The sequence below is a fragment of the Xenopus laevis genome, chromosome 8S (genome assembly GCF_017654675.1).
Source record: "Xenopus laevis strain J_2021 chromosome 8S, Xenopus_laevis_v10.1, whole genome shotgun sequence".
In the NCBI taxonomy this organism is placed as follows: Eukaryota; Metazoa; Chordata; class Amphibia; order Anura; family Pipidae; genus Xenopus; species Xenopus laevis.
In genome coordinates, this window is record NC_054386.1 from 84411748 (window position 1) to 84533033 (window position 121286).

General features: G+C 39.5%; 2 protein-coding genes across 8 annotated transcripts; one reads left to right on the forward strand and one right to left on the reverse strand.

Annotated features, from left to right (window-relative positions):
• The first annotated feature begins 922 nt into the window (after positions 1-922).
• On the forward strand, positions 923-31114 carry prx.S (periaxin S homeolog). 3 transcript variants are annotated; one of them, XM_018233309.2, is made up of 7 exons: positions 7438-7751; positions 16399-16454; positions 18682-18783; positions 19267-19380; positions 21162-21321; positions 22931-23124; positions 24317-31114. In XM_018233309.2, exons 1-7 carry the CDS (start codon positions 7736-7738, stop codon positions 30383-30385), a joined length of 6711 nt encoding a protein of 2236 aa, XP_018088798.1. In that variant the 5' UTR covers positions 7438-7735; the 3' UTR covers positions 30386-31114. The 3 variants fall into 3 exon arrangements, with proteins under 3 accessions (XP_041431240.1, XP_018088798.1, XP_041431239.1); XM_041575306.1 differs by lacking the exons at positions 7438-7751; positions 18682-18783 and adding an exon at positions 923-1058; XM_041575305.1 differs by lacking the exon at positions 18682-18783.
• A 17512-nt stretch (positions 31115-48626) lies between these two features.
• LOC108700267 (numb-like protein) lies at positions 48627-114910 on the reverse strand. Of its 5 annotated transcripts, none has more exons than XM_018233311.2 (10): positions 114616-114910; positions 75144-75252; positions 68944-69085; positions 65459-65533; positions 60587-60661; positions 59618-59758; positions 59232-59436; positions 57967-58278; positions 53020-53193; positions 48627-50601 (listed from the first exon to the last, which is right to left on the reverse strand). In XM_018233311.2, the coding sequence occupies exons 3-10, from the start codon at positions 69067-69069 to the stop codon at positions 49943-49945; spliced, it is 1767 nt and encodes a 588-aa protein (XP_018088800.1). In that variant the 5' UTR covers positions 69070-69085; positions 75144-75252; positions 114616-114910; the 3' UTR covers positions 48627-49942. The 5 variants fall into 5 exon arrangements, with proteins under 5 accessions (XP_018088800.1, XP_041431241.1, XP_018088801.1 ...); XM_041575307.1 differs by lacking the exon at positions 114616-114910 and adding an exon at positions 80153-80217; XM_018233312.2 differs by lacking the exons at positions 75144-75252; positions 114616-114910 and adding an exon at positions 74153-74213.
• Positions 114911-121286: the final 6376 nt, after the last annotated feature.

Here is a 121286-nt window from a genome sequence, read left to right on the forward strand (position 1 = left end):
ATATATATGACATGAGCCCACCCTAAAACAAATTTGACATGCCTCTCAAATGGTTAAAAAAATATTAAAACTGTGTTTAACAGTTACAACTTTTAAACACTATCCCACTTTAAAATATGAAAAAAACTGCAGCATTTTTAGGACTACGTCTGATAGTAAATTGGCGATTTTCCTGTGGATTGGATTTCTGGAGAATTTTCGCTAGCAACTGCCACTTCGCCCTTTAGTAAATCTGCCCCAGAGAGTATAGGAACGAATAACAATGAACCAAGTACAGAAACTTGCTGCAATTAATTGGAACTAATGATGAGGTTTTTTTAAGCATAAGAAACAGTAAAAAACAAAAAGGTAAGAAGAGCAAGAATGCAGCCTGATTACAGATACCAAGTGAATCCAGAATTTGCTTCAGGGGGCAGAGGTCAACCATATCATATGCAGATTAATTAAAGAGCATTAGGATAGAGAAGTAACATGTAGGTTCAACCTGTAGAACACATAATGCTGTCTAGGATATTTTTGTGATGCAGGACATTTATGTTGAAGCTGTAGCATACAGAATGCTGGATCCTTACTGTGGGATAGTTTGTGTGATGCAGGACATTTATCTTCAACCCTCTAGAATACAGAATGCTGGCTGTATATTATACAATTCATTGTTTAACGCAGAACATTTCCATTTCCAGTTGGCATCAGTTCTTCAGTTAGTTTTTAGTGATTTCATACAGCTGTGTTTATTTATTGTTTGATACTTTGTGAGGCTCACGCTGATTTTTCACTGCAGGACATTCTCTATGTCATGTAATTTGCAGAGGATTGAATGCTCCCCCTGATGTCACCAGCAGTTGTCCAATCATTAAGCTGCTTTAGTGTTTTGGGGAGTTTTTGACATGTTGTGCCCAGCTCACTAGCCTCTCCCCTTAGTACTGAATGTCAGGCTCCCTGTGACAGCTCAGACACTGGCTGGAAGCAGCTCCAGAAGTGAATCGGGTGGGGAAGGCAAAGGAGAGAGACCCCAGTTTGCTGTCAGGGGAATATAAAGACTGACGTCTAAGACCCTGGTAAGTGATTACACTTCTGGACATATCTCAGCTTCTCTCATTTTCTGTCAAAATAGATAAGTAATGACTGTAGTTATGGGAATCAGACATATTTCTGTACTGACTGCCCAGATTGAAAAACATATATAAGTAAAATGGTTGTGTGTGAATAGTATATAGACAGGAATGGTGTGGATAGGTATAACTAGTGCATTGTAACACTGTTATCCAGAACTTCTCTGTTCTCCAATGCCCAAGAGCCAAAGCTGGGGTTTAAATCCCTGTTAGACTTTCAGTAGCAGCTGATTACCGGAGCCAATGGACAGGACTGAATTAAGGGTATGGCAGAAAGTATTAACACGGCCCCATAGCATTAGAAGGACCTATTGATTGAACAACATATTAAATGCAAATGGCATATAATATTGTGTATCATTTCCTATACATTTTAAGTATATACATCACAAAAGTCCACTGTGCAGCCCTCTAGCTATTTTCTCAGAATCATACAGGCAGCCAAATATTTACACCCTATACTGCAGACTTGCTGTTCTTCGTAACGGTACACTCCTGTTTGCCTTTAAATTGTAAGCTCTCCAGGACAGATAAGTTAGAAATGTAGGGATACCCATATGGTGAGCATTCCATATCTATCTGCAAACTTGAAAGAAGTTACTTGACAGACGTCATACAGCATGATTTAAACAAGTAAAACAGATTTATTAAATATGCCTTTAATTGATTTATTAAATATGGAGGATATTTCAATAGTCTTCCCATGAATGATACATTTATCAACAGTCAAGTAAATGATTGACAGGTTGACACATGTATTTATTACCTGAAACCTGTGTCGGTACTGCCCAGCTCTAATTACTGAACATTAATCCTTGCCCCCAAAACATATGATATGGAGGTAGAAAAGATGCAGACACTTTTCCATGCTGGAATTCAAATAAATTGTTTTTTAATCTCGGCTTCATATTGTCTTCGAGTCTCAATGCCGACTTACCCATGCGCAGGTGAAGCCGATTCCTGGCTTGGCCCAACTGTGTATGCAAAAAAAGTCAATATTTTAACATGAGTTTTCATTTTACTGATTGTATAACAAAACGAATTTTGCTTGATATGTTTCACTATTGGATTACAGGTACTGGTTTAATATTTTTGATCAGTCCGTGATTGTTTTGTTATGTATGGTATTTGTTATCGAACTAGCTTTCTGGATACTTTAAATTCAAGCATCTCATTATTACTTTAACTGACATAGACATCAGGGGTGTAAAAGACCCTGCTGCTGCAGGGGGGCCCAGTAGGTATAGGGGCCTCATGAGGCCCTAATTCATATACAAGTTCAATAAATATTGGTAAAACAAACTTCTATACATTTTGGGGGCTTGAAAAATAATTTGCTGTGGGGCCCAGTAATATCTCGTTATACCACTTATAGACATATTTTGGAATGTCTGTGGGAATCAATTTTGAGGTAGGAAGATGTGTCCAGAATCTGACAGCTCTAGGCTTTATTAAAACAAAACAGCAGCCAGGGTCGGACTGGGCTGGCAGGTGGGCCACCGATCGCCCCCCCCCCCGGCTCTTTTGACCCTGCCTGTACCTTGACTTTGCTATTTATCTGCCTGCCTATTGAATACTGCCTGGATTTGACTACACTTATTCCTGATCCCTTGTCTGTTACCGCAAACGTGGACTTTTACCAGAAGCTTCCTCCTTGGTCCGGACTTTCCCTGCTGGGAGCCTATTGGCCCCTGACAGTAGAGTGGCATAGACTAAAAGTCATTTATAGCAAGAATCAGGGACAATGCCTATTTGCTCACCTAGATACACCTAAAAGCCCAACTTAGGAAAATGAGATTTTGGGTGAAAACATATGCATTCTTTTTAAAAGTTATAAACTAATAGGGGCTCTGACTAAAGGTTGGACATCCTAGGAGGGCCTGAAATTGGAAATTCCAGAACCACTGCCTTTCTGTGTTGCTCCCACCCAGTGAAGCACCTAGTGAATCCAGAAATGCCAGAAATTACACCATTCGCACCTAGACTGATTATCTTTTTTTTTTTTACATTTTTTAACGGAGCAGCACATTTTTGTGGGTTTCCAAAAAGCAGCACTCATTTTTACCTCCTTGGGTCATAAAAAAAACCCTAAAACGAAGCCCCAGACACAAATGTGTTAAAGTCCAGAGGGAGGCTAACTAGTCTTGTGTCAATCACATACATTAAAGTTCCTTCTAAGATACAAAAGGCTTTTCTGTAATGTTCTCAGTAATTCATTCAGTAAAAGACTCAAAATAAGACCTAAATTGTTACTAAAATATCTCAGACCAGGAGCACTTTTTGCAAAGGCTACTGTAATACTAGATGATGTTCTATCATTTGAAAATGTGAAAAGTTTTCCAGGGATAAATACAGAGCATTTAGTTTGTCCTACAACTGCAATTTTGTATTAAAGGGATACTGTCATAGGAAATTTTTTTTTTTCAAAATGAATCAGTTAATAGTGCTGCTCCAGCAGAATTCTGCACTGAAATCCATTTCTCAAAAGAGTAAACAGATTTTTTTATATTCAATTTTGAAATCTGACATGGGGCTAGACATTTTGTCAATTTCCCAGCTGCCCCTGGTCATGTGACTTGTGCCTGCACTTTAGGAGAAAAATGCTTTCTGGCAGGCTGCTGTTTTTCCTTCTCAATGTAACTGAATGTGTCTCAGTGGGACATGGGTTTTTACTATTGAGTGTTGTTCTTAGATCTACCAGGCAGCTGTTATCTTGTGTTAGGGAGCTGTTATCTGGTTACCTTCCCATTGTTCTTTGGCTGCTGGGGGGGAGGGAGGGGGTGATATCACTCCAACTTGCAGTACAGCAGTAAAGAGTGATTGAAGTTTATCAGAGCACAAGTCACATGACTTGGGGCTGCTGGGAAATTGACAATATGTCTAGCCCCATGTCAGATTTCAAAATTGAATATAAAAAAAATCTGTTTGCTCTTTTGAGAAATGGATTTCGGTGCAGAATTCTGCTGGAGCAGCACTATTAACTGATTCATTTTGGAAAATGTTTTTTTCCCATGACAGTATCCCTTTAATAATGACATCCCAGCTATTTACTGTATGGCAGTATACCCATTGACAGATAGACATTATTATAATTATATAAACTATTAGTTTTCATGCAAGGCCCTTGCAAGACACTTTGCTTATTGGATGAGTAAGGCCAATGATTCACAGAGTATATTTGACCCCTTGGTATATCACTGATTTGCTGAAGTTATGGGATGAACAGCCCTGGAAGGATATTCACATCCTGCAGCTTATCTGGAAATAAATGAAAATAGGATGCAGAGGCCATTATTAGAGCCTGCAGGGTTGGCCCAGTGCCTGCATTCTGAAGACTGAACCTGGGTCCCAGTGAGGAGGGAAAAGGACGCCCAAGTGTCTGAGGACCTAGGGAGTTCACTCCGTGGCAGGAAAGGTCCCTTCCTTTATTGTGACGTAATCTTACAAATATTTAGTGGATGGATTCCTTTTGGTACTTAAAATAGTTTCTAAGAAACTGAGAAACTTACTAAGTAATTTACGTCAGCGGCCTTTCTACTATATAATCTTAATGATTTAAGAAAAAGGAAGGGTTGACAAACCATCACAAAATCTCCACATTTCTCCTACAGTATATGCTGGATCATTTATGCGGTAATGCAATCTAAAGATTCCTACTTTTCTAGCAACCTACAGCAGGTTACTAGAAGTGGGCAAATTCCATGAAACTACCCCATGTGTATATATATATATATATATATATATATATATATATATATATATATATATATATATATATACACACCTCCACTGTCCGCACATGCTATCTCGATGTTAAATGTTGTCGGGTGCTGTGCTGTGGTTGGAACATTCACAAAAGCAAAAAGGTAGCATGCATTCCGGATATAAATTATTGGAGAAAAAAATATCCGGAGTGCGTGCTAACTTTTGCTTTTGTGTAATATATATATATATATATATATATATATATATATATATATATATATATATATATATATAGATATATATATATATATATATCTATCTTCCAAACGAGTATCCGCACTCCAAGATCAATCTTGATAAGGGCAGGGGTGCACGGTAAATCTTGCATACACCAATATTTCACAGACCAGCACTCCCTTTGATATAAGACAAACAATCTTTTATTGCATCTTTCTCCAACGTTTCGGTCCCTTTTGGGACCTTTTTCAAGGTATCATCCTTGAAAAAGTTCCCAAAAGGGACCGAAACGTTGGAGAAAGATGCAATAAAAGATTGTTTGTCTTATATCAAAGGGAGTGCTGGTCTGTGAAATATTGGTATATATATATATATATATATATATATATATATATATATATATATATATATATATATATAAATCCCATACAACTGGTGCACTCTAAACTGTCCTCAAATGCCTGGGTGCCGGTCAACACATTAGTATAGCAGAAAACAAACAAACCGCACTCCAAGGACTTTGTGTCAAAAACCAAGTGAAGGTTTATTCTTGCTCAACGTTTCGGTGCTCCAACTGAGGCCGTATTCAGTCTCCTGCATAGACACAATTACATTTTTAGAAGACCCTCACATCACTAGTAATGACAAGGAAATCAAGAAGATTGCCTGTCTTGAGAACTGACCCACCTCTCCATTAGCTTTAGGAAGGATGATATACTGAAACTTCAGAGCCTTATCAAAATTATGCCTAAATACATATATATAGACTGAGTTTTATAATACTGTATATGGTCGCCAGAGACAGACACAATCAGGGGCAGAATAATCAAAATGTGAGATTACAGGGGTTATTTACAAAACTGTGAATGCAAAATTCACAAAGAAATTGTGATTTTTTTTATAAAATCTGACTTTTTAAAAATCACAAATTTTTTCGAATTTATTAAACCCTGAGGATGGAAAAGTCAGACTCTGAAAATGCTCATCATCTCATCATCTCAGACCTGTTGAGGTTGCATAAAACTCAATGGGAGAAGTCCCAATGACTTTTTGATGTGCACTGGGTTTCATGCAATACCCCAAAGTTCTTGACATGGTAAAAGAGAGCCTAAGTAGAAAGATTAACAATGATAAAAAAAACATGTAAAGATAAAACTGAAACACCACAGTCTATCTGTATTAATTTGCAGGGTGTAAATGATGTAGAATAAGAGGGCTAATAATTTGAAATAAAAAACAAAGCAGAATATTAACTCAAAAGTTGCTTAGGATAGATCTATCAATAACATATAAAATCAAACATGCATATCCCATGCTCCTACCCAGTACAGGGGTTAATTAGCACTGCTATGATGTCTGAATACATAATAATCTAACTAACCTCACATTGTATAGCTTCCTTTTTATGCTTATTTAAGGGAATCCTTAGCATTAACATTAAATGCACACAAATTATATACACTCATATATATTATTATATACATATATAATACAAAAAAGCCATGATTATCTTGTAAATTATATCCTTATAAAAGGAGACTAGTGATGTCATCAGTTATAAACAGTGAGTAGGGATGTCATTTTTGTCACATAAAACGTGTGTATTATAATAAATAAACTACCCCTTGTTGGAAAATATATATGGTCATGGAACTCCTCCGTGACTTATAATATCCTTATGTTTTACAATAGGGGGTACTTAATTCACGGTATAATTTGCCTGCAATGTTTTGGCAGCTATTATGGGTTACAGCATATGGTCTAGACGTCGGGGGCAGATTTATCAAGGGTCGAAGTGAATTTGAGGGAATTTTCGAAGTACAAAAAATCAAAATTCAAAGTAATTTTTTGGATACTTTGACCATTGAATAGGATACTACGACTTCGAATTCGATTCAAAGTAAAATAGTTCAAATATTCGAACATTCGATAATCGAAGTACTGTCTCTTTAAAAAAAAATTGATTTCAATACTTCGCCAAATTAAACCCGCCAAAGTGCTATGTTAGCCTATGGGGACCTTCTAGAGCATTTTTCTATGTTTTTGGAAGTCGAAGTAAAATCATTCGATCGATCACTGAAGGATTTAAGCGTTCGATCAAATGTTTTTACTTCGACCGCAGGATACCCAAATTTGATGAAAAAAACGTATTTGAAGTCGAAGTATTCCAATTTGATGGTCGAATTTCGAAGTATTTTTAACTTCGAAATTCGACCCTTGATAAATCTGCCCCGTAGTGACATATCCAGTGCCCATTCTTAGTGACTGCCACCTGTTAGGGAAACCCCCAGTGTGCACTGTATGTAACAAGTAGAGGTTAAAGGAATAGAAATCTCCAGAAATAGACTTTATTACCCAGTCTCCCAGTGTAGACACGAGAGGGATGCCTTCACATTCACACAGCCTGTGGGATTTACAGTGCATCGATATCTGAAGTATTGTCGGCAAATCTGTTTTACCGTGATTATGATTCAGACATCATATTCCACTTGCATTTTAGTCTGTATATTTTCTTTATAAAACCCATATGTTGGGATTATTCTGGCTGGAAACAGAATGCGGGAGACGAGTGATTATAAAGAAATAAGGCTTGAATAGGATGTTATCCTTTGGATCACTGGTCTGTCGGCTTTAAGGCACACTAAGGTGTTATTACAAAGAGAGGTGTTGTGTCTTTCAAAATGCCTTTCTGGAAAGGTGAGTTAGCATGCCTTGCTGGTGTTTTTCATTGTGTAATGAATTCCATATTTTCTATACACTCTATTGCTTTTTTGCCTTTTCCTTCTGGGGACTGTGCATAAAAACAAGGCAGAAAATGGTCAGTCAATAGAGTTCAGAGTCAGGCTACTTCTCCGAGCTCCTGAAATACAGTGTCATGTTCTTTCTAACTGCTATGTTAGTGCCCAAAGCCTTTCTGATATACATTCGGTTCTTATATATATTTTTTTTTTAAATTTTATTCATAGATAAGTAGTGATGGGCGAATTTGCGCTGTTTCGCTTCGCCGAAAAATTCGCGAATTTCGCGTGAAATTCGCGAAACGGCGAAAAATTCGCGAAACGGCGCCGGCGTCTCGTTTTTGACGCCGGCGACCGTTTTTCCGACGCCGGCGCCCGTTTTTGACGCCGGCGTCCGTTTTTCGAAAAAAAATTTTGACGCCGGCGAATTTTTTTCCGCGAATTTTCGCGGGAGTTTCGCGAATTTATTTGCTGGCGGCGAATCGCGCAAATTCGCCGCGAATTCGCACCTGCCGAATAAATTCGCCCATCACTATAGATAAGAATACAATTGATAAATATTATCAACGGCAATATCAATAACAATAACATCAATAACAGTAGATGTAGCAATCATGCCAGAATAAAAGTAAATCAGTTTAGTATATAATACTGAAATGTTACTGTACGTCCAAAGTTAAATGTTCAATATATGAAACAATATGTGAATCGTCTTCGTGAAAATTAGAGCTAGAATTAACAGTTTGACTTTGAAAGGTAGGTTCATGTTTCTAGAAGAAAAATCGAAGGAAATTGATGGTTAGTAGAAGGTTGAATTGTTGTTAAAGGGCATGTAAAGGCAAACAAATAAAATCCCATTTTTACTTCAATGAAAAACAAACAAATCTCCAATATTCTTTAATTAAAAAATGTGTTCCGTTTATATAAGAAACCTGACTGTATGCAGTGAAATTCTCCCTTCATTTACTGCTGTGGATAGGAATTGTCAGATGGTCCCTAACCGCTCTGTAGGGAAACAATCATACTTATGAACAGCAGGGGAAGCCTTTGCCTTACTTCCCAGTCATTCAGAACTCAAGCAGCTTTGTTTGTTTCCCTGTAGAGCAGTCGGCGACTGTGTAGAGATTTGTATTGGATTTTATTTTATATTTTACTGTATATTCCCTTTACTGTTTCCAACTCCAGCTGCAGGGACAAAGATCATGGAGCCAGATTTAAACAGATAAACTGACTATTTGGAGGATTATATTGCTGCAGCCATTGGTTCTGCAGAGTTGGAGAAAGTTTATATTAAACAATATAAAAACTATAAAATCCACATTAGATTACATGACAACACAGGAGCCAGTACTGTCTGCCTATTCTGATTATTAATCAATCTTAATTAATCTTGCTGTATCGGCTTCTGGCAGATATTATTTGACTTGTGCTGTTTTGATACTTTATGATGCAGCCCAGACCACACTGAGCATGTGCACAGTCTTGGTCTTGCAATGATGTTTAACAAAATTACAAGATGGTGACCCCTGTGGCCAACTTTGAAAGCATAAATTATTTGTTTGATTAGGCTTGTGGTGCAGTAAGTTCATGTTTATGTTCAGTTCAGTATTTTAGACTTTACTTCCCCTTTAAGGCTAAATCGCAAGGAATTTATTAATACTTGGTACCGTAAAGGAATATGTTTCTAGATTTTTGGTCGTTTTTTTTTCATGTACAGTTAGTGAAGAAAAGCATATGATAATAGCAGTATATAGCAGCATTTTTTAACGTTATTATCCATAAACAAATAAGAGGCTATTGTTTAATACCAGTTCTGCCTGTGCTGCCCAAGAGCACAAGTTTTAACAGCATGACTTTCTGCTCTACATTAAGGGATGCATTGTATGGAAACTTTTGTTTGGTATGCCTGAAATGCTTTCTGAGGGGGTCCAGGGATGGCTGCCGATTGTCCCTTATAAGACTGAGAATTCCATTTATGAAGCTCTGACCTTTTATGTAATGACTGATTGTGGGCTGAACTGTGCCAGGCGTGGGCAGCTGGAATGGGCACCCATAGCTTGCAGACTCCAGAAATCTTATATTCAAATTGCCTCTCTATCTTTTCTTTGATACAGAGCCTTGGCAGCAGTTTGTAAACTCATGAAACTCTATTCTAAACCAGCCAAGGTTTAAACATTGTTTATGTGTAGATAAATGGGATTAATTGTATGCGTTTTGAGGATTCCAAAACAATTTCATAGGGTTATTTTAGCTCTAATTTCGATTTTGTGTTTGGAGCACTTGCTTAGGTAAAGGGTGAATAATTCTTTTATGTCCATTGCATTTGCTTTTAGAGTTGACATACTCATAAATTGGGTAGGCAAACATAAAATATTGATTGGCTAACAGTTACTGGGCAAAAAAGCTGTCAACCCAATTGCAAATACTAAATAGCAGTTAGCTCAGGGGCAGTGCTAGGCACTTTTGCTGCTGAGGAAAACACTATGAAGCACCAACCCAATATTTACGTTAGGGCAGAGACACACGCTGCTATTTCCTGAGATTAGTCACCCAGCGACAAATCGCTTCTTCTTCGGGCGACTAATCTCCCCAGACTGCCTTCCCGCTGGCTAGAATGTAAATCACCGGCGGGATGGCACGTTTTCCAAAGTCACCTGAAGTTGCCTCACAAGGAAACTTCGGGTGACTACAGAAAGCCAAAGCGATCCGAGTGCCATCCCGCTGGTGATTTAGATTCTAACAATTAACATGTGGTTTTTTTTTTAACATGTGGTTTTAGAGTTTTTTGAAACCACGACTAAATTCACAAACTCTAAAACCACAAATGTCACGAAGTTGATTCAAAAATCCGAATGTAAAAAGCAGAAATAAAAATAAAACTAAACAAAGCGCAAAAAAATACTAAAACCGCTAAAAATTGAGTTTTTCAGACAATCCTAGATAAAAAAAATCTGAATTCCTGATTAAAATGGTCTAAACCTCTAAAATTTGAGTTTTTCAGACAATTCCTAGATAAAAAAAAAAAACAGAAAACCTGATTAAAATGGTCCAATACGATCAGCACATGCTTCCATTGACTTCTATAGGAACTGGACAACGTTTACCTGGCGAATTTTTGTATTAGAGGTTTTTGTGGTTTTTAAATCTTGCATTTTTAGAGCTTTTAAGAAATATAGAAAAAACACACATTTTAGAGATTCATGGAAATATAGCAATTCAATTGTTAATAAATTCAGTCCCCTTAGTAGATTTATTATCTTCTGACTTTATAACCATGTATTGAGTATTGAGTACTGTGTATTTTACTGGCTTTAATACTGTTGCAAAACAAACTATAAAACCCTAGTACAGACAGAGCATCAACATGGATTGGCATGTAATCCCTAGGATAAGACAGCTTGTTATGCATTTCTAGCCTGTACAAGCAATAACAGATTCTTTTTCTAAGTGCAAAGTGTTTTAGATTTCTGTCTCATGTAATATCAGAGCCCATCCCTACATGAACTTCATCCTCAGATGGGAGTGAGAGGGGCAGCTGTCTGTATATCCCACCCATATGTCCTTAGCCTTCTAGCTTTGTCATCCAGAAATAGCCAGGCTTGTGTCTCTGGCGGAGGAAAAAGCTGTCCTTAGGTTTCCAAAAAAAAAAACTTTTTTAATATTAAAGGAATAGTTCAGTGTGAAAATAAAAACTGTATAAATAGATAGTCTGTGCAAAATAGAAAATGTTTCTAATATAGTTAGTTAGCCAAAAATGTAATGTATAAAGGCTGGAGTGACTGGATGTCTGACATAACAGCCAGAATCCAACTTCCTGCTTTTCAGCTCTATAACTCTGAGTTAGTCAGCGACTTGAAGGGGGGCCACATGGTACATTTCTGTTCAATGAGTTTGTAATTGATCCTCAGCATTCAGCTCAGATTCAAAAGCAACAGAAATGACCCATGTGGCCCCCCTCAAGTCTCTGATTGGTTACTGCCTGGTAGCCACGGTAACCAGTCAGTGTAAACCAAGAGAGCTGAAAAGCAAGAAGTAGTGTCCTGACTGACTTGTTAGACATCAAATCACTCCAGCCTTTATATATTACATTTTTGGCTAACTAACTATATTAGAAACATGTTTTATTTTGCACAGCCTATCTATTTAACCAGTTTTTATTTTTACACTGAACAATTCCTTTAAAGCCATAGTAACCCATCTGCTACAATGTCACTCTATGGGAATGGGAACAATCCAAGAATTTTATACATAATGTGCAAAGAGAATGTAACGGTATCTCTGTACCGTATCAAGTACATTTGTGCTGTGCTAACAAAAGTAGCTCCCTATCACATATATTTATATATATATATATATATATATTCAGTAAAGAAGGTCCGCGTTCTCAGGACTTAAAAATTAGATAATTTTTTATTAACAAGTTATTACAAAGTTCCTATTTATATATATATATATATATATATATATATATATATATATATACACACTGTATATGTTGAGCCATGATGTAGTGTGTTGGCTCAGTCATCTATGTATCCGAGTAGTGATGGGTGAATCTGTCCCATTTCGCATCGCCGAAAAATTATCAAAACTCTGAAAAAATTTGCAAAGCTGAGAAAAAAAGTCAATGGTGTGACTTTTTTGTCCAAATGAATTAAAGTCAATTCACAGGTGGCGGAAATTCGCCAGAAATCCATGTCTGCCGAATAAATTCATCCATCACTAATTCTGAGCTTTGAATATGAACTGAGCCTTGCAATTTCTGTTCTCTTGGTTTTAGTATCAGGCAGGCAGCATCCAATATATCCATCATGGATTTGTATCCAACATGCCCATTATTAGCCAGCAAATAATGTTATTTCTTTAGCATCTTTTATAACCAAGCTGGCATAGGTGGTCGATATGCACTTTGGGCTTTTAAATGTTGTACTGAAGGTACTGAGCAGTGATATGACTGTACATCTTGCTGTCAATGTTATTTATTTGAAATATAGTACAGGTATGGGACCAATTATCCAGAATGCTCAGGACCTGGGGCTTTCCGGATAATGGATCTTTCTGCTATTTGGATCTTTATACCTTAAGTCTACTAGAAAATCATGTAAACCCAATAGGCTGGTTCTGCTACCAATAGAGATTAATTATATCTCAGTTTGGATCAAGTACAAGGTACTGTTTTATTATTACAGAGAAAAAGGTAATAATTGTTAAAAACTGGATTGTTTGGAGTTTTTGGGAGATGACCTTTCTGTAATTTGGATCTTTGTTGATAAAGCGTTTCCGTGAAAACGGATACCATATCTGTATATTCATAAAAGGTATCTTAAAAGGAAATTCTTTGTAATTCTTTGTAATGCAAGTTGAAGAGAATGTGATAAAGGGCGTGGACACTTGATAAAGGGCGTGGGCCCGAAACATGTTGTGTAACTCATTATCCCAATAAAGAACTTTGCAGACAAGTTGCTGCCCTGGATTTGTTCCACAACTACTGAATGCATTGAACTATTGGGTATTACACACAGAATACCTGTGGAAGAAGCCAACAAAGAAATTCGGTGAGCTTGCTCTGAATACTATATTTGAAGAGAATGTGTATCATATCACATATGATACAAATACTATATATGTTTGTATAGTGTATCATATCACTGATAGCAAATACAGGTATGGGATCTGTTATCCAGAATGCTCGGGACCTGGGGTTTTCCGGATAACTGATCTTTCTGTAATTTGGTTATCCTGAAGAAACAGCAAACAAAAAGAGTTAAAAAAGGTAAATATTGTAAAGCAAAATAAAGTCTCTTTATCACTCTTATCCAGAAACCTTATATTCAGAAAGTTCCTAATTACAAGAAGGCCATCTTGAAGTACAGTAGGTGCAGGATTAAGAAATAAAGATGTCCTTTCAGGGGGCTCATATGGACTAGAAGGGCAGATTCATAAACTACAAAAGGAGAAAGGGCTTTTTTCTTTGGCTTTTTTTTATAACCAAGTATAGGTGAGCATTATTTTGCAAGTGATTAAAAGCAACAGCCTTATGCGCTTTGTGTCACCAAGGACAGTTAGGGGGTTATTTATCAAGGTCCGAATATCCGAACCTCAAAAAATTTTGAAGGAAAAAAAAAACCTACGAATTTTTCGTGATTTATTAAGGTTTGATGGTCTAAAAACTCAGAATCCAAAACCCCAGCATCTAAAAGCTCTCGAGGTCCTGTATAAGTCAACGGGGAAGGTCCCAGTGTCTGCGCTGATGTCCGTACCGATATCCGATGAGTTTGTGGTTTCTGTGCAAAAAAAACTCTGAAAACTACGCAGAAACCATGAACAATTCAGAGTTTTCAGGGAAAGCTCCAAAGTTTGCTCGATTTTTTCTGGCTTTTTTCTTCATAAATAATGTCCATTCGGCCAATCTGAGTTGCTGAGATTTTTCACTTAGAAATACTGAGATAAATTCGAACCTTGATAAATAACCCTCTTAAGTATAGGCTAACTTACATTAAACAGACATATTTAAAGGAAAAAGAGACAACCAGGAGTTGCATGGGCGGTTCCATTGCCCCTGAGGAAGCAGGTGCTGTTAAAGGAACAGTAACACCAAAAAAGTAATTATTAAAGTAATTAAAATATAAAATAGGTTAAAATATTATGTACTGTTGCCCTGCACTGGTACAAGTTCTGCGTTTGCTTCACAAACACTAATATAGTTTATATAAATAAGCTGCTGTGCAGCCATGGGGGCTTAATGGCATAGGTCACATAGCACATTCTGAATAACAGCATTTCTAAAGCTAACATAGAACTTTTACCAGTGCAACCCTACATGATGGGGCTTATTTAATCTCTAAAATGTGTGGTTGAGTCGTGGTTGGAAAGACCTCTAAAACCACTAAAATTAGACTTTTGATAAATAGGCATCTGTGTGTTAATTACTTTCAAACCTTTTTTTTGGTGTTACTGATCCTTTAACTAAGCAGTATGATGCCCTATAATTCGTAATGGCGTTCCTGCCAGAATTAAAAAAGGTAGTGTTTGGGAAAGTGCTTGCCAGACCATTTTTATTTTCCCCAATGCGTTGTGTAGCACTGCAGGATATATGGTATCACTTGAAAAGTAATTACATGTATAGGATCTGTTATCCAGAAACCCAATATCCAGAAAGCTCCAAATTACCGAATGGACCCATAGACTCCATTTTATCCAAATAATTCATTTTTTAAAATGATTTCCTTTTTCTCTGTAATAATAAAACAGTACCTTGTACTGGATCCCAACTAAGATATAATTAATCCTTATTGGAAGCAGGGCAATCCTATTGGGTTTATTTGGCACTTAAAAGCACAGTAACAACAACAAAAATGAAACTGTTTTTAAGTAATGAATACATAATGTAGTGTTGCCCTGCACTGGAAAATTTGCTATAGAAAGACTATTATAGTTTATATAAACAAGCTGCTGTGTAGCCATGGGGGCAGCCATTCAAGCACAGGATACACAGTAGATAACAGATAAGTACTACTATAGTTTATATAAACAAGCTGATGTGTAGCCATGGGGGCAGCCATTCAAGCAAAATACAAATTGTAGATAACAGATAAGATATGTATAATCTCATTATATACTACATTGCTTATCTGTTATCAGCTGTGTAACCTGTGTTTTTTCTCATTTTTCAGCTTTAAATGGCTGCCCCCATGGCTACCCAGCAGCTTGTTTATTTATATTATAGTAAAGTTGCTGAAGCAAACAAACCAATTTTACCAGTGCAGGCCAACAGTGCCTTATATTTGATTTAATTTAATACACTTTACTTTACATTACTGTTTTACTGATACTGTTCCTTTAAAGGGGACCCGTCACCCAAAAAAAATATTCAAAATCCTATTTTATCACATTAGTCAAGCAAAATGAACTTTAATTACACTATATAAATTATTTGAATATTTCTTCCTTCAGTCTGGGATTTCAAAATAATAGCAAGCTTGTGCACACTGTTATTAAGACAAGTCATGCATCATCTCAGAATCTTGTTTGTGCACCACAGTGGGGGACCTGATGTCCATCCCCATGCCCTGGCTACACAATTAAATGGTGAAGAGAACGGGGGAATATGTGGAGAGCAGGGACATCTAGGAAGTGCTGAATGGAAAGTGAAAGTAATTGTCTGCCCCGCCTCTATGCCCAGGGCATAGAGGAGGGGCAGACAATATTTGATTGACAGCTGAGATTTTTAAATGAGCTTCCAACAGCTATGAATGCTTTAAAAAAAATAGAAATTGTATTTCATGTTTAATTTGAAAAGGACTTTTATTATACAGATTTTTGTGTCTGGGTGACAGGTCGAATTTAAGTGATTTTCTAGTAGACTTAAGGTATAAAGATCCAAATTACAGAAAGATCTGTTATCTGGAAAACCCCAAATGATGAGCATTCTGGATAACAGGTCCTATACCTGTATAAAAATATATTAGAGTTGACATGGACAGACCTGTATGTGTCCATGAATACTAGCAGCTCCTAAATGTTTCCTTATTTCAGTTATTGGGGAATTTTACCTTTTACTTTAATATTTAATCTCTTAATGTTTAAATTCACTTGTGTTTTCATAGGAGCAGAGGAAAAATCAGCTAAAATCCATGTTTCAAGTAAAGAGTGGGAGACCTCTGTAAGTAAGAATATGACTGGGCAGATTATTCATATTAATATCATAAATGCAAAAGCAGGATGCTGTGGAATGATCTAGACCAGTGCTGTCCAACTTCTGTGGTACCGATGGCCAAAATTTACTGGCCTATGTGGTGGAGGGCCGATAATGGAAGTCAGTGTTGGTCACTCCCCCTTTTAAACCACACCCACTGAAACCACACTCATGTTACCACAAGAACTTTTAAGATCATATCCACATTAATGGTGGTAGCACACCAAAAAACCAAATGGTTTGTGCTCACTGCAGGGAAATCCCTCATCACTCTTATGGGAAAAATTTAAGTCATGATAAAACCTTAAATCCATATGCCTCATCCTCCCCTGTGGATAATACAACAACCCCCCAAAACATGACTAAACACCTTAGGGGCCCTTAACAACAATTTCCAAATGCTAATAACCCCAAGAACAAACCCCTAACAGGCTTACATTCCATAGGTAGTGTAGGGTAAGCAGAGAATGGCACACACAAGTAGCACTGGGCAAGCAGAGAATGGCACACACAAGTAGCACTTAGTAAACAGAGAATGGCACACACAAGTAGCGCTGGGCAAGCAGAGAATGGCACACACAAGTAGCATTGAGTAAACAGAGAATGGCACACACAAGCAGCACTGAGTAAGCAGAGAATGGCACACACAAGTAGCACTGGGCAAGCAGAGAATGGCACACACAAGTAGCACTGGGCAAGCAGAGAATGGCACACACAAGTAGCACTGGGCAAGCAGAGAATGGCACACACAAGCAGCACTGAGAAAGCAGAGAATGGCAAACACAGGGAGGGAAATCAGAGTAGAGCAGGAGACAGGGAAACTATCAGTCTAATATGTACTACATACAGTGACACAGTGCTGGTGCCCCATTAGCATTTTGAATAAGGTGTGAACAGGTGAACAATGTGGGCAGTTTCAGTCTGGGTCTCAGGTGTGAACAGTACAGGCTTTAGGATATAAACAATAGAGGTGTTACAAGTGTGAACAATACAGGGGGATCACAGGTGTGAACAATACAGGGGATTACAGTCTAAATTTGAGGTTTAAACAATGCAGGAGCCAGTTTATCTCTGTAGTGATACCTTTTAAAGTTTACATATGGTAAACAGACACAGCATGTGGGGGGCCACAGAAGGGGGGGTCGGGCCCGCGGGCCGCCAGTCCTGATCTAGACCCCTCAATCCATGTTCTCTAGGGTTGACATCTTTTCTAAAAATGCTAGCCTTGTTATATTTTATCTTTCTTTCAATTAATAAGATATGGACTATTTTTTTAATGTAATTCAACTTTTCTAGTCAAGTTTAAGGATGAAAAAGAGGGAATTAATTGCAACAATGTTGACCTAAATAGTCAGAAGACCAGGCCAACAGGTGACCCTTATCATCATATAAATAGTGTCTATATGGTAGTTTAGCTGGTGGGCTTCTCTTCACAAGTAATGCCTAGAATAGTATGATAGAATCAGCGCAAGTCAACTTTGCCATGGAAATCTAGCAGTTAGCTTTACACAGCTGTCAACACTGGGCAAAACTGCACTTGGACAGTAATTCATGGCAGCCAATTACATTTTTGATTTAATTGCGACTGGCTGAAGAAAAAACAGGGATTTGTTGCTATTCCTCCTGTCCAGGCACAAGTTTCCCATGAGTTGATAAATGAGCTTCACTGCCTCAAGACATAATTGGGGGAATGTAATAAAAGTCGCAAGGAGCAAAACAATTAGCACAAATAAGAATAAAAAGTCTAATTTCGCAATGTAATACTCTTCCTTAAACTGTTATTACATTACGAATTTTAATTGCACATTGCCCACTTTTAAGAAGTGTTTGAAGGTGTCATAATCTTTTGGAGCAAACGTAACAACTTTTTCAGTAAGAAGTTTTATTAAATTCACTGGTGCAAACTATAAAATTTGACGGAAGTAATCGCTAAACACTTTCCGGGTTCGCAAAAGCTATATTAAATTCACACTAAGGCAAATTTGTTCGCACAGAGGCATAACGTTTCTCATTGCGAATATATTTTTCCGTTACATTCCCCAGAATATCTCTAACTGGATCACTCCTGGACAAGATTTCTCGGCACATTCCATAAATACAATTAAAAAAGTTTTTTTTTAAAAATGTTTAATCTCACAGCATTGTATTTTCATGACCTACACTGTACATCATTATATGTTTTCTTTCTTTACAGCCAGGAAAAGTAAGAGAGAAATTCAGCCACCAGAAGCAAAGGTCTCCTCCTGCAGGCCGACCCCACTTGTCCCAGGAGGAAAATAAAGACATAGAACAAGCAGTAAGAATGGAAAATGTTTCCTCTGTCTCAGTGGTAGGAGGGGAAGGTGATGTTTTCCTGAAAAGTGAGCCAGCATGCTAGGAATCCTCTTATTGCTCTGTATTCTGTGAATCAGTAAGGTTTATTTAAAGCAGGAAGGCAGTGAGGAAATACTGAAAAAAGGGTACAATCTGCCATTGTTATATGCGATTTTGCATTTTGCAGCCTGCCCCCCTACATGAATAAATTGCTGCAGGTGTCATGAATACAGTGCTACCTATCTTCATCATGATCAGAAGGGGGAGGCATTTAGGCATCCCCCCTCCCATCCCTCAACTTGCACGCAGGGGCGGGCCAAGCCGAATGGGTGCCCTAGGCAACAGGCCAGCCACCTCACTCATAGGTTGCAGCAAGGGGAAAGTCAAATTCAACTCTAAAGTATTTTCTTGCACAGGGTGCTTGGGAGTCCATGCAGTGGAGCTAAAATATCTAATTAAATTTTAGGCTCAAAAGGAAAAGTTGCACGCAGAGCTTAAGAAAGTTCTGCTTCTAAAGGTACAGAAAGCCTCAGTGGAGCAGGAACCAGCTAAAATGGAAACCCCAATCAGGATTTCAGAGGTAACTATCGTTCTGTTGCTTGCTCATAAAATGCTTTAAATTGGCTTGGGAAGACCTGGTGGTCTTGGTACACATTGTACAAAGTTACAAGGAAGGGAGGCTGTCTCCATGAATTATTTTTAGATGATACTATGTGAGAGGCTGAAGGTGAGAACTTCTAGGGAAATTATCTCAGATATATTCCCTGTGCCACAAGCTCAGGGCCGCTCCTGCCATGAGGCATGTTAAACTTTGCACCAGGCAGCTCCTGAAACTTTTAGTGCCAAATTTCTGGTTCTTAAACATATTTTTAAATATAGGAGGCTAATCAGAAGGATAGGGGAAAAGGAGAAGGGGCAGGGGTATGTATGTGTGTCAAACAAGATTAAAACCCCAATAGAAATAGATTGTGGCATTAGGGATTAAACTGAAAAAAATACAATACAGAATTAACATGAAAATATTACAAAGTGTTAAGTAACTCATTATAAGGAAGTTATTAGGAATGAAGAGCAAAGCTTTTACATATAAGTTAGAGTGGAGGCTTCTTGATTTGACATTTGATATTTGAACTTTGATCTTGGAAATTAAAAAAGCAGTAATCAGCATGGCTGAAGTGAAAGATAATGTCAAACAAATGAAATTGCTTTTTATGATGCTTAGGAAAAGTAGGAACTTGTACATTGAGGTTGCTGTAGATCTGATCATTTTCACAAGTGCCTAAGTATAGCATATGAATAACTCGTTTCTAAACTAAAGTTTGTTATTCTTAGAAAGGTTGTTTGTAAATGGTACAAATCTGACTAAAGGATCATGTACAGCAGGGGATTGTCTCAGTGTTCTTTCTCTGCTTAGAGAAGGGTTCTTAGTGTGGTGCCACAGGGTTCTGTATTGGGTCCACCTTTATTTCATTTGTTGATTAATGACTTGGGGAGGGCATATAGCATTTTTATTAATAATTCATTCCATCCAGGAAGTGGCAGATCAGATTCAGTGTTGACAAATGTAAGGTTATGCACTGGGATGTAACAATATGCTAGCCATGGGTTGGCAGTCATGTGATTAACACACAAAATGCAATCAGATAAATGTGCTCCAGATCGTTGTGATTTGCTAAAATGAGCATGAATTTGAATCCTATTGGTGCATTGAGTGCACCTTGAAGCACACGCCTGCAATTACTCTGGAACTCTGGGAATTAGGCTGCATCATGATCATAGTGATTTCTATCCAAATATTGTGGTTTACACATGTGGTCATAAATTAGTCCTAATTACTTTTATCCTATTCTCCTTTATTCTGGCCCCTAGCTTTTTGCTTTTTTGGTCTTCTATTTCGAAGATGTCAATATAAATATTTTCACTTTACAAATTGTGGATGTTTCAGATAGCATATGAATTTTTTATGCCTTAGAAATGCACCAAGGCAGGGGGATGATTGTGTGTTATTATTTATTTATATATCATATTACATCAACACATATTCAACAGCACTTTACAGTGATTATACATCATTCACTGCTTGCAGTCTTTATCATATTTACATTATGGTCAGCTTTATCAGAAGCCAGTTAATTTACCTGTATGTTTGTCAAGAGTGGGAGGAAACAAGAGGAACCCACTCAGAGAGAACATGCAAGATTTGCTCTGATTTGAATTGAACCTTGAACACCAGTACTGCAATGCACCAGTGCTAACCACTGAACCACTGTGCTGTCCAAATGAGAAGATGAGTAGAAGAAATGAGAAGGAGGTAAATTCCAATTCCGCAGTTAAGGAACTGACAGTCTTTTCTGTTAACAGGAGAAGCTGCAAGCCTCTGAGATGGTAGAGGTTATTGTAGAAACAGAAGCTAAAGCTGGCATGAGTGGTATCCTCATTTCTGGAGATGGCAAAGAGGGAGTAATCATCAGAGATGTTGTCAAGGATTCACCTGCTGCTAAAACTTTGCCTCTTTTAAAAGGTAACAGTAAATCATTTATGCTGTGTAGTATGCTGAAATGTGCTGCCATGTCTGCATGCAGTGCACTGTGGGTACTGTAAAATGGGGATTCATAAATTATAGTAGGTTGCTCTTAAAAACATGACTGCCAAATAAAATAAGAAATCTAACATCATGCAATCAACAAGAACAGTGCACTGGTATATTATTTTATACACAGCATGGCCTTCTTTTTAACTAACCAATACAAAGTACCAATAATACCCCACCCCAGTTTATCTCCGTCTTTTTTTATAATGTGCCCTCTAGGGATATTATCACTCCTTGTTCATCAAGACACTTCAAGGGAAAGTCATATTCCTGGGGTGGGGTGAATTGGCCAAGCACTCCCAGTGAATATTACACTAACCATGAACCCCAGAACAGTACAGGATCTGTGTAAGAGGTGAAACAGTCTTTATATTTGATATAATTTGATCTGTAGCGAACCTTGCACTCTCCAGGGTTAATAAGTTAAAACATATGCCAAAAAGGACGAGTGGGAGCAGCACCAGATCTCAAATGGCAAGGAGGACATAAGTGTCTGGATTTTGGCAAAGATTGTGTTAGATTATATTAGTACAGAATCTGATATATAGGTCATTTTGGCATGATTTATATGGTGTCGTTTTTATTACTAAATTACCAATAGTCCATTTTACCATTTACAATTTTATTATTGAACCAAGTTTTTTAATTGTGATAATGGTGTTTTTTATGGTGTCGTTTTTATTACTAAATTGCCAATAGTTCATTTTACCATTTACAATTTTATTATTGAACCATTTTTTAAATTGCTATAATGGTGTTAAGACAAACATCTACGTGACTGAAGTTTATCAGAGCACAAATCACATGGCTAAGGGCACCTGGGATAATAATGTATAGCCCCACAGCAAATTTCAGAATGAAATATATATAAAAAAATCTGTTGGCACTTTAAAAAAAAAAACAGATTTCAATGTTAAAAGCTAGAGGTGTAGTTATGACAAATTGGAGTTATATATAAAGTAGGGATGCACTGAATCCAGGATTCGGTTCGGGATTTTGCCAGGATTCTGCCTCTTTCAGCAGGATTCGGATTCGGCCGAATCCTTCTGCCAGGCAGAACTGAATCCGAACCTTAATTTGCATATGCAAATTAGGGACGGGGAGGGAAATCACATAACTTTTTGTCAGAAAACAAGGAAGTAAAACATTTTCCCCCTTCCCACCCCTAATTTGCATATGCAAATTAGGGTTTGGATTCGGTTCGGTATTCGGCCGAATCTTTCATGAAGGATTTGGGGGTTCGGCCGAATCCAAAATAGTGGATTTGGTGCATCCCTAATATAAAGTAGATGCAGTGAAATAGGCCAAAGTAGTTACATTTCACTGAAATTCATTAAATTGATAAAAAAACATTTCTATCCAAGCATTTTTTAAAACAAATGTTACTCTTTAAAAATACTCTCAATAATTAGTAGTAATTAGTTATTATCTCAGTATATGGAATTCAAATTAAAGCATGGCAGTCTTCTACCGATAGGAATGTTCAATCATTTTTACATGGCGTATCAACCTTTTAGACATCTTTTCTCTTAATTTGCAGGAGACCAGCTCCTAAGTGCCCATGTCTTCTTTGAAAATGTCAAATATGAAGATGCTTTAAAAATACTTCAGTGCGTGGAACCTTACAAAGTCTCATTTTGCCTTAAACGGGCTGTACAGTCCTCAGGTTTCACAGTGTCGCCTACATCCGGAAGTGTAGAAGTCAAGGGTCCAAAGACCAAGATGCCCAAAATGGTATGCAGAGGAATCTTTCCCAGCTAGTAGACTCTTAAATCATGATTGTGATTCTTTTAGAGGAGTTAGAAAATGTTTTTCTCCTCAGCTGAAGTGGGACGCTCTACATTTATCTAGGACTAGGTAGTCAGTGGCCCTGCTAATAAGCTACATTTCTACCTCTCAAATTGTAGCCAACATCAGTCCTTTTCTTGGATTTGTATTTGGCACAGAAAACGATATGTAGAGCATTCCAGGGCTGTATTTACCATACAGGCAACCAAGGAACCCATTCAAAGAAAGTAGAAGTCAAAAGTAATTCCATCTTATTATATATATATATATATATATATATATATATATATATATATATATATATATATATATATATATATATATATATATATCCAACTATATTCAGGTGATCCCACTGGTGTCTAATAAAAGGGCAGCCAATTTTGGGAGTTTTACTTTGAAAGCAGCAAGTAAGTTGCAGGTAAAACTTAGTCCCTTTGTAAAATGTATAATTAAGCAATAGAATTCTTAATGAATCCGATGAAAATTGAGCGTAGGACTGGCCAGATATGGGATGAGTTTGACGTAGTTGGCCAGCTTAAATATATTGCAATATATGGACAAACAATCCCTGTTTTGTTTAAAGGGTAAGGCATTTTTCAGTAGCAGTATGCACAAAATGTCTCAATGTCTTAAATATATTGACAATGGTTTGAGTGCTGAGGACTCTTGTAATTGTCTATATATATATATATATATATATATATATATGGTATATTTTATCTTCAAAGATAAATTAGTGCATTTTTTATATATTGTCTCTGCAAAAACAAAAGAGATGAGTCTAAAGTTTAAAAAAAATGTATACCCCAGTATACATGCTTTAGTTAAAACATTACATTCTACGTGTTTTACTTTGTCATTGTGAATCGGAGATGACATACTTATCAGAGGAATATAAGACAGAATATTATTATTATTATCTACTAATGATATATTTTCAAGCAAATAGAATACAACATTTGTTTATAAATCTGTTATATATTCCCTTTATTCATGATGCGACAGAGCAATTAGCTACGTAGACAGACAAATGCACACACAGGCAATCTTTGATTCTCTATCTACTAATATTGCTTTTTTATGCTTGAATTTTTTTTCAAGCTACAAACTCAGCTGTGACTTTATGTCTTCTCAGACTGTTAAAAGCCTCACATCAATGAAAAAGAAAAAGAAGAAAGAGCCAAGTCAAGTAGAGGGCTATGAAGATGTCTCCTTAGAAGCCCACAAAGATTCAGAAATATCTGTCGGTAGTATGGATATTCCACCTGTCGATGTGGAGTTTTCATTTCCCAAGTTTTCAAAGTTGATAAAAGCCAAAAGTTCAGTGGAGACTACCACTGACATCAAAAGTGCAGAAGTTTCCACTAAGGTACCTGCTGCAGAAGAAAAAAGAGTGAAGATAAAGTTCCCTAGACTCAGAGTGAAAGATGCAGCTGCTGGGGTCAAGGTGACATCAACAAAAGCCAGTACTGAAGTAGAAGTAAAAGAAAAGGAGGCATCTACATTTGGAATTTCTGTTCCTAAAATTAAGAAGCCAAACGTGGATGTGGTGGCGCCAAAGACAGAAGTGGAACTTTCTCCACCAAAACTGGAAATTGAAACCAAGGAAGTAAAAATAATTAAGGCTCCACAAGTTGAAATAGATATACCATTGTCCTCAATAAAGGCTGAAACCTCAGATATTTCTGCCACAGAAAGTGTGAAAATGTCTATATTGAGCACCACAGCTAGAATTCCAGATGTTGAAATTAAAGTGCCGACATCTCAAGTTGAAGTTGAAGTTGAAACTTTTACAGGCAAGCTTAGCATGCCCCAAATTTCAAATATTGACAAATGTTTACCTAGTCTTGAAAAGGAATCCTATGTGGCTGTTGAGGGAGTATCCAAGACAGAAATAAAACTTCCTTCTGTTGAAATAGCTGCGCCAAAGCTTGATGATTTGAGCCTGTCTAAAGCTGAAGGCAAAGCTGAAGCTGAGCCTTCTGATTCAGGTAAAATATTTAAAATCAAAATCCCACATTTAAGTCTGCCATCAAAATCTCCTGAGGATGGTTTGGAGATCAAAAAACACGTTGCCAAGAAAACATCTGAAGACACATTTAAAATGCCTTCTATGAAGTCTCCAGAAATTGGTGTTAGTGTATCAAGAGGAAAAGTCGAAGGGGATATTTCAGAGAAGAAAGTCGTTATGAAATTACCTTCTATAGACATTTCTGCTCCTGAGGTGGACTTTGATATAAACATTCCTAAAGGAAAATTGGATTCAGAGATCTCCATTGAACTGGATGCTGCAGGAATGAAGGTCAGAGAAGCATATGCCGAATCTCCCAAACTCAAAACTGGAAAACTGCAGACTGATATTGAAACAGAGACAACTGAATCAGAAAGTTCATTTGAAATTCCAGATGTCACACTAAAAATGCCTAAGATAGGCATTCCTTTGCTGGGAACAAAGGCAGAAACTGAAACACCTCATGTGGAAGTAAAAACAGGAAAAATTACTGGGGAGAGTCCAGATATCAAACTGAAAGGACCAAAAATGAAATTACCTAGTTTTGGAATATCTCTGTCCAAAGAAAAATTGGACTTATCTTTTCCTGAAAAGGATGCATCAGAGAAAACAACTGAAACAGATGGAAAACCAAAAATCCCTTTAATTAAGGTGCCATCTGTGGATATATCTTTACCTAAAGTCCCAGATATTCAATTAGTGAAACATGAAGTTACTCTACCTTCACTCAAAGCAGATAAAAAGGCTGAGATGGGGGTTGGCGACTTGCAGTTAAAAATGCCAAAAGTATCCTTACCTAAATTTGACCTGTCAGCAAAGGTTGAAAAAGCTCTGGGATCTTCTCCAAAAGTGGAAAAGCATGATAAAAAGACAGAAACAAAGATTGCAGATTTCGACCTAGACACGAAGGGAGACAAAATGACATTCCCAAAGGTAGATATTTCTCTTCCTAAGATAAAGGCTGAGGACTTGGACATTCTTTCCCTAAAAGCAGATACTGACATTTCAGTAGACCAATCAAAATTAGGAATGAAAATCCCTAAAGTAGTATATGATGCAATAGCATTTAATGCAGAATCAAAAGTTGGGATCATTTCCGTTAAAGTACCTGATCTTGAGATAGTTGCACCTAGAGTTGATGTTGATTTAACAATGCCAAAAGTCAAAGCTGAAGCTTCAGAGTGTCTTAGTAAAGAACCAGAGTGTGACTTGCAGCTGCCAAAGTTAAATCTCCCTAAGCTTAGTGATGTAGCAAAAGATATGGCTGTTGAACTCGATGTACCAAAAATAACAGGTGATGTCTCCTCCTCACAATTTGCTGCTCATTTGAAGGGGGCTGAACTGGAGGAAAGGGATGTGAGTGGTACAGGTGCAAAGATTAGCCTACCTAAAGCTTTATTAGGATTTGGAAAATCCACAGAGGATCGCGCTTTGGAAATAACTAGTGTTGAATTTAAGGAAAAGACAGATCTAAAAATCCATAAAGTAAAAACAGAAGCACAGACAACAGACGCCAAAATCAAACTGCCCTCTGTTCAATTACCTTCTGTAGAAGTCACTGCACCTATATTTCCTGATGTTGATATTGATGCAAGTATACCAGAGGTTGCTATAGAGGCACAGAGTACAGAGGACAGAACAGCAGCAGTCCCTAGTGAGAAAGATGTAAAATCAAAGTCCACAAAATTTTCATTTCACAAATTTGGACTCTCTGGACCCAAAATTAAAAAAGGTATAGAGGTAGAGACCAAAACCTCACATTTGGAAGGAGAAACAGAAATGCCATTAAAGGGACCAAGAATGAAAATGCCTAAATTTGGAATCACTTTTCCAAAAGCAAAGCATGATCTAGACAAGGATGTTGCTAAATCAAGCAAAAAGAAAGCAGATATCTCAGTCTGCCAAGATGATGACTCATCTGGAGAGAAGATAAAACTTCCATCAGTAAAACTTCCTTCTGTCGACATTTTGGCTCCAAAACTAGAAGCTGATATTGGAGTTTCAAAGGAGGATGTGCCTCTTGTTACAGACAAACCAGCTGATATTAGTACTGACATCCCAGATGTTAAGCTTAACCTTCCCAAATTTTCACTGCCCAAATTTGGCAGCAAGAACAAAGGAGGTGAAATGGATTTTGAAATGGAAAGTTCTACATCAGGAGTGAAGTTGTCACAACCAAAATCATCTGTTAAAGTTTCTAGAGGTGATATTGATGGAACCACTGGTGATAAAACAGGAAAAGAGCTTAAAACAAAGAAGCCAGCATTTAAACTGCCTTCTATCGGAATATCAAAAAAAGAAACTGGCATAGCAGATGCTAACCTAGAGGTGGTTCTTCCTGAATGTAAAATTCAAAAGTCAAAAGAGCCTGGGAAAGAATCAAAAATAGAGACAGATTCTAAGGAAACTGATGGGAAAACAACTTTCATTAAAATGCCAACATTTAAAATGTCTCCTAAGATTAAATCACATGATGTCAGCCTTGGTATGAAAGGTTCAAAAGAGGATCTCCATCTACCTGACGTTCATGTGAAAGTTCCCCATGTTGCATTGCCTTCCATTGGGATAAAAAGTGATAAATCAGCTGATGTCCCACTAATAAAATCAGAGGCAAAAGTAAGAGAATGGGTTCAAGAGCAAGAAATTTGTTTAACAGAAAAAATAAAAATGCCTTCATTGGAAGTCTCAGCCCCCCAGGAAATTCAATCACTGCAAATTTCTCTTCCACATGTTATAGGAGATGTTTGCACCTCTTCACCAAAAATAGAAGCTGATGTTTCAGATACATTGACAAAAGCACATGAAGGAGATATGAATTTACCTAAACTGACCACATTCAATGTTCCTGCCCCAAGTGTCAAGTTAGATATCAGTTTGCCTAAAACTTTAGAACACAAACCTGATCTTGCTCTGGAAAAATCAGAAATGAAATTAAAAATTCCAAAAGTTGAATTACCAAAGCTTGGGGAGTATGAGCAAGATGTGTCTGAAACAGATGGAAAGCTGAAAATCAAAATGCCTCATGTTGACATCTCCTTGCCTAAAATCAAAGCAGATGAAGAAGACATACCATTCATAGAAGGAGAGCTGAAAATACATGGGTCTGATTTTGAGGTAAGGTCCAAAGATGAAACTTTCAGTCTACCGTCTGTAGAGTTACCAAAAATGTCTACTCCTAAAATTCGAGCTCCAGAACTTGAGCTGGATATTAGCCTAAGCAAGGAAGGCGACAGAAATGCTGAGATAAGTAGCCCCGAAGGCAGACCATCTGAGCTAAAATTCAAAATGCCAAAAATTAAACTGCCCAAATTTAGTGGTTCCACTGATATTGATGATGAACCTGCCAAAACAGATGTCAAAACCTCCAAAACAGAGGAAAGTACAGATTCTGGGATTACAGGCTTCAAGCTGAAACTGCCTAAACTGCATGTGGGTTCTCTCAGAGCAAAAGGAGGGGATGAAGTGTCTGTTGAAATGGAAGGTAAAAACAAAATAATCAAGAAAGGAGATACAAAGGCTACAGATTCCGAAGATTCAGAAGATAGTAAAGGGTTTAAAATCAAGATGCCTGCATTTGGTATTTCTAAGGAAAGCACAGCTGCTTGCACAGAATCATTGCACCCAGCACCAGATGGAGCTGAAGTAAAGTTTAAAATGCCTAAAGTCAATATTCCTGATGTTGGATTTTCAGGAGGTGAAGCAGGGGGCAATGAAACAACCTTGGAAAAGGAATCTAAATCAACCACTGTTGAAAATTTAGAAATAGATTTGGGTCTGAAGATTCCAAAAATAAAGATGCCATCTTTTGGCATGTCAGGTCGAAAAGTAGATGATCACATGAGTATGTCCCTTGAAGAGGACAAACAAGCCAATAAATCTTTGTTTAAGGTGCCAGATCTAGAAATATCCACAACGATGAAAGCACATGCAGAATATGACGTGGATGGATCACTGGAGCACAATCTTTCTAAGGAGAAAGAAATAATTACTAAGAAAAAACTTAGTAAGAAAATCATTGACGAGTTGGCTGAAGAGGATTCTGGGAAAAAATACAAAGTAAAATTGCCCAAATTTGCGATCAATTTACCTAAAGCTGTTCAAGGTGATATTGAAATTTCAGCACCTAGATTAAAATCAGAGGGCGAAGAGTCTGAAGAAAGTCTGAAAAGTTTAGAAAGTCAAATAGAAAAAAAGGTCAAAAAAACGATTTTCTCAGTGGGAAAAACCAAAGAGAAAAATGTTGGTCTCCCTATGCCAGATGCAGGAGAAGGAGATGGTCCAGAAATGAAAATGAAAATGCCAAAAATAAAGATGAAGCCTTCTTTTGGAATGTCACGAGGTAAAGCCAAAGGGAATGAAGTAAATGGAGAGTTTGATGGTTCTGCAAAGGAAGATACTGATATTAGCCATGATGGAACCACAAAGTCTTCAAAGCTAAAGTTTCCCAAGTTAGGATTTTCTTCCAACAAAACAAACTCTGCTGACGTTCATATTAATGGCCTGAATGGTGAAACTGATGCGACAGCACCAAATGGAGCACAGGATGGTATGGTGAAAATTGGAAAAATAAAGTTACCAAAGGTTGAATTTTCCTCACCTCATAAAGTTAAGGAAACAGATGGTGAAATGAGCCTAAAGTTGGTCAAAGCAGAAGAGTCTGATTCCAAAGAGGAGGGCAAAGAAAATATACTCACAACCAAATTTAAATCACCTAAAATAACCTTTTCTGGGTTCAAAAAGAAAGACAAAGGGGAGGAACATCAGCTCAGTTCTCACACAAGAACAGAATTGGCAACAGTTGAAAATATTAAGGAAGGAGAAGGAAAAAACGGTAAATCTAAAATTTCACTGGGTTTCCTTTCAGGCAGATCTAAAGGTGAATACACAGTGGACAATAGTGGAATAGAGAAGGGATCCGTGGGGGAGGCCAAAGAAAAATCACTCAAGTACAACTTGCCTAAATTATCTCTGAGCTCCAAAGCAGGAACAGAGGTAGAAGTTACAACTGAAACTCATGAAATTGTTGATGAAAGTTCTCAAGAAGGTCTAAAAATCTCCCTACCAAAGGTGGCCTTTACTGCTCAAGATGAAGAACAGACAGTAGAAGAAGAGGTGACTGGGGGAATTCTGAAAATTACAAAGATAAAGCAAATTAAGACAGAGACAGTGACAGAAAAAACTCTGACCTTATGAACAAGTGTTAACAGGTCAGGACTTGATATAACAGTGTTGCATTGTCACTGGCAGACAACAGATAATTTCTGCTCTAACATATTTTGTATAATTTTCCAGCATTACCCAGTAGCAGGACTAAAAGCAAATCCAATTCTGTACATGTATGTGTTTCAGAGAGCTTCAACAATTAAACATGCTGGTCAGAAAATACATCAGAATTAAAACACAGAGCAAATGTTTTTGGAGACAATAGTTCACCTGGGAAATGCTATCCATGGCAATACATATAGGTGTAAAATGAAATTGTAATTCATATATGTGAGTGAGTATATATATATATTTTCATATACATACACACAATTCGTATTAATATTGAGGGCAATGTCACTACTAAAGTACAAAAATCAATGATGGCAACAATCTCTGACCCTGATTGTAGCCTGTGCATAAACATAACAGCAAAGGAACCAAAAGAGTTTCCGTAACATAAGCCAACCCATGAACTGTTCATATAGGCAAGGTTAAACTGTGGTACAAAGGGTTTCTAACAAATTTTGCCTGGCTGTGTGCATTTGTGCTGATTTTATAATTCGATTTGTTGCTTATCTTTACGTACACTACAGTATATATAATTATCTGTTAGGACTCATTCCACTCCGTTGTTGTGCATTGTTATGTATTTAAATATTGAAGTTAAAGGGGAACTATCACGAAAATGAAAATGTTATATTAGCTTCAGCATACTGAAATAAGAAACTTTCTAAATACAATCAATTAAAAATTCTGTACCGTTTCTGAAATAATCAAGTTTATGTTCACTATCCCTCTCTCAGCATCTGTTTCTCTTTATTCTGTCTTCATTCAGGAGTTGAGTGTCAGATGAATGATCCAATATATCTTATAGGGGGGCTCCTTTTGCCTAGAAGATGTATTAGAGCTCACTTTATTAAAATCTCCACATATCCTGTCTCTCTACATGCAGAATTTGTGCAAAAGGCAGTTATTTTGTTAGATTTTGTTTGTACTTAAATCAGTTATTTGAATGAGCTATAATTCGTCTGCTAGGAAAGGAAGCCCCCCCTGTAAGATATATTGGATCTAACTGTCAATGACTATCTGACGCCCAACTGCTGCATGAAGACAGAATGAAGAGAAACAGATGCTGAGACAGGAATAGTGAATATAAACTTGATTATTTCAGAAACAATGCAGAATATTTAATCAATTGTATTTAGCGTACGTAAAGTAAGTAAGTATGAGGAAGCTTATATTAAATTTTCATTTTCGCGATAGTTCCCCTTTAAAATGCTTGTGTTGCTGCCCAATAGCTGTTCAACCACTTTCTTGCAAACAAGAGTATTAAAGGGCCTGCACACATAATGATATTTAGCCTTCACTGAAAGAGGGTTACCCCCCTAAAATTATTGATGCATATGTGATTACAATAAATGCGGTTCCCTTTTTAAAAACAACCATAAACGCCCATGAACTCGAAATTCGACCAATCGAAATTTATTATAAAAACCGAATTTTCCAAACTCGGGTGAATAGGATTGACCCGAAAACTCGAATCAAATTCGAATCGAAAACTAGAATGTCAAAAAGGCTGCAAAACAACTCCAAATTGATCCTAGGACGTCTTCCATTGACTAAAACAGCAATTCAGCAGGTTTTAGTTGGCGAATAGTCTAATTTGAGTTCTTAAAGGGCCAGTGTATGATAAATCTCGAAAATCAAATTACATTTTTTTTAAAAAACTTGAATCTAGTCTTAACAATTCCCTAGTCAAATTTGACAGTTTTGGCCATTAAAAACGTGAAAATTCGAATTCTAAATTCAAATTTTCACTACGACCTTTAATAAATAAGCCCCTTGGTGTCTAGGGGTCTGCACTACCATTGCAGGATTGTTCCTTTTGTTGGAGGTGAGGCTATATAGCAGTCTAGACCAATTATAAATCCTAGGAACAGGCACCTGACCACCAGTGCTGTAAAATTTACATTTTATGTGTTTATTGGCAACACATATTGTGAGAAGAAAAACAGGCAGCGTAAGGCATAAGTCAGTTGATGTCTTTGTGTTATTTTGTTTAAATAAAGACATGTATGCTTGTGTATGGGGCTGACCCAAATACCAAGCAATTTGATATAAAGCTTGTAGCCACATAATGAAGTGACAAAGAATGTGGTATGTTCAATGTTTTTGCTTTTAGCAGAGTACAATAAAGTAAACAATAATTATGCATGCCTGTGTGTGTGCCTATACATGTAAACCCTGCATTGGCCAACTACTAAAAGCTGTATTGGTTTGTTGGGAGCAAAATGGGGACCATGGTGGTGTGCAGACCCCTGTGATGTTACTTTGGAACAAGGAGTATATAGATCCATTTGGGGCATAACAGTTGCAGAGTTTGGTTAAAGGGATACTGTCATGGGAAAACAAAAAATTCCAAAATGAATCAGTTAATAGTGCTGCTCCAGCAGAATTCTGCACTGAAATCCATTTCTCAAAAGAGCAAACAGATTTTATTTATATTTAATTTTGAAATTGGGTTAGACATATTGTCAATTTGACTTGTGCTCTGATAAACTTCAATCACTTTTTACTGCTGTACTGCAAGTTGGAGTGATATCACCCCCCTCCCTTTTCCCCCCAGCAGCCAAACAAAAGAACAATGGGAAGTTAACCAGATAACAGCTCCCTAACGCAAGATAACAGCTGCCTGGTAGATCTAAGAACAGCACTCAATAGTAAAAACCCATGTCCCACTGAGACACATTCAGTTACATTGAGAAGGAAAAACAGCAGCCTGCCAGAAAGCATTTCTCTCCTGAAGTCACATGACATGGGGCAGCTGGGAAATTGACAAAATGTCTAGCCTCATGTCAGATTTCAAAATTGAATCTAAAAAAATCTGTTTGCTCTTTTGAGAAATGGATTTCAGTGCAGAATTCTGCTGGAGTAGCACTATTAACTGATGCATTTTGAAAAAAACATGTTTTCCGATGACAGGATCCCTTTAAGGTTAGGAAATCTTAGTAACCAGTTGAATGTTTGCTTTTAAACAGGAGACCGGTGCTACCTGGTTGCTTTCATTTACTATAACTGAGGCAAACATTGCACTATACTTCACCTCTACCATGCCAAATCCCAAGGAAAAAAAAGATGCTTTTTTTTGCATTTGATGTCCCTGTTTGTGTCCCTTTCCATTGCATTTTACTACACCGTTGCCATATATTCTTTGCTTATGCATTGCAACTCACAGTTTAGAATGTATCATCACAGCATCATTTTCATCTAAAATTGTCACAATAAATTTTGTAACTGTGGACTGAATGTGCCCTAATCCTACTCTGCCTGCTGAGTCAAAGGCTATAAATTCTATGTCTGGCCAGTGTTTTGTCTAAAAGTGGATGCTTGGTAGATTTAAGCAAGTGAGGCTCTGCACTGCACTTTGGCCTCTGAATGGTACTGTTAAAAAGTTATAGATTTAGTTACATTTCCCCCTATTAAGTTCTGCTAGTATGGCAAGTCTAACATATCCTATATAATAAAGTTGAAGTGTCTCTGCGTCCAGTCCCTGTGTCCGTGGGATTGCGCTACTGCCCATGTGCCCCACGGACCGTCTCTGGTGAATTTTCTACATATGTTCTAGCGCCCGTTAATTTAACGGGCTTAATGTCTAGTATTAATAATAATATCGAAGTAGCTGAATAAAGTCTGCACTAGATGTAATTCCCATGACAATCCATCAGATGTTTTAAAAAGATGACCCATAAAGGCTATCAGATGATTGGTGGTTACTAGACCTGTAGGATTGTAGCCAATTTAAGAATAATCAAGACAAAGAAGACAAACTTATAAGATATAGTTTCCATAAAAGGCAAAAAATATTTTTAATACATCTCAAAAATATTGAACATGAATATATGAAATCATTCAACAGGAAAACCATTATACACCTAATGAAAGAAAATGTAATGCTAAGCCACTTTCCAATGTTTCAAGATATTTAGTAAACAGAAAGAGCTTGCTACTTATGGATATTTTAACCTCCCAGAAATTTCTGCCCAAGTGATTCTTTTATCACACTCAATAATAACTGCCAGAAATGTCTGCCCTGACTCTTTTAAGAAGACGGGATGTTGCGCAGTTCCAAGGCGACAACAGGTAGCAACCCACCTTCCAGTGCTCCTTACTTCTTAGTGACTTGGGCCTGTACGTTTCTGCAGCTGTAATGCCAAAAATTGTAAATTGGGTTCTTGGGATGACATCTCATTGGTTGTTGAAATAATGGATGAATCTCACATGTGAGTAAATTGTGCCATCTTAATGATCCAATATCCTTGGTGGGATGGACAAAAAATATGAAGCCACGTGTAAAAGAAGCTATGTTTACATCAACTGCATTTTTCCATTCTCCAGACCGCCATCTTGCCAGAAGGAAGTGGCCACATTTGCTAACCCTGGGAAATCATTCCAAGAATGTACGAGAAGTTGATCAAGCTGATTTCTCTCCACTGCAAAACTAGAAGTTATTGGGCCCCATGGTAACACTTTGGAGTCCCCTCTGGGGCAGAGAAAATGATCAGATCACTAAAATATTTATGAAAACTATTATTATTACTAGCAACTAGTACATTAATAGCTTTGATTCTGTGTCAGTTCTTGCTGGACCCACACAGTAGCCACATGAGCTACTATCTTTATTACTAAGTTCAAAGCAATTGGGACTAATTTACTATTGCAGGAGCTAAATTGCACCAATGTGGTTTCCCTTAGCAATCAGATCTTAGCTTTCCTATTGTTACTTGTAGGAGACAAATCCAAACTAAGTACTGATTGGTTGTTACTGCTAACTACACTGTCCATTAGTCACAATATGTTAACAATAACAGTGAATAACAGAAATTATAGAGATCTTTTTATTTCCACGTATTATTGTGTTTGTGTTGACAATGTTTAAAGTATCAGGAATGTTTTTACCATTAAAGGGCATGTAAAGTCTAAAATAGAATAAGGCTAGAAATGCTGTATTTTGTATACTAAATATAAACATGAACTTACTGCACCACAAGCCTAATCAAACAAATGATTTATGCTTTCAAAGTTGGCCACAGGGGGTCACCATCTTATAACTTTGTTGAACATCTTTGCAAGACTAATACTGTGCACATGCTCAGGAGATTCGTGAATTTATTCGATGGCGGTGAAACGCTGGAATTCACAGCAAATTTGTGCTAGTCTAATTTGTTCGCCCATCACTACTTATAATATATTTAACATCAGAGAGAAACTTTCGAACAGTACCAGCAATCTCCAAACAAGCAAGGATGAGGCCATTGGTAGAATAAGCAACTGGAGAGCCTTTTCAAAACTCTGTGTAGTTTTTATTTGAAGCACTACTTGTTTCGGACCACACAGGTCCTTCCTCTGGTGCAGTTAAAGGAAAACTTTACCCCCAAAATGAATACTTAAGCAACAGATAGTTTATATCAAATTAAGTGGCATATTAAAGAATATTACCAAACTGGTATATATATATAAGTAAATTTTGCCTTTTTATATCTCTTGCCTTGAACCACCATTTTGTGATGGTCTGTGTGCTGCCTCAGAGATCACCTGACCAGAAATACTGCAGCTTTAACTGTAACAGGAAGAAGTGTGGAAGCAAAAGACAGAACCCTGTCTTTTAATTGGCTCATGTGACCTAACATGTATGGTCTGTTTGTGTGCATCATGAATCTGGGGGGCGGCCCTTATTTTTTAAAATGGCAATTTTCTATTTATGATTACCCAATGGCACATACTACTCAAAAAAGTAGATTATTGTGAAAATGATTTATTTACATGAAGCAGGTTTTACATATGAACTGGTTTATGCAATATCTTTTTATAGAGACCTACATTCTTTGGGGGGTAAAGTTTTCCTTTAACAGATGAGGCCACTGGCATGCTAAGTACCTCGAAAGTTCCATGACCTTTATACAAGTACTTGCAGTGCCTATATACATAGTCATTGAACTCGTCACTGAATTCTGATATCATTAGATGTTGTAATTGGGAACATTATCGCCTATATTTTGCATGGAAAAGCTTGAAATCGGATCATTTGTCATAACAGAAACATAGAGAAAATAATTATTCATTACAATTAACCAATTGCAATGTATGTCACAGCATACATTGCAATTAAGAAATCTCCAATAAGGGTTATTTCCTTGCTGACCCCATACTGGCATGTTGATCAGCCTCACTCTGTCATATACAATATTCCACTCCCAGGCCTAGTGTAAAAAGTGTATTAAAAAAAGAGCAGGCCCTTTCAAAGACCAATCTTGTAAAATAAAAGGTATTTTATTTCTGTGCACCAGGATACAGCCTATGATTAAAGGGCATGTAAAGTCTAAAATAGAATAGGGCTAGAAATGCTGTATTTTGTATACTAAACATAAGCATGAACTTACTGCACCACAAGCCTAATCAAACAAATGATTTATGCTTTCAAAGTTGGCCACAGGGGGTCACCATCTTGTAACTTTGTTAAACATCTCTGCAAGACTGTGCACATGCTCAGTGTGGTCTGGGCTGCTTAGGGATCATCATAAAAAAAACTGTAAGGCTGTATCCTGGTGCACTACCGTATATAAGCCGTCCGAGTATAAGCCGAGGTACCTAATTTTACCTCCAAAAACTGGGAAAGCTTATTGACTCGAGTATAAGCCTAGGGTGAGAAATGCAGCAGCTTCTGGTAAGTTTCAATCAAAAAATTGTGGGTTTCTGCTCCCATTAGAGGTGCCGGTGTCTCGTTTTTGGATGCCGACGACCATTCTTGGACGCCGGCGAATATTCTTGGAGACTATTCTTGGACGACAGCGACTATTCTTAGGCGCCGGCGACCGTTTTTGCGCTTGACTCGAGTATAAGCCGAGGTAGAGTTTTTCAGCATATTTTGGGGGCTGAAAAACTCGGCTTATACTCGAGTATATAAAATACCTTTTATTTGACAAGCCTGTCTAGGAGATTGGTCTTTGGAAGTGCCTGCTCTTTTTCTCTTTATCTGCTCCTTCAGCTGAAGGTTCAGGGCGGTGCACCTGGACCTGTTCTCCTAATTGGTGAGTTTTTCCTTTGATACCTAAGAACAGAACTTCATTGTAAATGGTTACCAACCAGTGTTCACCATTCACTAGTGTAAAAAGTGCCTTGTCCACTGGCAAACTTTTACCTGTAGTCGGTTGCTTAATTTAAACTATATTGTAGTATGAAGTATGTTAAAGTATTCATTGCTGGTTTTAATACTTGCCCACCTTTTTTTTAAACTTTAAACATAGAGACACATCCATGGGCTTTTCTGCCAACCATGCAGCAAGCAGAAGCCAGCAGCACACTTTCACTTTTTTAATCTCAGGACAATATGTGGGTCCAGTTTTTTAAGGTAATGTCCTTTATCCTAAAGGGATCACTTGAAATATAATTTACACTTAATAAATGCAAGTCACCCTCTAGTAGGAGAAATGGAAAAATATAGTGAAAGGTGCACAGTTTGCACAGGTCTAGTAACCCAGAGCAACCAATCAGCTTGTATAATTTACTGATGTTGGATGAAACACCATTGGTTCCTCTAGACCGGGGTTAACATTTTGTTAAAACTGCTATATATAATATACACTGTATGTAAAAACCCTTGACATGTCTGAAACACTTGACGTTGAAATGGCAGAATAATGGCAGAATAATCAATATAATGTTTGTGTACTATTAAGTTAGCCTCAGTTGTTCACATGCAAATGTATCTAAAATATTGTATCTCCTTTAAATCGGTCTACTTAACATTTATTATGAGCTGAGATTCTGTATTCTCTGTGATGTGAGTTTGAGGAACTTTAATATCAGTTGGCATTGATTTGGAGAAGCTCAATCAGAAGTAGGCAACAGAAATAAGAAAATACGGAAACGAATCCTGGTATTAGTCCGGAAGTTTAGGGTATAATATACTCATACATATGTGTATTTATACCATTGCTATATAACGCTTTCCTTACCATGTAAACAGAGAAATGACTACAAGATGTATATTGTCTTTTTGTAAAAGTTTTATTGCTAGATATTAAAAATTGAGATTTTCTTTGACGTGCTCTATTGAAACAGACATCTCATTGTAAAGTACTGACAAACCGCTTTTCTGGATTTACTTTGTTCTTTTTTTTGTAAGTTACATTTTGACACAATAATTAGAAATTAAATAAAAATGTTTATTAAACTCAAACTCAACTGCCACTGGCGTCTGACTATTTTATTACAAAAATCAAAAATACAAAGACTACAGAAAGGATGGTATATTAAAAAAAGTTTGCAGTATTTCTGAGATTGAAATTCTCATATAGATGGTATATAAATGCTAGATGGTTTCGGGTCATCTGAAGAGCTGGAGTTTAAGCTTTAGTCAAAAATCTGATAACAGTTTAATGTTCTTTTGATGGAGATGGAGGAAGACAAAGTAGGATTAATGGGATTCTGACATGATTTTTAGGGTAAATCCACACCGGGGAGATTTGGTCGCCTGGCGACTTATTGCCTCGTTTTTGCGGCGACCAAGCTCCCCAAACGCCTTCCCTGACTCTGCGCCGGCTTAAAATTAAAAAAACGGTTTGTTTTCCGAAGTCGCCTGAAGTTGCCTCATGAGGAAACTTCGGGCGACTTCGGAAAACGAATCGCCACGTGTGATTAGTGCAAGCGTTTTATCATTTTCGCCGGCGCATAGTCAGGGAAGGAGTTTGGGGAGATAGGTCGCCGCAAAAACGAGGCGATTAGTCGCCAGGCGACCAAATCTCCCCAAAAAGCCCAGTGTGGCCTGACCCTTGGTATTGTATTTATCATTGTAGTAGAATCTAAATTACACTGTTTACACTGCAAATAATTCACTCTACCATGTAAATGTCATTACTAACCCAATAAGTGTATTTTTTTAATTGTAATACTGTTGTGTAGGCAGCCATCTTTCAGTTGGCTCTTTTGAAAAACAGATTTCAGTGCAGAAGGCTGCTGGAGCAGCACTATAAGGGTAAGGCCACACTAAGCGATAGCGCGGCGATTTGACTCGCCGCGACTATTCGCCGCGACTTTTAATCCTCAATCGCTGGCGAAACTTTGGCGCTGGCGTCTATGGGAAATCGCGCAAAATCGCCAGCGTAAAAACACACGCGGCGATCTTTTTCTATTGTCGCTCGAAATCGCCTAGCGAGGCGATTTCGAGCGACAATAGAAAAAAGATCGCCGCGTGTGTTTTTACGCAGCGATTCCCCATAGACGCCAGCGCCAAAGTTTCGCCAGCGATTGAGGATTAAAAGTCGCGGCGAATAGTCGCGGCGAGTCAAATCGCCGCGCTATCGCTTAGTGTGGCCTTACCCTTAACTAATGCATTTTGAAGAAAAAAAAACATGGTTTTCCCATGACAGTATCCCTTTAAGAAAGCAAGATGAAAATGACAATGAAAAAGGAATGGAGGGAATGGAGTAAAGAGAATGTAAAAAGAAAAAAAGAAAGAGGGGAACTGGGAGATAAAGGAGCAATGCTGGAAAAAGAAGAGATGTTTAAAATGAAGTATGGCCATAATGTAATAGATTATATATATAATAGATATAATATATAATATATAATATCATAGATTATATATATAGACAAATACAAGATTCCTCTGCACTCAACCCATTATCAATATATTTAAGACAGAGACATTTTGTGCATACTGCTACTGAAAAATGCCTTACCCTTTAAACAAAACAGGGATTGTTTGTCCATATATTGCAATATATTTAAGCTGGCCAACTACGTCAAAGTCATCCCATATCTGGCCAGTCCTATGCTCAATTTTCATCTGATTCATTAAGAATTCTATGATTTAATTATACATTTTATAAAAGGGACGAATATGTTTTACCTGCAACTTACTTGCTGCTTTCAAAGTAAAACTCCCAAACTTGGCTGCCCTTTTATTAGACATCAGTGGGATCACCTGACTATAGTTGGAGAGGGTGGGAGCTACAACATGGAGCTGGTCACTGCTCTTGTAGAACTATAACAAACAAGGGAAAGTTGTGCTCACCACTAGTTTTTAAAATCATTAGGCGGGGGTGCAATGAGGGTGTGACCACAAAATACATATAGACAAATACAAGATTCCTCTGCACTCAACCCATTATCAGTATATTTAAGACAGAGACATTTTGTGCATACTGCTACTGAAAAATGCCTTACCCTTTAAACAAAACAGGGATTGTTTGTCCATATATTGCAATATATTTAAGCTGGCCAACTACGTCAAAGATTATATATATATATATATATATATAGACTACTTGCCTTTAAGCCTCTCTCTGTGCTCCTGTCAAGCCCGGGCTGGCAATCTGTGGGTTCTGGCAAATGCCAGAGGGGCTGCTGTAAGATGCCACTACTACTAAGTGGGCTGGTGGGGAGCTGTTTGGACCTCTGTGTACTAGGAATGCCAGGGCTTGTTTTGAATCCCAGTCCAGTCCTGGGCCTCCTGCTATTAGAATTATTTAAGTTAAAGGGATACTGTCATGGGAAAAAAATTTTTTCCAAAATGAATCAGTTAATAGTGCTGCTCCAGCAGAATTCTGCACTGAAATCCATTTCTCAAAAGAGCAAACAGATTTTTTTATATTCAATTTTGAAATCTGACATGGGGCTAGACATTTTGTCAATTTCCCAGCTACCCCAAGGCATGTGAGTAGCACTATTAACTGATGCGTTTTGAAAAAAAACATGTTTTCCGATGAAAGGATCCCTTTAATAAGAGATCACATCACGTTTCACCTCTACTTGACTTCAGTCTGGACTACCAAGACTACCTAGCATAGCAAATTAGCATTCTGTAACATAATCAGGGAGAAGAGAAGCCATGGCTACAGGGGAGCCAAGCCCATAAAATCCTGCAATTTTCCCCACTTACACTGCAATTGAAAAACCCCCAAACACACTATGGGGCCTATAGGCCTCCCATCTGTAAATCTGGATCCCTCTGGCAGGACCATTCCCTCAGTTTGGGAACCTATAGTTGAATAGATTAGGCTTGTCAATATATGGAGAGTGTAGAGGGAGGGAAAATGATGGCAGAGAGAAGGAGGATTCTTTATAGGTATCAGGTGTCAGTTTTAAGTCTACCATGAAATTCATTTGTAGTCTATCCCCCTAAGTAGGGATATATTTATCAGAACAACGTTTTTTTTTACAAAGCATGCCATTGCATTTTTTTTTACAATAATAGAAGTTGTTATTCAAATTCACTATTTATAATTCCCAGTGTCACTTGGCCAGTAAAAACTTATGATTGGTGCCGGTGTTATGAACAGCATAACAATTTTTTAATAGGTACAGTATGTTTATCGTTAAATAGGAATAATAATTTAAGACCATTGTAGAGGACTATAGATTTTGCTCTTCACCTGTAAGATATATTGGGACAGATTCACTAAATTGCGAAGCTAGCGACAATTCGCTACAAATCCCATAAACAGGGACATCACCAAGTAAATAACAGGCGTAGACAACAATTCGCTATCATGCGTTCTCAATCTATCGCCAGCCGACTTTTCGCAAATTCATTAAGATTCGAATTTTACTGAGCGTTAGCTCTTTCACCAGAGTTTACTTCACGACATCAGACCAGGCAAACTGATAAAACGAAACTTCCTCAATCTTATGTCAGTGACATCATATCCTGTATGCCGGAAATTCATAAAAGTCGTAAAAAAGACGCTGGCAACTTTTACTTTTTTAAAGGGATTGCCTTCGAAAGTCCTAACTATTAAAGATTTTTGCGTTAACATTTTTTTCCCAGACATTTGAGGGGCATGCCACATTTGTTTTAGGGTTGGCTCTTGTGTAGGGCATTAGAGGATCTTTATGTCTTAATTCAGTTTTATTGGACATTTGTAATAAAAAGTGGCCACTTCAAGCATTTGCACCAACATCTCTAATAAAGACGTCTATACGACTTTAATGTACCCGCCCTATTCAAATTAACCTACGCGTAAGAGGACTAATGAAGTTTCGCTAGGCAGACATGAACACTAGTGAAAATTCGCTATAAAATGCTTGCACTGCTGAAGTAATGCTACCAAAAATTCGCCAGCGTTCAGCTGCTGAGACACAACTTTGCATTTTAGTGAATTAGTGTAGTGGTAATGAATTTGCACCTGGCGAAGTTGCGCGAACTGTGGTTAATCGGTGGCTAGCAAAAATTCGCCCTTTAGTGAATTTGCCCCGTTGAATTTATTAAAATGACAAGTATAATGAAAGAAGGTCTTGCAATGCCATCTAGTGAATTAGTCCCAGTATTACAGACTGCTTCCACGAGTTTTTCTTTGCATTCGATAAATCAGGGATTCATATATTGGACTAGAGTTCACAGCACTAGAGGCAAAAATGCCACAATGTTGTGCCAGTTTTCCCATTGTACTCTAAGGTGTGAGCTGCATCATGCAGAATGCTGGCAATTGTTTTTGTTAGTGACGGGTGAATTTATTTGCCAGGCATGGATTTGTGGCAAAAATTTGCTCCAAAAAAAAAAAAATTGTCGCTCGGACGCCCATTGACTTTAATGCATTTGGACAAAATAGTCACCCGTGTAAAAATTGTTGCGCATCAAAATAATTTTGACGCCCTTTGACTTCAATGTGTTTTGTGAATTTTTCACCATTTCGTGAATTTTTTCACCGTTTTGCTAATTGTTCAGGCGAAAGGGGACAGATTCACCCATCACTATTTATTATCACTTTCATTATCTGCTCAAAGTATTATGCTACATTACAGCAGCCACATTTATGCTGGATAGTCCATTATCTCTCTTTAGTTCCAGACAGGGCCCTGCTCTTTTCATTCTATTTTAATGGCATTGAGGGTGCACAGTGTGAAGTTTTCATATCTGTAGTCAGCTCGACTAATGAAGCTGGATCAAAGCTTAACAGTTGCAAACAGCAAAAAATATTTGGAAGCACCATACCTCACAACATTCTGGAAATTGATAGACGTGCAGCAATTTTTGACCACACCCCTTTTTGTGGCCACACCCCCTAATTACCATGCCCATTTTACAAAATTTGCCAGGATGTGTTCTTTAAAGGAACAGTAACACCAAAAAATTTAAGTAATGAAAATATCATGTAGTGTTGCCCTGCACTAGTAAAATGGATGTGTTTGCTTCAGAAACACTACTATAGTTCATATAAACAAGCTGCTGTTGAGCAATGGAGGAAATTGAAAAATGGCTTTATGGCACAGGTTAAATAGTGGATAACAGATAACACCATTAGACAGACAGAGCTTATTTGCTATCTGTTGTGTATCCGGAGCCTTTTATCCTTTGAATGGCTGCCCCCATTGCTACACAATGGGCAAAACTGTTACAAATGTATCTTAAGTATCTATTCTGGGCTCTCTGCCAAGAGCCAATTAAGTTAGAAACACTGTATATTTTTTGGCTGTTCAGTGCAGAGAAATCTGGACTTTCCAGTACAAAAGCAGGACTGTGGGTTGAGCTGTCAAAAGCGGGACTGGTATGAAACACTATGATCTGTTTCAGACTGAAACGCCAGGGGCCCACTCTTAGTACTATTATTCTCCCTCTCCTCACTCAACCTCTATTCCCCTAGTCTCTTTTGTTTATTGTACATACTATAATCTATTATTCTATCTATTTAGCCTCTTGGTTCTCATAGAAATAGGGAATGGCCATGAAATAAGCCAAATGTTTAGCAGCAGGAGGGCCCTGACTGACTGATATGGAGAGGCAAAGTTCTGGTATTCAATGTCATGCACCAAGGTCACAATAACAAACACATTAATTACAGATTTTAATTACAGATTTATTGGCATCAAGTAGCAATTCAGAGAGGCATAAGAGTAGATTGTTGGCAGCACTACATACCAGACAGCTGCTCAGCTTGTTTTCTTACTTGTGCTGCCGATCTGTGACTGATGTCAGGAGATCATTGTGAAGATTTGTACAGTATAATAAGCCTCTCGTGCAGTTGATGGAACATGTTGTTGTTCAAAGTGAAACGTCCAAGGGGCATTACTCACACCGCTCAGCAAAAAACCCCTATGTACCTACCCCCTAGTTGTGTCCCTGGTCAGAAGTGACAAAATCATGAAGGTGCCTAGAAGTCATCGCTTGAATCTGGACAACAAATATGGCACAAATGTTTTCAAGGGACAGTCGGGCTGTTTTTTGTGGCAACATAAAGATGCATCGGGCAGCAGAGCCCTTCACCTTTCCATTCCAGAAGGATGAAGAAATACAAGGAGCCGATTTAAAGGGAAAGTAAAGTCTAAAATAGAATAAGGCTAGAAATGCTGTATTTTGTATAGTAAACATAAACATGAACTTATTGCACAACAAGCCTAATCAAACAAATGATTTATGTTTTCAAAGTCACAGGGGGTCACCATCTTGTAACTTTGTGAAACATCTTTTCAAGACAAAGACTGTGCACATGCTCAGTGTGGTCTGGGCTGCTTAGGGATCGTCATAAACAAAGCTGCTTGAGTTCTGCATGGCTGGGAAGTAAGGCGGGGGCTCCCCCTGCTGTTCATAAGTATGATTGTTTCCCTGCAGAGCAGTTAGGGACCATCTGACAATTCCTATCCACAGCAGTAAATGAAGGGAGAATTTCACTGCATACAGTCAGATTTCTTATAAAAACGTTACACATTTTTTAATTAAAGTATATTGGAGATAGGTTTCTTTTTCATTAAATGGGATTTTATTTTTTTGCCTTTACAAGCCCGTTAATGATGAGCCTCTCAACTATTGTGGTGCTGTGCCAAAACACAATATACCAAAATAAACACAATTTCTGCTCCCCCTTTCTAAATATAGTTGCACCCTAGGAAGGTGTCTCTGCTGTCTACCACTAGTAGACCCTGCTGTGACTGATCCTGGCTTTTGTCTTTTCATAATAATGATGTACATTTTGTTTTACCAAATGCATTCATGAATATCTTAAAAACTGAAAAATAAGGTTTCAACACACACAAGGAATGAGAAGCAAGATTGACTGGAAACCTGCAACAGGCTGAATGGTAAACTCTATAAACTCTATAAACAAGGGTAACTGGCAGAGGTTACACACTTTGAGGAAAGTCTGTCAGAAGTAGAGTTCTGATAGGCTTTCAAGTTTAGGGAGTCATTTTAATATATTTGCTGCAAGTTTAACAACCCACATACAATAGATTTGATTGGAGTCTGTCCAGTACCGTAGATGGGGGCCTGTTGAAGTTCTGCCCTATTATTTTGCAGGTGAGTACCCATGTGATCAAGTGCTCTGTTGCTGAGATAATGTGTGAAGCACTTTATAGGTAAATACAGATTGGGGGGAATTTCTAGACCACACTTTTATGTGTTTAAAATTGGTATACAGTAACTTGATATACAAGTTATTGGCTCAGAATAAAAAATCATGCCATTTGACCACAGCTAAAGCAGAAATCCCTTAAATGATTCATTATAAAGGGTTAACAAGTCCCTCAATGTCAGTGGTGTCAGAGACATGGGTGCACACACAATCGGGTTCTATATATTTATTTGATTTATTCACCTCTTTTCACAATGTTATTATACAAATACAGGAGTCTTTAAGAGATACAAAATCTGGAAGCAAAGTACAAATTTCTTCCTCTAGACCTTCCTTCCTTTTAGGAACCTAGATTTAGAGGGGACAAAATGTTGTACAAAACAAGTTTAAAACCCAGCAGATTAAAAATAAAATAAAAATAATAATAAATTTGAGACGTAAATGGCAGCAGTTATTTTTTAATAGTAAAACATTGTCATTATTTTGGTTGGAAAGGTTCCCAAATTAAAACCCAGCATAAAAATTGTTTTTTAGAGGTGGCTTATGCTTGCTACTGGAATACAGTATATAGCAGAGTTGCATTTTATGAAGAAAAGTGAATGTATACACACAGAATGTGTACCTATTATGTACTTGTTTGTATATCTATCACGGCAAGTAAATGAATACTTAATCATAGAAGCACGCCCATTTAAATATACTGTCACTGTATACAGGATTCCATAAGCTAATATTTCTGAGTTTATACTATATGTAGGTATTTTACACTTTAAAACAAACACCTGAGTCATTGACTTATATGTACACATTTACACAAAGAGCACATGCTTAATTATAAGTTTTCCCTCATTTTACATTGTTGTTTTGTGGTCCCACCTATATATTATGCATAATACATTTTCCTGGATTTTACACCATTTTTCTGTGGTCCCTGGTGTGCAGATGGAGCATAAAAGGAGAGCAACTCATCTACAGCACCTTATTCCCTTCCATGGAACAGATGTACCGATTAAAATCTACCCGAAACTCCAGGATTAGTTCTTTCTTTAGCCCATAACATTTGATTGTAGGGGGGACAGCAGCTAAAACTGAGATAATGGATCAGAATGTATATTATAAACACTGTCTATCCATATGTCCATTAAGGGCAGATGGTCCATAATTTCCAGCAGATTTGAAGTTACCACAATGTCCCAATCCACTAATGATTGGGTCTGATTAACTCATGCACAGTGGAACTAACATAATTTTTATTCGGGCAGAGGAAAGCTGTAGATATTGTTATTATTATCATGTCATCACAAAGGGGCCCATTTACTTAGCTCGAGTGAAGGAATAGAAGAAAAAATACTTTGAATTTCGAATGGTCAAATATGGCTACTTCGACCATCGAATAGGCTACTTCGACCTCCGACTACAACTTCGAATCGAACGATTTGAACTAAAAATCGTTCGACTATTCGACCATTCAATAGTCGAAGTACTGTCTCTTTAAAAAATACTTCGACCCCCTAGTTCGCCACCTAAAACCTACCGAGGCCGATGTTAGCCTATGGGGAAGGTCCCCATAGGCTTCCTAACAATTTTCTGATCGAAGGAAAATCCTTTGATCGATGGATTAAAATCCTTTGAAACGATTATTCCTTCGATCGTTCGATCGTAGGAATAGCGCTAAATCCTTCGACTTCGATATTCGAAGTCGAAGGATTTACATTCGGCAGTCCAATATCGAGGGTTAATTAACCCTCGATATTCGACCCTATGTAAATCTGCCCCAAAGTGTCAACAGATTACACACTAATATACAATAGAATATCCACTATAGCAGGGGTCCCCAACCTTTTTTTACTCGTGAGCCACATTTAAATGTAAAAAGAGTTGGAGAGCAACACAAGCATGAGAAAGTCCATGGGGATGTCAAATAAGGGCTGTGATTGGCTGTTTGGTAGCCCCTATGTGAACTGGTAGCCTACAGGAGGCTCTGTTTGGTACACCTGGTTTTTATACAACCAAAACTTGCCTCCAAGCCTGGAATTCAAAAATAAGTTCCTGCTTTGAGGCCACTGGGAGCAACATCCAAGGGGTTGGAGAGCAACATGTTGCTCGCGAGCTACTGGTTGGGGACCACTGCACTATAGTATCCCAGAATAATACTGGGATATACATTATAATATCCTCTATAGCAGGGATCCCCAACCTTTTGAACCCCTGTGCAACATTCAGAAGAAAAAGAAGTTGGGGAGCAACACAAGCATGAAAAAATTCATTTTGGTGCCTAATAAGTGCTATAATTGGCAATTTAGTAGCTCCATGTGAATTGTCAGCCTACATTGAGGCTCTGTTTGACAATACAACCGTTTTTTATACAACCAAAATTTGCCTAGAAGTCCGGAATTCAAAAATAAGCACCTGCTTTGATCAACATCCAATGGGTTGGGGGATCACTGCTCTATAGTATCACAGAATAATGTTCTGTAAACATCCATGTTGCACATCATTTTGTTTCATAATACCTGCCCTAGAAATAAGGCTAAAGGAATACTGTGAAAAACATACATTTTGTACTTATTCATGGTGCTATGAAATTTAGTGGTGGTGCTGCAGGATATACATTTTATGGTGATCTTTTCTTGAATATGTACAAGCAGTAAAACTTATGCATATGTTCCAAGAGCTCCATTTCGGTCCAGTTTTAAATAATTAATTTACAGCACTTGGTCAGTGAGTGGCTCTGAATTCTGCTGTATCCAAGAGAGTAGGGAGAGAAGAAAAACAAACCAGTTTAGTAGAAAGCCCTTTGTCCTCTATAGAGATGCAATGACCTATATTGTACTATTGGATGAAGTTGTTTTCTAAATAACACTCTGCTTAGTATGCATTTTAATTTGGGGAAAATGAACATTTTTAGTTCCAAAGGATTTTCTTTCTTTTCCTTACCGTCCTGCAGCTGGGAGAAGTGCTAAACATTTAATAAAACCCTGTTCATTGCAATCCATTCATTAATTCTTCACTATTTGGTCAGTTTTACATTCCAAAAAAAAAAAAAGCATTTTTAATAACACAATTAAGCTAACAAAAAAATATATATTAAATATAGAATACATTTGGCACTGAACTTACAATAACGTGTATAAAAAAAAGAAAACTATAAAAATGGAGGTCTCATGTGGGCCCTTGAGGATTTTAGAGCAATAGCAAGTACATTACCCCTGTGTTGGATAATGTTTGGCGTGACTTGATAGGAAGATGTATGGCACAACAGATTCAGCTGGGGAAGAAACACTCTCTGGGGCATATTTATCAACGAGTGAAGTTAGAGATTGCCAAGAGTGAAATTCCGCCACTCTCCATTCATTTCTATGGGATTTTGAAAGGCGTATTTATCAAAGGATGAACTTTCACTTTCACCCATAGATAAATCCCATAGAAATTAATGGAGAGTGGCGGAATTTCACTCTAGCGCACTCTGGCGATCGCTATTTTGATAAATATGTCCCTCTGTGCCTTCATTTTATAAGCGATGCAAACCTAATGCCGCCATTTTTTCCACATGCAGATTGAAGATGTAGATTCTAATAAATATCACCATGAAACGTTGGATAGCGAGAAATGATGGTCAAATGTTCACAAACATATATGGATTTAGCGACTTGTGTAATGCAGTAATTAATTGGAACTTCAAGTCCTCATCCGACCCCATACCGAAAAAAATGCTTTTCTATCTTATTTCACTGCTGCATCAGCTCTCCATAATCACATATCTCAGACCTCCACCAAACATACAGCTAGCCTCCATTAAATGTATCTCAGATTTTTAATCATGCCTTCACATTCAAATTCTAAAGTCACAAACTCGTCCATGAAAATCCCCTGTACTCAGCACATATATTTCAAACAAATTGGACTATTTTTGCTCTTAGTATGTTTTAAGAGTATCTGCCAGATTCCATATCCATTGTGAGTGTGGTGTATTCCCATTATAATCATCAGAACGTTGGCGCTGATATTGTTGTGTCTCCATTTACTCTTAAGTCACATACACCACCTACATACATGGTTTATAATTTGGCATCCAGCAGACTTGCTAATTATGTGTCTGGTGAATGCCTGAGTATGAATTGTCCTGTTGGCAGACTCTTGCTGGGCAGGCATGTTCTGGCAGGTACTCTTGACTTTACCTAGTGCTGGCATGATATGTTGGCTACAATTCTATTTGAAAAGTCTTTTGTAGTTCATTGGAAAAAGGATTGGCCATTCGCTGTTGAGACTTGGACTCCAGTGCTGCCCATTGAGCTTCAAACTGGTCCACTTCCTGTGCAGTAGATGCTAGCCTTAGTTGGCTTGGATCTGGGGGCCATGATGTACCATTGGCTGTGCCATTCGGCTTGAGTCCTAACTGGCTAGGCTGCTCTGAGGCATGCGATGTTTGCAGGATGCTATGAGGGAATGGGTTGGACTTATTTGCTAGGTTAGAAGATGGCACTTGGGTAGCAGAGCAGAAAACATTGGCTACCATCTGAGAGGGAGTGATCCCCACCACTGGGACACTTGGTACAGGGTAGGACAACGTGGGATTATAACCAGCTACAGGTACATAAGCAGGCTGCATATGAGGTGCAATAAACATGCCAACAGGTGCAGTTGCACCATCATAAGGTACAGGGTATGACTGCACGGCAGACGGCACATGCATTGGCACTGCCACCATAGGCTGAGTGGGAGGCTGTTGCTGTTGAGCCTTAGCTGCCTTTTGGACCTCCTCTAGCCAACGCTCTGCTTCAGACGGCGTTCGGCGATGCCCCATTTGGAAGCCTGCTGTAGCTGCTGATGTATTCATTTGTTCTGCCCACTCTGAGATACCTGAAAGAAAGGAATAGCAATGTTAGATATAAAATCACAAAGGCGTTGAACAATGAAAGTTTCTATTAGCATCTTATGGACAAATCTTACAGTGCTAGTAAAAGGTCAAGATATACATTTGTACTTGGCGAGGAATTATGCCATTATAAAGGGACTTTTCTGCCCTATTAACAGTTGTCTTATTTTTTTTCATCTTTTTTTTTTTTTTTTAAAAACTTTGACTCGTTTGTTGCTCTGTAGCCACTCTGCTTTACAATTGGTGTGTCAGTGACCCCAGCGACCAGGCAGTGGTTTGAACTGGTTAAGTTGAATAGGATATACTCTGAGGAACAGCATATAAGAATTAAAAAGAAAGGTACCAGGTCAATGTTATTTGGAGAGAGGCAAACAATTTAATAAAACAATATTCAAAAAAAAAATCCAAGACGGGGAGGCACATTTATCAAGGGTCGAATTTCGAATTCATGGGATTTTTTTTTTAAAACTCCCATAAACTCCCATGAACTCAAAATTCGACCAAACTAAATTTATTAAAAAAAAAAAGAGAATTTTCCAAACTCAGGTGAATAGGATTGACCCGAAAACTCAAATTCAATTTGAGTCTTAAAAACTCGATTTTTTTTCTCCGAAAATGAATGTTAGGAAGGCTGCAAACATCATCAAATTGATCCCTGGACCTCTCCCATTGACTTATACAGCAATGCGGGAGGTTTCAGGTGGTGAGTAGTCGATTTCGAGTTCTTAAAGGGCCAGAGTATGATAAATCTCAAAAATCTAATTTGAATTTTTTTTAAAACTCAGATCAAATTTGAATAACTCCCTAATCGAATTTGACAGTTTTGGTCATTAAAAAACTCGAAAATTCGAATTCGTAATATGAATGTGAAAGATAAGGAAGCAGAGCTGACCGGCACTCGAGCGGATCCACAAGGCCAGAGATATTCAGTTAAAAAATATTTTTATTAGTAGAAAAATTAAAAATATAGCTCTGGAGCCCATGACTAAGCACCCTGAAAGGTGCGAAACGCTTAGGGTGGATGGAGATGCAGCTATATTTTAAATTTTTCTACTAATAAAAATATTTTTTAACTGAATATCTCTGGTCTTGTGGATCCGCTCGAGTGCCGTTCAGCTCTGCTTCCTTATCTTCTGCTGTACCGCTCCCTAAAGCTGGGGGTCTGGGGCTGGTGCACCTGGACCACTTTCACTGTTTGGTGAGTTACTTTACACTTAATTCTGGAGCACCTTGTTCTCCCCTAATCATTTGCCTTGATAAATGTGCCCCATAATATTCTGAAAATGACTTTCACTATCACCATGCAAGGAGGCTGTGTGTGTTGTGCAAAGTGATGCATCTTCCAGCAGATGGTGCTACTGCGCATTCCTATCTTTAGCCCTTCTATGCCTATTTTGGCAATGCTTTATCTATCAATGTTTATTGTAAGATTTTGCAGAGAGACAAAATACGAAAACAAACAAATCTAAGCCTGTCGGGCTGTAACTAGTACAAAGGTGCTTTCCCTTACTAACCCAGGACAAGGGCCTTGAGCCCAGATCCCTTACAAAGCAAAATGTACAAATACGTTTTCCACCCTTACACAGCAGATAGAACACACAGAACAGCAGCTCTTGCTTTCCCCAATGTTCTCTCTCTCTCTCTTTGAAAAACTTAGGGAGCCAACCTGCAGCCTAATCACCATGCAGCTACCTGGAGCAGGCTACTGAACTGGAGGATTCACCCACTTTTGTCCATTGACTCCAGGACTTCGTAAGCCAGCTTTTACTTAAGCTGAACAATAGTAAAACAAAACATTTTATTTTTTCCCCATTGCAAAACTAAGACAGGAATCTAGGGGAAACATACACTGTCTCAAACTGTTTCCCAGTGCTTCTCTTACAATAAATATATACAGTATATAGTATACTAGTCATTCCATTATCCTACACATAAGCACTGATAACATATATCTGCCTAAATTTAGTAGCAGCTACCATGACCTATGCCAACATGTGCTACCAGACATTCCTAGAACATATGTAATATGTAAGAAGCATGCACAATAAGGCGGCATTCCTGCATCTTCAGCAGCATTGAACAATTTGGAACAAGATCAATTGGAAAAAAGTTCATAATGGCATGAACTCTTCAAATTCAAACATAATCTGCATAATTGTGTGATCATCAGCCTAACGGCTCTTACACATGGGCGTTTTTTGCTGCGCTCCCCTGCGTTCCGCTTTCTTACATTCAGGGGAGCTGCGGCTGGACGGAAGAAAGCGGAACACAGGGGAGTGCAGCAAAAAATGCCCGTGTGTAAAAGCCCTAAGGCTGTATCCCAAAGTGCACTGCACAGAGTTAGATGATGGGTGATAAGACACCACCCCTAAAAGTTGTTACATTAGTGAGGCTATTCTTACCTTGCACTGCTTGTGATGGCAGGGGAACAGCTGGAACTGTGCTAGGTGTTCTAGTCCCATTGCTATTTGCAAAGGGATCCTCAGAGGGCTTGTCCGTGAAGGAGCTGTTGATTTGGTTGCACAAGTCACTGATTCCATCAGAATCTTGATTCATTGAAGACTCCAGTTCAATGTCTTTAAGAAAGATACAATACTGATTATTTTACTGACCTTATTGCTCCTTCATCCGTGTCTTAAAAGCATTCTCTAATCATATATTATATAATGACTTTTTTATGCCTTCCTATGCTATGTATGTATCAAAGGGTGAACTTTCACTTTCACCCAATGATAAATACGCTTTTAAAAATCCCATAGAAATGAATGGAGAGTGGTGGAATTTTACACTAGTGGACTGTGACGATCTCTAACTTCACTTTTTAATACATATGCCCCATTGTGTCTTCTGGCTGAGCAATGGAGATTGGCAGCTCGGGGACCTGGGGGGTGATAAGCGCTCACAAATTCTTTTTCTTGTGGCTGAGAGAAGCGGATCTGCTCCATGCTTGATCTACACTGAAAAGTGCAGCTTCCACTTGCATGCAGGCACACACAGCGGAGTGGAGGTCCACCTGAAAATGTAATAGGAAGCATTTTTATGGCTGACCTTCCCTGCCTGCACACAAGTGGAAGCTGGACTTTTCAGTACAGAACCAGCGAGCTGGAGAAGAGAGAAGATCCACTTCTCAGTCTGCAAAAAAACTCTCCATGCGTGTTCTTGGAGAAGTGCATGTTGTCTTAAAGGAAAACTATACCACCCTGAACAATGTAGGTTTCTCTAAAAAGATATTGCATAAAACAGATCATGAGTAAAACCCTGCTTCATGCAAATAAACCATTTTCATAATAATATACTTTTTCAGTATTATGTGCCATTGGGTAATCATAAATAGAAAATTGCCTTTTAAAAAATAAGGGCCGCCCCCTGGGATCATATAATTCATGCTATACTTGTTAGGTCACAATATTTACTTAAATATATATCCGTTTGGTAAGATTCTTTAATATGTCACTTAATATGATATAAACTATTAGTTGCTTAAATATTCATTTTGGGGGTGAAGTTTTCCTTTCAGCCTTGTGCCCTCAGCCTAAACCTTTCTAAATGTGCAGAAATCCAGTCCAGTCAGGTGCCCTATGAATTGTTTTTAGAGGTTTATGTATTAAAGGTCGGATTTTAGTGGTTTTAGAGATTTTTGAAAGCATGCTAAACTCAAACTCTAAAACCATAAATTCACTTAATTAAAAGAGCCGCATTTAAAAAGAACGAACAAATATGTGTGTTTTTCTGACAATTCCTAGAGGAAAACAATCCAAAAAGCTCTAAAAGTCTGAATAGATTTAAATTGGTCCAATTAGATCAGCACAACTCTCATTGACTTCTGTAGCACCTCAACAACTTTTACTTGGCTTTTTTGCCTTTGAGGTTTTCGTGGTTTTTACACTTAATAAATCTTTAATTTTTAGAGCTTTTTAAAAATATAGGAAAACCACAAATTTTTCGAAATTTGTGTAAAAAATAAAATTGGATTGTTAGTAAATGGGCGCTATAATCTGACTATTTGGTTTTCAATTTGAGTGAAGACAGGATATGGTTAAACACTGGAATAACAATTGTTGCTAGCATCCCTTAAAAGGGTAACAGCACATGGATTAAAGGGATTCTGTCACAATTTCAATGGTGTAGTTTTTATTTCTAAATTACACTGTTTACACTGCAAATAATTCACTCTACAATGTAAAATGTCATTCCTGAACCATCAAGTGTATTTTTTTTAGTTGTAACATTGCTGTGTAGGCGCCATCTCAGGTCATTTTGCCTGGTCATGTGCTTTCAGAAAGAGCCAGCACTTTAGTATGGAACTGCTTTCTGGCAGGCTGTTGTTTCTCCTACTCATTGTAACTGAATGTGTCTCAGTGGGACCTGGATTTTACTACTGAGTGCTGTTCCTAGATCTACCAGGCAGCTGTTATCTTGTGTTAGGGAGCTGTTATCTGGTTACCTTCCCATTGTTCTTTTGTTTGGCTGCTGGGGGGGAAGGGAGGGGGGTGATATCACTCCAACTTGCAGTACAGCAGTAAAGAGTGACTGAAGTTTATCAGAGCACAAGTCACATGACTGGGGGCAGCTGGGAAACTGACAATATGTCTAGCCCCATGTCAGATTTCAAAATTAAATATAAAAAAATCTGTTTGCTCTTTTGAGAAATGGATTTCAGTGCAGAATTGGAGCAGCACTATTAACTGACTTTTTTTCCCATTACAGTATCCTTTTAACTTCATGTGCTTTCAAAAGAGAAAGTAACCCTCTTTTGGACTTAAGCTCATTCACAGGCCCGGATTTCTAACTTGCCCACCCCTAGGTCAGAGGGTCCTTGTGCCCCCCCGTGAACATGTGTGCATACATAGGCACCCATCGGAGAACTGGGGATTAGGAGTCCAGGAGATTTTAAAAGCTGTGCATCCCCAGTGCTTCCAAAACAATTAGAATGCGACTGGGTGGCACATCGTCCCTTAAACTTCATAAAAGATATAAGAAAATGAAAGCAATTATAAAAGCAATTGCAAAAAGCCTATGTAGCCATCCTGCTAACATGGCTATTATTTAAATTGTGCAAAGTATATTCTGTGTAAAATAATATTTCTGGACTTGTAGTTCTATTAATCTTCAGCACTGAAACAGTTAATTGCTGAAGACCTTGCTGGGCTTGCAGTTTCCCTCCCACAGGAAGAAGAAAGATCCCTGCCACCAATAGGAGAGCAGCTTTCAGACTGAGGAGTTGCAGCCAATGAGAGAAAGACTGACTTCTGAAAGAAGGAAAAGGAAGAGGGAGAACTTCCAGGAAGGGAGAGAGATCTGGGGGAGATAGAGCTGTGCTGCATGTGAGATGGAATCCTCTCTTCACAGAGACCAGTGACTGTCTGCTATCTGAAGAGGAGTGTTACAGATCACACCACATGGTGACTGCTTAGTCTGCTCAATATCTGGAGAAACTGTAAGCAGTTTTCAGTGAGTGCTACCTGTTGATTTTGACTCTCATTTAATCAGGCATTGCAGGGCTTTATACAAGCCAGTAACAATTAGGACTAGAGACAGGACTTTTATATCTGCCTGCCTGCCTGCAATCCATTCTGAAGGGTAAAGGCCTATTTGGAGAGGATTATTCATATATCACCAATATTCATATATCGCCAATAATTCAGCTTGTGTCATTTCCTGCGTGTGCTCTCCTGAGTGAAGCCTCCCACTACAGCCTGGTGGATCACAACTACTGTTTATTTGCCTTGTGGATTACAAATACTGGTTTATATATGAGCTCCAACTGCCGGCCTTACTGCTATTATTAACACTGGCCAGTGTTCAGGGAATTTGACTTAAACATTATCTGAGTTGACTAGATCAGTCTGTTTATTATTCATTGTCATTTTCTAACATTTGATTTTACATTAGTGGTATAACTGTGTGTTCAGATGCTTTGACTTATTTGTTGAAACATATTGCTAAAAGAGAGATTGTTCAATTTATCCTTATTACTGGGTCTTCGGATCTGATAAAAGTGCTTGCTATTACACTGCTGGTTTATGTGTATCACTGGGGGTTGTGGGTGTCACCAGAGGTGGACGAGAGCAGGACCCATCTAACACAGCTACACCTACGGGTGCTCTACACCTATTTCCACTTTAAGCCTATTAAAGTGATTTAAGCGTTTACAGGCTTTATTTAGTGATGGCGGGGCAGTAGCAAGCCTTCATGTTTTTGGCAAATTGCACCCTGCCACTCCAACTCCACTCCATGGGGCAAATTCAGTAACCTGTGGAAATTCGCCAGCGACGGCTTTGCTCACATTGCCACACTTCGCCAAGCGAAAATTTGCCAGGACAACACTAATTCACTTAAATTCGATGTTGCGTCCAGGGCGCTGAACGATGGCGAAGTTTCGCTAGCGTTAATTTGGCAAGCAAAGCAAGTTGCACTAGCGACGGCTAATTTACATACGGGGGGAAGTTAAAGTTGAATGGACGTATATGTTGCAGCAAATACATTACACTATTCAAACCGGGGAAAACTTAATAAAACAAAATAAAGTTGTTATAATGCCTTATACATGAGCCCAGTGTATAGTTTATGTGCCATATGTAAAGAAATGTAGGGGGGAAGCTGGGTACCGTAAAAAAAATTACGCTCTTTTGCAGCCTATCACCCTGAAAAACTGAAAAGTCGCCAGCGTTTTTTGGGACTTAGAAAAATGTTCAAATCTTTTTGAGGAACTCCTAGCTACTCTATTGCACTTCGCCTGAGGTGGCGAAGGCAAGTCTGGCGCAAGAGATAACATTCAGTAAAATCTGCATCTTAGTGAATTTGCGTAGTTACGCCCATTCGCCAGAGCGAAAATTCGCCTGGCGTTAGAGTGCAAAGTAGCGCTACAGTCTATCTCCTTCGCTAGAGAATTTACACCAGCGTTAGTCACTTCACCCTTTAGTAAATTTGCCTCATATGTTTTCCCCATAAACACAGTGCTGCTTATGTTTAGCAGCGCCAGTATCAGACTGGGATTATAGGAGTCCACCAGAAAACCTGGGCTCACCTGGAGTTTTCTTGGTATCCCGGTGAGCCAGTGCAGCAATGGACTGTGATGTATTCAAGGGGGGCAGGAGGGGGATAAACATAGGCACCCCTCATACTGACCGAACTTCTTGTACAAGCCTAAAGGGCAACATTTTCTAGCCCCTATTGCTCTAGCACTTGCATTCAGGGTCATCATAAATGACCACTTACATCTTAATATCCCTGCAAATGTTTTGATGTTGTCTTATGAGTCCATTCCCTTATCACTGTACAGAAAGCAGCCTCCGATTTTTCATCGTTCATCCAACCCAACAGATACTGCCTTTTCACATTATAATTACCTTGACTCTTGTCCTGGAAATTGGTTTTCCGTTGAAGGGTGGACGGGAGCTCATTGAGTTTCAGCGAAAGCTGCCGTTTAAAAGGTGAGTTTTTTTGGCTAAGGGCAGGGAATCCACGAAAGGATCCCTGTCTCACCAGCTGTTCCAAGGGAGCATGTCTGCGGGGTATGGCATGTTGCCCACCAGCCTCACTCTTCTCTGATGGGACTGCGGCACACTGGGGTGGTGATTGGTCAGGCTGTGCTGGCAGTACTGGATTTGATGGTGTTCCTACGGTTGCTATACTGGACCCCAGAGATGGATTAGCTTCAGCTGTAAAATAGTAAAAGGGCATTGCCCCAACCAGTTGTTGAACATTGTCCGTGTATGGTATTTCATGCTGAATAAAACATGGATATTTTCATATCTGAGAGATTCTTTGTTTAAAGGGATACTGTCATGGGAAAACTTTCTTTTTTCAAAATGCATAATTTAATAGTGCTGCTCCAGCAGAATTTTGCTCTGAATCCAATTCACAAAAGAGCAAATAGATTTTTTTTATATTTAATTTTGAAATCTGACATGGGGCTAGACATATTGTCAGTTTCCCAGCTGCGCCCAATCATGTCACTTGTGCTCTGATAAACTTCAGTCACTCTTTACTGCTGTACTGCAAGTTGGAGTGATATCACCCCCTCCCTTCCCCCCCAGCAGCCTAACAACAGAGCAATGGGAAGGTAACCAGATAACAGATCCCTAACACAAGATAACAGCTCCCTGGTAGATCTAAGAACAGCACTCAATAGTAAAATCCAGGTCCCATTGCGACACATTCAGTTACATTGAGTAGGAGAAACAACAGCCTGCCAGAAAGCAGTTCCATCCTAAAGTGCTGATTTTTTCTGAAAGCACATGACCAGGCAAAATGACCTGAGATGCACCTACACACCAATATTACAACTGATAAAATACACTTGCTGGTTCAAGAATGAAATTTTATAATGTAGAGTGAATTATTTGCAGTGTAAACAGTAGAAATCATAACTACACTATGAAAATCATGACAGAATCCCTTTAAAAGCAACATTCTACAGTCGAATGGTGATTTTGGCCACTATTTGAGATCAAACAATAATGTTTAATTTACCTTCAAAGAGTATGGTGCCTTGAACAAACGGGTAAGACTGGGTGTACAGAATAATCTATACTTAATTTATTACTGACAATAATATAGGGTAATAAAGCCAGTGTATAGTTATAGTATACCCAAGAATATGTACGCTTACCCTTCTTTTTATCTTGAAGTTGCCTCATTACTTCTTGACGTTCTGCCTGCTGGGAGGCAGACGTGACGCGGAATGATCCCTCACGGGCAAAACTGGTTCGACTGGCATCAAATGAAGCTGTCACCCCACACTCCTTTTCCCTTTTCTGTTTTCGTTCCAGGCAAGCCGCAAAAGCACAGCCAACAGCGTGGCTTAAACGCTCTCCCTGTGTAGAAAGGATAGAAGAGAGAGAAATTGGAAACCCGAGGACAGATTTTGCTCTTTGATACAAGTTTTAGAATGATTTTCAGGTTTTCTGTACGGCTGTACTCAACATGAATGGACATTGTAAGTATTTTTGGAACATACTAAATTGTATCCCCATGCAATTGTAATGTCATACTTACAGAGTCCTTCAAGGCCATAAAGCAGTGACAGATCCAGCGCCTGGTTGTTCCATCCCGACAAATGTAAGAAAAGGCCTTGTCAAAGTTGCGATCAGGAGCACAAAATGATACTTTCTCAATGGTCTGATCCAGTATCAGGTCCTATAAAAGTCACATAACCAAGCATTTGAAGAACTGTTAAAAAAACCTAATGTTCGGCAGAATCCAAGTGCAAGAGCACCTAGTGAAAAAATGACAGTTATTTTTTTTTGCACTTGCCTACGGCATGGTGCGTTGTAAATAACTACTTAGAGTTTGTATGTTATAAAGACACGCACTTGCTGGTGAACAATGTTGATTTGTGAGGGTTAAATGTTCAAAAAGATATTTCCAACTTTTTGACATTAGGAAAAAGGCAATTACAAAAGGAAAAAAAGAATTGTCCAGTTGTTGTATGACTATAAGCTGACTCATATTAATCAGATACCGTGTATCTTGATTCGAGAGCCTTTGGCAAATCTTAAAGAATTATTATATTTTTTCTTATACCTATAGCATTGAAAAAAACGTATCTCCGTTATTATAACTTCCTTTTATTATTATCTTGATTTATATAGTACCAGCAATACACTTTACATTCATCTATAACAAATGGGTCCTACAATAATTTAACAAACAAGGGTTACGGATTAAAATCAGCTCACAAGAGCTTACAGTCATTTTATGAAAAGTGGAAGTTAGACACTGCACACTTTACAACCTGGTCTGGTATATTAGTCCCAAACTAATTTAGATGTGGTTTGTTATGTGTAGGAAATATTGTGAATGCCATTCTTTTCCTGTAATTTCCTTTTTTCTTGTTTTTTATTTTTTTATTAATATGCTTTATTTGTGAAAAAATGTAATAAAATATTTTAAAATAAAAAAAATATTAGTCCCAAACAGTTACAGTATAATGACTCCTCCATAGCAGCAACCTATTTCACTCACCTTAGTTTTATCATCCACGACACGCAGACCATCAGCAGAAACCCAGAGGATGGCTTTCACAGACTTCTTCCCAAGCTTAAAAGGGGATCATGTCATTAGTCTTTACATAAGACAAGAAATATGCTTGCAGACACATCCTCTCTACCACACACATATACTGGATATGTATTTATTTCTGTATGTATTTAGTGTGACAGCTGCACTCCATTAGAGCTGGGTGCCTAGAACCAAAAATGTTTAATACATACAATGAAGGTGGTCCCCACTCCAAGGAGGTTATTTAGTAAACTCTTAATGCAAAAATCACGAAAAATGTGTTTTTTTTAATAAAATCAGACTTTTAAAAAAATCCCAAATTTATTAAACCCCAAGGATGGAAATCTATCATCTCAGACCTCTCGAGGTTGCATATAAGTCAATGGGAGAAGTCCCAATGATTTTTTTTTTTATTTGCGCTGGGTTTCGTGCAATACCCCAAAGTTTTCAGGCAAAGATCTGAGTTTTAGGGTGAAAAATCTGAAAAAAACTTGAAAATCGGATGAAAAATCCGAAAAAATCTTGAAAATCAGATTTTTTCCTGCAAAGCAATTTTTCGGGAAAATGTAATAATAAATAAGCGCAAAAAAACCCAGAGCAGATTTGATCAGAGTTTGTAACAGAAAATATTGAGATAAATTCGGACTTTGATAAATAACCCCGTCTGTATTTCTCAATGTGCTTTATGCTATAAATTACACCAGCATTTTGGCTCCTGCTTGGGGCCTTTTTCATGGAATAAAACACTTTGATAAATGCGGACATTTGGGGGTTATTTATCCAAATCTGAATTTAGCTCACTATTTTTGGAAAGCCTCTCCGACCAACTCCACACTGACTTTTCCCCCAATTTATCATTACATTTTCCCAAAAAATTCTTGTGCGGGAAAAGTCTCGATAAGTTCTTAAAAAATCAGAATCCTCAACTTTTTTGCAATTTGACACTGTATACCGCAACTTTTTCAGATTTGACAGCGCACATCAAAAAATACAGCAACTTTTTTGGAAACCCAGCTCAAGTCAGGATATCGTCGGGACATCTGCCATTGACTTCTACATAAACTTGGCAGGTCTGAGTTGGAGTACTTTTTTCGTAATTTTAACACTATTGGGGTTTAATAAATCACGAAAAATTAGAGTTTTTGTTTTCTAGGAAAAAATGGTGGTTTTCCCCTTTAAAAGTCCAACCAGAAAATATATAGTGAATAACAGGGGCGTAACTATAGAGGAAGCAGACCCTGCGGCTGCAGGGGGGCCCAGGAGGTATAGGGGCCCCATGAGGCCCTAATTCATATACAATTTCAATAAATATTGGAGAAACAAGTCAACCTCTAAACATTTTGGGGGCCTGAAAAATAATTTGCTGTGGGGCCCAGTAATATCTAGTTACGCCACTGGTGAATAAAGTACCCCCTCTTGTAAAATATAAGGATATTATAAGTTACAGAGGAGTTTCATGACCATATAAAAACACGAGGCCGAAGGCCGAATGTTTTTATACAGGTCATGGAACTCCGAGGTAACTTCTAATATCCTCATATTTTGCAACTGGGGGTACTTTATTTATTATAATACACAAGCTTCAGTGAGTCATGTGACAGAAATGACATCAGAACTCACCGTTTATAACTGATATAATTTACAGGATATTCATGGCTTTTGTGTATTATATATATATATATATATATATATATATATATATATATATATATATATATATATATATATATATATATATATATATATATATATATATATATATATATATATATATATATATATAAGGGAACTCCAGATGTGATAGCAGCAAACAAACACAAGAGGAAAACTCACAGAAACGCATTCCCATTGCAATTCCCATTATGAAAAACAAAAATCATACGCATTTCGAGTTTCATTCATTGCTGCTGGCTGAATAATTGATCCACTGTAACCCCCTGACCTGGAGTATATATTGGAGGGGTAAGTGTCAGCCTCAGGTTGTGGAAAGCCTGCACAATATAACATTCAGCCAATTAATATAAACAATAACTTTCTGGCTGCAGGTTTATGTAATGGTTGTATATGAATCTTTTTTTCCGCTTGATATATTTATCATGTGCAGAGGCCATATTTAATATATTCTACAGCCCCACATGCCTCTCTTATTAAAGTTAAATACATGAGACTAAGGAAATAAATAGAACATTTTTTGCCTTGTCACCAGTTCTTTGATGTGAACATTTTTATTTTTATTCTTTCCTGTGCCTTATTAAATCAATCCACAGCTATGACGTGCTTTTCCCAGCCTTTCATCTTATCTGCTAGTTTCATGCTGCAGAAGATTTCCTTTTTCCTGGCCCTTCGGCTCCCTCTAATTCCCCAGCCATACTCCGCACTTCTTATGCAAATGCACAGATTGGGTTTTTTAAACCTCTCCCTATGCAACCACTTCAAGATTAGTATGATGAGCGAACAAAAGGCCTAATTTGGCAATAAACTATTGCAGGAGATGGGGAAGCAAAACCATCTGAACAGCTTTTGCCATTTGCTTTACTTGGTGAAATTGCAGAGCTACAGAAAGTGCTGTGACGGACCCTGCGGGTGTTCTAGATTTACAGAAAGCTGCAACCCACTTAGATTAGGCTGATACTGAATGCGTTAATCCAAAATCAAAAGGCTGTGCTTGTATAACTACAGTACCTTATTTTCATCTTCAAGCTCAAATATGCTCTAATAGCAATACTCTTATGTTTTGCCTCAGCATTTAGAATCATAAATCAAAGCCCTAAAATAAAATTGGAAAGAGAATAAGACTTTGCATAAAAAAAGATCTCCAATATACTGGAGATTTGGGCTGCTGAATGGGAATATTGAGGAGAAAACAGCAGGTTTAGAAGCTGTGGCATCTGCAATTCACATTTTGTGGCCAGTCTGGGGCAGATTTACTAACCGGCAAAAATTCACCAGCGTCCACTTCGCATCCAGAGCAACACTTAGGGGCCGATTCACAAAGGGTCGAATATCGAGGGTTAATTAACCCTTGATATTCGACTGGGAATTAAAATCCTTCGACTTCGAATATCGAAGTCGAAGGATTTTAGCTCAAACAGTGCGATTGAACGATCGAAGTATTATTCCTTTGATCAAACGATAAAATCCTTCGAATCGAACGATTCGAAGGATTTAAATCCAACGATCGAAGGAATATCCTTTGATCAAAAAAACTTAGGAAAGCCTATCCCCATAGGCTAACATTGAGTTTGGTAGCTTTTAGATGGCGAACTAGGGGGTCGAAGTTTTTTCTTAAATGGTCGAATGGTCGAATAGTAGAACGATTTTAAGTTCGAATCCTTCGATTCGAAGTCGTAGTCAAAGGTCGTAGTAGCCCATTCGATGGTCGAAGTAGCCCAAAAACACTTCAAAATTCGAAGTTTTTTTACTTCGAATTCTTCACTCGAAGTTAGTGAATCGGCCCGTTAGCCAGGCGAAAATTCGCTCAGACTACGCTAATTCACTAAAATACAGAGTTTCGGCGTGGGTGCCGAACACTGGCGACTTTTCACTAGTGTTACTTTGAAAATTTGAGCATTTGATAGTGAAGATGCGCTAGCGTTCATTTCTGCCCAGCGAAACTTCGCTAGGATTCTTGTGCTCAGGTCAATTTGCACAGGACGGGAAATTTAAAGTTGTATGGACGTCTTTATGTTAAATGTTGGTGCATATACTTACAAATTACACTTTTTAAAACACATGTCCAGGGAACCTTAATAAAGGCAATAGATTTATTCGAATGCCCTACACATGAGCCCACTGTAAAAATTAATGTTCCATATTTTTGCAAATGTATGAGGAAAACCAGTAACCCAAAAAAAATGTAAGTTAGGTCTTGCAGGCAATCAGGCTGAAAAAAGGAAAAAACGCCAGTGTTTATTGGACTTTAATGCATTTTTGGCTCACAGAATATAATGTAAGTGACAGAAGACTGAGGAAGATCTAGGTGGTGAAGGCAACTCTTGAGAAAGAGGTAATGTTCAGTAAAATCCAGACTTTAGTGAATTTGTGAAGTAATGTCCATTCGCCAGAGCGAATTGTTGACCGTCAATAGAGTGTGAATGACCGCTATGGCCTCTTTTTTTTTTGCTAGCGTATTGGCGCATCGTCTGTTAGTAAATTGGCGATGTCCCTGCGGGCGGTAACGCTAGCGAATTGAGCCACTTCGCCCTTTAGTAAATCTGCTCCTCTGAGTCTTTCATCACTGACACTTCCACTCTTTCCCATAATTATATCCTACATTTTTCTAGCTCATGTTATTTTGAAAATCTGAATTTCACAGAGAATCGAGCGTCATTTTTATTTCACACGTTTCAACTTTGAAATAACTCTCCACTGGGGAGAACTGATTTTGTGTTTAGCACTTACATTTTCTTTACACTGAACATTTTCCTTGTCAGTGCAATTTACTGCTGTCCGGGTTCCTATGTGTAACAAATTATTTTCTTAGGGCTGTGTTGTACACATATATGGAAACTGAGCAACATTCAGGCCCATTACTTTGGGGTATATTCCTGCCCCCCTCCCCAACCTTAGATGCCATTGGGTCAGTCAGGGGAGATCCTGGCCCCTCCACCGGAAATTCGCTCTTAAAGTACCAGGAGCAGCATTTTTGCTGCCCCTGGTACCTAGTGGGGTGCTGCCGCTTGAGGCAACAGCCTCAACTCGCCTCATTGGCGAAGCACCCCTGGGGTCAGTTGTCTGACCCAGGCCTCTCATTTCTCTCATAAGGGGATGTATCTTGTATTTTGAGTTTGGATTGTGCTGGCATTTCACCGAAAAATCAGTGTAACGTTAACTTACTATTTTCAGCTTCTTCACAGCATCCTCGCACACATGCATCCCCCTCGACTCCTCCACTTCCACATGTCCAAGGTACTGTAAGCAAGAGAAGAAACTGGCTCAGGGCTTTGTAGAGACTTTGTAGTAACTCCAGTTGTGAAGTGTTTAAAAGTGTTATGAACCTGAGACCCTAGTATCTGCTAGAAAACCAGTCCTTGTAAAATGCAGATCCAAAATCTGACTAAAGGAAACATAATTTTTATTAAACTTCCATAAAACAAATACAGGTATGGGATGTGTTATCTGGAAACCCATCATCCAGAAAGCTTTCATTCAATAATTCTAATTTTAAAAAATTATTTCCTTTTTTTCTGTAATAATAAAACAGTACTTTGTACTTGATCCTAATTAAGATATAATTAATCCTTTCTGGAGTAAAAATGATCCTATTTGGTTTATTTAATGTCTGTTTTTTATTAGACTTAAGGTATAGAAATCTGAATTATCAAAGACTCCTTATCGGGAAAACGACAATTCCTATAGGCTACAATACTTTTTACATGTGCAATCCAGCCTGAATGAATCATGTATTTTTTCCATCTGTGATAGAAGGGTGGATAGGGGGGAGGCAGAGGATCAATATATTGACCTGAGATAAAAATCATTTGGCAAAGGACTGCACTGTGTATGACTGTATTTATATTGAACTCCCCCTCAAGTTGATCTAAGGGTTATCACAAAGGCTAAATATTTGGATCAGCCAACCATGTGATTAGCTAAATCCTTCGAAGATCTGATTACTTGTCAGCCAGGTGAATCGATGATCACCATAAAACTACAGCTGTTTAGTGAGTGGGAGGAAGAAAATCTGACCCACAAGAAATGTGATAACCAAGACACCTATAGACCTTGGACAATTCAATTCATCCCCAGGGGTCAAAATTTAAGGGTAGGGACACACTGGGCGATTTGGGGAGATTTAGTCGCCTGGCGACTAATCGCAGCGACTTTTCTCCCCGAATGCTTCCCCTCTCTCTGCGCCTGGCTTAAATGAAAAATCGCCTGCGCTAATCACACGCAGCGATTCGTTTTCCGAAGTCGCCCGAAGTTGCCTCACGAGGAAACTTCGGGCGACTTCGGAAAACGAATCGCCGCGTGTGATTAGCGCAGGCGATTTTTCATTTTAGCCAGGCGCAGAGAGAGGGGAAGCATTCGGGGAAGATTGGTCGTGGAAAGTCGCGGCGATTAGTCGCCAGGCGACTAAATCTCCCCAAATCGCCCAGTGTGTCCCAGCCCTTAGGCACTAAAATTAGGAAGTATGTAGCTATAATAGGAAGCACCTAGTGTGTAGTAAGACTGTACACAAAAATACTGAGGAGGGAAAGACATGCTGTGTAAATAGGGAATTCACTTAGTGATTGAGGTGTAGCAGGGAGTAGCTTCCCAGGCTGTAAGATTTGCCTACAGTAAAGGGACCACAGTGGGTGGGGTGTCAGGCTTTAGGTTCTCCTCCCTGACCCCTCCACTGGGTGAGATCCAGACCATGTGTGAGGTATTTTTGCCTAGAGGGAAGTTGTACTGCCTTGACTATATCCTCAGGGAATGCACCTGCATCTGCCTCTTATATACTGTCTGAGCTGTGTGCCTATGGGGCAAATTCAATAAGGTCCGAAGTTGCGCCAGCGTCAGCTTCGTCGCACTTTGCCGCACTTCGCCAGGCGTAGTTTCTCCAGCGCTATGCAAATTCACTGGTCTGAGGTGGCGAAGGCAAGTCTGGCGCATGAGGTAACGTTCAGTAAAATTTGCAAGTTAGTGAATTAGCGTAGTTACGTCCCCTCGTCATAGCGCAACTTCGTCTGGCTTAAGGGTGCAAAGTAGCGCTAGAGTAGGTCCATTTCGCTAGCGAATTTACGCCAGCACCCATTAGTAAATCGGCAAAGTAACGAAATGACGTCACAATGGCGAATCTGCGCTACCGTAGCCACTTCGCGATTTAATGAATTTGCCCATATATATTCTGCAAATGCCTCTTTACTGATGAAAGTAACCTGTGGATCATTTGTCTGGTACCCCTTTTGCGAAGGCCCTGCCTTAAGTGATAGTGTCCATAGTAACCCATGCTCTAGTATACTAGCTGGCAATTAACCCCATTGGCCTGGATAGTCCAAACACAAGTTACATAAGGTTTAGAGTTAATTATCTTTCTGATTGTATTAAAGGAACAGTTCAGTGTAAATATAAAAACTGGGTAAATAGATAGGCTGTGCAAAATAGAAATTGTTTCTAATATAGTTAGTTATATAGTGTAATATAGTTAGACAAAAGTTAGACCAACATGTAATATATAAAGGCTGGAGTGACTGGATGTCTAACATAACAGAACAGAACACTACTTCCTGCTTTTCAGCGCCTTGAAGGGGGACATAACTGTTTAGTGAGTTTGCAATTGATCATCAGCATTCAGCTCAGATTCAAAAGCAACAGTTATGACCCATGTTGCCCCCTGTCCAGTCACTGATTGGTTACTGCCTGGTGACCAATCAGTGGAAATCAAGAGAACTGAAAAGCAGGAAGTAGTGTTCTGGCTATTATGTTAGACATCCAGTCACTCGGCCTTTATACATTACATTTTTGGCTTACTAACTATATTATAAACATTTTTTATTTTGCACAGCCTATCTATTTACCCAGTTTTTAGTTTTATACTGAACAATTCCCACCCTAAACACCATGGCGAATCATTATTGGACCTAACCTATAGGTGAATAAAACCTGTTATTATGCCAGTGTAAAGAGCACCATATAATTATTGATGCATACGAATAATGATAGCCATTATACTTTTCTGTAGCTTGGATAAAAGTTGTGATTGTGCAGCTATTTAAGCTGATGATGATGAGAGGATAAAGAAAGTCAGTGGAGCCCTATGAAAATTAGCATTGCAATGAAAATTGAATTGCTGCTTGGCAAGGTGGGGTGTCCAAACTGCGGCCCGAGGGCCACATGTGGCCCAGCTTGAAACGCTTGGTTCCTGAGGAAAGAGAGAAGAGGGGAGACTCTGCCCATTGCCAAGTTATTAATAATAATATAAAATATGTCTATTTAATATCCAGGTGTCCCATATTCAAGTGTATAGCTCCATGTGGTTATCCAACTGGCATTGTAGTTCTTTTCTGTGTATTTCCTTTACTTTTACAAATCAAACGTGTTTGTGTATTTCATGTGTGGCCCCAGACAATTTTTCTTTTCCCAATGTGGCCCGGCGAGCCAAAAGTTTGTACACCCCCGGTATAATGTATACATTCTTGTTACGTGTATTAAATTTTAAGTTCTTCCAAGGAATAACTGCTGTAGTGGCCAAGAATTTAAGCTGCAGGACATATTTTGGAATAACAAAAATGTCCAACCATAGCAGAACAGGAAGACAACATTCTGCTATAACTGCTGTCTATATAAAACTACAGATGGACATGTTAGTAGTCAAGTACTTGCAAATGATCACTCACCCGCACAGAAAAGCTGCATTTCCCCCTTCGTACAGACTCCTCATCTGCCCCCCACTGGTGCGGCCTACTGGCTTCAGGGACGTACGTCGGCTGCTTTTTCCGCAGGCTCTGACGCAGTTTGTTCATTTCAGGCGCTGCAGGGCTACGGAAAGGAAGGGGCACTTTATCCTGATCCACAAGCGTCTCAAAACATGTAGACATTTTTGAAAATACAGTATTTTCTTTTTCTAAAAAAAACAAATTAGCTGTAGCCTATATTCCTATTAACTTCACCTTCCTGGGACTGTGGAGTAAAGGAGATCTGTGTAACCTTTCATAACTGAATGCGCAGTAGTTGATGTTTGGCCTCAGGAAATGGAACTAGCTCTGTCTATTACTGAGCAGCCTGCTGACCCATAAATGTCCCTTCACCCAACACATCTGCAAGCCTAACACAGACAAATATTCTGAAGCTAATAAATGTGTTACACGTTCCCAGAATCCTCTTTGTCTTTCCTCTCTCCGCCCTTCCACACATGTTAGCGGAGATTAAAAGCATATGGCAAGAGCAGAGAAAAATAACTTTTTCCCCCCTCATTGACGAGAAAGCAGCCGGAAATGAAGGGCTTGCGAGAGAGCTGGAAGGAGAGAACAAAAAGCCCAAGGCACTTATTGCAGTTCTATTTAATACACCCTTAATTAGTTCCAACACGAAGAAAGAAAAGAAGAACGTAAGGGCACTCAAACACCCCAGCCCTGATATTTGTCTTCATTTATTGATTTTAGTGCATGAGAATTTTAAAATAGCTTCCCTAGTGCATTTTGTCTTTAGAAACCTTTCAGGCACAAGTACTTCTTCTCTAAAGGGCTATGATTTAATAGGTTATTAATCAAAACACTGAATACTGAAGAGCTGCATACAAGAGCATGCTAATCATTATAGAAGGAGCTTTTAGGGGTGAAATCTGCTAGTACATATAACCACTGTCGGACTGGGACACCAGGGGCCCACCCAAAAACCTTTGACTAGGGGCCCACTAATTAATCTTAGACCAGGGCCCCACTCTTAGTACTATTATTTTTCCTCTCATCACTCAACTTCTATTCTCCTAGTCTTTTTCTTTTACATACTATAATCTATTATTCCATCTATTTAGCATTTGGGAATGGCCATGAAATATGCCAAATGTTTAGCAGCATGAGGGCCCACTGACACCTTGGCCCACTGGGACTTTTCCTGGTATCCCGGTGGGCCAGTCCGGCACTGCATATAACCCTATACACATATCCAACCTGCGACTATGGGGCAGATTTATCAAGGTTCGAATCAAAAATTTGAATTCATTTATTTTAATGGTCAAAACTGTCATATTCGACTAGGTAGTTATCCAAACTCGATTTGAGTTATTTTTAATAAATCGAATTCGATTTCCAAGATTTATCAAACGTTGGCCCTTCAAGAATTCGAATACGACTATTCGCCACCTGAAACCTGCTGAAGTACTATTTAAGTCAATGGGAGAGGGATTGATTTGGAGATGTTTTCAGCCTTCCTGACTGTTGATTCTTCAATCGAGTTCGACGGAATTCTAATCTAATTCGATTCGAGTTTTTGAGCCGTTTAAATTCATCGAATTTCAAATTCATGGGAGTTTATGGGAGTCTTAAAAAACTCACATGAATTGGAAATTCGACTCTTGATAAATGTGCCTCTAAAGCTGGCCATACAAGGAGAGATCCGCTCGTTTGGTGCTGTTGCCAAACGAGCGAATCTCTGCCTAATATGCCCACATTGAGGTGGGCGATATCAAGCTTATCTGATCGTGGTAAATAAAAAAATACAAAATGTATTTATTGGGACATATTGGCCTAACACGTTTCGTGCCTATTGGGGCACTTACTCGTAGCTATGAGTAAGTTCCCCATTAGGCACGAAACACATTAGGCCTCTTTCTAATATGTCCCAATAAATATTTTGTATTTTTTTTATTAGCTGCTTATTTTTTGGAGGAACTCACATCTATGGTTGTGTTACTATGTGCATGCGCCTTTGGACTGGGGTGAACTGTGAATTTACCCTCCTGCTTATATCACTTTTTTTGTGAAATTGCATTTACTTTGGTAGTATTCATATTGGACTTGTGCACCATGCCTTTATTGTAGTTTATCGGATTGTGGGCCCTAGGGCCCAATGATCAGATCATAATGCAGCCAATACGGGCGTTATGGCGGGACCGCACAGATGCAGCCGCAATCCGGCAGGATTTTTAACCCTGCTTGATCGACATCTGCCCAACTTTCAGCCAGATATTGATCAGGGAAGCCCGTCGGAGGGCCCGACACACGGGCTGATAAGCTGCCAACTTGGTCTTTCGGCAGCTTTTATTGGCCCGTGTATGGCCACCTTAAGTGTTGTAGTTCAGCTGGAGAGTTGCAGTTTGAAAGTCTTAGCGTACTGTCCACTCAGGAAACATGTTGTAGTGGAGCTGATTTTACTAAATCCAAATACTCCTTATTTTTTCATACAGTACCAAAGCAGAGCACTAACACTTCAGTGCAGTCATGCTGCATCACACTTAATCTGCTAGGGAAAGTGGAGGAAATAATAGCCGCATGGATTTAATATCCAGCCATTAAGTGAGCAGTATAATCCTGTCGCTGTACAAATTGAATTAACCCTGTAGGATGAAGTGAGAGATGGGTCCCATTGGTACTGCCTTCATTCTGTCATAGTGCCGCTTCCTGAAGCTACTCCTTACATTATTTTCCTACAGAAACTCAGATTATTATTAATATCAGAAAGGACCGGCTCTTATCATCAGTAACTAGTCCTGACAGGACAAATTCATTCTTTTGTTATGTAAAGTTATTTGATAATCTTTTTAACCCTAACATCTATTTCTCAAAAGAGCAAACAGATTTTTTTTTAAATTTAATTTTGACATCTGACATGGGGCTAAACATATTGTCAGTTTCCCAGCTGCCCCCAGTCATGTGACTTGTGCTCTGATAAACTTCAGTCACTCTTTACTGCTGTACTGCAAGTTGGAGTGATATCACCCCCTCCCTTTCTCCCCCAGCAGTCTAACAACAGAACAATGGGAAGGTAACCAGATAGCAGCTCCCTAACACAAGATAACAGCTGCCTGGTAGATCTAAGAACAGCACTCAATAGTAAAATCCAGGTCCCACTGCGACACATTCATTCTCAATTGTGCTCTCTGCACTAAAAGAGCCGAATTTACGGTTGAAATTCGTCTCTTAGTTACCAGGAGCGGCATTTTTGCCGCCCCTGGCAACCAGGGGGGGTGCTGCCGCCTGAGGCGAGTGGCTCAACTCGCCTCATTGGTGAAGCGCCCCTGATGACCAGGCAAAATCACCTGAGATGGCGCCTACACACCAATATTGCAACCAAAAAAATACACTTGTTGGTTCAGGAATTGAATTTTATATTGTAGAGTGAATTATTTGCAGTGTAAACAGTGTAATTTAGAAATAAAAACTACATCATAAAAATGATGACAGAATCCCTTTAAGCTCCTCTCCATCTGCATTTCACTACTCTGCATACATAGTATCTCTGTATTTAATAGATGACCTCTGACTCTCACTTTCGCTATGTTTTATGTATGTTGTCTATACTTGTAATTAGAATAATAATTGTGAATAGGGAAAGTAAGAGTCCACAGTTTATATTAGGGATGCACTGAATCCACTATTTGGTTTGGCCGAATCCTTTGCGAGAGATTCGGCCGAATACTGAACCGAATCCGAACCCTAATTTGCATATGCAAATTAGGGGTGGGAAGGGGAAAACATTTTTTACTTTCTTGTTTTGTGACAAAAAGTCATGCAATTTCCATCCCGCCCCTAATTTGCATTTGCATATGCAAATTAGGATTCGGTTTGGTATTCGGCCGAATCTCTCGCAAAGAATTCGTTGTGGATTATGCAAATTAGGATTCGGATTCGGTTCGGCCTGGCAGAAGGATTCGACTCCTGCTGAAAAAGGCCGAATCCCGAACCGAATCCTGGATTCGGTGCATCCCTAGTTTATATTTATAGACAGTAATTACATATTAGGCATATCATGGGTTAATCGCACGGCTACTTATAAACTGTGTGTGGTCTCTCTATGTACCATTGGACACCCGCTGCTCTGGTAAGTGGAGAGGACCGAGCCCAAGGAGACAAGACAAGTCAGTCAATGCTTTTATTAGGACTGTTTTGTCTAATAAGCAGCTAATTAGTAATGAAAGAGAAGAAGGGAGATGTACAGCAGAGTTGCTTAGTATGAATGTAGCCTGCTAGTGCTCTCTCTCTCTCTCTGCCTAACCAGCACTAAGTCCTGCAAATCTATTACACATTGAATTATTACTACAACTCTGCTGCACTTTATGTTAATACTGCCCTGTCAGACTGGGATGCCAGGGGCCCTCCAGAAAACCGTAGACCAGGGCCACATTCCAAACTATTATTCTTCATCTACTAACTTAGCCTGTTCATTCTCCTAGTCTTTTATATCTACTTACTATTTTCTTCCATTATTAAAGGAGAACCAAACCCTTTATATTAAAACCCTCTACCCCCTACCCTACATAGACCCCCCCTCCCTGCTCCCCCCCTCAGCCTCGGTGTTACCCTCAGTAAATGCCCCTTACGCTTTACTTACCCCTAGTTGCAGATTTAGCCCATCGGAGTTCATGGGCAGCATCTTCTTCTCTTCGGTAATCTTCGGGTCTTCTTCCGGCGCTTCGGCAATTTCCTTGACTTTCGGAACATGCGCAGTTTTAAAAAAAAAGGCAGACTGCTCCAACTGTGCATGCACCGATACGGCACTTAGTTCATGAAGATTACCAAAGAGAAGAAGATGGCGCGCGTGAACTCCGATGTATGTATGTCAGCAACTAATGTATCAATTGTAAGAGTTCACTTTAATAAAGGTCAGGGTCCACGCTCAGTAGGGCTGACATTAAAGGGGAACTCTGGCTTCCAAACCAAAATTTGATAAAGAGGCCCACATAACACAGAAACCCCTAATATACCCATCACAGTTACCTGTTTCTTCAAAAAGTATGAAAAAATGCCATTTTCTATGCTGAAATCCAGCTGTTTAAATGGGATCTATGGTCAAAAATTGAAATCCCCCTTTGGCTTTGAGGAGTTAATATAAGCGTTTTTCCAATAGCGATGAATTCTTTTTTCTGATCAGTTTTTCATACCCCCATACCTGCACCAGCTTTAGCATTGCGCAAAACCTTCACGGCCTGTGGCCGTCTCTTCTTCTTGGTCCACCTACCTCTGATAGTCCCCGCCCTCCTACCAATAAAAACTTAATTAATCGCTATAGGAAAAACGCTTATATTAACTCCCCAAAGCCAAAGGGGGATTTACATTTTTGATCATAGATCCAGTTCTTCTCATTCTGCATCATTTGAAATCCTGGCAGGGAAGGAGGGACTAAACACGTTACAAATTGTAACAACTTCTCCACGGCTTACAGACATCATGCAGGAATTACATAACCCACAATGCATTGCACTGTGATGTTTGGTTCCTTATTGAAATCACATGTGCAGGGAATTGTGGGGTTTGGAGGATGCAGGCTAAGGATAGATGGCTGCTGATACAAAGTAAGCTATAATGAAAATCGCCGTAGGGAAGGCACTCAAAGTTATTAATTTTCCAAAGTAGCCCAAAGTTTTTTCATGAGGCAACTTCGGGCGGCTTTGGAAAACGAATCAATCCGAGTGCCTACCCGCTAGCGATTTTCATTATGTCTGGTGGAAGGCAGTTCGCAGAGATTAGTCACCCCGAAGAAGAGGAGATTTGTCGCCAGGTGACTAATCTCCCCAAATCTGCCTGTGTGCCCTGACCCTAAAGAAAATTACGAACTATTGTATTAAATTTAAAAAAAAAATTAGATGCAAAAAAACTGTTGATCAGCATAAACTAGTAAAACGGAATAATCATTGCTTTTTCGGGGAGCAGTTTTCACGAAAAGTCTGATAAAACAGGCTGCACAGGTGCAATCAAGAAGGGAAATGGCTGGATTTTAGTAGAAAAGAACACACTTTTGTTTCGTGCAGGTATGCCAATTTATAAATAGGGTCTTTCATCATACAAGTTCTTAGGAATGGACTGTTTTGCAATCCACAGTTTTCCTACAAGCTAACAATCTTCAATTCCTTGTACAAACACCTCCCAAGTGTCAGACTTACAGTGGCGGTGGGAGAGGCAGGGTGATATTTTCTGGGCATCCAAATGTTGAAGAACACCAGTGATATAAGATCAAGTCACAGATGGTTGCAGATGTCCATAGACAATACCCTGAAAGAAAGAAATAGAGATTATTTCAGATGCATTAAAGGGAGAAGCACATGCTGACACTCTGTCACCCAGACACAAAAAGTTGTACAGGTATGGGATCCGTTATCCGGAAACCCGTTATCCAGAAAGTTCAGAATTACAGAAAGGCCGTCTCCTATAGACTCCATTATAATCAAATAATCCAAATTTTTAAAAATGATTTCCTTTTTTCTCTGTAGTAAGAAAACAGTAACTTGTACTTGATCCCAACTAAGATTTAATTAATCCTTATTGGAAGTAAAACCAGCCTATTGGGTTTATTTAATGTTTACATGGTTTTCTAGTAGTCTTAAGGTGTGAAGATCTAAATTACGGAAAGACCCGTTATCCGGAAAGCCCCAGGTCCCGATGATTCCGGATAATAGGTCCAATACCTGTATAATAAAAGTCCTTTTCAAATTAAACATGAAATCCAATTTCTATTTTTTACTAAAGTGTTCATAGATGTTGTAAGCTCATTTAAAAAGCTGTCAATCAAATATTGTCTGCCCCTCCTCTATGTCCTCTACTTTCACTTTCCATTCAGCACTTCCTAGGAATCGCTGCTCTCCCCACATTTCCCCGTTCTCTTCACCGTTTAATTGTGTAACCAGGACATGGGGATGGACATCGGGTCCCCCATTCTGGTGCACAAACAAGATTTTGAGATGATGTAAAGCTTGTCTTAATAACAGTGTCCACAAAATGGCTGCTGCCTGCTTGCTATCATTATGAATTTCGAGACTGGAGGAAACAAGATTCAAATAATTTATATAGTGTAATTGCTTGACAGATGTGATAAAACAGGATTATGAATAATTTTTTTGGGTGACGGGTCCCCTTTAAGTAACCTTCCAATAAAGAGAATATAAAGACCCCTGTTCAGTGAAGCAAAATGGATATAATGCATCATTATGCAAATTATGATCCCTTTAAGTACTGCAGTCTGGCCTTAGTACGAGGCACACTTCCAAAGCCTCATCTCTCTTTTACTGCACATCTGTTATCAGTGAAATGATATGTTGGCAGCTGAACATTTCAAATTCCCTTACGTGCATGGGTTAAATGCCATCTCACTAAAAGACAACTATTTTGGCGCTTTTCCTCTCCATCTTCCCACTGCCTATATCTGTGTACTACCCATCTACAAACAATCACATGTAAAGAAAGCTGGACAGAAACATGGCTGGTCAGAGATTATTAGTGCTTTGTTTCTGCAGGTTACAATTTAGCATCTGTATTAATTGAAAAAGGCCCTAATCAGATTCTGATGTAAGCCATGGGCTGAAAAAGAAGCAAGGCATAAAACATTTAGTTCAGAAAGAATTGTCCTGCTTAAAGGACATGTCAACACAAAAAATAAGTTTTTGCGTAATATGAGAAAACATAATTCTAAGCAATTTTGCAATATGCCTTCATTACAAATGTTCTCTGGTTTTAAAGTTATTTGTATTTGTATTGCAATTGAAAGCAGTATTTGCTGGTCCCTTTCTATTCTCTGCCCAGGAGTTAAAGGGATGGTTCACCTTTAAGTTTTAGTTTGTTATAGGATGGCAAATTCTAAGCAACAAGCCAAAAGGGGTCAATGTTACAGGGTACAATAGCCAAATGGTGTGATACCGAATGGATGTGGGTGGTGCTACTTTGTCTAAATGGAAAGTTAATTATACCAGGTACTGGGAACAATTCTCCACCAATAAAAAAATCTATGCAAAAAAATAGAGTGCGCATTTTTAAAAACTGGGTTAGAATGAATGCAACATTGTTTGTTTTCACACAAAATTCTTTGTGTGCACCACAATTTGTTGTGTGCACTGGTGTCAAAATTTGTGCTCGCACACACCTTAGAGGGAACACTGCTGCCAATATTTACTTTCTTTTGTAATTGTAAACCATTCTGAGAAATCTTAAATCCGACAGCCTATGGAGAAACCCCAAACCCTGAAACCCCATTAAATATGGCAGCAGATGGCAAGCCGGAAGAGTTCCAAGCCCTTCTCTGGGTTATCTGGCTCATGTCGCAAACAATAAACGAATAAACATTAGCACCTGTACAACAGTTCATCCCAGAAATTCCCAGAAACTCCTAGAACTAAATTTTGAATTTCAATGGGCCAAGAAGGGACTTATCTATGGGTAATGTCGATCCCCCCTAAAGTCAAACAAATATCGGATATTAACTATATTCCCCCTACTAGCTTCTTTTAGCAAACATCTCCAACGATGGCACAAGATGCCAATATCATGGTTGGGACAAATATGTTCAGTCAAATTGAACCTTCTCCCCAAACTCTTAAATTTATATAGAGTTCTGCCCAGGACCACCATCAGAAATCGCAGGGCCCCATACAACAAAATTTCCTGGGCCCCCTGGGCTACGCCCACTGCAAGCCCCACCTACAGGTCCGCCCTCCCCACCACACAGTAAAAAAACAAAAAAAATATTGGTGGCTAGGGTTCCCACATGTTAATAAAAAGTAAAAAGATATTAGTGGTCAGGGCCCCATAAAAAAACATTTGTGGCCAGGGCCCCCCCATTAAAAAATATTGGTGGCTAGGACCCCACATGAAAAAAAAATTGGTGGCCAAAATTGGTAGCCAGGGCCCCCCCCACATTATAAGAAAATTGGTGGCCAGGCCCCTTAAACGTCCATGCCTTCCCGAAGTCAGCAGCTCTCAGAAAGATGGGGGCTAATCAAGTAAGTGTGGCGTGGCCGGACCCCTTACCCTCGGGCCCCCTACAACTCTCCCCCCTGTCCCCCCCTGATGGCTGCCCTGGTTCTGCCTGTGCCCCCACCAAAAAAAGACCTTGAGAAACTACAGCAACAAATGCTAGATTTCATATGGCATCACAAGAAACATAGAATAAATAAACAAATATGTTATCAGCCAACTACAAGAGGGGATTGGCCTTTCCACACTTGGAAAGTTATAGGAAAGCAGCTATACTAGCCCAAATAGTTAAGTGTCACTCAAATACTAGCAACGACAGATGGGTGGAACTCGAAAACCAACTAACTGCCCCTTATAAAGACTTATTGTGGCTAGAGCACAAACATAGGACCAGCAAAAGTATGAACAACATAATCATTAAGTACTCTGTGTCAGAATGGGATAAAGTCAAATCTTCCTTGTATCCTCGAAAACTATCTTCCCCACTCACACCATTATTTCATAACCCTGCTTTCCCTCCAGGGATGAACTCTTCAACATTCTTGTGGTGGACAACTAATGGATTCAATAACATTCAAGACATGTTCAGTGATTCTAAATTACTAACATGGGAGACTTTACGTGCAAAAAATCAGATACCATTAAAGGAACACTACAGATTTTAACAAATCACCCACTACATATCTAAGCTGATAGGCCAATTACATCCAGATGCCTCACCATTTGAATATTTATGCAACAATCCTAATCGCCTAAACAGCACAAAATTAGCCTGCTATACTCTGAAATACTTGACTCCACAAAATTAAGAGAGAAAACAAGGGCAATGCTCAAGTGGCAACAAAGATTAGGCGAATCACTAGAGGAAGAAGAATGGGAGAAAATACACAGTACTATGGCAAAAGCCTCCATTAACACTTGCATAAAAGAAAACGCATATAAAGTATACCACGATTGGTACTACACACCCAAAAAACTCCACAAATGGTTCAATATATCAGTCATATGCCCAAGAGGCTGTGGAGAGATAGTGGATAAAATAGACATGTAGTGGAAATGTCCTATGATTCACCAGCTCTGGAAAGAGGTATTCAAAACAATAAATGAAACTCTAGCTGTGGAATTACCACTTGACCCATGGCTAGCCCTTTATTATGAGAACTAGACCAGATATCAACCAATGAACATAAACTCTGTACACAAATATGCTTCAGCACACAAGGATTGATGGCTAAAAGGTGGAACGGTCCCCCTCCAACGACGCAGGAAATACGAAACAAAATGTGGTGGACTATTGAAATGGAGAAACTTACAGCATTAATGAAGAATAAACTAAATACATTTGAAGAAGTGTGGAATATATTTAGAGAAGGTATTCTACAAACATTGTAAAGATATGTATAAATAATAATTCAACCACCGAAACCCCCCCTAAAACCTCACCCTTCCTTGTTTTCTATTTTCTCCCCTTGTATAATTATTAGTTTAAGCTTACAACAAAATGTACACAATGCAGAAAACGAACACTAAGGGGCCCATTCACTGAGTTCGAGTGACTGAATAGAGGAAAAATAGTTGAATTTCGAATGTTTTTTTTGGCTGCTTCGACCATCGAATTGGCTACTTCGACCTTCGAATCTAACGATTCAAACTAAAAATTGTTCGAATATTTGACCATTCGATAATCAAAGTACTGTCTCTTTAAAAATTTCTTCGACCCCCTAGTTCGCCACCTAAAACCTACCGAGGCCAATGTTAGCCTATGGGGAAGGTCCCCATAGGCTTGCTAACAATTTTCTGATCGAAGGATAATCCTTCGATCGATGGATTAAAATCCTTCGAATCGTTCGATTCTAAGGATTTAATTGTTTGATCGAACGATTATTCCTTCGATCGTTCAATCGAAACGAATTGCACAAAATCCTTCGACTTCGATATTCGAAGTCGAAGGATTTTAATTCGCCAGTCGAATATTGAGGGTTAATTAACCCTCGATATTCGACCCTTGATACATCTGCCCCTAAGAATGTATAACAGAGGTGTTTTTTATTGACTGTTTTGGCGAGAAAAACAAAATACATATTGTTATGCGTGTGTAACAATCAATACATATTAAGTAAAAAAAAAAAAGAAGCCCTTACTGTTATAAAAAGATAATTTATTCATACAGCTAAACCTTCAGTGAGTTCTCAAGAACTCAAACACCTACCAGGTCCCCGTTATGTCCTGTCCAGCAGTTATCATGAAATGTCGGTTATCCAGACTGCAACAGTTTAGGCAGTGCTTGAGGCACCCCTACAGTATGGAAATAATGGTACATGCATTCCACAGCACCAATACATACACAGGTACTACATATTAAAGTCTACCAATATTAAACAGTACACAGCCTAAACCATTTTATATTTTTTTTGTGAAAATGTTTTATTTGATTTTCATATTAAACAAGTAATAACATTATGACAGCAAATATTATGCAGATGAAGAAAGACATGTATTCAATATGATGGCATAGTGAGATTGAAAACGGAATACAATTTTAAGAGACTGACAACAATAAACTGAAAATAACAAAAATTAACTAAGCCAGTGGAAGTAAACATATTGAAAGAAAGAAAAATGTCCATTCATTGACTGGAATGTCTGAACACGTAACTTACAAATGAAGAAACCGTCCTATTTGTTTACCTGAATTAGAATTACAAGCTTCAAGATAAGGAGACCAAATCAGTTTAAAAGAGTCTATGGAATTATTTCCTTTGGTCAGCCTAAACCATTAAGTCAATGTTTTCCTGAGAAAATCTGCATCAGCAAATTTAACCTTTAGCTTGGAGAGATCAAATGCAATACAATCACAAGGTGGTTGAAACTTCCCCCAAGGTGAAGGAGATGTGGTGGATCTTGTCCACAAGATGATATTCCTATACATATATGAAAACTGAGAATTGGTCAGGAATTCCACTGAGACCCTGGTAATCAATGGTCCTACTGTCTCTATTGTGAACAAAACACATGCCAATACAAGATGCTGACTCAGCCCCTTTAGATCGAGTCACCATCGTATTAGATAATGTGTGGGGCCTTCCAGCAGCCGTCCTGATCAATATCTTGGGCAGTTTCAAGAGGTATCTCATGTATACTTCTTAGAAACAACATTTATTCTGCAACTATCTAACATGCACTGGAACAGAAGTTGTAAAACATGCAGAGATACATGTGTGCGGATTTATAGGATAATTCTATGCAAAATCCATTTATTCATTATAATGTAAGTAGATTTATGTTTCATTTGCCTGTAGCATTTAAAATAAGCCACAAACACTGACAATCAATGACACTGACACTAGTACTACGAACAGAGTTTCTGGCACCCTCCCACTGCTATAAAGTAGTTGCTGCTAATATGGTTCTTGAATGAGTATTGCTTATGCCTCTTATTTGTATATCTGGACCCATAAGGGGCTGCTTACTGTTTATGAAACACACACAGGGGCACTCGGCCAATGAGGCAAGCTGAGACGCTCGACTCAGGCGGCAGCGCCAGACAGGTTTCCAGGGGCGGAAAAAAGCCGCTCCTGCACCTTTAAGAGCTGAATTTCCGTTTGTACTATTGCGAGACTACTAGTGTTCCTGCCTCCCCTCCCGACAGGTAAGCCGGCGAGGAGGGGCGGCATTGCAGGAGCCGCCTCAGGCTCGGCGCTGAACCAGTGTCGGACTGGGCCGGCGGGAAACCTCGAAAAAACCCAGTGGGCCCCGACCCTCTTGGGCCTCCGCCAGCCCAGTCCCGGTCCTAGATTGGCCCCTGAACAGCAATAAAAGTTGATCAGCGATGTTGCGCATGTGTGCGTTGGGCCTGACGTTTGCGCATGTGCACGGGGCCCCTGAGGTTCACAACCTGGTGGGCCCTGACTGCGCCAGTCCGACCCTGCGCTGAACACACACTCCCATCTAGGGTTGCCACTAGGCCGGTATTTCACCTGCCTAGCCAGTAATATACCAGCCAAGGCCAGGCTGGTATTACATAGTTACTGGCAATGTAACTGCAGGTAAATTTGTGATCACCAGTTAAACTGCTCCCAGCCTGCCTCATATTCAGGTCTAATTTTTAAAACTAGCCAAAGTCGGCTAAAAAAACAGCCCAAAACTAGTCAAGAGGCACTTCAAAAGTAGCCCATAAATAGCACAATATGTGCAGTTAAAAAAAAAGTCGAAATAAATATATGTGAAAATTCGCAAATTTTTCCATGAAGCAAAATCGGACAGATTCGCCCATCACCAGAGGCGTAACTACAGAGGGGGGCCCAGGAGGTATAGGGGACCCATAAGACCCTAATACATATACAATTTCATAAAATATTCGTAAAACAGCTTAACCTCTAGACATTTTGGTGGCCAGCAGATTTTTCCCCCAATATTGTCTGAAATTGAGGAAAGTCACTGGAAAATGTGAGAATGCTTTAAAGGTATGGGAGACTGGGGTACTGAGTCCAAAATTCGGTAACTCCCGACTTCTACATAAGTCAGTCCCATTGCCTCCTGGGTATTGTAGCCTTACAATAAACTTGGCAGTTGGGAAATTGTAAAACACAAACTATATTACCCAACATGCACTGGGAGACTTAGGCTTGGCACATTAGGGCAAGAAAAAACTTTGGCTGGTTTCCAAAGTACAAATCAGCTAAAGGCCCAAAAAGTAGCTCAAATCTGTACCTTGGTTAGTTTGTACTTTCAAAACTAGCCTGGGTTTTAAATTAGTAGCCCAATTTGGCTGGAAAACCACCAACCTGGCAACTCTGAGCCCGGCCCTTTATAGCTACAATACTTACTGATTCCACACTCTTAGGCTCAGCCCCGCCCCTTCAATGGCATGATCCCACCCCTGTGACATCCTTGTTCCGCCCATTTACGTCACGTTCCTCCCCCTCGTGTATCTGCTCCCCACCACCTTGGCCGATAAAGATTTCCCAAAAAGGTGGAAATCCTGCTCCCATCAGACACAATGTACGGGTATGGGATCCATTATCAGGAAACCCATTAGCCAGAAAGCTCTGAATAGACTCCATTTTATCTAAATAAGCCAAACGTTTAAAAATAGTTTCCTTTTTCCCACTTTTTCGTAATAATTAAACAATACCTTGTACTTGATCCAAACTAAGATATAATTAATCCGTATTGAGTTTATTTGATGTTTACATGATTTTCTAAAGGTATGAAGATCCAAATTATAGAAAGATCCATTATTCGGAAACCCCAGGTCTGGAGTAATGTGGATAACAGGTCCCATACCTGTACTTACTTATCAGCAGAACCATCCTCTCTGGCTAATGTCTATTTTGACGTTACACAACCCTGACCTCTGTTTGAGCCAAGTATATGGGCAATTTTATCTATTTTCTTCCCCTAGAATAATGGTATAGACCATCTAGAAAGTCAAAGATGTCACGCTAGTGCTGTATAACCCAAGTACCACTCCCCCTATATTTATAACTGTCTTCTCCAAAGCATCATGACAACTCTGAATGAAAGGTGACAGCACTGACTGACTGATACAAATAGTTGTACTGTGTATGACACATGTAACACAGGGCTCAGCTGTCAATATATCAGCACAAGTTGCTCCCACGTATCCCAGGAGCATGGTATCTATGGCAACAGTTGCCAGGTTATGGAATTATGGCTTGTAGAGTACATTGCAGGGGTGAGCACTTTAATGATGGGAGCAGATATAGGGGCCCTGTGTATAAGGCACAGAGGAGAGTTCAGTGTAGCATCACAAGACGGAGGAGGGAGAGGTAAAAGGAACGTTAGGCCCCCCATAGAGATTTACTAGCTTAATCTGCCTCAGAAACATGGGCAGTGCTCTGTTAATCAGACTGCTGCACAGCCATGAGGTTCTGAGCTGCCAACTTAGCCTTGGGAAGATTTAGTCGCCTCTTCTTCGGGCGACTAATCTCCCAGAACTGCCTTCCCGCCGGCTAGAATGTAAATTGCCGGCGGGGTGGCACTTTTCCGTAATTGCCCGAAGTTGCCTCATGAAGCGCTCCAAGTACAATCCCGGCGATTTACTGTAGATTCTAGCCGGTGGGAAGGCAGTTAGGGCAGATTAGTCGCCCGAAGAAGATGCAATTTGTTGCCGGGCGACTAATCTCCCTGAATCTCCACGTGTGTCTCTGCCCTAAGTGAATATAAAACTTCTTGGCCTAGATGCTTTACTGAATTACTATTTTTTGCTTTCAGTGGACAGAGTGGGAAATAGTAGTGGTAAGCATAAATGGCTCTTATTTGCATTTTAACAGCCAGCCTGCAAATGTATAAGTATCTGAAATATCCCAAATTAGGACATACTTTAGGGATTTCAATTCTGCTCCCAACATATGATGTGTGGAAGGATGTAGGTTTGTTTTAAATAAATGAATTTGTACAAGGGCAATACCTCTGGATTACTTTCTCTTCTCATTAAATAACACTGGAGGAAAACACAACAGTCCCCTAGAATACAGCAAAATTCAATAAACATTCAGGTACACCAGGCCCTGCCAACCTGTAAACAAACGGAAATGCATATTAAAGATGCACAAAATACATTGTATTTCACTCAGTCATCAGCTCCCATCACTGGTAATCATTGGCCCATGGTTTCTTTACCTATAAATTAACATTATCATCCCTTACTCTCCCTGGAGAAAGGTAGAAAAAATCTAATCTGCACTTTTGTCCATTTTGCTTAGTAACTAATTAGGATGGTACTTAACCTACTGACGCCTTTGCATGCAACACAGGGCAGATTATAGACAGAAGATGTGCGGTGGATTCCTTTTCTGTAAGTGCATTCACACATGTGGGATAGTATGCCAAATTGGCGTATCCTCCGCTGGCATTTTTCCACCAGCTGAGAAAGTCTAACAATGGCATTCAATTCTGTGAAGTTCATTTAAAGACAAATACAAGAGTCCTCTGCACTCAACCCATTATCAATATATTTAAGACACACACTGCTACTGAAAAATGCCTTACCCTTTAAACAAAACAGGGATTGTTTGTCCATATATTACAATATATTTAAGCTGGCCAACTATGTCAAACTCATCCCATATCTGGCCAGTCCTATACTCAATTTTCATCTGATTAATTGAGAATTCTATTGCTTCATTATACATTTTACAAAGGGACTAAAGTTTTACCTGTAACTTAATAGCTGCTTTCAAAGTAAAACTCCCTGCCCTTTTATTAGACACCAGTGGGATCACCTGACTATAGCTGGGAAGGGTGGGAGCTACAACATGGAGCTGGTCACTGCTCCTGTATAACTATAACAAACAAGGAAAAGTTGTGCTCACCACTAATTTCTAAAACCATTAGGCGGGGGTGCAATGAGGCTGTGACCACAAAATACATATAGACAAATACAAGAGTCCCAGCTTAAATCTAGCTGAAGGGCTGTAGGTTGGACTGCCCTGATATAAAGTATTCCTGACACAATCTTGCCTTACCACATACAAATACCAACAGATAAAATACCTTCCCACACAAACAATTAAACAAACAAATAAAATAAATAATAAATCTTTCCCCCCCCCTTTACCGATGTATAAAATCTCTGCTTTGTGCCCCCTGTAAAATGAAGTCCGGGACAGTTGTCTTTTCTTGTACTTTCCAAAGATTGCCCTTAGTGAGCATGATATATGCAAGTCAGATTTGGGGGCTTTGTCAGGAGCTGAAAGTATTATAAACCAAGTGAATGAATGGAAGGAGTAAAATGAGCTATGGCAGGGGCTTCATACAGATGGTCAATGTACTTCATTTCCATCTAACATGCAAATAATTAATATAAATGACCTCTCACTCATGGTGAGGTGAAGGAGAGCTGGGGGGAAGTAACAGGCCAGCGTGTGCCAAAAACAATACCATTCTCCTATTTCTTTATGTCACTTGAATAGGCTCAGCACGAGCATCTAACTAGAACACAGATGCTGTAACAACAGAAGCCCCCACCCTTCATTTACCCCCAACAATACCACTCTCCTCCCTTCCACCAACTAAAATCTTATTTGCTCCGGCCCCAGGCCTTCTCAGGACATGCTAGGCCTCAGAGCAGATTGAAGGTGGTTGCCCAGGAAGAAGTGACCCAAACCCCTCCCTCTCTATTGTGTGCCCTTGTTTTAATTAAGCCCCAGTAAAGTCAAAGTTGGCAACAGCTGTTTGGGGAGGAGGGAGGCTGACAGAGTCCAGTGTTGAAGAGAGACAAGACAAAAGCTTTGAGCAGCGGACAAGGTATTGAAGGCAGCTGGGGAGCAAACACACACACTTTCACAAAAAAATATTAGGACAGCTGTTTGCCAGACACCCCTCCCCCAAACTAAGGCTATGGACATTGGTCAGAAATCATCAACAGTTGGCAAAAGTTGGGGGTAGCTGGGTCAAATCACCTCCATGGTGTTTATTGTCTATTAGTATCCTGAGTATAAAACTCATGACGATTGTAACTGTATCCACAGGGGAAGCAGGAATGGAGAAGATTTAACCCTGGTAGACTCCTGGACCAGACAGCAGTTGAAAGCTCCATTTGCTGGAAGGGTTTCTTGGTTATGCTCTCCACTTGTTTTCACCAAAACCATCTCTCAGTGGGTTTCCATAAAAAGCAACCTATATATGCATTTTACAGTTACCCTTAATGCTGAGAATTTAAGGGAGAACTAATCCCTTAAAATGAATTTGGCTAAAAATGGCCCTATTTTATATACTGAACTTATTGCACCAGCCTAAAGTTCTACTTTCTAAACAGCAGCAATGATCCAGGACTTCAAACTTGTCACAGGGGGTCACCATCTTGGAAAGTGTCACATGCTCAGTGGGCTCTAAACAGCTGTTGAGAAGTTTAGGGGTTATTGCAAAATATTAAGCAGAAAATAGGTTGGCCTGTAATTTAAGCTGATGCTACAATGCTGATTATTAAATTCTGGTTCTAGTTGCACTGGTTTCTGTGTTGGTATATAGTAATTATCTGTATTAATTACGAATCAGCCTTATATTGTGACATTTCTATTCTATGTGTACTGTATATTGTGAGTGGGTCCCTAAGTGACAGCACCACAGAGCATGTGCAGTGAATTAGCAGAAAAGAAGATGGGGAGCTACTGGGGCATCTTTGGATCTTTACACAGATCTTTACTGCTAAAGGGTTGTGGTTGGTTGGGCTCAGGGGTGTAACTACAGAGGAAGCAGACCCTGCAGCTGCAGCGGGGCCCAGGAGGTATAGGGGCACCATGAGGTCCTAAATAATGAGCAATTTAAACATATATTGGTAGAAAAAAAGGACAACACCCTCTTCTAGGGTGTCAAAATACACAAGATGCCAATACAGGCAGGTTAGAAAGTGTATGTTTTTAAAGTCTTTTTACAAAACAGGGAATTAGCATAAACATTATAGCAGGAATCACATATCAATACATCGTACTCCCTTGACTAGCAATGCATCGAAATCTATATTAAAAACTCACCATATTTAGAGCCTTATTTCATGTTTATTAACCATTCTGATGTTTGTGTTACATTCAAAGCCAAGCCACTACTCCAAGGGAGTGCCCTAAAAAATGGAATTTACACCAAGCCATCGTCTTTCATATCAAAGACAGAAGAGTATTTTTTTTTTCTCTTTTCAAGAATGAATCTGTTTTGGGGAGGGTTTTTTCCTAAAGTAAATATGACCCTGCACTTCCTTCCTAGATGGCCTAGTTCTGCATCTTCCAGGGTGCGGACCCCCTTAGACGGTGCAGGAGGCGGCGGGGAGGCTGTGTGTATGAATTTCAACAAAAGGATTTCCTTCCCGGGAGAGGCACTGGCCAGTATCTGCGAGTCTGCCTGGAGCTGAGGAAACCCAGGTTTGGACAGTGGTAAGGACCTATTTTTAACCTCTTAGTCTTGGCAGCAATATATATCTCAGGTCAGTTACAGACTGTCTCTCTGCTGTCTCCTCCTGGATGTCACAGCGCCACCTGAAACTGAACCTTTCAGAAACAGAACTCATATTTCCTCCAAGATCTTCCCCTGTCCCTCAGATATCACTCGCAGTAAACAACAACACCTTTCATTCCACCACACTGACACGCTGCCTAGGAGTTATCTTAGACTCACATCTGTCTTTTTCACCACACATTCAAACACTTGCAAAAATTTTTCGTATTCAACTGCGCAATATTGCCCGAATACGACGATATCTCAGTTCAGGATCAATTAAACACTGATTCAGTCTCTCATCATCTCCCGCCTTGATTACTGCAACCTACTCCTTGCAGGTATTCAAACAAGTCACCTTTCACAACTCCAATCTGTTCTAAATGCGGCTGCTAGACTCATTCATCTATCTCACCGCTCAACATCAGCTGCTCCCATATGCATGTCCCTTCACTGGCTCCCAATCTCCTCTAGAATCAAATTCAAATTACTAACACTCAATTTCAAGGCCCTTAATAATGAAGCCCCTCCCTATATTTCATCTCTGATCTCCAAATACTCTCCTTCACGCAACCTTCGATCTGCTTCTAACCCTCGCCTCGCTTCTCCTCTCATCACTTCTGCCCATTCTCATCTACAAGACTTCTCTTGGGCTTCTGCTTTTCTCTGGAACTCTCTGTCTCGAGCTGTCAGACTTTCTCCTTCCTTCCAAACTTTCATGCGCTTCCTAAAGACCCAATTGTTTAAAGAAGCTTATCCAATGTACCTTAATTAATCAATCATTGCTGTATCAAAAATCACAAATTGTTTCTAAAATCCTAATGTCTCAATTCTACCCTAACCTTTAGTTTGTAATTTGTAGGACCCTCTAATCCTGTTGTACTCTGTAACCCTTGTTTGTTATCCTCCATTTATTCCCTGTTTGTTATAACTAAGGTAAAGCACTGCGTATCTTGACAGCGCTATATAAATAAATGATGATGATGATACAATCTCTATAACTTGTACTGTTTATATAATTTCACCATGAATTCAACATCTGTATGTGTCTCCAATTACCAACTGGCAACATTGGGACATCCCCCTACTCACCCTCCTACTCAGTAAATGTAAAATGTGACCCTCTTTTTCATAGCATGTATAGTAAAAAACTGCCTTTATAAATGTATTTTTGAAACTTAACTTGTGAAAAACCAATGTCATTTGTGTTATTGTATGTAATAGAACCAAATCAAATTCACCTTTAAAAAGAAAGTTCTTATATCAATGGTATCCAAATATGCATGGAGCAATAATATCACTGTAAATTACAGAAATATTCTAGGACAACAGATGGGCACATTCCCTAATAAAAAAATACACACGTTTCAATGAGTCATGTGACACAAGTGACATCAGTAAACACCAACCAGTTACAACAGATGAACACAAAGAACCATCTTCAAGCTAATATTTTACAGGATCCAGAAGGCTCTTAGTAAGTAAAGTCACTATAAGCTTTACTGTTTCTTCCAGTCTTTAGCTGTCATATAACACAAACAAGACACTCCCTGGAGCTTATTATTATGCATCACAACTTGAGCTGAGTGTAAAGTACGTCTTCACTCCAAATGTAGAAATTTGAGCCAGCTTACCCTTTTGGGACGCCACCTGCTCTTATTCTGCCAGGACATGTAGAAATTAAGAGTATTCATTATATACATACTCTTCAAGTCACTTATGTCTGCCCTTTATGATTCATAGATGATCAGCGCTTTTCCTCTTTTTCCAAAACCATACATACAGTACTTGGATTTTCAGCTCATTTTTACCCTTTCACTATAATTATCCACAGGCATTATTTGAAGCTACTTTTGGAACACTGACTATACCAGGTGGGTAGTAGAGAGTATGCCAGCTGGCTCAAAAGTCTACTCTATTTAATGTGACAGTCACTGAAAGCAGAGGTACCAACACTGTTTATGTGGGCTGGCTGTTATGTGCTGCCTGTCCCTGGGCTTGAACCCAGGGTATTTGCGCTCTGTGGTTTTCAGACCTTATCATCCACTAGAAGCAAGAAAGTGGGGGAAGAGATGTGCCTTATATAGATAGGGCTGAAAAGGCAATAGTTGCACCTGAAAGACAACACATACACTGTGCGAGAAGGTATTCTATCTGACCAGACAGTGGACAGATAGTATACAAGGGACTTCATGCACAATTTTATTAGTATGTGTATGGCCAGCTTGAAACAGATATTGAACAACAAGGAGCTATGTGGAGCTACAATAATGGTGTAGTTAAAGGGATTCTGTCATGATTTTTATGGTGTAGTTTTTAATTTATAAATAACACTGTTTACACATCATATAAATTATAAATCACTCTACAATATAAAATGTCATTCCTGAACCAGCAAGTGTATTTTTTTTTTAGTTGTAATATTGGTGTGTAGGTGCCATCTCAGGATATTTTGCCTGGTCATGTGCTTTCAGAAAGAGACAGCACTTTAGGATGGAACTGCTTTCTGGCAGGCTTTTGTTTCTCCTACTCAATGTAACGGATGTGTCACAGTGGGACCTGGATTTTACTATTGAGTGCTGTTCTTAGATCTACCAGGCAGCTGTTATCTTGTGTTAGGGACCTGCTATCTGGTTACCTTCCCATTATTCTGTTGTTAGGCTGCTGGGGAGGAAGGGAGGGGGTGATATCACTCCAACTTGCAGTACAGCAGTAAAGAGTGACTGAAGTTTATCAGAGCACAAGTCACATGACTGGGGGCACCTGGGAAACTGACAATATGCCTAGCCCCATGTCAGATTTCAAAATGAAATATTAAAAAAATCTGTTTGCTCTTTTGAGAAATGGGTTTCAGTGCAGAATTCTGCTGGAGCAGCACTTTTAATTGATGCATTTGGAAAAACACATGTTTTCCCGTGATAGTACATTTTAAGTAATCATAATAGTAGGGTTACATAGTGAAGCACTGTGTATGAATTGAGCAGTTCATCTGCCTGTAAAGTATTCAAAGGATAGGGCGTTGGTATTTTAATACAGAAACAATTTATCTCAGTCTGTTGTGTTGCTCTGTGTGTTACCAAAGTGAGAGTACAAGTCAAATGGTCAAATTGCTAAGTCTGTAACCACAGTTTGGCTGCATCACTAAGGGAAATGAATGTCTTCTCCCCACAAAGCCATGCATTTATTTTCTTAAATCTGAGCAACAGGCAACTAGAGCTGCAGATGGAGCAGCTGAATAGAGGTGAGTCTGTGTCATTTCACAGCGCCTGAGGAGCACAGACACCCAGTGAGCCAGAGAGCATTTATGGTGGGAGAAGAGGGTCAATCTCAGGGATACTGACAATTTCATTGCCGGCATCACCAGGCCAGGAAGCAAATCTGTGGCTGACTTCAAAGTTTCAATAGCTCATCCCAGAAATCTGTGACCGTGTCAAGCCACGAAATGGTAAGGAAAAGAAGGGATTAAATGAGCACAATAATACCAAAATAATGGAGGACCAAGCTGAGATATTAGCTTCCATTTGGTTTCTAAACTGGGAATGAGAAAGGTTTTTTTCATGTTTATTATGAACAAAGTGCTTGGATGTGAGAGACTCTAGTAATCAGTTAACTCCTCTGATGTGAAATGCATGCTGGGAGCTGGACCATTTCAAATCTCCCTACTCTTCATTGTCCACAGGACAGCCACCAAATGCTGGACAGGGGACTATTAAAGAGCATGTAAAGGCAAAACAATAAAATCCCATTTTTACTTTTTTTAATGAAAAGGAAACCTATCTCCAATATACTTTAATTAAAAAATGTGTACCATTTTTATAAGAAACCTGACTGTATGCAGTGAAATTTTCCCTTCATTTACTGCTGTGGATAGGAATTGTCAGACTGTCCCTAACTGCTCTGCAGGGAAACAATCATACTTATGAACAGCAGGGGGAGCCCCCGTCTTACTTCCCAGCTATGCAGAACTCAATCAGCTTTGTTTGTTTCCATGTAGAGCAGTCTGCGACTGTGTAGAGATTTGTATTGGATTTTATTTTTGCCTTTATATCCCCTTGACTGTTTCCAACTCCAGCTGCAGGGACAAAGATAATGGAGCCAGATTTAAAGAGATAAACTGGGATTCTATTTGGAGGATTATTTTGCTGCAGCAAAAAGTTTTTATTACAAAAATTATAAAATCCACATTAGATTACATGACAACACAGGACCAAGTGCAGTCTGCCTATTCTAATCAGTCTGTATCTGCTTCTGGCAGCTTTTATTTGACTTGTGCTGTTTTGATAATTCATCATAAACAAAAGGAACACCAAGAGCCCCAATAGTGTAATATGTATTGGTAAGGGATAATTTAATAAGAGTAAATAACATATACTCACAAACCAAGGTTACCAATAGGCAACCACTGTAAAGGCAGGTGGGGAGATTGTCCTGACCCCACTCAGGATTAAGAAGTCGCTCTCTGTAGATAGAAAAAGGGTATCAACCCTCCACCCAGGGTGGATTTAGTATTGTATAAAAAGAACAGAGGCGCCAAAAGAATAAAAGGATATAAACGAGTTTAAAACTTAAGACTTACCTCCTCCAAGCAGACACAAAACGACTGTAATTAAGCAGTCAAAATTTATTAATGAACTCCAATCAGTGGGTCTGAGCCCGTGAAACGTGTTTGCACTGATTGGAGTTTGACTGCTTAATTACAGTCGTTTTGTGTCTGCTTGGAGGAGGTAAGTCCACTACTGCCTCCTCTGATTACCAGGTTTTGGTTTTTAAACTCGTTTATATCCTTTTATTCTTTTGGCGCCTCTGTTCTTTTTGTACAATGATAATTCATCATGATCCCTAAACAGCCCAGACCACACTGAGCATGTGCACAGTCTTGGTCTTGCAAAGATGTTTCAAGTTACAAGATGGTGACCCCCTGTGGCCAACTTTGAAAGCATAAATCATTTGTTTAATTAGGCTTGTGGTGCAGTAAGTTCATGTTTATATTTAGTATACAAAATACAGCATTTGTAGCTTTATTCTATTTTAGACTTTACTTCCCTTTTAACATCCCTGTTGTATGAGGGCTAGAGTAAAATGGTACAGTGGATGACTAATTTAATAGTTCCCAATCTGGAATAACAAAACTGTATGGAAAGTAAAACCATATGTGAAGCTTAAGGAATATTTTAAAAACCAATTATGTATGACAACATTGTTTAAAAACAAAGGGTGAATAGCAACAGCAGCAACAAAGGCAATAAATGACAATATTCAAGAGTACACAAGCAGGAATAAACACAGCGAGATGACCAAACACATCAGCCCTGTAATTCTCACCCTGTCAAATACATTTCTTTTGCTGTTATCCGGAAGACAGGCAAAGAACTAACAAATGCACAGATTTTGCAAAGTAATGCAAATACACCTTAAAGACACCTTAATTAAATGCAGGCTCCTTTAATTGAGTATGCACACTTAAGCACTCATCAGTCCATGGAAAAAATCCAACATATTCAAAGTAATCTTGTAAATGGATTTTTAGTTGGCAGGAAGAGGCCATATTGCTCTATGTGAATCATTTCTGGTCAGGCAGCTATAACACTCTCAGCCTAATTCAGAAATGAAACTGTCCCTCCCAAATATTGTCACCTAACTCAGCTTTTGATATGTGTAAGGGACCAAACATGCATACTTGCCACACAAAGCTTATACTTAAATTCAATCTATTCTCTTAAAAGAAATCCCTAATCTAATTATTTATTGTCAGACTAGGAAATTACAGTGTTTTATTCTTGCTCATCTAATTTGTTATTATAACCCCATAATCTGAACATCTACACACAAAGTGATTCATATCACCATTATGTTACACTCCTCCTCATCCTTCTTCTCTACCCGGGAAAATTGCTATTTTGGTTCCAGAATGTGAAAGGCGATATATAAATAAGCAGGGAAATATATCACTGATAGGAAATGTTTAATTCAACCCAATTACAGACCTGTCAGAGATGCTGCCTGTGGAAAGAGAGGGGCACTCGCATGCTAAGGATTTTATTTACAACGTAGAAAAGAATAATGAAGCTCATTTTAACAAATGGGTTCACTGGCATAGGAATAACATTAGCAATAGAAACAGTAAAGCTAAACAGACAAAGATAGTTAAATATTATGCCATCCCACCGGCAATTTACATTCTAGCCAGCGGGAGGCAGTTCGGGGAGATTAGTCGCCCCCCAGAAGAGGAGATTTGTCGCCAGGTGACTAATCTCAACAAATCTGAGCATATGCCCTGACCCTTAAGCAGCTCTGGGAGTGAGGGGGGGGGGGGGTCGCTGACGCTTTAACTCTTCTAAATTGATACATTTAGTTGATACATTTGTTATCTTTGTCCCTGCTGAGCTGAATCCCTGTTAGAATTGATACAACAGTTGCTTATATTCTACAGATACTGCTGAGAAATGTATCAACTAAATGTAGCAAATTGTAACAGTTCATATGCTCCTGGATCACTGAAGGGCCAGACAGGAACATTAAACTTTAAACTAGAGTCCTGCGCGGGATCCATTTTTTGGGACCCGAACCCGACCCGTACCCGCAACCTGCAATCCGCAACCCGCAGCCCGCATTCTTACCCGCTTGGACCCGCAACCCGACCCGACCCGCAAGTACCTTCTCTGCAACCCGGACCCGCGACCCGCTGACCATCAAGAATCAGGAAGTGCTGTCATTATAAACCGGAAGTGACATCATCGGAAGTAGATATGATCAGAAAAAAGGGAGTAAAACCGGAAGTGACATCATCGGAAGTGGACGTGACCAGAAAAAAGGAGCAAATATTGATTTTGAGAAGACCCGCAGCCCGACCCGCAACCCGCAAACCCGCAGAACCGCCGACCCGCGGGTATACCCGCACCTTGAACTTCAATGAAAAACCAGCATGGTACCGCAGGTTTTTGCGGGTAACCCGCGGGTACCCGACCCGCTGCAGGACTCTACTTGAAACTTCAATTGTGGGAAAGCTGTAAAAAATGAAAGATGGAAAGCAATAGGAAAAAGTATTTGTTTATGGTGAACAATCTGAAAAAAACTGAACTGAAAAAAAGTGTTTGGAAGGCGAACAACCCCTTTAAAAAGCTAAATAATAAAAAAAGAAAAAAAAAGAAAAAAAAAGAAAACTGCAACTTGTCTCTAATTGTCCACATCAAATTAAAAGTTATTTGAACGTGAAATTCCCCTTTAAATTATTATTTTAAGTTTATAGACTATCATTCCAGCTTGTTGTGCTCACTATAAAGACCAGTGTTCAATGAAATTTCATATTAGTTATTGGCAGTTGTTGTACGGGGGCATGACTACAAAGGAAACAGACCCTGTGGTTGCAGAGGAATGTAGGGGATCCTGTAAGGCACTATTTAACTAGCAATTTTACTATATCTTGGTAGAACAGGTCAGCTGAGTTTGCTGCAGAGCCCAGTTTTGTTGTATGTAATTTTGTATGTTTCATGTATACTCCCAGTGGCGTAATTAGTTGTTATTGGGCCCCACAGCAAATTAATTTTAGGGCCTCCTAAATATCTAGAGGTTTTCATTTTTACCAATATATATTGAAATGGCACATTAATTAGGGTGTCATGGGGCCCCTGTACCTTCTGGGTCTGCTTCGTCTGTAGTTACGCCCCTGTATACACCCATTTATTCTAGGGATGCACTGAATCCACTATTTTGGATTCGGCCAAACCCCCGAATCTTTATACTGAACCAAATCTGAATTTGCATATGCAAATTAAGGGTGGGAAGGGGAAAAATGTTTTTACTTCCTTGTTTTGTGACAAAAAGTCATGCGATTTACCTCCCCGCCCCTAATCTGCATATGCAAATTAGGATTCGAATTGAAAAAGGCAGAATCCTGGATTCAGTGCATCCCTAATTTATTCTACAGTGCTACAGAATATGTTTTCAATTTATAAATACAGGTATGGGACCTGTTATCCAGAATGCTCGAGACCTGGGGTTTTCCAGAAAAGGGATGTTTCTGTAACCTGGATCTTCATACCTTAAATCTATGGAAGATAGACTTTCCGTAATTTGGAGCTTTCTGGATAACTGGTTTCCAGATTACGGATCCCATACGTATATATGTTAATAATAATAATAATATTAATAATAGTTATTATATAAAGAAAAATGCAGAGGCAGTGAACTCTAATTCTATGCTTTATACTTTTAGCAGTCCAGAGCACCATGAATGAGACCGACATTCAATTCCTCCCTCACTGTCCTCCCATATATCCACCCCCCACCCAGGTTCAGTCACTTCATGATGAGTCACGCTTTCAACAGAGCAGAAGATTCTGATAAATAACAGAAGGATTGTGTAGTCCCTATGACGCCAAGGGAAATTTGTACAGTAGCTAATCTCTACAGCCAGGGAAATGTTGCTCAAACCTTATTAATACAGATATGGGGGACTATCGGAGCCAGAAATAATAGGAAGGGGAAAATTAGTCTGCATGGAAGCATGATACTGATTTCATAAAAGAAAAACCTATAAGGAAGGAGATTCTGACTAGCAAGGATGAAAAAGATTGGTTGGTGAAAAATGAAATCTTGGATGATAGGCCAGATAAATAGTTTTAGAGTTTTATGTTGTCTATATACCAATTAGGGAGGTACTGAATCTTGGATTCAGTTCAGGATTCACAAAAATCCAAGCCTTTTTGCCAAATTCGGATTCGTCCAAATCTTGGCCTATACAAATCAAAACCCTGATGATCATGTGACTTTTTAAAACTATGGATGTCTAATGACTAGTGATTTTGATCATTTGTATTCACACAATCTTTTGCAGTGGATTCAGTATTCAGCCAAATCCTAAAATTCTTGATTTGGTACAACCCTAGAACTTTACCACACTTACAACTTTGTGAAAAACTGTGAGCATTTTTCATCACTGCTTGACCTACAACGACAATGCTGAATTTATATCTTGCAGCTTACAGCACCAGGCCAGGCCGGCTGGGTGCCCTAGGCAAACCCAGAGGGCTGCGTCGCTCCCACCCCGTCGTGAGCAGGTGTTTGTATGCACACGGACAAACAAGTGTGAGAAGAAGTGAGCACACGCGTGTGAGAAGAAGTGCATTGGATCAATTGGACTGCTCAGCAAGGGCTCATTGGCCAGACTAGGGGTAGGCAAGGTATCAGAAGGTACGTGCTTGGCACCCCTTTGCTCCCTAGCAGTGCTGGGCCAAGTGGACTGGGTGCCCTAGGCGACCCAGCCTGCCACCGTGATCCCCCCCCATGCACACATGTGATGTGCACGCATGCCCCCAAACTGAGTGTGTGCACGCATGTGCAGAGCGCATGGAGGGGAGGGAGGCGGGAGAGAGCTGGAGGGGAGGGAGGCGGGAGAGATCGCCGGAAGGGAGGGAGGCGGGAAAGAGCACTGGAGGGGAGGGAGAGATCGCTGGAGGGGAGGCAGGCGTGAGAGAGCGCCAGAGCGGAGGGAGGCATGGGAGAGCCCTGAAGGGGAGGAAGGCAGGAGAGAGCGCCGGGGGAGAGGGAGGCGTGGGAGAGCCCTGGAGGGGGGGAGGCAGGGGAGAGCAGCAAACATGGGGTAGGCAGAAGACAGGTACCTGCCCAGCAGCACCTCCCTTTCGTTGCTCCCTAGGCAGGTGCCTCTTATGCCTACCCCTAGTTTCGGACATCTGCTGCATCCCTAATACCAGTGTAGACAATACACAATACAGAAGACGTTTCAGCACAAGAATAAACAAAACATAAAAGAGTCAGGCAAATAAACATAACATATACACAAAACATATGTATGGGACATTTTATATACTGTACATATCATATAATAAAAAGCAACACAAATCTGTGGTCAGGTCTGAAGCATTAAAAGCTCCCTAAAAGGCCACATTGTGGGCTCCTAGATCTCTTACCCCCCACTGCTATATTTACTGTTATTTGGGGTTTCTTTTTCCTGGTAGCAGCAACAAATATGCAAAGATTAACCTGCACCAAACTTTTAATTACTGTGTATGTAAGGCAAAGGGCGGAGGTGCCTGAGGCAGTAACACTTTAAATACGCTGTGCAGAATACCATGAAAAATGGCCAAGACTTCACAAAAAAGTTATCCAGGCTCTCTCATAATATATGCTAACGTGCTATATGATATTTTTTGTTAGATTTCTCCAAGTGAAGTTGTATATGAGAACATATACTTGTACAGAGTAGGAATAATCTGGCAAAAGTGTTACCACGCTACAAAGCACTAGAGATCACAAAGAATCATTACACAAAATTCCTCCATCCACATCTAAGTGAATGCAAACTTTAGGGCTCTAATGAGAAACCATCAGCAATTCAATTTTAGCTTTTGGGGTTCAACCACACAGCCATAAAGGGGTTTTTTTCCTAAATTTAAAGTGAGAATTGCACTTAACTTAACCTTCAGTATGTTTAACTCAACTTTTAGTTGGTCTTCATTTTTTTAGTTTTATAGTTTTTGAATTATTAGCCTTCTTATGTTGCCTTCTTCCCACTGACCCTACAGTCAAAAACAACTGCTTCGTGAGGCTACAATTTTACTGTTATTGCTTTTTATTATTTATCTTTCTATTTAGGCCTCTCCTATTCATATTCGTGGCTTTCATTCAAACCACTGCCTGGTTGCGAGGGCAAATTGATTCCTAGCAAACAGCTTCTGAAATGTCAAGCTGTGCAGCTAACAAACAAACGCTAAGGGGGTTATCTATTAAATATTGCCAAAAACCCGAAAAAAAATGTATTTCTGGGGAACAATCTACAAACAACTGAATTGAAAAAAGTGTTTGGAAGATGAACAACCCCTTTAAGTAGGAGAAATAACAGCCTGCTAGAAAGTAGTTCCATCCTAAAGTACAGGCATAAGTCACTGACTTGACATGACTGGGGGCAGCTGGGAAACTGACAATATGTCTAGCCCCGTGTCAGATTTCAAAATTGAATAAAAAAAAAACCTCTTTGCTCTTTTGAGAATTGGATTTCAGTGCATAATTCTGCTGGAGCAGCACTAGTAACTGATGCGTTTTGAAAAAAAACATGTTTTCCCATGACAGTAACCCTTTAATAACGGAAGAATAGAGTATAGTATGTAGAGATAAAAGACTAGGAGAATAAAGAGGTTGAGTGAGGAGAGGAGGAATAATAGTTTGCAAAGTGGGCCCATAGTCTAAGGTTTTCTGGTAGGCCCCTGGCATCCCAGTCCGACACTGGTTGCACTGGTTTCTGTGCTACCATGTAGTAATTATATGTATTAATTACTATATTTATATTATATTGTGACATTTATATTCTATGTTTACTGTATATTGTGAGTGGGTCTCTAAGCTCAGTAAGTGACGGCAGCACAGAGCATGTGCAGTGAATCAGCAGAAAAAAAGATGGGGAGCTACTGGGGCATCTTTACTGCTAACGGAATGTGGTTGTCCTACCTACTTCTTTAGTTCTTTAGTTAAGCTTTAATTCTCTCTCTCTTTAACTGAATGAATTCTGCCATGTGGGACTGTACCCATAGGAGCAGACACCAATGTTGAACACTAAATACTGAAGAGCTTCGGGTGCCCACTCCCATGGGTACAGATCCAAAGGGCAGAATTCAGCAAACACATGAAGAAAGAGATACAATTATACAACATAGTAAGTACATTTTTAAATAAGTATCCAGCTACTGAACCAAGGCTAATGTAACAAGAGTCACAGCCTCGTTTTCTCTGCAGCAAATAGCAAGAAAATGCGAAGATATGCATTTTCTCGTCATTATCTGCTCCGTTTGTCTGCACACAGGCCTACACTGTGCCTGTCAGTGCATGAGAGCTCAATAGTATTTTCTCAGCAGGCGGAGAAATGCTGAGGCTGCACCTCATGTGATATTGGCCCAAACATGGGCTTCCACTGGGCACACTACAAAAAAACAAGCAGGTTAATAGATAAAATCAATTAATAGTTTGTGTGTGCTTTAGATTTTAAGCTTCAATGGGGCAGGGACTGATGTGAAAAGATGTACAGTATAATCTCCGTACAGCTCTCCAGAAAAATGTGACTATTATATAAATCTCAAGGTTATAATTAATACCATAGACCTTTTTTGCTGAATGCACACATTGGTCAAGCTATGCCAAGGGTGTTTCAGAATGTTCCATTTTGGATGTAAAAGCTAATATTTATACAAGGTTATGATTAAAAATAAATTTACAGAAAAATAATCCAGCATTTACAGAATACAGAAGAGAAAGAAGGGATCCAATGGTAAAAAAATAATAATGGAAAAACTGCAATTAAAGCAAAGGTCAGGTTCACAATCGCATAAAAAGCCTGTCTAGTACTGAATGACGTGCTTCAATTCAATAAACATAGATAAGCATGAAACAGAAGCAATGGCAATGCATTTAGGGTCATTTAAATGACAAAGGACAGTTGCTGATTATGCTTTCCTGGACCACCAACTGCTCCAGCCATAAGAGCAATCAGCGGAGGAACCTGTAAACACTATAGGAAGCCATTTCCCTAGGGACAATTGACTTGTTGCTTGGGAAAGACTGAAGTACGTATGTATGTATATTTTTATTTGTATAGCGCTCCTTTAGGGCAAAGCACTGTACAGCAAAACAATAAATTAGTAGTAACAAACAAGGGGTCACTGCATTAGTAAGTACCAATAAGAGCATTATTAGAAATACAATTCACATAAATATAAAATATAATTACAATACAGATTAAGTGCACAGTGTCAAGGAGACAAAAGGATGGAGGACCCTACCCCTTGGGGTTTACAGTCTAAATGAAGTTCCTATTGTTATTAGTTGTTTGCCACTGCAAAAAGTAGCTTAAAGAACATCTAATTTACTATCAGCCTTTACATTTGAAGGTATCTCAGCCGGCAGGTGTCCGTGTACTATGTTAGCTTTGCAATACTTATTCCTTAACCTGCGCACACTACATCATACAGGGCTATGATTGACTAGACCCCTGTGTGCAGGGCCGCCATTAGAAATCACGGGGCCCCGTACAACAAAATTTTTGGGGCCCCCTGGGCCCCGCCCACACTGACGACCAAGCTCCGCCCCATATCCCGCCCACATCGCAGTTAAAAGACCACACAGACATCAGCGCTAAAAAAGTAACCCCCCCCCCACACAAGTTGTAAAAAGCTATTGATGGTCAGGGCCCCCTTATAAAAAAAATTGGGGCCCCAAAAAAAAAAAATTAAAATTTTTTTTTTTTTAAAAACATTGGTGGCAGGGGCCCCCTGTTAAAAAAAACTTGGGGCCCCAACAAAAAAAAATGTAAAAAAAACTAAAAAATAAACAAACATTGGTGGCAGGGGCCCCCTTCTAAGTTAAAAACAAATTGGGGCCCCAAAAAAAAATTTGAAAAAAAAATTTTTTTTTGAAAAAAAAAAAAAACATTGGCGGCAGGGGCCCCCTTATAAGTTAAAAACAAATTGGGGCCCCAAAAAAAAATTTGAAAAAAAATTAATTTTTTTTTGAAAAAAAAAAAAAACATTGGCGGCAGGGGCCCCCTTATAAGTTAAAAACAAATTGGGGCCCCAAAAAAAAAATTTGGAGAAAAAAAAATTTTTTTGAAAAAAAAAAAAATGGTGGCAGGGGCCCCCTTACAAGTTAAAAACAAATTGGGGCCCCAAAAAAAATTTAAAAAAAAAATAATTTTTTTTTGAAAAAAAAACTGGTGGCAGGGGCCCCCTTACAAGTTAAAAAAATTTGGGGCCACCAAAAAGAAAATTAATTTTTTTTTTAAAAAAAAAACCCAAAAAAAAACAATGGTGGCAAGGGGCCCCTTACGAGTTAAAAAAAAAATTGGGGCCCCAAAAACAAAAGTTTTAAAAAAAAGATTGGTGGCAGGGGCCTATAGAATATTAAAATAATACATTGGTGGCCAGGGGATTAAAAAAAAAAAAAAAAACACAAACTGGTGTTCAGTAGAATTGAACTCATGGCTTCAGTACTTCAACTTCGCCTCCTTTCGTGACTTCGGGTCTTTTCACCGCTTCAGGACTTCGGCTTCGGCTGTTTTCGTGACTTCGGGTCTTTGCGCTGCTTCAGGACTTCGGCTTCGGCTGTTTTCGTGACTTCGGGTCTTTTCGGCGCTTCGTGACTTCGGGACTTCGGCTTTTTCCGTGACTTCGGGTCTTTTCGTCGCATCGGCTTCGGCTTTTCGGCACTTCCGCATTCGGCACTGAAGAGGCAAGACGTACGGCTCGGGCGCTCGTAAGGGGGGCCCGGATCTTCAAAAAAATGCAGCGCTGCCGGGCCCCCCTTCATGCCCGGGCCCGGTACGCTTGTCCCCCCTGTCCCCCCCTGATGGCGGCCCTGCCTGTGTGCCTAGCAACTAACTTATTGCTGAAGATTTGTCCAAATGGGATAAGTCACACAAGCCAGTTTTAGCTGATTTGCCAAGCCAGATCATCAATCTGTGGGTTCTGGCAAATGCCAAAGGGGCTGCCATAAGGTGCCATAGAAAGTCAGTATTTAGTGGGCTGGTGGGGGCTGTTTGGACCTCTGTGTACCTGAAATGCCAGGGCCTATTTTAATTCTCAGTCGGGACCTGCAGATCATCCTATATCTCCAAAGATATTAAAGGGTTGTTAACCTTCAAATAATTAGTTGTTTTCAGATAGATCACCAGAAATAACGACTTTTTCCAATTACTTGCTATTTTCCATGTGTCCTTGTTTTTCTAATTTTAAAGTGTAAAGTGTCATTTTTCACCTTCTAAAGCAGCTCTGGGAGGGGGGTCGCCGACCCTGTAAACTGGTTGAAATTGATACATTTAGTTGATATATTTCTTATCTTTGTCCCTGCTGAGCAGAGTCCCTGCAGGCAGCTGTTAGAATTGATACAATAGTTGCTTATACTCCAGGGATGCTGCTGAGAAATGGGAGATCAACTAAGGGTAAGACTCCACGGTGATTTTGGGGACGATTTTGGCGCAATCTGAGGTGCTGCGCAATTACGCAGGCATCACGTCGGATGCAACGGAAATAAAGTAAGATATGGAAATGTCGTATGAAGTCGCAGCGTTGATCCGACGCGACGCGACTGTCAGATACAGACGCAGTGTGCAGCGACACCATCACAGTGCTATTACTTACCTTATTTCCATTGCATCCGACTTGACGCATGCGGTTTTGCGCAGCGCGTCGAATCGTGCCAAAATCGCCCGTAGAGTCCTGCCCTAAATGTTACAAAATTGTAACAGTTTAGAATCTACACCTGGATCACTGAGCTGCCAGACTGAAACACCCAGAGACACAACATAAAACAGTAAAAAATAAATAAGTAATTGAAAAAAGTCTTTATTTCTGGGGAAAAAATCTGAAAGCAACTGAACTGAAAAAGTCTTTGGAAGGTGAACAACCCTTTTTAGGGTAGAACTAGACAATCGTTTTGAACGTGATTCTGCCGGATCCGACGTGCTGCAAAACGCAGAATTGCATCCAAAATGCTCATCTAGTTCTACCCTAACAGGTAAGTTAGGATACGCCAGGTGATTTATTAGGTTACTAAAAGCTGTTGCCCATGAAGCATTTTGTGGAACCTTTCCTTTTCTTTGTAAAGTAAATAAATAGCATTAGCTGCCAAAACTACAATGAGACCCAGCAAGTAGCCCAATGTTTACACTTATCTTCTAGACCCATGATTTTGATAATCAGAAATATAAAAAGATAATAAAAATATACTGGCAACAGGCAGTGGTCCCCATTATAGGAAATGAGAAGCAATTCATTGCAATTCCTAACATGTGTTTCTGGGGAATACAGCAGTTATCAATAGACTACATGTGCCATCAGGTTCAGAGAACTGCCAGCCATCATCTCTACAAGCCAAATCATTATGCCCAACCCACTCGTATACTTCCATCAGCTTTAAGTAATTGCCGTCCCAAGCAGTGTTTTTAATTGGGGTGACACTGAAAAGACAACGCTTTGCAAGTGCCATTAGAATTGTGATTTATTTGCATGCGATAAATGGAGAGGCATTTTCACTGCTGCAAGTAATTCATGGCAACAGACATAGAGATGGCCAAAATCCCAGAATCCTGACATATATATCATATTGCTATATATACTGTATAAATGTACCAATTCCATACCAACGGCTCCTTAAATTAAGGCTCTTTTTTAATTACTGGCCAGAAATTTAAGCCAATGTTATTATATTTAATGATATCCCCTCACCACACAAAAATGTTTTAGATGTGTGAATTTAAATATGTCCTATAAATGGGGAAACCCACTAGGGACATCAATTTTATTATGGCAGATTTCAGCTTATTATATCTCCTTGCAGCAAGCTTAGGACACCATTAAAATGCTGGCCAATCAAATTACATTTTTTTGCTCAAGCATCCAGAATGCTTTCTGCTCTGTACCTATACCCTGACCCATTTATGCCATGTCATCTGTCTGTAAATCCCCACAGGTATTTTGTGCATGTTCAGAGACAAGTCATTCTGAATATCAGCAAAAGAGGTGGAATGGATATCTGTGTAGAGCTAAAACACAAAAGACTATTGATCCATGGAAATGGCCATTTGTATTACTGGAATTGAAAAGAATCATATATTCCCAACCCCCATCATGTCTGCCTAGAACAGAATTAAAGGGGAAGCTTGCCTTCCAAACACTTTTTTTTACACTTCAAATCTTTTCATACAGCACATACTTATCCATGTCATCATGATCTATTTGGTTATTCCACCCGCTGATATCTAATAGGGCAGAATTGAAAAATAATCAAGCAATCACCCTTACTACCACACCAATATAAAGCTCTACCTCTTCCCCTCAAGAGTGTTTAATTCTGTCCTAGAAGTTGTCTTTGCTAGTCAAAGCCTCTGTTATATTCAGTACAGTTATGGGACCTGTTATCCAGAACAGTGTCGGACTGGCCCGGCGGGATACCGGGAAAATACCCGGTGGGCCCCGACCCTAGTGGGCCCCCGCCGGGCCAGTCCCCCTCTCCCAAACAGTTTTAAAAAAAATAATAAAAAAAAATTCGGCGCATTTCAGCGCCGTTTGCGCGCCGAGCGCCGTTTCCGTTTGCGCATGCGCGCCGTTTGCGCATGCGCAGCCTGGGTGCCGAGCAGGGATTCGCCTAACAAGTAGGTAGCGGGGGCCAGAGGGGGGCCCTGGACACCAGTCCCGGTGGGCCCCGGACCCCCCAATCCGACCCTGATCCAGAATGCTTTGGACCTGGGGTTTTCCGGATAATGATATCTTAAGAAAGGTAGAAAATCATGTAAACATTAAATACACTCAATAGGCTGGTTCTGCTTCCAATAAGGATTTATTATATCTTAGATTGGATCATCATCATTATCATCATCATCATTTATTTATATAGCGCAGTCAAGATACGCAGTGCTTTAATCATGTACAAGATACTGTTTTATTACCAAATTTACTAAAAAGAGGAAAGAATTTTTAAAAATTTGGATTCATTTTTTATAATGGAGTCTATGGGAGACGGCCTTTCCATAATTGGGAACTTTCTGGATAACTGGTTTCCAGATAATGGATCCCATAAGGGTCTGGCCTTCCAGGCAGATTCGGGGAGATTAGTTGCCAGGCGACAAATCTCCTCTTCTTCGCGGAAACTAATCTCTAAATGTTTGGATTCAAATTTGGATTCATTTTTTATAATGGAGTCTATGGGAGACGGCCTATCCATAATTGGGAACTTTCTGGATAACGGGTTTCCAGATAACGGATCCCATAAGGGTCTGGCCTTCCAGGCAGATTCGGGGAGATTAGTCGCCAGGCGACAAATCTCCTCTTCTTCGCGGAAACTAATCTCTAAATGTAAAATGTAAATCACCCGGGGGCCAGGCGCACGAAGCGTTTCGTTTTCCGAAGTCGCCCGAAGTTTCCTCATGAGGCAATTACGGGCAACTTCAGAAAATGAAGAGCTCCATGTGCCTGCCCCCAGGAGATTTGCATTTTAGCCGGCAGAAGGCAGGGGAAGGCAGATCGAGGAGATTAGTTGCCGCGAAGAAGAGGAGATTTGTCGCCTGGCGACTGATCTCCCCGAATCTGCCCGTGTGGCCAGACCCTAATACTATGTGTCACTGCATGTTAGCATATCTATATTATGTCACTGTCACAGTTGCATTACAGGGACTCCCCATTTAATTACTTATAAAAAAACACATAAAAAAAAAAACACCAACAAAACATGTGCGACTTTTTTTTCTTGAATGCTAGCTCATCTTATTGTCCCATTCGTTTTCAATGAGGCTGAAAATCTCCAAAGTTTTAATAAACTGGGAAAATAAATAAAGTTGTTAGAGAACATGCCTATTGACTGCTATACAATCTCGCCAGCTTTTACTTGCTGAGTTTTTATGTTTTTTTCCTGTAATAAATTCTGACTTTTGGTGCATTTTGTCTGCTTTTTTTCTCGAAAAGAGAAAAACGCAGGCTAGATTTTTTTTTTATAAATCAGCCCATTTATGTGCACAATCTTTGCCAAAACGCTATATGTGCTAATACTATATAAATAGCACATAATAAATCAAACAGACTGGAAAAAAAGTACAGCTATACTAGTCTAGAAAGGAAAGACAGGGCCAGATTTCCACTGTGGCTGAGTTTATGAAGTTTCTTGTTCAGTTATAAGCTGGAAATGGGCACACTAGTTCAGATACTTACATTTTGGTTTCAAGCTTCTGAAAAGGAAATGCTTATTATAGCATGGAAAAAGAGTACAGTCCAGAAATACACATACTCTAGCCCTAGGGAGAGAGGAGGGCAGAGACTTCTGAGTGTATTTCAAGAACATAGGCCAGATACAAACACACACTAGCCTGGGGGATACAAGAGAGCTGACACATTCCTCCTGGTTTAATATAATGCACGGGAACAGTTAAAAAAAAAAAAATATATATATATATATATATACTGAAATGAGCACATTGTAAGCTGTCTTGTATTACTTATTTTGTAAGTAACCTGTCTGTTCAATGTATGCACCCATTTTCTGTACAGCACTGCAGAATATACTGTCACATTAGAAATATGTTTTTGTTAACCATAACAATAATAATAATCATAGCCTAGGGAAGAACACAAAGAATCCGATAATGATCCGAGAGTGCTAAGAATAGGCCGGAAACACAAACTAGCATTGGAAAGACAAGAGAGAAAGGAGGCTTCAATTCTGGCTACAGATAAGACAGGGGAATGCTGACTCTAAACTGAGGGTGGAAGACTTTAAAGCACATCAGTAGAGGGAGATTAAGGTTGACTAGTCTGCTTGCCTCTTGTATGTGCAAGGATTATGTTTCTTCCCTGTGTCTGTAATTGTATACAGCTGGTTACTGCGCGGGCAAGGGTAGGTGAGAAACACTGTCCTTCTGGTTGTGTATATCATTTCTGCGATGATGGGTTTTGGATGCAGTACAATTCTTCCAGAAACAGAAATCTTAGGCGGGTCAGGTTAGGTATAGTCAGGTGCCTCATATAAAACTATTAGTAATAAATCCAGCAGCACTACCATAAGTGAATCAACTATTAATTTGTGCCACTAGCAAACACTGTTATTGACTTTATATCATATAAAAATATTGTTCTTCTGTTCAATACCGCCTTAAAATAACACCTACGTCGAAATGGAGGAGAGGCATTAACACCATAGGTTGATTAGTCAAAATGATTTGCAGAGGGTACTGCACACAATCATACAGTTTGGGCAGGAATTGATTGATATGTAAGAAAAATGGGTATTTCTTAAAATGTCTTCCTGTGTTTATGTATTTCTCCAAGCTCCTATACCAATATCCCCACTAGTCACCACCCATTGTTAAAAATTACTGTTTCACAGTGTTGGACTGGGATTCCAGGGGCCCACCGGAAAGCCTTAGACCATGGGCCCACTTTTCAAACTCTTATTCCTCCTCTCTTCACTTAACCTCTTTATTCTCCTAGTCTTTTATATCTACTTTTATTCTTCCATTATTAAGCATTTTCCCATAAATAAATAGGGAATGACCATGAAGTAAGCTAAATTTTAGAAGCTAGAGTGCCCACTGACACCTGGGCCCACTGGGAGTTTTCCTGGTATCCCTGTGGGCCAGTCCGACACTGCTGTTTCATCACCAAAATATTACATAACTGGGCCTGCTAAGTGTCTTCATAACTGGCAGAAGCAGCTGCTTTCAGTTCATGGTGGTTCCTTTCTCTTGCATCTACCTATATTATGTAGACAGCTACCCAAACTTAAACCTATGGAGGTGCACATACATGTTGTTAATACGAGTGAAAATAATTTTCATTTGTGAAATCGACCTTGTTCATTTGCAGCTTTCGGAGTGCCAAGAGCATCTATCAGTTTATGCATTTTCAACAAGCTTGTTTTAGAGACAGTAGTAGAAATAGTATTTAGGGCCACATATCTTACACTGAGTTGTGTGTCTAACTGCAGAAGCAGAATTTGTGCACAGGAAGTTTTTTGTAAAGGAGAAGTAAATTGGCAAAAATGTATCAATGGGGATTGAGTGTGTGTGTGTGTGTGTGTGTGTGCCTGAGAATCAAAGAAGGTGAGGACTGTGTGCATGGTAGCCATTGTGCTTTTTTTGGGTTTGTCTGTAAGTGGAAAATATTCTATGTACAAGACAAGACAGATCTATGTTTGGATGAGTTCACAGCCGGACATATAAAATACGTTGAACAAGAGTTACAGGCTGTGTTGGCTGTGTATAAGAGAAGGACAATGCAGGAAGTTGTGTACTCAATTGAATTGGTTCTAAAGAGGAGATGCTGGGATTTTTAACGGTTCATTGAATTCTATGGCAGTTTTGGGGACATTTTATTGGTCCAGTGTAGTCTATGGCAGTTTGGGGGTAAGTTCAATGGTTTAGTACATCCTATGGCAGTTTGGGGGTATGTTCAATGGTTTAGAATATCCTATGGCAGTTTAGGGGTAAGTTTAATGGTTTAGAATATCCTATGGCAGTTTAGGGGTAAATTCAATGGTTTAGAATATCCTATGGCAGTTTAGGGGTAAGTTCAATGGTTTAGAATATCCTATGGCAGTTTAGGGGTAAATTCAATGGTTTAGAATATCCTATGGCAGTTTAGGGGTAAGTTCAATGGTTTAGAATATCCTATGGCAGTTTAGGGGTAAGTTTAATAGTTCACAATATCCTATGGCAGTTTAGGGGTAAGTTCAATGGTTTAGAATATCCTATGGCAGTTTAGGGGTAAGTTTAATGGTTTAGAATATCCTATGGCAGTTTAGGGGTAAGTTCAATGGTTTAGAATATCCTATGGCAGTTTAGGGGTAAGTTCAATGGTTTAGAATATCCTATGGCAGTTTAGGGGTAAGTTTAATAGTTCACAATATCCTATGGCAGTTTAGGGGTAAGTTTAATGGTTTAGAATATCCTATGGCAGTTTAGGGGTAAGTTTAATGGTTTAGAATATCCTATGGCAGTTTAGGGGTAAGTTCAATGGTTTAGAATATCCTATGGCAGTTTAGTGGTAAGTTTAATGGTTTAGAATATCCTATGGCAGTTTAGGGGTAAGTTTAATGGTTTAGAATATTCTATGGCAGTTTAGGGGTAAATTCAATGGTTTAGAATATCCTATGGCAGTTTAGGGGTAAGTTTAATGGTTTAGAATATCCTATGGCAGTTTAGGGGTAAATTCAATGGTTTAGAATATCCTATGGCAGTTTAGGGGTAAGTTTAATGGTTTAGAATATCCTATGGCAGTTTAGGGGTAAATTCAATGGTTTAGAATATCCTATGGCAGTTTAGGGGTAAGTTCAATGGTTTAGAATATCCTATGGCAGTTTAGGGGTAAGTTTAATGGTTTAGAATATCCTATGGCAGTTTAGGGGTAAGTTCAATGGTTTAGAATATCCTATGGCAGTTTAGGGGTAAGTTCAATGGTTTAGAATATCCTATGGCAGTTTAGGGGTAAGTTTAATGGTTTAAAATATCCTATGGCAGTTTAGGAGTAAGTTTAATGGTTTAGAATATTCTATGGCAGTTTAGGGGTAAGTTCAATGGTTTAGAATATCCTATGGCAGTTTAGGGGTAAGTTTAATGGTTTAGAATATCCTATGGCAGTTTAGGGGTAAATTCAATGGTTTAGAATATCCTATGGCAGTTTAGGGGTAAGTTCAATGGTTTAGAATATCCTATGGCAGTTTAGGGGTAAGTTTAATGGTTTAGAATATCCTATGGCAGTTTAGGGGTAAGTTCAATGGTTTAGTATATCCTATGGCAGTTTGGGGCACACAGCCTGAAAGATTCTGTATACAGTTATGGGACCTGAGGCTTTCTGGATAACATATCCTATCATAATTTGGCTCTTCATACCTTCTAATAGAAATCGTGTAAACATTAAATAAACCCAATAGGCTGGTTCTGCTTCCAATAATGATTAATATTATCTTAGTTTGGAGATCATGTACAAGGTACTATTTTATTATTATAAAAAAGGGAAATAATTTTTTAAAAATCGGATTACTTAGATAAAATGGAGTCTATGGGAGACAGACTTTCTGTAACTCTGAGCTTTAAAGATAATGGATCCCACACCTGTATATGAGTGCACTTAAATGTTCATATGAATTTGCAGGATACAAAGGAAAATCTATGAATGAACATGACTCTGCTATGAATAGGAAAGTGTACTAAAAACAGTAATGTAAATATTATTCAGGACTGGTAACTGAGCTTCTGCAGCATTTTTAGGTGCCTAATGTTATGAACTAATAGGTTGGGAGGACTGGAAAATGTGTGTTTTCATTTGGTTAACTCATTAGGTGGATGTATTGAAAGAATTCTGTGCACTGATAGCTTTGAATTGGCTCTGTTGGAGTGTGGGAAATTTAGATTTGTGCAAGAGTAATCAATGAAAAGCAATAGAGAGTCTACACTCAAGCCACACTAACACGTAAGCCCTATTTAGGCATGTACTGTACATCAAATAACGTACATATATGTGTTTTTTGTAACACAAGTATATTAGAGGACATTATAGACAAATAGCAACGAAGGTGGTTCTTCACAGTGAGGACAGTGAAGTTGTGGAAGGCACTGCCGGGTGATGTTGTGCATATGGGTACAGTGGAGGTATATCTATTGGTAAAGCCTGGATGAGTAGGTACATTGGGTTATGGTTACATGGTAAAAAGTGATGAGCCACACTGTGGGTCATTTAGCTTGGTCAGCTCTTGTTAACTTGGCACACTGTTTGGTGTGGGTAAAGACTGGGTGAGTAGGCACATTGCAAGGTATTTCTATGGGTAAATTTGAGGCAAGTGGACAAACCGAGTTATGTGTATGGGTAAAACTTTGGTTTAGATGGTTTATTGAAGGCATTTTGGTAAGTTTTGGATGCACAGACATGTTTTGAACTGAGGTGTTAAGATGCACAGTTTGCTACAGGTCTAGTCCCCTATATTTACTGGTCACCTGTCTGAAAACAAACATCCTATTAGTTTCTATTCGTTGCTGCACCACAACAAATTATTACATATGGCGTAAGATTTTGTTTTCCCTGTGGGGTGCATTTAACACTGTAATCTTAAAAAGGCTAAATTAGCATTGTCTTACATAGTATCCAAGAAAACAGAACATTAAAAGCCAAGCACATATACATCTCAGGGGAGGAGTAAGCATTTTCTTTGCTGTGCACACACTGCAGGAAGTCTGCTAGTGTACAATGGGAAATGTACCCTAGAAAGAAGCATCTAAATCTTGAAAAATGGTGATGTTTGCACGTGTGTGTAACTGGGGGTTGTATTTGTGCAATTGACTTGGCTATATGTGTATATACTGGAAGATATAAAGGTGGGGGCTTAAAAGGGGGCACTTGCTGAGCCAGTATTCTTTGGGTTACTAAACTACTGTGCAGTTTTGAAAAATGATCCTTAATGGGTCTGGGCTGGTGCTACTGGCTTAAGGGCCAATTCATTCCCTTGCTAGCTCAGCCAAAAGCTTCCAGCCCTACCTGTGAAGTCATAAAAAGAAATCAATTCATCTTATTGTGTATTCTGGTTGACGTTCACCAGCACCAAGCATTGTTTTGGCATCAAACAGCTGCCTCAGCAACCATGGGACTCTTAATAAAACTTCACTGCATAGATCATGATTTAATGATTTAATGTAGCGACATGGTATGACAAATACCTATATAAACATCGCTGCACATTTGTATGTGTAATTCAGTGTGAATGAAAACAGAACAGGTGGGAGTGGAGTGTCTGGCAGTGCACACTTTGGATGTGTGTTTGAAAATAATGTTGCTGTGTATGTACACAAAATAATGCGATGATGAAATAATGTGCCTTGAACTGCATGCTGGGAGTGAGTGTGCGAAGAAATCTGGTTGCATATATGTACACAAGGAGATATACTCTACATGTAAAAGCACTGCATCTTTCAGTTTACACTGGGATATGTGTGTTAAAGGGGTTGTTTACCTTTGAGATAACTTTTAGTATGATGTAGAGAGTGATATTCTGAGACAATTTGTACTTGGTTTTCATTTTTTATTATTTGTGGATTTTGAGTTATTTAGCTTTTTATTTAGCAGTTTTTTAATTTGCATTTTAAAGGAGAAGGAAAGGCTTCATGCACTTGGGGTGCCAAATGTTAGGCACCCCCAAGTGATTGTATTGACTTACCTAAAACCTATCCTCCTATCAGCAGAAAACTGCACCCAGGGGCAATCCTGTCCCACCCCGAGACGGCCTTCGTTTTGCCGCCACCGCATCCAACGGCACTCACCTTTTCATCGATGGAAGGGGGTCAGGGAAACCACGTCGCTAGTGCAGAGAGCGCAATTGCACTCTTGGCACTAGATGAGCCAAGATTCGGCTCTTAAAGTTACCAGCAGCTGCATTTTTGCTGCCCCTGGCAACCAGGGGGCGCTGCTGTCTGAGCCGAGTGTCTCAACTCACCTCATTGGCGGAGCGCCCCTGACTGCACCGGCCCAGGGTTCTTCCAGCGAGCATCACGGAGCGATCCTCCTGCTGCTTCTTTCGGCTCGAGGCTATTGCGTTCAACTTGCACACGTCTGCCCGGGAAATTTGAAGAAAGAAGAAGCTGGAAAAGAAGCTCTCTGTGATGCTCACTGGTATAACCCTGGGCCGGTGCAGTTTTCTGCTGATAGGCCCAGGGTTTCAGGTAAGTCAATACAATCACTTGGGGGTGCCTTACATTTGGCACTCCCAAGTGCACGAAGACTTTCCTTCTCCTTTAAGCAATCTGGCTAGGATCCAAATTACCTTAGCAACCATGCATTGATTTGGATAAGAGACTGGAATATGAATATGGGAGAGTCTGAATAGAAAGATGAGTAATAAAAAGTAGCAATAACAATACATTCATAGCTTCACGGAGCATTTACTTTTTAGAAGGGGTCAGTGACGCCCATTTGAAAGCTGCAAAGAGTCCGAAGAAAAAGGCAAATAATTATAAAACTATTAAAAATAAATAATGGAAACCAGTTGAAAAGTTGCTTAGAATTGGCCATTCTATAACATACTAAAAGTTGCCTTAAAGATGAACCACCCCATTAAAGTTAAAGATGGAGCTGGTACAGCTACATGTGTTCAATGGAATATGTAATTGTGAAGTTGGGTAAGTACATTAGGAGATGCTTTATCTTGATAATATCTGCCTGGGAGTGGCCTGATGGAGCAGACATTACCACAGTTACCACACACTAGGAAATATACACGTGGAAGCAGTCTGTCTAGGTAAGTATACAGTGAGATATATGGTATGCATGTGAAAATATATAATATACAAAAATATATATAAATATTGGCTTGAGGAAGGGGATGGATAACTGAAACATTAATGTTTCTTGTTTGGAATATATGGAATTGGATTGGTATACAGCTATAGATTGATATATTAAAAGGTGTGTTTGTGGGTGTGTATGCTGGAGGACGTATGTTGATAAAACACATTTGGGTGGAGTATATGGGTACAAACTGTGCATTGGTGAAGTTCACGTTGGTGTGTAACCATTAAAAATGCACATGGATTTGCACACTGAGATGTCACATGTCTGTGTGGGTGTGTACACTGCCAGGAGTATACAGAGAATGAAATCTGTGTAGGTGTGCACATGGATATTAGGATGTATCTGCATGGGTGAGGATACAGATACTCACAAGGATGGTTTATAGCCACACAGCAGTGAAAGATGTATTTAGCAGAGAGTGCTGTCAGCATGTACACAGGCCCAGCCAAGACAGAAAGGAAAAGTCTTGTTTCTGTGGCTTGAGCCAATGCCATAAAATTCCAAAAGCAGACACTTTGGCAGCTGCTCTGAATTCGGTATGGGGAGTGAAGTGCTGGGCTCTGTCTAACAAACGGTTAATGTCCTGACCATCCAACCTTTGGATCTACAGCCCCCAGCATACTCCGATCCCCTTGCTGGGAGATTGAAGGAAGACAGCAGTTTTAGCATTAAATTGATAGCACTGTGCTTAGTGAAAGGGATGTGTCTCAGAGCTCAGAGTTGGGGATCTCCTGGAACCCAATGTTGGACCCGTGGGACAATACAGTCAGCTGGTGAGATGCCCAGAACCACCCAGCCATTCTCCATCCTCTAAATCCACATTAAATACTACCCGGCTCAATCTATTGGCCCAGCTTGCCAAACCCAGGATGCCAAACATTCCCAGGGAAATGCATGTACTTACGGCTCTCAGCAGAAAAGGGGCACTCACAAACACAGTGCTGATGCGAAATTCCACGTTTTGTATGTGCGGTACCCAGTGACTGTGTGTGGCGTCACTCAGAGCCTGCAACAATCTCAGCTCTCAGATAGCACAATCCAGCTTCAAAGCTTCCCAGCAGATGCACCCTGATCTGGCTACCAGCAAATAATATGACTGGGAATCTGCTTTGTTACCCGCTGATGGACGCATGCTCCATGGAAAAGCTCTAATCACCATAACCACGCCCTGGTGCAATTTGATTGGCTTAATCCCCAATGAAATGCAAATCCTTGTCTTCTGAACCCGCCTGTCCCCTTTTCCCCCCACCCGCTTGCTCTGCTCCAAAATTCTTTGCTTCAGTTACAAATTTCTCTGATTTAATGGACTCTTTCCTAAATATAGTTCCATTCCAGGGACAGGAAATTTAGTTTAAGTGCAGCACCATTCATGTTTAGTACCTGTAAGACTGCTGGGTAATGTAGTCCTCTGTGCCTTCCACTACAGTTTACAGAGGATCTGGGTAATGTTTCAGTCTGCGGGAAGGGATTCTCCAGCCAATCATCAGGAGGACAGTCTGGGTCCGGCAGTCAGAACCAGGGACAGGAAGAGGAATCAGCCGGGAGAGATGAGAGGTGTGCTGGGAGACTCAGAGACTGGCAGATTGTATTCCACGGTCCTGGTCAGTGTCCAGCCAGAGAGACAATGCTATTATACTGTAGGGGGACACAGTGTGCAGCGTGTTGCGAGTTATTTCCGACTATTGCCTGGAGGGAGTGTGTGCAAGATCCCAGAAGCCCATATGATCCTGGGTGTCAGGCGCCTGGTGCATCTGGACGTGTGAAAGCAACACTGTCAGCCGTACATTTTACCAAAAACACCCAGTGCAAAGTGTCACACAAGTGCAAAGGGGCGCAATGGGTCTTAGTCTTAAAAAAGACTAAGGGGCAAATTCACTAAAGCGCAAAGCAGCTAGCGCAAATTCGCCAGCGTGACGTCATTCCGTTACTTCGCTGATTTACTAACGGGTGCTGGTGTAAATTCGCTAGTGAAGTGGACCTGCTCTAGCGCTACTTTGCACCCTTACGTCAGGCAAAGTTGCTCTATGGCGAAGGGACGTAACTACGCTAATTCACTAATTTGCGCATTTTACCGAACGTTACCTCTTGCGCCAGACTTGCCTTCGCCACCTCAGACCAGGAGAAATGCAACAGAATAGATAGGGATTGCTTCAAAGAAATTTTTTCCCAAAAAACGCTGGCGTCTTTTCCTTTTTTAAGGGTGATAGGCTGAAAAAGATAGTACATTTTTTGGGGGCACCCTCCTTCCCCCCTACATTTCCTAACATATGGCACCTAAACTATACCGTGGACACATGTATAGGACAAAATAACACCTCTATTTTATTGTATGTAGCTTTCCCAGGCTTGTGTAGTGTAATGTATTTGCTGCTACATATACGTCCATTGTACTTTAACTTGGCGCCATATGCAAATTAGGCATCACTAGCGTAACTTCACTTTGCTTGACGAATTAACACTAGCACAACTTCACTACCTTTCGCCTCCCTGAGCGCAACTTTTTAGTGAATTAGCGGCCCCCTGGCGAAACTTCGTCTGGCGAAGTGCGCTGAAAGCTGTGCTAGCACAACTCTGCAGGTTAGTGGATTTGCCCCTAAGACCCCCCATAAAAACTCCAGGTTATCCGGACCAAAAGGCGCCTAGACAAATCGGGTTCTTGAGAACCACCCGAAGGCTAAGGTGGAACCCTTTATCCCTGACCCCTGACCAAAAGGCACAGAAGGAAGGCAAGGGTCTTCGGGTCCCCTTTGCCACAAAGGTAGGAGGACCCTTATTGTCCAATCCCCGAAAAGGGAGAGGACACCGATGACCCCCGAAGAGGTCCAAAAACGTTGTGCCCACTCGGGCCGGGTTCAGGGAGAGAAGGAAGCAGATGGCCACACATCTCCCCCCTAGATGAGTCAACCCCCGGAGGTATTACACCCTTTCTTAAAAGTGCAAAGTGCGTAAGTGCTTAAAAATATAAATAGGGGGTGGGGGATAAAATTAATAAGTGCGGCTGTGTGCAGCCCCGACCTATCGGCCAGATTAAAAAGATTCTTAGCACCTAGCCAAAAGGCCCAGGGCATAAGAGCATAGTGCATGTAATAAAGTGCTTGAGGGCGCAAAGTGCCAGTGCCCAAAGTGGTCCTACCACCAGTGCTTTTCTGGCACCCCAGGTTTGCAAGGCCTGTGGAGCATAGCTCAAGCTTGAATTACAGCCAGCCCTTTGGCCAGAGGATCAAGTGCCTCTCTAGACTCTACATCAACCAGTGACGGGTCCTACTAGGCATCCCTTAGCTAGAATGCCTCCCTCCACTGATCTCTGAAGATAATACACAAAGTGATAGATCCTATGTCTCCCAGCACCCCTCTCCTCATCTCCTGGCTGGTTCCTCTTCCTGTCCCTGGCTCTGGTAGCAGGACCCAGACTGCCCCCCTGACATTTGATCCCTTCTTTCCTGCAGAGACAATCATTAACTAGTTCCTCTCTTAACTCTAGTGGTAGCCACAGAGGACTACATTACTATCCAGCAGTCATACAGGTACAAATCATTAAGGGTAGAGGCACACGGGCAGATTCATGGAGATTAGTAGACCCGGTGCATGCACGGAAGCACGAATCGGCGTTCGCGCATGCGCAGAAGCACTTATACACGGGGAGAGATGCGACCGTACATAAGGTAGGCGACAGAGCAGGTACGTGCCTAGCTCCCCCCAGCTTTGCGCCCTAGGCATGTGCCTACTCTGCCTACTCCTTGGCCCGGCCCTGGGTGGGATGGCACTCGGAGTGAGGAAACTTCGGGCAACTTTGGAAAACGAAGTACCAAAAAATTTAGATTAGGCATTGTGTACATTATGGACCTATATAAATTGCAGAGACCTAACTGCTGTGTTTACACACAGCAGTGCTGCTTCTACTTCCCATGTAAGAAAATGCATTTTTTCAACTACAGCTTTATGTAGCCAAGAGAGGATTGGACCAGAAATGCCTGATTTCATGTTTTTTTGGGGCTGACCTCTGCTCCTCTCATGTGCCTGTGCAGAAGTGGAAGCTCCACTTTTCATTGCAGATCAACGGAGCTAGGGAAGGGAGCGGATCTCAGCCTGGAGAAAAAAAGCAGACTGAGAATAGAACAGCTAACCATGTGCCCTCAGCCTAAGCTTGCACAGGCATTTTGCAATTTTCATCTGCACAGAAAAAAACCTAATACTACAGGATCATGATGCCCTCCCAGGCCAAGATATGAATACTGCCTCCACCCACCCCTCCCTTGCACTTACCATCAGGTTTTCCAGTCACTGTTTCCAAACTCTGCCCCTTTCCTTTATGCACAGGTTATCATCAGAATGCTCATCTCTTGGTTTAGGGTTGCCTTTAGACGTAGCAGGGACAAAGTAGGCAATATGTTATTTAAAATTACATTGATAGGAAAAGACTCTGAAATGCCAGACTCAGAAATCAATGCTATTTTAGTTTATAATATCATTAATGGAGCCAAATGCACACAGTCCTTCTCTGATCTGTCAGTGAGAATAATAAAGCATAGGATATGAAGATTTTTCCATATTAAAAATGAAAACAACAAACCATGAGGTCATCACCCATCTGCATATTAAATCTAATGTAGCAATTAGACTGCTTACAGATCCAGCACAATTAGACTATTTGCTCCTGGTGCTGAGTCAATCCCTAACAAGTGTACCCGTGCTGGAAATGATTGCAGCTAAATCCATACAGTAAAGAATATCATGAGTAATTTATGTTTTAGCTTGATTTGTACAATATGGCAAAACTCATACAGCGGATTCTGCAATTTAAAGGAGAATTCAACCCTAAAGTTAAAAAAACCATACCCTACATAGACCCCCTTACCCCGGGCAAATGCCGAACATTTTACTTACCCCTCAGTGCAGATTCAGGCATCGGAGTTCACAGGCGCCATCTTCTTCTCTTCGCAAATCTTCGTAATGAGACCGATGTGGAGCAATTTTCTGAATTTACCGAAGTGGCTAAAGATGGCGCCCGTGAACTCTCCTTTAAAGGATAAGGAAAGTCTAATACAAAGTTAATGTCTATTGAAAGACATACCTTCAGTCTTGCCATCAGTGCTATTAACTCTGCTCTGTTGCAATCTGTTTTTCTGTTTCAACTAAAAAACAAAATAGCTGACTTCTATTTGAAAAAAAACATGATTGATTGCTGCTTAAAGCGGTGGTTCACTTTTCCATTTACTTTTAGTATGTTATAGAATGGCCAATTCTAAGCAACATTTCAACTGGTCTTCATTATTTTTTTTTTTATAGTTTTTGAATGATTTCCTTTTTTCTTCTGATTCTTTCCAGCTTTCAAATGGGGGTCACTGACCCCATCTAAAAAGCAAATGCTCTGTAAGGCTACACATGTATTGTTATTGCTACTTTTTATTTATTCAGGCCCTCTCCTATTCATATTCCAGTCTCTTATTCAAATCACTGCATGGTTGATGAAAAAATGAAAACCAATTGCATAATCTTTCAGAATATCAATCTCTACATTATACTAAAAGTTAATTTAAAGGTGAACAAACCCAGCCAGCACAACAGATTGTATAGTGGGTCAGGGGGTCAGCAGGAATTTTGCACATGTGCAGAGTGATCAGCAGCCATCTTGATGACATCACTGCCAGAAAAATGGAGGCTGTGATGTTGTTTTGATAGCTGAGTGCACAGAGGGCAAAGAGGGAACAATTATGAAATTATAACTTAGTGATCAACAGCTATGAGTATTCTATAAAATGCAGGAGACTGTAGTTAAAGGCTTTTTTGTCCTTTAAGAAACACTGCCTTAGCTGAAACAACATTAGTTTACAAAAAGTTTATTTTCATACATTATGGGGCCGATTCACTAAGGGTCGAATTTCGAAGTTAAAAATACTTCGAAATTCGACCCTCGGATTGAAATCCTTCGACTTCGAATATCGAAGTCGAAGGATTTAGCGCTAATCCTGCGATCGAATGATCGAAGGATTTTCCGTTCGATCGAACGATTAAATCCTTCGAATCGAACGATTCGAAGGATTTTAATCCAACGATCGAAGGAAAATCCTTCGATCAAAAAATCACAGGCAAGCCTATGGGGACCTTCCCCATAGGCTAACATTGACTTCGGTAGCTTTTAGCTGCCGAAGTAGGGGGTCGAAGTTTTTTTTAAAGGGGAAGTACTTCGACTATCGAATGGTCGAATAGTCGAACGATTTTTCGTTCGATTCGTTCGATTTCGTTCGAATTCGAACGAATTTAACCAATTCGATGGTCGAAGTACCCAAAAAATACTTCGAAATTCGAAGTATTTTTCATTCGAATCCTTCACTCGAGCTTAGTGAATCAGCCCCTATCTGTCGCGGAATCAGTGGTGGTATTTGTGTTGTAAATAGGGTTGCCATCTGTCCAGTATTTTGCTGGCCTAGGGTTGCCACCTTTCAGCTTCAGTAAATGGGGGAGGAATTGCGATATCACGGGCAGGATGGGTGGAGCTAGTGTCAGAGAGATTGGTTATGACATAGCGATTGTGAATCGGCCTATCACCAGATCAATCGAGGGGAATGTTTCCAAGTTTTCCTAATTTGGAAAATTAGGAAAAAACTGCGGCCGCTGCAAATCTCTCAGCAGGGCAGGCAGCGGGTTTTTGCCTGAAAGCTTTCATATAGATTTTGCCGTTCTAAATATAAAAATCAACTTCAGCCTCTGTGGAAAAGTATTAGCTCTTCTTAAGGTGGCCATACACGGAGAGATCCGCTCGTTTGGCAATCTCGATCGGGGGAAGCCCGTCGGGGGGCCCCATACAAGGGTCAATAAGCTGCTGACTTGGTCTGTCGGCAGCTTTTATCGGCCCGTGTATGGCCCCCTTTAGAAAGTCTTTTCCGACAGACTGGTGATTTGTCATTGTCTGTCAAACTGCTAATTTGAAATAGACAAAGTCAGGGGAGGCAAAAATCACATTTCCTCTGACATTTCACACCACAGAATTTACAGAATTAAAGCTACTGGATTCTCAATCCCTCCCTATCGGATACGCAATATGTTGGCGCTATATAAATACATGTTAATAATAATGTATCCTGCTCTTTTCAGGGTGTGACTGGTTACTCCAGACTAAGGGAAATGTAATCATGAAAGAAATCCAGCTGAGCGTCATTCTATAGCTTCTGCCCATGGGGTATTTTTGATGCACACTGTAGCATAGAAACTCTAGTGTTTTGGGTAAATAGAGACAGGAAAATGTGGTTCTTAGGAGAGAGTATCTAGGCCTAACTCCATGGTTACATTAAATGCTACATTGGCACTCATACTTTCTACTGAGCTGACCACGTGAATCCATATCTTCCTCTCAGAGAATGGTTAAAGGGGTACTATCGCGAAAATGAAATTTTAATATTAGCTTTGTCATACTGATATAAGAAACTTCCTCAATACAATCAATTAAATATTCTGCATTGTTTCTGAAATAGTCAAGTTTATCTTCACTATTCCTCTCTCAGCATCTGTTTCTCTTCATTCTGTCTTCATGCAGCAGTTGGGTGTCAGATGAATGATCCAATATATATATATATATAT

What these genes read in the sequence shown, in the direction of transcription:
- prx.S (XM_018233309.2), top strand. An exon ending in ATAAAGACATAGAACAAGCA is followed by an intron (nt 18,784 to 19,266) that starts GTAAGAATGGAA and finishes ATTAAATTTTAG; the next exon opens with GCTCAAAAGGAAAAGTTGCA. An exon ending in CCCCAATCAGGATTTCAGAG is followed by an intron (nt 19,381 to 21,161) that starts GTAACTATCGTT and finishes TTCTGTTAACAG; the next exon opens with GAGAAGCTGCAAGCCTCTGA.
- LOC108700267 (XM_018233310.2), bottom strand. Translation starts at nt 69,260, where the DNA reads ATGAAAGGTTACACAGATCTCCTTTACTCCACAGTCCCAGGAAG. An exon ending in TTATGGCCTTGAAGGACTCT is followed by an intron (nt 59,437 to 59,617) that starts GTAAGTATGACA and finishes CTTTCTACACAG; the next exon opens with GGAGAGCGTTTAAGCCACGC. An exon ending in GCCATCACAAGCAGTGCAAG is followed by an intron (nt 50,602 to 53,019) that starts GTAAGAATAGCC and finishes CCTTTCTTTCAG; the next exon opens with GTATCTCAGAGTGGGCAGAA.